Source organism: Protopterus annectens, chromosome 16.part0 (assembly GCF_019279795.1).
Source record: "Protopterus annectens isolate FY-2018-M chromosome 16.part0, PAN1.0, whole genome shotgun sequence".
Classification (NCBI taxonomy): domain Eukaryota; kingdom Metazoa; phylum Chordata; order Ceratodontiformes; family Protopteridae; genus Protopterus; species Protopterus annectens.
The window spans coordinates 820,153,657-820,297,835 of NC_056750.1; positions in this window are offsets into that span (position 1 = coordinate 820,153,657).

Consider the following 144,179-nt stretch of genomic DNA (forward strand, 5'->3'; position numbering starts at 1 on the left):
TAGCAATTTTATTATAACATGATTCGAGTTTGGCAAGGTCAAGTTTTCTAAGGTGGGTAAGAATTGGTGAAGCATATATTAGAGTGGACAAAAGGTGGTTTGGGCTAAAGTAACCCATGCTTGCTGAGAGAGGGATTTTTTTGTGTCTATATAGAATTCCCATTTTTTTATGCACCTTTTTTATAGTTTGTGAAATGTGAAATATGGACATCAAAGAGTAGATTTTTGTCAATTTCTATGCCTAGGTGTTTGGTATGATCAGAGGGAGAGATAATAGTGGCATTATTAGAAGAGATACCCTGGGATTCAGTAAACTTCTATGCAGAAATAGCTTATTCCTGCATGGGAATGACAGTTTTAGAGCAGCACAGCAGAGCGCCATGCATAGTTATGAAGGCGAGCTGCCTCTGCCCCAAAACGGACACAGAGCATGGATGAGTGCAGCGGGTGTATCTGAGAGCAGAGCTCTCACAATATATATGCCCCTGCACTTAAGAATTGATGTTCGGCAATCAAAATGAGCGAGAACACTCATAGTACAACTCAGACCTCTCAACTGTCCCTGATTTTCATGGATGTCCCTGATGTTGACTCAAGTTCAGCTTTGTCCCTCTGAATCCCTGTTAACACTGGTGCCTGTTGAATAAAATGTGGTGAATTATACTTAATAAATAAATATGACAATAATGAAGAGCTGAGTAGTTATTCCACATCAGGAAATGCACATTAATTCACATTTTGATTTATTTTCTAATTCTGGTAATTTCTCAAGTTAATAGAACTAATATTTGAAATGTTTCCTTGATCGTCCCCAATTTATTCTGGATCTGTCACTGATTCTGTTGTGATCTGTCCTTGATTGGTAGAGAGCTATGACAACAATCACAACAAATTCACTAGGATTTCTGTCAAATATGCAGATGCATGCAGAAATTCACAGCAATAAGTGAAACCTGTCCCTTCTTAGAGAAAATAACACTAGAAATATTTTGTTTATCAAACTGATTAAATTTAACCATAGTTGTGCAGGTTTGCCCGTTGTCTAGCTATGCATACTCTAGCTTAAATGGCACAAGAAGGTAAATAGCAAGATATATTCAGTAGAAGCGGGACAGCAATAGTGTAGTAGTTAGAGCGTTCACTTTGTGAGCTGTCATTCCCGATTCAGTCCTCACTGTAGTAAATTCCATTTTCCATGTGAAAGCAATTCATGAACTTTTTTTTGTTGTATAATCTACTAACATATATTTGTGAAATGGAGTACTGCATTCAGTGCAAATGTGTGGTGTCATTTTAATAATGTGGTAAAATCCACAGATAAACACAAGTTCCCCATACAGTGTATGTCCACATGAATCAGGGATACTAAACAATGTTATAATGTGTAATGAATGATAAATCAATGCCATACAGCAAATAGTGTAAAAAATGCATAAAGTGTCCAACTCTACCAATTTCCCAAGACCCATGTTTCTTTTCTTTCTAAATTAGTGTGGGGGTAAGTGGGAGTAAGCACTTCTAAGCAGCAGTAAGTGGGTTTAAACCTGTTTGCATGGGGGGTAAGCAGTGCCTACACAGGATAAGCAATTTAGAGGATTACTGGCTATAAGAATATTTAACAGGAAGTTAGCACTGCTTACCATCATGAAAACCCGCTTATAACTGCTTAAAAGTGCCTTAATCACTCTGTATCTAACAGTCCTTGTTCTTCCCAGTAACAAAATAATCAGCCTTTGCAAGTTTCACACCCAGGACCCTGCACACCATAGACAAAATGATTTACCACTACGCCATGTCAAACATAAATCAACCTGATGTTTTCTCAAACATATCATCCAACACAGTCATTCAACAGTAGAGGAAATGTATTTATGTATATGTATGTATATATTCTTCTTCTTCTTTCGGCTGCTCCCGTTAGGGGTCACCACAGCAGATCAACTGTTTCCATTTCTTCCTGTCCTCTGAATCTTGCTCTGTCACATCAACCACCTGCATGTCCTCTCTCACCACATCCATAAACCTTATCTTAGGACTCCCTCTTTTCCTGTTACCTGGCAGCTTCATCCTTAGCATCTTTTTCCCAAAATACTCTGCATCCCTCCTCAGCACATGTCCAAACCAACATAATTTTGCCTCTCTGGCTTTGTCTCCTAACCTTCCAACCTGGGCTGACCCTCTAATATACATATTCCTAATCCTGTTCATCCTCGTCACACCCAGTGCAAATCTTAACATCTTCTTCAACTCTGCCATGTCAAGCTCTGACTCCTGCCTTTTTGTCAATGCCACTGCCTCCAATCCATATAACATAGCTGGTCTCACTACCCTCTTCTAGACCTTCCCTTTCACTCTTACTGGTACTCATCTGTCACAAATCACCCCTGACAATCTTCTCCACCCACTCCATCCTGCCTGTACTATCTTCTTCACCTCTCTTCCATACTCACCATTACTCTGAACTGTTGATCCCAAGTACTTAAACTCATCCGCCTTTGCCACCTCTACTCCCTGCATCCTCACCATTCCTCTATCCTCCCTCTTATTCACACACATTTATTCTGTCTTAGCCCTGCTGACCTTCATTCCTCTTCTCTCTAGAGCATATCTCCACCTCTCCAGGGTCTCCTCCACCTGTTCCCTACTCTCACTACAGATCACAATGTCATCTGCAAACATCATAGTCCACGGGGACTCCTGTCTGATCTCGTCTGTCAACCTGTCAATCACAATTGCAAATAAGAAAGGGCTCAGAGCTGATCCTTGATGTAATCCCCACCTCCACCTTAAATGCATCTGTCACTCCCAGCTCAGACCTCACCGCTGTCACACTACCCTTGTACATATCCTGTACCACTCTTACATACTTCTCTGACACACCCAACTTCCTCATATAATACCACAACTCCTCTCTAGGCACTCTGTCATATGCTTTCTCTAAATCCACAAAGACAAAATGCAACTCCTTCTGACCTTCTCTGTACTTCTCCATCAACACTCTCAGAGCAAACATCACATCTGTAGTGCTCTTTCCTGGCATGAAACCATACTGCTGATCATTAATCATCACCTCCCTTCTTAACCTAGCTTCCACTACTCTTTCCCATAACTTCATGCTGTGACTGATCAGTTTAATACCTCTGTAGTTACTACTGCTCTGCACATCACCCTTATTCTTAAAAATTGGTACCAAAACCCTTTCTCTCCATTCCTCTGGCATCCTCTCACTTTCCAAGATTTCATTAAACAATCTAGTTAAAAACTCCACTGACATTTCACCTAAACACCTCCATGCTTCCACAGGTATGTCATCTGGACCAACAGCCTTTCCATGCTTCATCCTCTTCATAGCTGTCCTTACTTCCTCCTTGCTAATCCACTGCATTTCATGATTCACTATCCACACATCATCCAACCTTCTCTCCCTCTCATTCTCTTCATTCATCGACCGCTCAAAGTACTCTTTCCATCTGCTCAACACACTCTCCTCACTTGTGAGTAGGTTTCACTCATTATCCTTTATCACCCTTACCTGCTGCACATCTTTACTAGCTTGGTCCCTCTGTCTAGCCAATTGGTACAGGTCCTTTTCTCCCTCCTTAGAGTCCAACCTTTCATACAACTCTTCATATTGCCTTATCCTTATCCTTTGCCACCTCTCTCTTTGCCATGCACCTCATCTCCTTATACTCTTGTCTACTTTTTTCATCTCTTCGATAATCCCACTTCTTCTTCGCCAACCTTTCTCTGTATACTCTCCTGTACTTCCTCATTCCACCACCAGGTCTCCTTGTCCTCCTTCTTCTTTCCAGATGTCACACCAAGCACCTTTCTAGCCATCTCTCTTACTAGCTCTGCTGTAGTTACCCAGCTATTCGGTAACTCTTCACTGACACCCAGTGCCTGTCTTAACTCTTCCGTGAACATCACCTCACAATTACCCTTTTTCAATTTCCACCATTTGATCCTTGGTGCTGCCCTCACACTCATCCTCCTCTTCTTGATCACCAATGTCATCCTACAAACCACCATCCTATGCTGCCTAACTACACTTTCCCCTGCCACCACTTTACAGTCTCCAATCTCCTTCAGACTGGCCCTTCTACATAAGATATAATCCACCTGTGTACATCTTCCTCCACTCTTGTATGTCACCATATGCTCCTCCCTCTTGTTAAAATATGTATTCATCACAGCCATGTCCATCCTTTTTGCAAAATCCACTACCATCTGACCTTCTGCATTCCTTTGCTTAACACCATACCTACCCATCACTTCCTCATCCCCTCTGTTCCCTTCCCCAACATGCCCATTGAAATCTGCTCCAATCACCCGTCTCTCACCAGTGGGTACAGTCATCACCACTTCATCCAACTCGCTCCAAAATTTTTCTTTCTCATCCATCTCGCACCCAACTTGTGGAGCATATGCACTAACAACATTCATCATTACACCACCAATTTCCAGCTTCATAAACATCACTCTATCAACCACTCTTTTCACCTCCAAAACACTCTTAGCATACTGTTCCTTCAGGATAATCCCTACGCCATTTCTCCTCCCATCAATACCATGATAAAACAATTTGAAACCAACTCTGATACACCTAGCCTTGCTCGCCTTCCATCTGGGCTCTTGCACGCACAATATACCAACCTTCCTTTGGTCCATCATATTAGCTAGCTCTCTCTCTATACCAGTCATACTGCCAACATTCAAAGTTCCGACCCTCACTATCACAGTCCTAGCCTTTACCTGCCTTCGGGCATGCCTTCCCCCTCTTCTCCTCCTTCGGCCAACAGCAGCCCAATTTCTGCTAGCACCCTCTTGGCCAACAGTACTGGTGGCGGTCGTTGCTAACCCGGGCCTCGACCGATCTGGTATGTATTTCTGTACTGTTGTCTGCATGTATGATTTGGCAAAACTGTACGCCGGATGCCCTTCCTGACGCAACCCTCCCCATTTTTCCGGGCTTGGGACCGGCACAAAGAAATGCACTGACTTGTGCATCCCCAGTGGCTGGGTTTATATATATATATATATATATATATATATATATATATATATATATATATGTCTGAATATATATATATATATATATATATATATATATATATATATATATATATATATATATATATAGATAGATATATAAAAGAACACAACAAATACATATATGACCAAAGGCACCGTTAATGGGGGTGAGGGGGCCCAATTTAAGTACCTCCTGTAATTATTGATATCCCCTCCTCCACAGCCAAACGGATCTGCCTTGCAGCACAATACCAACACTTGCAAGTGTCATACCCAGGACCCTACACAACATAGCCACAAGAAGTTAACAGTAATCCATCTCACCTGTACAATGTCAGGATGGTATCAATAAGATATATCATGCAGAACAGTCTGTCTAACATAGGGAATGTACAATGTGGAAACAGTAAACATTCCGATGATACATATATATATATATATATATATATATATATATATAGATACATATATATATAGATGTATATATATATATATATATATATATATATATATATATATATATATATATATATATATATATATAGATGTATATACACATACACACACATATACATATATTACTACATATAGATATGCATAGGAAGATACATATTTAGAGGGTGCACAGCATATTGAACACCCAGTATTCCTACAGTTGCCACCTTTTAAAACGGACAGTGTTTGATTCTCTCATACAAAAGACAATTATTGCATGAAACATGTACCCACAGAGAAGTCAAAGGATATGACACCTCACACAGGTTTGCATAAATAAGAAATGTTTATTTGTGTACTATTTCAATTGTATATGCCATTTCATATAGCTGTTAGGTATTTGAAATACATACTAACTGAATAATGCAACTTTCAAGCAAAACATTTTATACAGTAATTTGAAAGCATAACATATGCTGCTGTCCAGGCCAAGGCCTTCAAGTCGTATAACAGTAAAGAAACACTGGCCCAGAAGATAAGAATCAATCAACAGTAAGTAATGCAGATGTAGTTCAGCAGCCTTCAATTACACTCTGTACTCAACCCCTAGGGGGTTAAGAATTAAGTTGTCACAATGAGGATGTATCTGTTACATAACAATGCTTAATTTAAAACTTCACTATCACAGTGACAAGCAGAACTGTCTGTAAGACAGTAAGCACTAGCCCACCAATGTTCCCAAGGTGAAATGTATGAAAATGTACAGCCATATACCTTAAGGTGTCTTACTACTGATATCCCTCACATGTTGTAACAGCCTAGGTTATATATGGTGCATACCCCTCCCTCATAGAATGACTTACAAGGGCATATAACAGTGTTACATACACTGACCTCTGGACTGTACAAGGACACACATGTTTTGTCCAGCTGTACTCCACATATATATGGACCCTACCCCATAATATATGTAGGGGTGCATAACATCACTGGAATGATGGCAGGAATGCCAGCATGAAATAATGATAGGCCACTACTTACTCTTACTCTTACTGCATGACATATGGACAAAGCCTGGTATATAGGTGGAGGACAGAGACTGGAACACAGGGCCATATTTGCAATATTGTTGTTATACACTGAGAAAGTTGCTGGTTTTACAGGATTGGTTGCAACATGCCCTTATTCAGGAATATGAAGTCAGAAACACAAATGGATGTAGCCATGTACTGATAGCACTCAACAGACAGAATGCCAGTGATATATCTGAGACAAGACCTGTGTGGTGAACAGACAAAACATAACAGCCAATCCTCTGGCCATCATGTACACAAGCCCACAGTTGAGAGTAATGCAGACAGACTGCATTCCATGCTAAACTAGTATGTACACACGAACCCTGTAAAACTAGTGGTATACAATGCATACAGCAACACTACTCACACTGTCTGTAGGTCTGGAACCTTATACAAATATGTAGTTGGACTGTGTCGGCAAGTCCTGTTGTAAGATGTATTGGTACCTGCTTTCTGTAACACTGCTGCGCACACACAGGAAGGATGTCCTCCATACAGGAAAGGTAACGGGACAACGCCCACATGATTTAGTAATTTATAGTAGTGGGTTGTTATGACAGTGGTAACTGGAAGTACTACACAGCTGGCTGCATGCAGGTAGCAAGTGGTGAACACTGACTGGTGCAGAGGCCATCACCTGATCATGTGCAACACCTACCAAATCCATGCTGCAATCTAGTCAATGCAGCTCAATCCCTGTAGTGTAGAGAGACAGAGAGAGAGAGAGAGAGAGAGAGAAAAAAAAAAACAAACAAACAACCAGTAAAAAAAAGCATCTACACCAACTGAACCTACAAACATCCCTACATAACTAAGGGGACACATTAAACTGTATTCAGAAGAGATGACACTCCTACAACATGTATGTGAAACATATATGCATGTAATTGAATGTAGTACTTGGTCTATAATAATTGGATAGATTAGGTGGAAAGATTTATATGTGCCATCAGGAGTTGTAATGATGTCCTGCTGTACAACTGCTATGGCCAATAGCGTCTGTCCCTGTGGGCAGTGAGCCATACCTGTCAACTGTACAGATCAGCACTGAATGGCAATATGTATGCAATCATAGTGTGTGTTCTGTACCACAAGACATGTATATTAGTGTGGCAAATAGCTGGTGGAGGAAGTAATGCCGTTATGACAGACACGAGTATCATAACCCACCCCTTGCAGGAGAGTCATGTTAACATGTAATGTAGCATGCACAAATGCCATAGGTGTGTAATAGGCCTACCTGCAATCTGTCTGTATATACCCCCTTAATGTTAGGCTGTGTCCACATGTGACACTTGCCTGTGTTGTAACAAGGCAGAACAGTGCAGCTCTGAAGGAAGGAGAGTTAGAGAGTGTGGACCTGATGTTTGAATGCACCATATATATATATATATATATATATATATATAGATATATATATATATATATATATATATATAGATATATATATATATATATATATATATATATATATATATATATATATATATATGTGTGTGTGTGTGTATATATGTGTGTGTGTGTGTGTGTGTATATATATATATATATATATATATATATATATATATATATATATATATACACATGTATGTCTACAGATATACAGACACACACACACACACACACACACACACATATATATATATATATATATATATATATATATATATATACAACTCAAAATATACACACACACACACACACACACACACACACACACACATATATATATATATATATATATACACACATGCATGTCTACATATATACCACACACATATTTATATATACATGTCCCCTACTGTTGAATGACAGTGCTGCATGATATGTGTGAGAGAACATCACACGTATCTATACATACATATCTATACAGTAGTAAGTGGGTGCAAAATGGACAGTTATGTCTGGTGTGAAATCCATGTTGGAAACACATTGCCCTTGTTTGTGAATGTGGGATTGGTATTTTGGGGAAGGATAGTAGGTATATTTGGGGAGGTAGGTTGGGTTGGAAGACAGACAAGACAGCATAAAGGGGTGGTATATGACACATGTGGTGGGTAAACACCTTGGATGGGGAGTGGTGTTTGGAATGTGGAAGCCCATGACCCCCCATGTGGAAACAATGGGACCAAGGTCCCCACCCATGGGCAGTCACAACTGCATCTTCACAGCCCTGGAGGTGCCTGGGCTGGGGGCTGAGCAGGAGGAGCATGCAGACCCTGTGATTGTGTACTGAGGGCCTCAAGGTGGTGTAGCACATCCCCCAAGTCTCTTTGGAACTCCCTATGCACTAGACCTTGGACCTGACTTTGGGTGACAGGATCCTGTCTGTGTGTGCTCCCGGGGGGGTGGGGCACTATCCCCTGAGTTGGTTCCACCTGAAGGTAGTGCAGGACCAGTAAATGATGAGGTCCCAAGGTGTGTCCTAGATGTGATGTGGCCTGGTAACATGGCCAGATGAGGTGGGATAGGTGTTTCTGCTAGCAACTGTCTTCTCAAACATGCTATTATGTCACAGATATGGAACATATGTGGGTAGTAATAGTCCACACATTCCAGGATTATGTCTAACAGCATGCATAGATATCCCCATTAACATAAAACACCAGATTTGCAGCAGTCATATAGAAAACAGAACACATGCATATATGGAACCATAGTGGCCCTTACAATGTCATGCAGGTGACATTGTTCATAACAGGCCACCAATGATAGTGTTTCAACATGGAACATGACTACAAACACATTGCACAAATTGTTGTACAATACGATATATGTCCCAACAGTAGATCTGCTGTAAACATACCTGTTGAGTTGTGTGATCAGATTGTTGTTGCAGATATGGTGGGGGAAGACAGAAATGTGTATTAACAACCATGATATCCTTGCAGTATGAGGTACTCAGACCTGTTTTTCTCTTTATGTCTTTCAGGCATCATGTCTCGGCAGAGGCTACAAATGTACACACCCCAGGAGAATGATGTCATCATTCAATACCTGGTGCAGTACTGCCACACCCTGTTTGAATGTATAGCTCATGATATTCAGGAGAGGACCACCCTGTGGAATGATCTTGTCCACAGGGTAAACGATGTTGGCTTACATAACTGCTCATCGGCATGCTGCTGCAGTTAGGAGAAACCAGCTTGCCATGGGGGGGGGGGTCATACCACCCAGCACCCCTGACACATGCTGAGGAGCTCCTACCCACCCACAAACACAAGATCCGGCAGAGAGCATTGTGTAGGTGGGTGCTACCCACCCAATGGATGAGGAGCATGCAGGTAAGGCCACAGGGCACATCAGTAGACCACTGTTGCGTATCCATCTGCATCTGTAGAGTTTAATCATGCATATGTGATATGAAATCTATATAAACTGTTGCTGCGTTGTAGTAATAAACAGATGTGCATAATCTGTAGTATTGTGGGTTTGTACTGTTGATGTACTGTAATGCTGCTCCCACCCTGTACCAGTGCCATAGGTGTGGCTACTGACATCACATCTCTCACACAACTATGTAGGTGCCTCTGGTATACCTCTGGGGCAGCAGCCCGTAGCTGGTGAGTATGGTGTTTTTTCAGGTTTGCAAATACACCGGCCATGTTATGGCGATGGTATATTCCATGCACACATTTAACACACCTACCCATAATGCATGCTGTATGTGTTCACTTATTGTTGCTGTTAACTGCACTGCATCACAGTGGTCACCATGGTGGTGTATCTGAAGGGTATGTATATATTTGCAACTGCATTAATCTGTTGAATGTGATAACTGACAAAACTTATCTTAATGTTCACATTATCACAAATTTAGGCATTTATCTGTGTATAGATGACCTAGTTTTTTTTTTTCCTTTTTGTCTTTCCACTCCTCTGTTAGCAGCTTTGTATCTTTTGCATTTTTTCTTAACAATTGCTGTATTTTGTGTTAATATTGATTATTTTTCTTCCCAGCTTCTCCTTTTAATCTACTTTCCCTGGATCCCCACCAAGCCAAGTTTGAGCTATTGGCCTGCAGTGCTCTTTAACAGAACTGGGCAATCATGGGATGAATGTTATTTTCAAAATATACAGAAAGTATGTTTTATCCTCTAGACAAAATTAATTGCTAGCCCTTGTTTAATTTCTGTTTTTAAGTAAAGCACTCCATCACAGATGTTAGCTTTCCCCCTCCACATACTGTACTTCCTAACAGCAGTCTACCTTTGCAATCTATTTCAACTATTTGAAAGCCCTGGTGTTTTTCTAGTATTACTAAACCCTTTCTCCTATAAATTGTGGTCTTTCTAAATCCCACATACTCCTGGTTGCAAGTGTTTTTTATATTTTAAAAGAAAGGTATGCAAAACAAGTAAGTCCATAGTACCTACTGATTTTCCTGATTGTTTCAAGACTTTAGCTGCTCCCCTATTCTGTACTTCTAACTGCAATCCGTCTTTATATGCTGTACTATTTGTATGCTCTGCTGTTTTTCTTCTTCTACTAAACCTTTTCTCTTATAAATTCTTGTCTTCCTAATTTCCACATAACTCCTTGTTAAAATTGGCTTATTTTATGTTCAGTAAAAAGATATGCAAAACAAGCAAGTCAGAGTACCTACTGCCTTTTCTTATTGTTTCTGTAGACTTGCATATCTGTGAAATCAGGGCCAGCCCTTTTCATCATACTATTGGCTATCCACCACTTTTCTGGTCTATTCTGATCCTCCCCCTCCCCACAAGAACAACTGCAGCCTAATCAGGGCCACCCCTTTTCATTATACTATTGGTTATCCACCACTTTTTCTGGTCTATTCTGTCCTCCCCCTCCCCCACATGCCCTATTATAGCTTTACCTAGCTTTCTTAAGCTAAGGGAGCCAGTGTCCTGGTACTGCTGTTACATTAAGTTTAGTACCTAGCTATGTCTTAGTCCCTCCCTTATTTGAAATCTTACCTCTGTTCCTTGCTGGGCTCCACATTTAACTAACTTTATATCTTGCAATTACCATAGTGTCTGTGCTTTTCCCCACATTTGCTAAGCACCCTACAGCATTTTTTTCTTTGTCCCTTAATTCCCTTACCCACCAAGCTATATTTTATATATTTTGCCACTAGGTGGCACCGCTCAACCACTTATAGTGTAAAGATCACTTATATCATCTTTATGTTCTCTCTCAAGCAATCCCCCACTCTCTTAGCATATTTATCTCTCTGGCCTGCTTTGACTTGTGCATTGTTTTATTACCTTTCTTCCCCCTACACTACCCAGCCTAGACTCACCTCTGCTGTTCCTGTACTTACCCTAAGCTCCCACATTTCAGCCACAGCTGGCTGATTGGTTTCTGCCAGCCACCTTCTCTCCAGCTCTTCTCGCTCTGTTCAACCTAGAGGCTCACTCCACTCCCCTACCCTACCTCCATTTCCCTCCCACCCCACTACTCCTACATTTATTTCAACTCCAAAGCCCTCCCACTCTCAACCAACAAATCATCTCCACACTGTAACCCCTCCCCTCTCTACCTCCACCTGCCAATCACAATAATTCCAACCCCACCCATCAAAGTCCCTATAAACATCTATTTCTACTCTCTCTCTCTCTCTCTCTCTCTATATATATATATATATATATATATACAATTTGTCCTACTCATTTTATACTGCTAATATACACATATACTCCTCTACCATGCCTTGTCTTCTAACTCAAAGCATTATCACACCATCTATTTGCATTCTATTCTTACTCCCTTTATACCACACTACCTCCTACTCCTATAACCAACTCCACCCTTCCTTCCTTTCCTACCTCCCCACTCCCAATCTCTTTCCTCATCCCACTAAAACACACTTCCACTACATATCTGCCTCTCAAGTTCAACCCAACCCGCTCGACTACTTCCAGATAAAACATTTTCCCCTTCAATTAAATACTACAAACCTAAACTAATATCTTACTGTCCACAACTATTAAAGACCAAATCAAAAATACTACTACCTTTCCTTGACTACCTCTGCTTAGCAGAGGACACACATCCAAATCCTGGACCAAATACTTCCTCTAGTCCTAATCTCCCTGTCACAAGCAATAAAATCAACCAGAAATACCTCAAATTCTTCACCATCAGTGCACAAAGTCTAAGAAATAAAGTATTCCACTTTCATGCTTGGCTAAACTGCAACCTATCCAACATTGTAGACATCTCAGAAACCTGGCTAAAACCTCATATTTGTGACTCTGAAATCCTCCCTTCTGGATTTAAATCCCCCAGACATGATCGCTTAAATAGAAAAGGGGGTGGGGTAGTCTTAATCTACTCTAACCTGCTATCCATCACTCCTTACCCCAATCATATCCCTCCATTCAACAATGCATAACTAGTAATAGGCCTACTAAAAATAAATAACCACAGAAGCATTTGTATCATTGCCCTTTACATCCCCCCTGGTAATAACACCACTACTCTTGAAGAAATTCTCCTCTGGACCTCTACCAGTATTAAGCTAGAGACCTTCATACTTGGAGATGTAAATATCGATTGGAATAAAATCAACAACTCTAATCCCACCATATCCATCAATCTATTTAACTATACCCAACTAACTAACTCCATTACCAGACCCAACAAAACAACCCCCCCAGGTACCACACTAGACTGAATCCTAATATCCCATCCTAATAAAGTATTAAACTCTGGCATTATACCTGACCCTATAGGAGACCACTTGCCAGCTTTCATACACAGAGCTACCCACTCTCCTCATCTACACCAATATATTCACACACGCAACCTCACAAACTTTAACCCCACTACTTTCTCTGACTCCCTAAAACAAACAAACTGGAACCCCCTAAAAACTCTTCCACTAGACAATGCCGTAGAATTTTTCAACTCAACCTTCTTAAACATCCTCAACTCTCTAGCCCCACCAAGAACAAAAAGAGTAAAAATCAAGACCGCCCCATGGCTAACCAAAGATACAAAAAAACTTATGATACAAAGAGACAAATCCTGGAAAACATACCATCAAAACAAGCAGCCAGAAACTTTTCTTAAATATAAACAACTCCGCAATCTCACTGGAAAACAAATCATCAGAGACAAAAAGTCCTACTATATCAAACTCCAGTCTAACAAATCAAAAAACCCCAAACATTTCTGGAATTCCATTAATTCTCTTCTTAACCCAGGTACCAAAAACAACCCCTGCCCTGACACCAGCAAATCTGATCCTGAAATAGCCTCTCTATTCAACTCCTTCTTCACCAACTCCATAGCAGAACTGACCAAGAACTTCCCTAACAATAACCCTTCCCCTCAGCCTATCCAATCATCCTCATCCCCTACACCACCCTCTTCCCCCAATCCTCCTCCAATATTTGAACTTAAACCCATCTCAACCTCCCACATGAAAAAATATTCTCTAAATTAAAACCATGCTCCAATGTCCCTGACAATATCCCATCCTCCCTCCTAAAAATAGCCGCAGATGGTATCGCTCTCCCCATTAGCATCTTGATCAACAGATCCATGCAGGAATCTTATGTGCTCAAATTATGGCAAGCTGCCCTTATTCTACCTCTCCATAAAGGAGGCAAAAACAATAACATTCAAAACACTCGGTAGTGCGGGTCAATAAAGGCTGTCTTCCTTATAATACTGTATTCACCACAACCAGAAACTCCAAAATTCTACCGTATCCTCTTTATTCTTACATCGACAAAGACAGATTTAGCGCTTTCATCTCCAAAAACCGGAGACCTCATCAGAATCAGTTGAACAACACACCCACCCTATCTTATATACATACTCAACCCTAGCAAATTAATTAATTAATTAATTAATTAATTAATTCTAACAATAACGTGGCTAGCCAATAAACAAAAATGACATCAACTGTAATGATAAAACATATAAAAAATTATATAAAAAATTAAACTGTAGATAATGTGTACAAAATGAAACTTGAAGGACATTTCATATTCATAAATACTTAATATAGATATAAATATAAATATATATGGATATATGCATACACGTCAATAAAATTATATATCTATAAATATATGTTCTATAAATACTATATATCTATGAGTGATATGTTAAATAAGTATTTAAAACCATGTAAATCCTAAAAAATATGTAATTTAATAAATTAAAATATTATGTTTTTAAAAATAAATAATCAATAAATGTTGTTCATGTTGTTCTTACATATGCTTCTTAGCGTCATTGGCTAATAATTTTAGGGCTGGTGATATGGATATATGGTCATTTAAGCCCTTACCTCTACAGGCATCAAGCCTAAGTTGCCATATCATCTCCCTATATGACAGTTTCGTCTCCCAGTCACCCCCCCTATCAAAGTGGTCAACAACCTCAACCACCCAAAATTTAAAATTGGCCTTCTCACAAGTTAAGGAATGTCTATATAATGCATTATTTTCATTTTTACGGTTTATATTTCTCAGATGTTCGTATATCCTTTTTCTTAAGTGTCATTCCGTTTTGCCAATGTAGAAACCCCAAGATGATTTACAATAAACTAAATATACCAAACCCTTAGTGTAACAGCTGTTATATTTTTTTGCCTTTAATGTAATATTTAAACTAGGTAATGTTACTTCTTTTTCTCCAGCTATAAATGGACATTGGGGACATCTACCGCATCTAAAAGTACCAACTTTCTTAGAGACTGATTCATCTTGGACTAAACAATTCTTTCTTTCTAAAATGTTTTGTTATTATATCCTCTCCTATAACTATAGGTTAATTTGTTTTGAAAAATTGTAGTCCTTGTGGCCACTGTTTTAATCAGGTTCCATGTCTCATTGATACATTTATGTAACCACCCTATGTTTTGGTAATATGTAAGAGTCAAATAGGGTAAACCATTATTATCCAGTCCTTTCTCAGTTCTTTCCAAAGTTCTATCATTCATCTGGTTTAATAATGGTATATATTTTTTACCCCATCCCTTAGTTACATATTCTTTTATAGGTTGTGTAATTTCCACAGGATAATCTCTTTCATGAAACATTTTTTGTATTTTATCAATTTCAACAAGGAACTCATCCCTATCTGAAGTCATACCGGCCACTCTAATCATCTGCCCCTTTATTATATTTCTCTTAAGATACTCAGGGTGATCACTATTAAAGTGCAAATAGGTGTTGGAAAAGTTTTCTTTTCTATATATAGTAGATCTGTAAGTGTTAGTATTGTGATCTTTACATAACAAAATGTCCAAATAGTGAATTTTTTGTGAATTAATATGGTAAGTAAATTTTAAAAAAGTGGTACTTTGATTAATATGAGAAATAAAATTGTTAACTACTTCATCTGGACCTTCCCATAAAATAAATATGTCATCCAGGAACCGGTAATAACTTTTTATATACCCAAAGAATTCAGTTTCAAAAACATGTTGTTTTTCCTAGTGTAACATTACTATATTTGCATAAATGGGGGCATAAGCTGCCCCCATAGCAACCCCTTCAGTTTGATGGTAATAGTCCCCCCGAAAGAAAAGAAAATAGTTCTTAAGTACCAGTTCCATACATTCCAGGACTAGTTTAAATTCACTTGATGTTAATATGTTCATTTCAATTAACATGTTTTCAAACCAATCCATCCCTATGTTGTGTGGTATAACTGAAAATAAATCTTTAACGTCTATAGTAATACATTTCATATCCACACTATAGGGGTCCTTACTGATCTTTTGCAAAAAGTCCCAAGAGTCCACCAAGATGTGAGGAAACTTTTTGTGGTACATTTTAAGTTTGGTGTCTATATAGATAGCCACTGGTTGGGTTTTGGAACCTTGTGATGAGACAATTGGTCTCATAGGAGGGTTTTGAATGTTTTTGTGGGTTTTAGGTATGCCAAAAATAGCAGGGATGACTGGTTTCTTGACCTTCAAAAAATTCCACAAATCCATGTCTATAAGCCCCTGAAGAAAATTGTCCTCTATAATATAATCTATTTTACAGTATGAAATATTAATTTCATTTTTGGAAACTATATTATAACACTTATCATTATTTAATATTTCAAGCATTCTCTTTTCATAATCCCAGTTGTCCATAAGGACAACTCCACCTCCCTTGTCCAGTTTCATTACCCGGATATCTCGGTTGTTTCCAAGCTCATTCAATAATTGATTTTCTTCGTCGGTGAGGTTACTACCATTGTTATTTGCATTCTGTTTGTATTCACTTCTAATCTTCCTATTAAGTATATTTTCAAAACTGTGAATATCTTGATGAAGGGGAGGGTTATATAAACTACGTCTACTTAATTCTTTTGTCTGATGTTGGTACTTGTCTTGACCAAACATCTGCTTAAAATTAAGTTTCCTAGTAAAAAGTTTTATATCCAATAGTATACTGCCAATACTAGGTTTTCTGGCAGGTACAAAGGTAAAACCTTTTGTAAACAATTTGAAGTAACCATCATTAATATTCAAATCAGTGTAATTGAAAATAAAAAAATCTCTGAATGAATACATAGACAAAGGTTTGTATGTGAAAATTGCATCTCCAACTTCCCCTACATTCACATGTTCTACCTGTATATGGTTCTTCTGTGGTAATTGTAGTTGTTGGTCCTTGCAGCCTGGGCATATGATGGCTGTTGTAACCGTTTTTTTTAATCTTTCGGACCTTCTTGGTCCCTCTCCCCCCTAAAGCGGCCCCTTCCCCACAATCAGAATCGTCATCACATACATTAAACTCTTGTTCATACAAATTTGCCTTGTGTTCCCTATTAAAATCCATGTTGCTGCCTCTCTGGGTTTCTAGCAGCTGAGAGCTAGATTTGAAATTTTGTTTCTCAAACTCCCTAAACTTACTTTTCGCAACTCTTTTTCCACAATTATATGCAGAACCAAATCTATATTAGTTTATATCCCTATCTAATTTAGATAGCTTCCTGTTGTAACTTCGTGAAATAACATGATCAACATCCTGTAAAGATCTAAAATACTTATTTTGGTATTGTTGTACAGAAAATAATAAATCCTCATTGATTTCTTTATACAATTTATCAATGTCCTTCTTATCTATTTCCATTCTTTTTTCATTATGTCTAATTAACACCCTAAGTATGGCCAGTCCACAGTCATTAAAAATCTCACAAATATCTTTAAAAAACTCAGTGTCAGTGACACCATTAATGTTATTGGGAAATTTGTTAATTCTCAAGCCTTTGGGTACAATTTTGTTCTCCAGGCATTTATTGAAATACCAGTTCTCCAAAGATAAAGTTTTGTACCTGGTTAAAAGGCTTTTCAATACTTTGCATCCCAAACTGTCATTTCTACTATCCGCCTGGCGTCTATTGTTAGAAAAAGATGTATTCAACCACATATTGAAATCCAAGTTTTGGTATAGGTGAAAATTATCCTTAGAACTATCCCGACCTGGTAGTTCTGTACCTCTGGGACTAGAAACCCCTGTAGCAGCCCCCCGACGACTCGGTTGAAACTCGGTCTCGTTCACCTCCATTCTCCTACTTGTAGGGCGTGCTTCGGTTTTGGCTCCCAAAGTTACTTCCATTTCCCTTCTAGACGACGGACTGCTCTGTGCGCAAGGTATACTGTCCCCAGAACCAGGCATTGGGGAAGTATCAGTTTGTGAATGATTTTGGATGAGTTTAATTAATTCTCCCAATAAATTACTACTGTCCATTGTAGTAATATAATCTAGTTGGTAAACTGCTGTCTGGTAGGTGATAAAAAATCCAAATAGAAATGGAGAATCCTCGAACCCAAACTACCGAAGAAGGCAACCAATAACTATTCACAAAATGACAACAAAAATTCAAAACACTCGATAGTGCGGGTCAGTAAAGGCTGTCTTCCTTATAATACTGTATTCACCACAACCAGAAACTCAACAACACACCCACCCTATCTTATATACATACTCAACCCAATCAAATTAATTAATTAATTAATTCTAACAATAACGTGGCTAGCCAATAAACAAAAATGACATCAACTGTAATGATAAAACATATAAAGAATTATATAAAAAATTAAACTGTAGATAATGTGTACAAAATGAAACTTGAAGGACATTTCATATTCATAAATACTTAATATAGATATAAATATAAATATATATAGATATATGCATACACATCAATAAAATTATATATCTATAAATATATGTTCTATAAATACTATATATCTATGAGTGATATGTTAAATAAGTATTTAAAACCATGTAAATCCTAAAAAATATGTAATTTAATAAATTAAAATATTATGTTTTTAAAAATAAATAATCAATAAATGTTGTTCATGTTGTTCTTACATATGCTTCTTAGGGTCGTTGGCTAATAATTTTAGGGCTGGTGATATGGATATATCGTCATTTAAGCCCTTACCACTACAGGTATCAAGCCTAAGTTGCCATATCATCTCCCTATATGACAGTTTTGTCTCCCAGTCACCCCCCCTATCAAAGTGGTCAACAACCTCAACCACCCAAAATTTAAAATTGGCCTTCTCACAAGTTAAGGAGTGTCTATATAATGCATTATTTTAATTTTTATGGTTTATATCTCTCAGATGTTCGTATATCCTTTTTCTTAAGTGTCGTTCCGTTTTTTATATAATTTTTTATATAATTTTTTATATGATTTATCATTACAGTTGATGTCATTTTTGTTTATTGGCTAGCCACGTTACTGTTAGAATTAATTAATTAATTAATTTAATTGGGTTGAGTATGTATATAAGATAGGGTGGGTGTGTTGTTCAACTGATTCTGATGAGGTCTCCGGTTTTTGGAGATGAAAGCACTAAATCTGTCTTTGTCAATGTAACAATAAAGAGGATACGGTAGAATTTTGGAGTTTCTGGTTGTGGTGAATACAGTATTATAAGGAAGACAGCCTTTATTGACCCGCACTACCGAGTGTTTTTAATTTTTGTTGTCATTTTGAAAAACAATAACATCTCTAACTACCGCCCCATAGCTATCCTCTCCCCAATCTCAAAACTTCTGGAAAAATGCATCCACCTTCAGCTTATGCCATTCCTAGTTAATCACCAATTAATCACTCCAACCCAACACGGCTTCCGACCTGGCCATAGTACTATCATTGCCCTTCTCTCCTTCTTAGACACAATAAATCTTGCCCATGACTCTGGAAACATAGTATCAACAGTTCTACTAGAACTGTCCAAGGCATTCAGTACCATCTCCCACACCCATCTCTTGAACCATCTTTCTAACCTTAATCTCTCCCAGAATACCTTATCCTGGTTCTCAAGCTACCTCTCTGACAGGTCTCAAGCTGTGAAATGGGGAAAGGCACCTCAACCTTCCTTCCTACCCCCACTGGGGTACCCCAGGGATCCATACTCAGTCCAATGCTATTCAACATTTTTATTAATGATTTCCACAAAGCCATGCCCAACGCCAAAATTGTACAATATGCAGACAATCCAACTTTAGTCTGCTGTGCCTCTAACCTCTCAGAGCTTCAAACAGTGACCCAAACTGCTTTCTCCGCCACTGAAAACGGGATGCTCCAAAACCACCTCTCGCTAAATGCCAATAAATCCAAAATACTATTATTCTCTCCCTCAAAAGCTTCCCCTCTTGATAGAAACCCATTCCAAATTATTAGCCAAAACATACTGTAGAGGTTGTTCCCTTTGCTAAACTACTTGGGGTTACTATTGATGAACACCTAAAATTCGACATTCACATCCACCAAAACATTAAGAAAACCCATATAAAACTTGGTATGCTATACAGAAACATCCACTTTCTCTCTCCTTCCACAAGACAAACGCTCACCACTACCTATCTACTCCCCTCATTAATGTATGGTGCTCCTCTACTAACAAACGTATCTGCCTCTCTCTCCTCCAAATTGGAAGTCTGTTATAATAAGATTTCTAAATTTGCAACCAAAGCCAAATTCTCCTCCCATCATTGTACTGCCCTTCATTTGTTAAATTGGCTTGAACTCTCCAACTATCTAGACTATCTCCAAACTACTACAGCCCACAGACTAATTTGTTAACCTACTAAGTGCCCAGCACTAACCAACATCCTCCAACCTTACACCACTCAGAGAACTCTAAGATCTACTCATCAAAACCTAATCACTGTTCTCAAACCCAAGCGTCCTGCTGGTCAGTTTCTTCTATCCTTTTCCTTAGCTAAAAAATGGAATTCTCTCCCTTCCTCTCCAAGGACTTGTGAAAACTATGAAAACTTTAAAACTCAGCTACGTTCCTACCTTTCCTCTAATAGGAAATGCAACTGCACTCTCCCCACCTAGCCTAATAATCAATCCACCCCTTATACTCCTAACCCTGAGTACAAGCTAACCTAGCATAAATGTATATATTGTTAATAACATAATTGTACATATTATAAATAACCCATCCCACCTTTTTTCTTTTTTTTTCTCTCTTTTCCTTCTAAGTCTTTATTCTCCCTCTCAATTAAGTTACCACTGCCATCCTAAATATTTAGGTACCATGTAACCATATAATTTATTCCTGTTCTCTAGCATAGAATGAAATTGTAATTGTGTCTTCTTTACTATGATTGTGTATGTAACTAAACTATATAATGCGGAGCTTTTCTCCCCGGGCCTCCACTGAAAATGGTCTCCCTGAGCCCAGTGGACCTTCCCGGTCATCAAACTGGAAATGAATAAATAAATAAATAAATGTAAGAGTCCTGCAATATAACTAGCAACCTGTCATTTCAAGATGAATATAATGATGGGACAAATGGTCTACAGTAGGGACATGTCTGAAACATCACCCTTATACAGTGCTACAGCAGTGTATATACCACTATTACAATGGCAACTGCTACAGATCTACACAACGGCATATCACAATACTGCATTCCACAACCCTTACAACCTGTAATGTGGTCCTAACATGAGCAATGAATGTGTAATATGGAATCCTATGTTAGAACAGCAAATATAGGGAATACATACCTTCACAAACACTGGAAGCATATGTGTGCATACACTCCAAATAACATATTGTGGAAGCAGCTTTTGAGGTACTGACAGCATGCACTCTTCATGAGTATGGACCTTCCAGCAAGTACAGGTCCTCAATGTCACACCAAGAAATGGATTGCTGTCCAAGACATTTGGCCATCAAATGTGCCCACTTACCTGCAACAGAGGCAGCCATGGCTTGCACACATCTTACAAGCCATGGAATGGATCCCATACCCAACAGGTAGTACCCAGGAGTTGGACATGTAGCCTTACCTCACCATTGCATATACCATGGGAAACAGTGCAGACACTCATGTATGTGGCGGGGACGTATGGGACAGGATTAATGTAGAAAATAAACAGATGGTCATCCAAGACTGATGAAGACACATGTTGCAAACTGGTAATGCAGGCTGCCTAGTAACATATCACAACACTGAGGGAGCTGCAGGAATGTCTGGCAAGTACTGGCTGTGCAGTACCTTTGTCGGCAATTGCCTGGACTCTGCATAAGTGTGGCCCATGGGTTAGGGTAATCTGATGAGACAGTTGTTCCACAGGAAACATCAGCCAGGACTCTCTACAGGTAGTGTATGCATAACATCAAAAGTCTCGCAAAGGCATGTGTTGCACTGTATACTGGTGTACCAAGACCAAGCTGGAAACCTACAGACAGTACCAGTTAAGATGCATGTGCTGCACAATCAGCAACTCACCCCACCTCAGGCCCATCATCCCCATCTGTACCCTCCTGGCTCCAGTGTACACCTGCATGTTTGCCATTCATTAGCAGGGACTAGGCCAGCACACATGGTTTTCAGAGTTTGGAACACTGCAAAATGACCCACATGTGTAGGCCATAGTTGTCAAGCATCTGCAAAACGTCTGAGGATGGGGAGGGAGTGTAATCCTGAAACACAGCAGTGCACTGAAGCAGCGATCCAAAGCTCACTAAGAATGGTTGTATCTGCACACAGTCAAGGTCATGAATTGTGGCAGACATAACCCTGACTCCACAGCAATAGTGATGGCACTGTGTGACCTCCAATGGCTGTACACATGAGCTGAACCTGCAATCATGCAGAGTTGGGGGACATTTGTAGGGCAGAGTGACCAAATACTGGCAAATGCAGATGGCCCATGCTAGTATGCCTCTTCCAGGAATAGTGACTGCTGTAGTACACATAACAGTTGGTGCAACAAACCATCATGATAAGGGTGTGCACACATATGCACCCACAAACTGTATGCATCTCAATCAGCATCTGCACAACTAACACATTTGTTTGATACTGCATTTGATTGCACAGGTCATATGTCACATATCAGGTTTGTGTAATGTTAACATATGCAGTAATGTGGCTCCATGGCATATCAGGAAAGAGGGTGCCATATCAATAAGGGTGTGTACACTCCCCATAGCCACAGTAAGGTTTGAAGGTTGTCAGTGTAATTGTATTTTATTGGCCATACATGCACTGCTGATGATGAGATATGTAAATCAGACATTAGGCATTCACAAATGACATCTGTCCACATATCATCCCAGGTATGTATCAAACAAACACATAGGGGCTGTGAGCAGCAGAGCAAACATAACTGACACACATATACACATTCAGAAATGGTGTGTATACCTGTGAGGTATGGTGCACAGTACATGCCAGGGTACCAAACAGGTGCACAGCAATACTGTGTACATGGGTACAGTGTGTTCCTGGGGAAGGGTTATCACCTACTAACACAACCCATGCATCACAGGGATGTATAATGTTGGTAACAGGAATTGACTATAGCTGCACTGCATGCTGCTGAGTGCCATATGTCATGCATGTTGGCAGATGGGTAATGAGAGGTCTGTGTGTAATATCTTTGTGCAGCCTCACCTGTCAGTGTGTGTGTGTGTGTGTGTGTGTGTGTGTGTGTGTGTGTGTGTGTGTGTGTGTGTGTGTGTGTGTGTGTGTGTGTGTGTGTGTGTGTGTGTGTGTGTGTGTGTGTGTGTGTGTGTGTGTGTGTGTGTGTGTGTGTGTGTGTGTTTGTGGGGGTGAATTTGTCTGTAAGTGCTTTCTGGAGGAGTGGAGGGGTTTGTATGTAGAATGTGTGTGTGTCCATGTATGCTCATGTGTGAGTGTGGGGTTGCTCATACCTCTCAACTTCCCTTAGAAATTGGGCAATAGATGGAAATGGACAGACGCATTAGACAACAGGAATATTTTTCTTAAATGTAATCACAGGAAAGCTGAAAGAATAATAAAGTCTGCAGCATGAAAGATGCATTGGGAGGGAAAACTAGTCACCATGGATACTTTTTTAATTGCAATCAGAAGAAAGGTGAAAGAATACCCAAGTATGCAGCACTAAAGATGCATTGGAGAATTACTAAACAACACCAGAAAATGTTTCCAAATATTACTGTAGTCCACATAAAAAGTTAATAGAGCAACAGATCTTGCATCTACTGAACAACAGTTAAGTATGGAACTCTAGTGTGTGAAATTATTGACTGCCTGTAGTAGCCCATAACATATGGGTCCATGCTCAAGACTTCTGGACAAAACCAGGGTGAACACTTGATGACATCAGGGAGTCTTTACAAAAATGACTCCAATCAAGTTTAAGAGTTAATGCAGTAACAGGTCATTTTTTGTGATCATTTTCTGAGCAATTAGAAGAATGATATGTTAATGATTGCTATTATTGACTGTAATTATTCAAGACTGATACAGGATGGGGAAAATAAGAGAAAAAACTAGGAATATTCTGTAAACTCAAGGACAGGTAAGTAGTATGGTGGAATGTCAGTGTGTGTGTGTGTGTGTGTGTGTGTGTGTGTGTGTGTGTGTGTGTGTACTGTTAAGCAATGACATACAGGTATTAAAGTGCATTTCTTGTTTTCCTCTGACAGGTGGCGATGTGGGTCAGGGTCCCTCCTGCAAGCAATCTGATGTTGGTGTCCATACAGACACTGATAATGATGATAGGTGTGTTGAGGCACAGGTGGGGTTGTCAGGGGCTGAAGCTGCACCATCGTTTGACATCCCACTGTTATCCACCTACTCCCCACACACAGTCACATTGCCTATACATACCTCATCACCAGTGGCCATAGCTGAGGGACAGTTGGCAGTTGGTGGCATGGGACAGGACAGTGTGGTATATATGGCATGTGTGTCTGGACACAGCAGACATAGCCGGATGTCCAGTGGGGTACGACATAGGCAGATGTACAGGGGTGCTCATAGGAGGGTTGCTGGTCATCATGCCCCTGGCAGAGGTGCCACATCTGGTACCACCAGACGCATATTTCAGGCCATCATGGAGGTGCAGGCATGTATGGAATGGTACACCAGACAGGGTCTGAGGCTGCAGAGGGTTACTCATTCAGCTGTTATTTTCAACTTCCGTGATCTTGCAGGGGCCCACCATTATTTTGCAGAGGTCATGGATAGACGGTTGGGTGAGATGGTGGGAATCCACAACCATGGAATTTCTGTGCTAGAGCATATGGTGGGAGTAGTGTAAGCAACACCAACAGCTGGAGGTCAACGTGGACATGCCAGAACTCAGAGTCACTCCTGTAGTGGCAGTACCAGCCCAGCACTGCAGGGGGGTGCTGTCTACACCACAGGGGAGAGTACCATATTGTGGCTTGTACCTGGTGGTGCCTATGGAACCCCTGGCAGGCACAGTTCTCATGTCCATGGCTGGAGACGGTGAACTGCACACCCTGCCAGGTATGGTCTGCAGCTGTTCAACAAACCCCTGTATAGGGCAGCCACATGGCAGAACTGTGTGAATGCATACACACACACATTACCAACACAGCTAGGGCATTCCCATACCTACACACACCATATCACAACAGCCCAATTAATAATTAAACCCCCTCACACTCACATATGATGTCAAACATATGGCTCAGCCTAGGTCTATGGCAAACCAATAATACACCCTGTAGATATGATGATACCTGTGCCACATCCCTGTCATCCATAACATTGACACAGGGACAGGCTAATATGGTTCTGATGCACAGGGTGACTGTACTATGGTCTACCAATGTAATGCTGTATAACATGTTGTCTGCAGTAAAGTTTAATGCATACATGTCAGGAGGTGTGGCTGTCCAGCCATGAGGCATTATAGCTGCTATTAATACTGAGTGATTGTGGTCTCCATAATGTATTCAGTTTGTGTTGAAGGTGTCTATGTGTCAGCAGGATGATGGTCTGCTGTTGTATCCTACAAGGGGTATGGCACTGTGGTGACACCTTGGCTGTGTCATATCCTGGGTACAGGTGAACACATGTCACAGGTCTGTATAACAGTTACTGCATGTACCACATGGCTGATAGGTCTGGAGGTGTATACAGGTGACTCAGTGTAATACAGGTGAGTGCATGGTGGCTGATGTCAGTAGCCCTGCTACAGTGGACAATGGTAAGTGTACTGGGTGGTACACATCACATGTTTGTGTATAACACACACAGCGGCTTTGGTGTTGATGCAATACACATAGAATACTGTACACATGGATATATGTACCTGTGCAAGGAACCCATTTTAGCCTATGCAATTCCACCAAGACAGAATAGGCACAACAACACATTGGGAAATAAGCAGTCTGCTAGTTTAATGTCATTGACGATGGTACTGGCAGGGTATATGTCCCCTTCCCCTATGTAGTGCAGTTCTCAACTCAGTAAACATAAGTGTGCTGGAGTGGGTGGCGCAGCCCTACCCTTTGGAGGGTGTGAAGTGCTGTAGAACCATAGATAATGTGATTGGAAACTATTTAACCTGTTAACATGAACTGTACAGTTTTACAGTCAGCTAAGTGGGGGGGGTACACTCAGTAGTAACTGCAATTATGGTGGCTTTGTCCACAAGACCCACACCCAGCTATTTATACCAACCCCAGTATTGCTGTATACTTATACAGTGTTGAAGAGGGCATTTACACATCTACCACTAGTTGTGATGGAATGTATCTCTACAGGATGATACCCGTGAAATGTTAGCATTTGCCAGACAGTTCTCGAGCAGATGACCTCCTAGGACATGTATATTCTGAAAACAGAAATAGATTCCTTCACATATACATGCACTCTTACTTGGCAACACTGGGACTAGAACCTCTACCAAGGTATGTAGTGCTACTGATGTGTGTGACCTTAATTGCACACACTACACAGCTTTTAGGATGAGGTGTGTTCCAGATTACATTTTATGTAAAGAACATCTCCAGGCTATGTACAGTATGGTAATGGGGGATGTACTGGTTGTTTATGGACAGACTATCAGACCAGAATGTGAGCACTGGTTACCAGGGCTGAGCCATGCTTAGCAGGTTTCAGCATTGCTGCAATATAAGTACTAAGCAGATTTGTGCACTGGTAAACGAAGTCTACATGGTGTAAGCGCCTTTTTATTTAACCATACGTTAGCAGCACTTACCATTATGCAAACCTGCTTAAAGCTGCTCAAAAGTGCCTTAACCACTCTGTATCCAGCAGCCCAGTACACATACTGAATAGTATTGAACAACTGCTATGACTTCTACAATTGCGTAGTACTTGCTAATTATATTACTGTTGAATCACGTATCTTGTTATATCTAAATATACATATATCAGACAAATACGGTGTGATACATCTACAAAGGTATATACAACAGTCATATTTACACATAGCAAGGATATGGATATATATATATATATATATATATATATATATATATATATATATATATATATATATACACATGTGTACATGTACATACACATATATTTATATATAAGTATTTATATACATCTGCATATTGCGTTATATATATGGTCATATATAGATCTATCTCTATACATACATATATATATATATATATATATATATATATATATATATGTATAGAGATATATGTGTGTGTGTGTGTGTGTGTGTGTGTGTGTGTGTGTGTATATATATATATCTATAAATATATATATATATATATATATATATATATATATATATATATATATATTGTATATATGTAAACATATATATATATGTATGTGTGTGTGTGTGTGTGTGTGTGTGTGTGTGTGTGTATATATATATATATATATATATATATATATATATGTGTGTGTGTGTGTGTGTGTGGGTGTGGGTGTGGGTGTGCATGTATATGCATATATACATATATCCGTATATGTATTTATATATATGTATATGTGTATATATCTATAAAGATATATATATATATATATATATATATATATATATATATATATATATATATATATATATGTATAACATATTTCCATAATATGTAGTGGAGTCATACCTCAGCACCAATAGTCACAACCTCTTAGTGCAAGGGGATGTCATGTAAGTACTGCAGGTATAAATGTAGACTGTTGCTACTGTAACAGGGGTTGTCTTAACAGAAATCTTGTGTGTGAAGTCACATCTGATATTGACATATACGCCATCAATTACTGACAGACATGATAAGATCATCATAGTGCAGTACCACAGACATCACAGTAATGATCCTGTGGAATACAGCAGAGATATGACCAATAAATGTGGACAGTCTGGCACACTCTGGTCAGTCCAGAGGTATACACAGAACCCCTTAGTGCAAGACGTGTGGACAAAGCTTGACAAAGTGGATGTTTACAGCCATGTAAATGAGGATATCATGAAAATACTGGAATACATAAGCTCACCAGTTTATTCGTTCACACACTCCTGTCTGTCTTGACACATAATAACCAGAGGAGCAGAGTTCACAAGCCCATCTACTACCCACTAGTTAGTGACATACATCTGTACAGCATCCCACTGCTTTGTCAGAAATACACAACAGTTATGGTGGCCCAACAACAGTACATCTGACAAATATCTGGACATAACATCACACTGGGTAAGTACACTGAGCTGTTAGGCATTTCACAAAGCACTGTGCAAACTACAGCAGACTGCCAAAACACTGGCCTACATTTCATATGGGGGAATACACATGTACCTACAAATATAGCAGGTTCTACAGGCATGTAACAGCATGGAGTAACAGACACCTGTGTGAAAGCGCATACCTACAACCAATCTGAACACAGTCACAGTCACATATGGTAAGCGTGCTTAATATTACAGTATATGGACTGTGTGATCAACACCATCCTCATATGTGCCACTCACACACTAACCCTACATATACTGGCCCAATACACAGTGTATTCCGGTGCCTGAATGTGGTAAGTGACATGTGTTGGTTTGGCCCTACAAATATGTATGCCGATAGGGTACCATACACTGGAGCAACATGCAACATCAGATAGAACAGGACCAAGAACAATGACATCTACCACAGTCTGTACACAGGCCATGGTACAGATTCACAATACACAGTCTGTCAACAATCACCATAAGTACACACACCTCACTACTGTACACACTACAACAGAATGTCCAGGTTTTATCCTCAAATATAAGGCCTACTATATATAACATGTCTAGCAGTCTGATATCTCACTGGCTTGTTATCAGGTATGATGTCAGTAAATAATGATGTACTGAACATATGCACCTCTTACTGCATGACATATGTACAAAGGTTGATAGAGTTGTGGCTGGAGGCACACACACAGGGCCAATATTGACATGTTGCTGTGATAAAATCATACATTTACTGGTGTAACAGGGTTTGTTGTGACATATGTCTTCTGAGGGATATGAAGTCAGTAACTCACATGGCTGTCACCATGTACTGACTGCATTCCTCGGAGTATGCTACTGCATTTCTAAAGATAGGACATGTTTGAGTAACATAACACATGTAAGAATCCAAACACTGTCCAGTTTGCAGATAGCCCTACAGGTGAGAGTTTCCTCAACCACATAACACTGTCATGACAGATATTAAATCATGTAGATGAGCCATATCCACACAAACCCTGTTACACCAACATTACTTCAAATGTAGAATAGCAAGACATACATTCTGTCCTTATGTCTGGAACATCCCCCTACTGTTTGTTCACCTGTCTCCACAGTGTATGTTGTAAGAGGTATATCCCATTACCCTCTGTGATGCTGTTTGCCAAACACTGACATGAAGTCCTGCTCACAGTGAATGAAAAGGGCCAACAACCACATGATGTTCCTAGTTATAGGAGTGTGTTTCCATGATCGACAAACCACGATGCTTTGCCAGAGATGGTCTGCACCTGTCACCCCTCGGATTCAGGTTACTGGCTAAAGCTCTTGCCACCCCTATAGTGCTTTCTTTAGGCAAGGTTCAAAGGATAAAACCACCACCATAACATATAGAAGCAGGCAAAATCTGAAGGTAATGCTACTCAATGCTAGAAGTCTAAACCTCAAAATGCACTCTATTGAGGCACTCCTAAAAATGGAGAACATTGATATCTGTGCAGTAACTGAGACTTGGTTCAAGGCTCCAAAGAGTACCCCTGCAATACCAGGTTACAATTCTTACGACACTTTTCGGCCACAAAACCAGGACCGAAACCCTAAAGGTGGGGGAGTGTCCATATTCACCAAGGATATTCACACCTTCAGGCTAGTTGCCCAACACAATGCATCTGAAATTCTCCAGGTGCAACTAACACTAGGTAAGACTGCAATCCAAACTGTAGCTTGCTACAGATCCCCAACCATGCCCCAAGATTCTCACTACACCTTTCTAAACATACTGGAAAATATTAAGATACAAGCAACCACCCTAATACTGGGTGATTTCAACTACCCTGCCATTAATTGGGAAAACTACTCAGGTACCAACTCCTTTTCCCAATGGTTCTTGGAATTCATAAATTCCAACACCCTGGATCAACTAATCCATTGTCCCACCAGGGGCTCCAATATCCTAGACCTGGTCATTACCAACATGGGAGATAGATGCTCCACACCAGTGGTCACCCCCTCATTGGTCAGGTCTGACCATAAGCAAATCACCCTTGACATCCACATCCCACCCCCACCCCCCAGTAAGGAAACCTCCTTAAAAAACTTCTCCAAAGCCAACTTCAAGCTACTGAAGTCAGAAGTGACAAACTTCACAACACCCATGCAGACGGGATCTGGAAGTTCAACTGCAGAATCCTACACTAAGGCACTGTACGAGCACATCCACTCGTGCATGAATCGTGCCATCCCAAATAGAACCAAGATGCTCTTCTCCAAAAAAGGAAGCCAATCTGGTGGTCCCCTGCTATAAACAAACTATACAACAGAAGGAAGAAACTGTTGCAAAAAAGAGGAAAATCTCAGGATGCAAAAAACTCCCTCACCAGCCTCAGTAAGAAGCTGAGATCTCTCATAAAATCCTCAAAAGCTAGTTATGAAAATAAAATTGCCAAAGATTCCAAAGACAACCACAAGGCATTCTATAGTTATGTCAAGAATCTAAATGGAAATGCTCAGATCTGCTCTGAGTTACAACAGAATGGCATTAAATATACTGATCCCAAGGATATTGCCAATATTCTGGCAGATCGATTTAGTGCCAACTTCACCCCACTCTCACCCCCTAAAGGGCCCATCTCAATACCAAAAGATTGCCAAATTCCGATAATCACGGCCACACAGGTAGAAACCGCACTCTCCAAAGCAAAGAATACAGTATCCATGGGACCAGATGACATCCCAGGCTGTGTACTACATGAACTACAAAATGAACTGGCACCTCACCTAAGTGTCATGTTTAATCATAGCCTCACCTCAGGCTTTATGCCCACTGAGTGGCGCAATGCTACAGTTATCCTGCTCCACAAGGGAGGATCCACCTTGGATCCCAGGAACTACCGTCCCATCAGTCTGACAAGCCTGATTTGCAAGGGCATGGAACGCATTATCATGGAACTTATAAACAAAGACATTGGCAACCTTCAAACACTGGACCCCACCCAGTTTGGGTTTGTGAAGGGCCGATCTTGTCTCCTGAATCTGATTGACTTCTAATCAGTCTCCAGAGCTGTGGACGAGGGTAAGGCAGTCCACACAGCCTATCTGGACCTCGCCAAGGCCTTTGACACCATCCCCCACTCTGGAATCATAGATAAACTTACTAAGCTGGGCATAAATCCCTACATCACTTGATGGGTTGCTAACTGGCTTACTGACAGAACCCAGACAGTAAAAGTAGCCGACTCCAAATCCAGCTCCAGACAAGTGACAAGTGGAGTACCTCAGGGTTCAGTCCTGGGACCACTCTTGTTTGGCATCTACTTCTCTAAAGTACAGGCCAACACTAAGGGACTCTGGCTAACAAAGTTTGCAGATGACTGCAAATTGGGAGCCATTATTGAATCCCCAAATGATGTGGATATTCTACAAAAGGGCCTTACAGAAACTGATGTCTGGTGCCAGAGCCATGGGCTCAAGCTTAATGCCAAGAAATGTATAGTTATCCCCTTTGGAAAAAAAACATGTACCCATGAATTACCACATAGGTGGCAGGACAATAAACATCGAAAGTGTGATGAGAGATTTAGGGACACAGGTGGACAGTGGTCTCACTTTCGATAACCACATTGCCACAACAGTCAGGAAATCCTTCTATGTAACACACCTCATCACTAAGGGCTTTTCATCCAGAAAAAAAGAGGTCATTGTCCCACTGTACTCATCCCTCATTAGACCCATTATAGAGTATAATGCCCCATTTGGTATGTACCTCACAAGACATCTGCAACAGCTCGAAAGGCCACAGAAATACCTCACTAAAAGAATCACATGCCTAAACCAGATGCCATATACTAACCGTCTAAAAGAACTCCAGCTATACTCTGTGGCATATTGTGTACTCAGAGGCGATCTCTGCTTAACATACAAGGCCATGTCAAACCCTGAGGTATTGGACACGCTCCACTTAAAGAAATCCCAATCCCTCAGAGCCACACGCTCCAGAGATCTAAACCTTGTCATCACAATGAACAAAACATGCTGGAGGGATAGGTTCCTGACCCAGAGACTCCCCATACTCTGGAACAGACTGCCCATACATATCAAGCAGAGCACCTCATTGGCCCTCTTCAAAAGGAACCTTGATGATCAGATGGGAGATAGGAAACTCACCCCGGGGATCATGTCAGTCACCCTGCTAGACAGGGGCCTGGAAAAGTAAATATTGTGGGAAGAAATATCCAGGGAATTGTTATGGCTAGGCTTGCATAGGCCCTAGGGCCAATAGCCTAGTACCAACCTATGAACCTATGATCCTATGCCAATGGCCATATATTTGGCCATTGGCATGCCTTACACATTATATACACCCTTTATTTGGGGCTGTCACGGCTCCGTTTTGTAGTTTGCAGAAATGTACTCGGTTACTAGCCAAATATATTTCTGCAGGTTACAGTACTCCTGCACGAATGGCTGTCTGCTTCCTGGATCACTGATTTACCTCATTTGCATGTTTTTCACCTGCAAATGGGGTAATTAGCATACAGGAGCTGTGTCTGCGCAGGAATAGTGCAGGAGCACACGTGCACATGCCGAGAGCTTGTTCCTGGATCTCTCGGCGGCCATATTGCCTCCAGCAGCTCTTGCACTATTCCTGCATGCCATGCAGAGCTTGCTGAAACCCAGGGATAGTGAAGGATAGAGTGGTAGACATAGTTTTGTTGGGGGTGAAAAGTAGCAATTTGGTTTTGTTAGGGTTTAGGATAAGTTGGATTTGTGTGATCCAGCTTTCCATGGAGCTAAAGGATTCCTGGGTGAGTTGTAAAGTTGCAAGAGTTGGAGCAGAACAGATAAGAGTAGAGTCATTAGCTTACTGTATGAGTGAAGCATGCTGTGTGGTGGTATGGAGATTACTGGTAAATATGCAGAAAAGAAGTAGGCTTAATATTGAGCCTTGTGGTATCCCTATGGTAGTTAAAAGTAAAGGGGATAGTGCACTTTACCATTGGACAAATTGCTGCCTATCTGACAGGCAACTTTTAAACCAGGTTTTTGAGGTGAGGTGAAAGATACGGAGGCTAGGGAGTCAAGTATTAAGGAATGTCAGACTATGTCAAATGCGTTGAAGAGGTCTAAATATATTGCAGATACAAAGTTGTTATCATTTCTGTGTTGATTGACTAAATCAGTAAAGGAGAACAGAGCAGTTGTTGTACTATGGTGTTGCTAGAAACCATGCTGAGTGGGTGAGAGGAGATTATGTGAGTTTAGAAATTTCATTACCTGAGAATTTATACATCTCTGACATATTTTAGATAAGGGTGATAGAATGGCAATGGGGCAATTGAGTATTCATAAGAGTTTCTGCCTTTATGAAGTGGGATAATACAGGATACTTTCCAGAGATGTGGGACATACGCTTCTTGTATGGAGCGGTTGATAAGGATGGAGATATGGTAGGATAAGGATTCAGCGGCTATTTTTAGGAAGTTAGCTAGTAAGTTGTCAGCAGCAAGGGTGGTAGGTTTTAGTTTTAGGAGGAGTTTTTTAACTGTGTAGGTAGGAACAGGTGAAGGTATAAAAGGTGGGATGTTGTCAGGGCATTTTGCAGGTTTATATGTAGGGTTGTTTTTGGATAGATGGGAGGATAGTGTTAAGATGGATTTTATGAAATGGTGATTAAATTGGGAGTCAATGTCCTTATTGTCCTTGGAGGAGTTAGGGGAGGGAGTGGTGATTTTGCCTGGTTTTAAGAGGGTGTTTATGGCATTCCAAAATGTTTGGGGATCTTTTGAGTGTCTGTTTTGATGTCAAGGAAGTAATTTTGTTTGTCGGGTTTGGTTTGACTTTTGGCCTGATTTCTGAGTTGTAGGCAATTTTGTTTGACTGAGAAAGCATTGTCCCTCTTCCAGGTCTTCCAAGCCTTATCTCTATTTTTAAGTAGGGCTCTAGTTTCTCTGGTTAACCATGGTGTATAGTTTGCCTTGGCTCTAATTTTTCTAATGGGTGTGATTCTGTCAAGGACATTGATGAGAATATTGTTAAAGTAGTTAATGGCCTGGTCTAAGTTTAGGGTTTGCAGTGGTTTCCAGTTGCTATATTTTAGAATATTGTTAAGTTCTTGTATATTTAGTTTACGGTCATCTCTGACTTGTGTATATACTATGGGTTTGGTTATGTTGGTAGGTTCCTGCAGGAGGAAAGTTGGGAGATGGTCACTAAGACCATCTGGAAGGGAGCCTGTTTGGTAGTTTTGTTTTGGGCAGTTAACTAGAGCCCAGTCTAGAACTGATTGTTTATGTTTTTTTTGTTGATTCTAGTGGGTTCTTGGATAAGTTGGGTAAAACTAAACAGATTAATATGGTTTGTGAGGTTATTAGAGGTACAAGCTAACCAGTCCATGTTTAAGTCACCTAGTAAGATGGTTTCTTGAGGGAGAGTGTGTGTGGCCCATTGTAACAATTCTTCAACAGTGGAAGAGTTGTTCCCTGGGGGAGTGTAAAAGCAGAGAATTATGATAGTTTTTGTGTCATTTATGCTTAGGGTTGAACCTAAGGTTTCGGTGTTTTGAAATTTAGGTATGGGGGTTTGTAGATGTTTAATGTTAAGTGTATTTTTAAAGAGGACTGCAACCCCACCTCCCTTTCTACTCACTCTGTCTAGTCTTAGGATGCAATATCCTGGTGGTAGAATTTCTTCATCTTGAGTACTAGGTTTTAACCAAGTTTCAGTAATGGTTAGTACGTCTGGGGAATAGTGTGCTGTAAATGCATGAAGGTCGGGAAGCTTGTTAGATATACTTCTAATTCTGATGTTAATGATTAAGAGGGCAGATATTTGCCTGGTTGAGAGCAGAGAGTTTTGAGGCCCAGGGTTTGGGTGTATGTCACCTGATGTAAGTAGATTTTTTGTGGTAGATAGTAGGTGATTAATTATGTGCCATATGTCTATGCTGGATCTCAGTTTTTTTAGTGTAATACTGAGTTGTGTGAGACTTATAAATATGTAATATTAAGCTGTCTTTAAATAATGTATAAGAGATTGGAAAGTTCATGTGTGAGTATGCATTTGTTTGAGTGAGTGTTGTATGATATAATGTATTTTCTAGTAATATGTTTGTGTGCATAGATGTGATGTTTGTTGGGTATGTGAGGGCTAGGAAGCGAAATCCTAGGATGATGAGTGGTATTTTTAGAGGGAGTGGTAGCTGGGTTTTGATGGTCTTGGGGTTTGCGTATGAAGGTATGTGTGAGGGCATGGTAGGTGGATACTATGTGTATTTGTATGGTAGAAGCTGGATGGAGGGTGTGTACAAGGGAAGTGATGAGGGAGGGGTGTTAGTAATTTGGATAGGAGGTGTGGACTGGGGAACTTCTAAGAAGTCTGTGATTGCTGGAAGGTATGGTCAGGTGACGCAGGGGTTGGAATAAATCTACATATAGTGGGAGCAGGGTAGGGGTGCGAACTGAGCCAAGCGTAGTGAAGCGAATGGAGTGGGGCTACACCAGTCCTTGAGAGTGCAGAACCTATCTATAGGACTGGTCTGTTCATGACCAAGAAAGAAAGATGATCTCAGTAAATAAAACAGCCAATTTCTTATAGTTGTTTTTATTTTTGTCCAGATTTATATTTATTTAGAATAATGTACAGTACTTAAGGGATATTTAGATGGAAAAAATGGTGCCAGTGCTGCAGACCCCCGAGTGGTAGACTATGCACTACATTCAAAACCCCACAGTTTTTAGTTAGCAGAGTAAAGAAAAATTAATTAACCTTGTTTCTTCACTGAAAGAGATAGGTAGGGTTTATTAGTTGCCAAAAGTTCAGTTTATTCTTTGAGCCAACTATCCCTAGTGTTACGAACCTTTCGTAGGGGGTGGGAGTGGGCTTGTTGAAGGTTTGGTAAGTCCTAGGAAGGAGAAAGGGGAGAAGAAAAGAGTACAGGAGCAAAGTTAGCAGGGTAAAATAGATATACCCAGATTACAGTCTCTATAACAAACCAGAAAGACCAACAATAACAACAAACAGTGATAATAATTCAGAGATATCAGCAGTAAAATGCTAATGAAAAAATAACCACCATTATTGCAATGAAACAATTCTAGTAAAGACAGATAATGTTTTCATTTCATCAATATCAGAACACAATGATTAGCTTCTTCCCTTGTAAAATCTTACATTAGTCCTCACTACTTCGTGCAGACATTAAGGTATATGTGAGTTACTAAGCATTTTAATAGTTATATAAACAGCAACTGCTTTAATTAATTATGCCATGATTCTCTGTGCACACAGCGATCTTTAGTTAAGCCATGCTTCTTTGTGCATACGGAGTTATGCTCCGCTACTTTGTGCACGTTTGTGAGTGTACGTTAGATATCTAGTTTATTAATGCCAAATACATGAGTTTCTAAGCTTTTGACTCATTAACAGACTACAGCTTTAACTAATTATGCCATGCTTCTTTGTGCACAGCAACTGTTAATTAGGCCAAGCTTCCATGTGCACACGTAGTTAGGTCACGTTTGTGAGTAAAAAATGAGTATCAGTTGCCCTAAGCTAAGTTAGACATAGTACATATCAAAAAGTTACATTACACACAGCTCAGATAATTTCTATTCCCTTTAGTGCACAACGATCTAATATGCAGTTTTGCAGTACTCTGTTCTGTTACATATGCATATATCGCAGGTAAAATATACAGTATTACAAAAACCCAGCACCCTCAAGTACAACAATTATTAATTAAACAGTTTGAAAAATTAAAGCAGTAACCCCTTTCACCGCTGTTGGATTCTGCAAGCACTAGCTTTAGAAAAATGAGAAACAGGTGTGAAAACATCAGAAGTTATAATACCTTGCTTTCATGACCAGGTAGCTAGAGGTAGGCAGTACCCTGACTGGTTCACTTTACAGTTGGTGCAGATTACGTCACCTTACACCAGTCTTCGACAGTGCAGAGCCTATCTATAGGACTGGTCTGTTCAAGACCGAGAAAGGAAGATGATCTCAGTAAGTAAAACAGCCAATTTCTTAGAGCTGTTTTTCTTTTTGTCCAGATTTATATTTATTTAGAATAAGGTACAGTACTTAAGGGATACCTAGAGGAAAAAAATGGTACTAGTGGTGCAGACCCCCAAGTTGTAGACTATACACTACATTCAAAAACCCACCGTTTTTGGTTAGCAGAGTGAATAAAAATTAATTAACATTGTTTCATCACTGAAAGAGATAGGTAGGGTTTATTAGTTGCCAAAAGTTCAGTTTATTCTTTGAGCCAGCTATCCCTAGCATTGCAAGTTTTTTGTAGGGGGTGGGAGTGGGCTTGTTGAAGGTTTGATAAGTCCTTGTTTCTTCACTGAAAGAGAAAGGTAGGGTTTATTAGTTGCCAAAAGTTCAGTTTATTCTTTGAGCCAGCTATCCCTAGCATTGTGAGTTTTTCGTAGGGGGTGGGAGTGGGCTTGTTGAAGGTTTGATAAGTCCTTGTTTCTTCGCTGAAAGAGAAAGGTAGGGTTTATTAGTTGCCAAAAGTTCAGTTTATTCTTTGAGCCAGCTATCCCTAGTGTTGTGAGCCTTTCGTAGGGGTGGGAGTGCACAAGACATTCAATGAGTCAAACAAATCATTTATCTAAAAGTTAGAATAATATTTAGATATGAAAACATGAGAGATATCAAAGTACAGTATTATATTGATACCCTGAGTTATGAATAAACCAGTAAAGTAATATTAGAACATTTTATTTGTCTTCTTTATAATAGTAGTGGAACCATAAAGAATCAATGTCTTGCTATGTTCATTTATGTGCTCATATTTGCATAGGCTGTTCAGACTTTCCATTTATTTACTATAGTATTTGCTTTAGAGTAAGTTTAGTCTCAGCCTTAAAAGTGGGATGTCGAAAGGTAGTTATTCTTTTACAATCATTCATTACATATTTAATGAATGTTATGCTCATCTCCATTTGTAGCATGTTATATTATCAGTATGCTACTGAAACTCCACTGTAATAGCGTAGTGTTTCTTTAAATTACAGTTCTCCTTAATTCTACCTTCTCCATCCCCCTATCTCGCTACCAATATATAAAACATGTATTTGATTTTGTTTTACTTACCACTTACGTTGCAGTGGTTCATTTTTGTAATGAGAAGGTAATAGGAAACATTATTTCCATTCATTTCTGAGGAAAAACTGAAAAACGAGTCCTATGCGTGCTTGTACACTTGTTGATGATGTCATCGCCGAGGCAACAGTGTGATGTGAGATGGAGAAGTTAAAGCAGCCTCTCATGGGTTATTCTGATTGTGGGAAATTTCTGAAAAGGCTCTACTTGTCTTGTGAACTTGGTGGGAACAATAATGGCAATAACACAAGAGATCTTAATGAAAAACGGGTAAGTCTTGAGGCAGGGAGGGGTGGGAAAAGTTTTGTATGCTTTTTTACACTAGAATACCAGGACTGAGGTAAAAACAAAAATGAAGATGTTCAACACCACCATATAGAAAAACAATCCTGTCCGCATCAGTACATCATCCTGAACAGTTCCACATTTTATAAAAGACACTTCTAAATCACCACAACAATGAATATCCCATATACACTCCCCCCCATTCATTTCCCTTTTTCCTTTTTAATTAATAATCACTGGTACCTTTTAGAAACATATCTAAATCGACAGGAGAAACATTCCTAGATGTTTGTTTAAGAGCCTCAATTCAGTTTAAAACTTGCATGGATTTGCATTACCAGATGTTACTTAAATGTATGGAAGCTATTATTTGTTAATAACTTTGTTATTACATTTCTAGATAACATGCTTTATATTTTAAGCCCTTATTGGTCTTATTGATGTTGATAGTAATATATATATATATATATATATATATATATATATATATATATATATATATATATATATATAAAGTTATGTTGAGGATAACTTTAGGTATAACATATTTATGTAGTTTGCTTTAGTTTATTTATAACTTTTAAATTTCATTTTTTCCCTTATAATGAGTAAAGGAAATTTTGTATTAAAATGGACTATTTACTAATATTTATGAAACATATAATACATAAGTTTGAACACAAAATAAAAAGTATGTACCTGTATTCAGTGAAGAGTATTAAGTAGAAGTTTGATGACAATATAAACATGAAATGTAATATATTTATTTGTCTTGCAGTTTTTTCTTCTTCTGTTCAACTACTTTCCATTCATTTTTTTCAGCATGTCTCTTAGGCGTACTGTTACCCCAGTCCACAACTTCTACTTGATCTAGTGTGTTGTTATTAAGCAGGCATTTTGTTGCAGCTTCTAGGGAGTCAAATATTTTGACACCTTCAGGAAAGAAGATTTTCAGTCTTGCTGGGTAAAGTACATGTGTTTTAATTTGTTTTTTCTTCAGTGCTTTTATGATGAGATAAAATTCTCTTCTTTTTGCAACTACAGTTGAGGAATAGTTGTTGTCAAATCTGATAACTGAACCTTGGTATTTTATTGGGGAATTTGTCCAGGCTGTTTTTAGTATCAGTTCTTTATCTTGAGAGGAAAACATCTTCATAATAATGAATCTTGGTCTAGGTTTTGTTAAAATTGTTGTTTCATTTGTTGTTAAAGACCTATGAGCTCATTCAATACCATAGGATAGTGATTCAGCCAGTTTAAGTATAGATGGTATCCAGGTGGTAAGAAAGTTAACAATATTGTCACCTTCTGCTTTCTCCGGTAGTCCATAAATATGAAGATTGCTTCTCCTGGACCAATTTTCCAGGTCATCCAGTTTTTCCAGTAAGTAGTTGTTTTGCTTTAATAAAAATTCAGAGTGATGTTCTTCTTCAGCTAATCTGTTTTCCATATCATTAAGGGATTGTTCCAGTGCTGTTATTTGAGACTTCTGCTGCTTAATAATCTCCTGTAATTGTGCAGGTTGTTGGGAACATTTATCTTTGAAAGTGTCCAGCTTATTATCACTTTTATCTATTTTCAGAGACAAGTCCTGTATATTTGTCAGCAAAGAATATAATTCCTTTTTCACTGAGGATTCTTGAGTTGAAGTCTTAGCATGACTCATTCTGAAGAGCTGAGTGAAGTTTTCTTTTCCAGTTGAATATAGAAGGAATTCTAAGTTATGATTATAAAAAAAAATCCTTAGTAGTAAACTGGCAATGGTTAAATCAGGCAAAAATCATTTTTGGAAGAAAATTCATGTCAAAAATGTATTTTAGGTCAGAGAGCTCTTGAAGTATGCTGCTACCAGTTCACCATCTTGGCCACACCCCCCGGTATTACTTAGTTTTGAGTGTATTTTGCTCATTGATGATGTCAGTATATTGTATGGTATAACTTAGTTTTGAGTGTATTTTGCTCGTTGATAATGTCGGTATATTGGATGGTATAACTTAGTTTTGAGTGTATTTTGCTCCTTGATGATGTCAGTATATTGTATGGTATAACTTAGTTTTGAGTGTATTTGGCTCATTGATAATGTCAGTATATTGGATGGTATAACTTAGTTTTGAGTGTATTTTGCTTGTTGATGATGTCAGTATATTATATGGTATAACTTAGTTTTGAGTGTATTTTGCTCATTGATAATGTTGGTATATTGGGTGGTATAACTTAGTTTTGAGTGTATTTTGCTCATTGATAATGTCGGTATATTGGATGGTATAACTTAGTTTTGAGTGTATTTTGCTCCATGATGATGTCAGTATATTGTATGGTATAACTTAGTTTTGAGTGTATTTTGCTTGTTGATAATGTTGGTATATTGGATGGTATAATTTACGTTTGAGTGTATTTTCCTTGTTGATGATGTCAGTATATTGTATGGTATAACTTAGTTTTGAGTGCATTTTGTGCTTTGATAATGTTGGTACATTGTATGGTATAATTTAGTTTTGAGTGTATTTTGCTCATTGATGTCGGTATATTGTGTGGTATAACTTAGTTTTGAGTGCATTTTGCTTGTTGATGATGTCGGTGTATTGGATGGTATAGCTTAGTTTTGAGTGTATTTTGCTCGTTGATAATGTCAGTATATTGGATGGTATAACTTAGTTTTGAGTGCATTTTGTGCTTTGATAATGTTGGTACATTGTATGGTATAACTTAGTTTTGAGTGTATTTTGCTCATTGATGTCGGTATATTGTGTGGTATAACTTAGTTTTGAGTGTATTTTGCTTGTTGATGATGTCGGTGTATTGGATGGTATAACTTAATTTTGAGTGTATTTTGCTCGTTGATAATGTCGGTATATTGGATGGTATAACTTAGTTTTGAGTGTATTTTGCTCATTGACGATGTCAGTATATTGTATGGTATAACTTAGTTTTGAGTGTATTTTGTGCTTTGATAATGTTGGTATATTGTATGGTATAACTTAGTTTTGTGTGTATTTTGTGCTTTGATATTGTCGGTATATTGTATGGTATAAATTAGTTTTGTGTGTATTTTGTGCTTTGATAATGTCGGTATATTGTATGGTATAACTTAGTTTTGTGTGTATTTTGTGCTTTGATAATGTCAGTATATTGTATGGTATAACTTAGTTTTGAGTGTATTTTGCTCCTTGATGATGTCGGTATATTATATGGTGTAATTTAGTTTTGAGTGTATTTTGCTCCTTGATGATGTTAGTATATTATATGGTATAACTTAGTTTTGAGTGTATTTTGCTCGATGATAATGTTGGTATATTGTATGGTATAACCTGGGTTTGAGTGTATTTTGCATGTTGATAATGTCGGTATATTGGATGGTATAACTTAGGTTTGAGCATATTTTGCTCATTGATGATGTTGGCATATTGTATGGCATAACTTAGTTTTGAGTGTATTTTGTGCTTTGATAATGTTGGTATATTGGATGGTATAACTTAGTTTTGAGTGTATTTTGCTCGTTGATAATGTTGGTATATTGGATGGCATAACTTAGGTTTGAGTGTATTTTGCTTGTTGATGATGTCAGTATATTGTATGGTATAACTTAGTTTTGAGTGTATTTTGCTCATTGATAATGTTGGTATATTGTATGGTATAGCTTAGTTTTGAGTGTATTTTGCTCATTGATAATGTCGGTATATTGGATGGTATAAGTTAGGTTTGAGTGTATTTTGCTCATTGATGATGGTATATTGCATGGTATAACTTAGTTTTGAGTGTATTTTGCATGTTGATAATGTCGGTATATTGGATGGTATAACTTAGGTTTGAGTGTATTTTGCTCATTGATGATGTTGGTATAGTGTACGGTATAACTTAGTTTTGAGGGTATTTTGTGCTTTGATAATGTTGGTATATTGTATGGTATAACTTAGTTTTGAGGGGTTTTTTGTGCTTTGATAATGTTGGTATATTGTATGGTATAACTTAGTTTTGAGTGTATTTTGCTTGTTGATAGTGTTGGTATATTGTATGGCATAGCTTAGTTTTGAGTGTATTTTACTTGTTGATAATGTTGATATATTATAAATGGTACCAAATGCCTTGGCAAGGTCTAGGCATGCTGTATGAACAGCATGATCACTATCCATAGTTTGCATTACCCTGTCCAAAAAAATTTACCAGATTCTTTAGACAGGATTTAACCTTAAAACCAAACCGTTGGTGGTTAAGCCTCATAATGTTTTTTCTATCATGGTTTATCAAGTCTGTTATGACTCGTTCATTGGCCTTATAGATGGGGATCATCAGGCTGATGGGTCTGTAATTCTAAGGGCCTGTGGACGGGGCTACACTTGTGAAGTAGCATCACAAATGCTGTCCATTAAGCCTCAGGGACAAAGGTTTTGGAGAAGCTCAGGCTGAATAGTGATAGAACTGGGTCTACCAGTGCATGTTTAGTGCTGTTCAGTAAACAGCCTTTCATGTTGTCAAGTCCCATAGAAGATGTATTTTTCTTTTGGAGAGTACTTTCAACAAGTGTTCCTTTGTGATGATAGGGGTTGACACTCTAAGGTATATCTAGGTGTTGTATAGATGTCTCTAGGGTGAAATTTACACTGAATTTGTTTGCTAATATATTTGCGATATCCACTGGAGCAGAGTGAGTAGTGCCATTATGAATACGTTCAGAGTAATGTTGGGTGTTTAGTAACTTCCTGACATAAATAAAGAAGGATTTGTGTAATTATCCTAGGACATGCTGGAGGGACAGATTTATCTTCCAGCAATTGCTGCATCTTTAGAACAGGCTACTAGTTCATGAGACTGTTCAAGAGGAACCTGGAAGAGTGGATGGGGCACCATAAATTCTTATGGGGGATAGAGCCCACATCCCTCCTAGGACATGGGTAGTCATCACTAAATGCAGTCTTGGGTATTTACTAGCATTTGTATGGTATTACATTGGGATGAAACAACTAGGCTTAAAATGAATGCTGGGTTGATAGCCTAGTAATCTCCTATGATCTTATGATCCTTATCTTTCAATACCAGGCTAAGTTAATGGGAATCCTTTGTTACCTGATGGTATTTTTCAGTACCTTGGAAAACCTTTGATGTTGAATTTTATCGGTGGGAGTTTAGGTTTGCTACATATTCTAATTTGCTTTTCTTTTTGTTGCATTGTTTATTTATGCATGTGTACCACCCACCCAGATGGTTTGATCTTACCCTTTCCATTTTGATTAGTTTTGGTAGGGACTGGCCTACTTATATTGTTTTATAGGTAACTGTAAAATGTATTTGCATAGCTACTAGCTGTGTCCACATTCTGGAAGTAGCAATCATACTAACACTTTCACATTTCAAAAAGAACAGTAGAAAGTTTGCACATCTCAGGTTTTTCAATATTGTGATATTTGTACCTGCTGGTTTAAGGATTTGATTGAAAAGTTTTCAATTTGTGGTCAGACTTGACTGGATATAGGCATACCAGTGAACAGATTATATAGTTCTTATAGGTTAAAATCATGTTGCACTCTAGTCAGCTTTTTGATTATTTCATCCAGATAATTCTTGTTTATTTTTAAAACTGAGGACTATTTTGGGCATAGCCTGTGGTATTGGTCTCTTTTTATGAGAATAATGCCTCCATTTTAAATATTTGTGGGTAAAGTCCTCCAGGATGACAAGAGTTTTTGTGAATTTGAGGTTCATCCAATGTACTTAAGAAATAGCCTTCATTTCTGGAGTTCATCAATGGGGTCCTTTAACATGCTATGATCAGATAGCTGGTTTATTTAGAGTGAGTTAAATCTTAACAAATTTGGTATGTGGGCGTCTGGGAATTTGCCTTTAGGTAATATGACCTTTAACAGGTATGGATACTCTACTGATCAGGCCTAAAGGCATGGAAATGAAAAACTCTGGTACAAAGAGGGTGTTTTCTGTACTTTTAAACCAGGTTTCAGTAATACACACATGGATGTGCTCCAGACACAGATGGTTTAAGGTCAGGTAATTTGTTATTCAGACTCCTAGCTTTAAGCAGCGCTATAGTGATATTGCCCAGGGCTTTATTTGTTATACCATTTAGTTTGGTAGATTATTAGCTGGAATCTGCCTAAACAAGGCAATATGGGGACAACAAATATTTCCTCAGCATGTGGAATTCTTGGAATGAAAGGTGCAAGCCATCTTTGGCAAAGCAAGCAGGGCTTTGCAGCAGTTCATCCCATGCTGACATAGTAGATCCTCATTTGAATGGCACCAGTTATTCAGGCAATTGTCATATCTTCCTTCTTATTTCGACATTTTAAAAGATATTACAGATAATACTTTCATTCTTGAATGTTAATACATTTTTGAAAAAGTCAAACTATAACTTTTTAGAAACTGTTTACAATATATACAACATGTCTGAAATAGATTGTTTAATAGTTATGTACAATGTAGTTTTGGTGGAAATGCACCGATTACATAAAAAAAAGTAACAAAATGCACATAATCTCATTAATCAAATCTTGGAGTATTTCATCTCCTGCAGGCAGTGCTATTTTGGTATTGATCCATAAGCAATAATACTTTTGCTCAAAGATTCTTGATAAGAGTTCTAGGATATATTCTAGTTTTGTTAATTTTGGTCTCTTTGATGGCTGTTTCTGTTAACAAAGACTAAAGGTCTTCAAATTGAGGTGATTTAGACTTTTTCCACTTCTTTGTTATGCTTGCTCTTGACACTGCTGTAATTGTTCTTAGTAGATGATGATTTTCATCACCCATTGTGCGTATTATGAGTATATTAAATAAACTAGTACTTTTGTAAGAGAAAAAAAAAATCAAAATATAAAGCTTTTGGGAAATGTTCTATTGTTCTCTAAAAACGCTGTATATATGAACACAACTGTAATATTTTCCTTATACCTTGGCATAATTCTTGGCAAAGGTTGGATTATGCTCAGTGCCAGAGTCTTTCTTGTGCATGTGACAAGCATAGACATCATGGGAATGTTTCTCTCACATTCCCTAGAGTTTGTGCACCAGGTGATTTACACCCGCATGGGCCATCACCACATTGTAATATTAACTGTTTGTATTGAGGATCCTGAAGCCCCTGAGACTTCAGAAACCTGAAAGGCAACTCACCATCACATTATTTTTGTCCAGCCTTATGACTGTACATTTTGTGCATTGTGTGGAGTCACCAATCCCCAATACATTTTAATCAGTAAAGTGTTTAAGCGTATTTGATTTTGGAGTTTTTTTCCCTAATGACTGTGTGTTATGGATGTGGCAGTGTATGTTGTTTTTTTTTTAATTTCCACTGTTGCCTAGTCTTGTTAGACACAGGAAGCTTAAGCAATAACTTTTTCACAGTCTCAGCATATGATCAAGTTCCACATATTTGTGTGGTGTGCTGCGGAGCTGTGTGGTGCTCACACACCATATATATATATTTTTTTTTTGTGACAGCAATGTCAACATTTCATTTAAGTGTTTGCATCTCTCATGAGTAGTCTGTGATGGGGTAAGTAGTAGCAGATTGCCCGTGAACATTAGATAGTTTCTTCCCTGCCTTACTATGCAAAGTGCTATGAGGAAGGTAACTGTGGTATGACAAGCTAGTAGCTCACCTGCTACTTTGGTCCAAGAGTTTAGAAAACTATGGCTATAAGAATTATTTTGTATGATACTTGGTTTGCTATTAAATGCTTTTTATCCTTGATAAATTCATATGGGAACAGAATATTGTCTATTACTGATTTGCAAAAATGTTTGCAGTACAACAGTTAAATATATGAGGTGCTCAACTAAGGTAGAAAGAGCTTACAGTTACTGAACTAAATAAAGAGCTAGTCATACCTCTAAACCATCCAGATTTCCACAGAATACCCAGATTTTTGACTTATATTTTTGTCTGTTTTTCTGGCAAATCATTGAGCACTGAAGTCAGAAAATAATGATAGCCATTTGCGTTTCAGACTTCATACCCTTCAGAAAATACATGACAATGCAAAACCTTTTATTCTACCAACTAAGTTTGTAAAAGCAGTGTTTAAAATGTGTCCCTATAATTGGGCCTTTGTCTAGATTTTTTACTCTAAGAGGTTGACAGATATGGAGGGAGTACTTTTAGCATGACCTGCTAATGGCTATGGCTCTGATTAGGCCTACTAGAGTTAAAAACACAATCAAAGTACAGGTTTGTGTAGTGCTGCCCAAATCACAGCAACATGCAATATATTTGAGCTAAGAATTTAAACAAACCAATGAAAAAATAGCTTTTAAAAAGCTTTTATCTCTAGCCAAAAATGCTAGCTTTCTGAAAAAAAATAACAGGATAAATGCAATATATCTGAGCTAACAATTTAAACAAACCAATGAAAAAATAGCTTTTAAACAGTTTTTATCTCTGTCCAAAATGCTAGCCTTCTGAAAAAAAAAACAATAACAGCAGCTTATCCTATCAATGAGTAATCACCACTATCTCTGGAGCTACTCACACACATGGCTAAAACTTTGCTGTAATAGAAGCTACGTGAAAAATAGTAAAATGGAGGGAAATAAAATAGAAGTTAATGATTTCAGTCAGGTGAACATGCAACACAACATTTCAATTACCAGTAAAGAAAAATGAAATAAAACAATCAAACCTTGTTTAAATAGTAGTAAAATCTGTAGAAATCAACAGGTAACAATAACTGAAGAAAATATAAAAGTGCTTTCCTGATTTTTAGCTTTAAATTGAGAAACAGCAGAATAGAGGAAATGTAAAAGAAAAACACACAGTTTATTTAGTGTTTTCATTCCCTGTAAAAAGAACTTCATCAGAATTTAAGTGACCAACATGCCTGCTTTCTTTAAAGAAACACATGATAAATTCATGACATGCAATATGCCATTTGTTCGGTATGTTATACCTTGCTTTTAAAATAAGTACACTAGATTAATACTCATTCAAATGAGGTGAGACTTCAACATTCAGTAAAATCTGACAGTGTAGTTCTCTTTAAAAGTAAAGTTTCCCAGCACATTCCTAATGCATATGTCTACCCTCTCAAGTGTAAATAATGAAAACTTTTTAGAATCTTTGTACATGAGGGAGTGCTTAACTGTATGTGTTGTCACCCTTTCTCATACTCTGTGCTCTAAGATACTCGTTTAAGCATTTATTCAGTCTGTGCTCTGTTTTAGCAACATAAAATGCTAGATAATGTGAGCAAAGGGAAATATAAACAGCACCAGTTGTATTACAATTGAAATTACCTGCACATGGTATTACTTTAAGATAATTATGCACAACAGCATTTACTCCAAATATAAAGGAGAGTAGGAACAAGCTCCACACGTATCCATCCTTCCATTGTTGGTATATTTAGGACTGTTACACTGAAAATGCCTTTAATGTTATAAGCAGATTATACTGAATGCTGAAGTCCCACCTGGTCTGAATGAACATTTGCTAATGCGTTTATTTTAAAAGCAAGACATAGATTGAAGAAGCATCCTTATCAATTGTTGTGAATTTTATCATTCATTTATTTAAAGAGGGTGGGGTGTTTACTTTTATTCTGATGAAGTTCTTTCTTCCTGTATGGAATGACAGTGATAAATAAACCGTTTCCTTTTTTTTTTTTTTTTTTTTTGCATTTCCTGCATACTAATGTCTATTTATTTATTTATGTTTGGGTTTTGTGGACTGTGGATATTTTGAACACCATGGTTCCTTCTGTGTTTTTCAATGTTATTTGTTTGCTTTATCTATAGGTGGTCTGCGATGTTTGATTTGTTTTCAGGGCAGTAACCTGGTTCTGGTTTAGGTACAACAAGCAGTCAGGATAGCATCTTCACCACTAGCAACATACCCACTGGTCTGGTTACATTTATGATGTAGTTGTCACATTTTTGTACTCCTGCTCCTAGCTCTATTTTTGTACAATAACAAGCACTGGGGCCAAATGAACATGATTCACCTCCAGCTACCCTTTGTCCAGAAAACAGAGTTTCAGCTGGAAATGGCAACAGTTCATTTTGGAATTTATTGACTAAATCATTAAAAGAATGACACAACTTGTTTTACTGGTTGCTTTCATCTAAACCTTTCATTGGTGTGACTTCAAAATATGGAAACAATGTAAATGAATACAATGGGAGTGTTCAGAAACAGACTGAGGACTTTGGTAAGAACTTTAATAAGATTAAACGTTTACAACTTGATAGTTATTTTCATACATGATTGCAGAATGGCTTAATGCTAAAGGGACTCGTGAGATTTCATAAGTTTCCTAATGGCACTATGCCTAATTCTAGTCGACACAAAGAATTGATTGATTTGTTTCAGTAGTCTAGTATGGAGACATTATAATTAAGCACAAGTTAAATAAAGAAGTTCCACAACCTGATGTCACCATTAAGAAAGATCTTTTATTTGAGTGCAGAAAGACTTTACACAATGGTGTGTTTTATAAAATTAAGAAGCATATAGAAGTGGTGAGCCTCAGGAAGGAGAAAAAAATCTTTAAAAAGACAGGAAGGAGTACAGTTCTGGTAATGTATATCACATTTCAAACAAGATGGCCAATACTTCTGCTGTGTCCGCTGAGGCTGTTAATTCTAATTAAACAGACAACAGTGTCTTTTTAGACTCTCACACTTTCAGGTTGTCCAACAGGATCACAAACTTACAGCCAGTAAATATTCAAACAGTAGGAAGGGCTGGAAGTACTTTCACTTCAAATGGAGGCCACCAGCAATGTGGTAATTTTTACTTCTACTCAGCCTTCTGAGTTTCATTCCCATATATGCAGTTTCAGTTATGTGGACATTTCTGAGGCTCACGTCACTTTGTACAAGAGGTAGTTCACCTTTATTCCTTCCAGGAGATTTAATTTGGTCAACACCGTTACTAAATTTCAAATGCACTTCTGAAAGCTGAACTTCCAGTTATTGTTTCCTGACAACTCTTATGGTAATGTTACTGATTTTTCATTGGTAAGGTGGTCTGAGTGGAACCCCCTATCACCAAAATTTAATCTTATTCAAAAAGAAATTCCATTAAGGAGTTTAGGAAGCTATCATGTGAAACTCTTAAATACTGGTACTACAACTTAAACAAGACATCATTTATTATTTGAAAGGACTTGTCCAACAACAAGGATGTCAGGTTTATGAAACCTGACAAAGGTGGGGTGTGGTGCTAATGAACACACAGGATTACATAGGAGTAACGCTGAATGTGATACTCAGTGATGCTTATTACCAGACTGTCTCTTTAAATGAGATACACCAGGCATACAGCGCCTTTGGTTTGGCATTACAAGACTGCTTATTTGTGGATGCTATTTCTAATTAAAACTTTAGCTATTTACAGATTTCTAAACCACGCATCCCCATGATTTTTGGCATCTTTAAGATTCATAAAAACGTTTATGAACCTCCTCTATAATCAATTATTTCTGCTCGGGAGTCTAAGATGGAACTGCTCACCATCATTATTGATAAGATATTAAAACCTTTATTTTCAGGTACTCTTAATTATTCTTGTAACCTTTTGGGAAAATAGACAGCTGGTTTGTGAGAATGTTACTAGCTTGTCACTGGGGATGTCTATAATCTTTTTTATGGTGATCCCCCAGAACACAGGCCTGTAATAGTTCTGAGAATACATCAGCATGAAGACATCTGTAACTAAAATAGAGATCAACAATGCCTGTCTGCTAAGGAAACTTGTATTTAAAAACAACTTTTTCACTTTTGAGGATGAATATGTAAACAGACTTCTGATTCATAGGTTCATAGGTGTTTACTAGGCTAACAACCACAAGGGCCTTTTTAAGCCTAGCCATGCACCCCAGATCTTTGACAAGTTCTGATATCCTTGATAAGTGTAAGCATGGGCCAGGAAGATGAACCATTTACAGCTTACCTGTTTGCATCAGAGACATAGATGGCAAACCAGGGATGAATTTCTGTTTTTCCATCCAATTGTCCAATTTACACTTGAATTTGGTTAGGGAGGAACTCTGCTTCACATGAATGGGGAGCCTGTTCCATAGACAGGGTAGTCTCTGGGATACATACCTATTTCTCCAGCAGGTCCTATTTATATCACAGGCAAGGTATAAGTCTTTAGAATGGGTAATTCTGGTGCTGAAGACTTAAACCTTGTCTGTTTAAGTCTGTTATTATTTGGTTGTGAATAAGCTGGGCAGCATAAAGTCTGTATGTTGTGATGGGGTTGCTTTGCGCCCCTTCATTGCTAATATTGTGTATGCTACTGGGAATAAGTCCACATTTTTACAAGCAAATACAAACAATTTCCAAAAATGTACACTACATTTTGGATGACATGTTTTTGTTTGACAGAGTACTAGGGAAACTCACATAGTTTATGGAAAACCAAGAGACTTCCATTAACTTCCTTGTTTTTATGTGTAAATGTGGACAAGGGGGTGCTATGAATCTGACCTGCACAGAAAAACTATGTTATCTGCATTTGATAGAGAACAAGCATACTCAGAAAAAGGTATTGTATACGCACACAGCATACCTAACAATGCTGTCATTATTTACACCCTTTGAATTATTCCTCTTCCTCTATATGTCTGCAACCTTCCTGCTTACCCTACCTTTAGACATTACCATCCACTACTCTCTCTATCAGCCCCTCCACGTTCAACTCATTATTTCCCTACCTATACATATCCTCTCTCCGCTCAACTCAGAACCCTTCCTATCCAATCTATCTTTTATACATATTTCACGCTACCAGCTATTTTATAATGTATATATCCCAAATACTCTGAAGTGTTTGATGTCTAAACTCTTTCTTTTTAAGGTATTATTTTTCAACATCATTATTAATAGAAAAAAGCATATGGATATCATATATAACTGCATGTAATCTAACGGTATGTCAGCTATCTAATGTAATTTTTTACTCTCTCAGATTCAGTAAACGTCTGTGCAGGAATAACTTATTCCTGCACGGAAGTGCTGGGGCTGTTCAGCATAGCAGCGCGCCATGCATATGTATGAAGGTGTGCTGCCGTGCTGTCAAACAGACATGGGGGTGTGTACGAGTGCAGGGGGTGTGTCTGAGAGCAGTGGTCTCATAAAACACACTCCCCCTGCATACTAGAATTGCTGTACAGCAATTTAAAATGAGCAAGAATGCTCTTAACACCCCCAACCCATCAGGCTAAGAAATCTTGACAAAGCCATAAGGGACAATCACCCCTACAAAGCCAGAAAGTTGCTAGAATAACAGGTTCAGCATTAGCATGGATATTCTGAAGGATACAAACTAAAAAACACAACAAATACATTTTTTTTTTGAGATATGCAATAAAGTTTAACTGTAGCTGCACGGGTGTGCCAGTTGCTTAGCTATGCGTAGCCCAGCTGAAATGGCAGTATAAGCTAAAAAGCAATAGACATCCAGCATTAGCATAAGTGCAATAGTGTAGCAGTTAGAGCATATGCCTTGATGTAGTCAATCACGGTTTGAACCTCACCAAAGCCATTTCCATTTTGTATGTGTAAACATTACAATTGTAATTTATTTGTATATTTATGTAGGAAGTAACTTATTTTTCTCAACCAGAGTAGTGTATTAGGCCCAGATGTGAGGTGTCAGTGTAATAAAGTAGTGAAACTCCCATATAAACACAAGTGCCCCATACTGTATAGTCACACAAGAATAAATTAATTACAGCACATTGGGGGATAGCAGGGAAGGTAAATAAATCTATATTATGTAATGAATGGTGAATCAATCCCATACAGGTGTTAGACCAATATAATAAAACATATGCAATGGTAAGCATTGCACACATATGCTGACCGGGTGTAAGTATTGTGTACATATGAATACTAAGCAATGATTAGCCCAGTTAAGTGGATTTGCCCATTGGTAATCAATGCTGAACCTCCCCCTTTAAGCATTACCAACCTTAGCTAAGCAGGTTTGCCCATAGCTTAGCTTAGCTCAGCATTTTCAAAACCATCCAGTCAGGGAAAAGGGTGGGAAATCGGCTGTATTTAAAATCCACAGGCAGGAATACAGCTCATAACTAGTTGTAGCTCTCCGCTGTAGGCAGTATGGCAGTTGTTGGAGTGGGCGTGCGCTTTCGGGTGCAGCGCTGGGGCATACAGGAGTCCAAGGTCATGGTAGGATTACTGGTAAAAAAACATGATGTAAGACTACTGCAGGACCAGTACCAGGGCTCCCAATATAAAGCGGAAGCCGGGAAAAGTCTCACCCATGATCTCACCAGTGCCACTGATATCCCTCGGACTGTTGAACAGGTCTGGCACCACTATGCCAACTTGAAACAGAGGAGGATGGAGCTCTTGGAACAGTGGGTCTAAGAAGTAAGACAGAGGGGAGATGTCCAAGCAGTGTGTAAGTATTCATAGCAATAACTGTTTACCAAAGTCCAACCTGTGTATGTGATGGATAGGTATGCCTAAATGTTTCTCTGTTTTAATTACAGCTGCAGCTGAGCAGGTTGTGAACCAGGAAGCCCATGCCAGCAGGTTGCAAAGGCTGCATCACGAGGCCGGTGACTAACAACCCTGCTTGTAGTAGTCATACCAAATAAATATAAAGGAATAAAATGTCACCTGGCGATATAAAAAAATGTGTATGGTTTGTACTGAATAAACCAGACAATATGACAGTAATAGTCCCATATAGGTCATATTTAAATAAAAGTGTAACTGCCTGGCAATAAAGTTCTAAATCCTGCACTGGTTGTGTTTACTCTGGTATTGTATGGCATGAAATGTTGCATTCACCAAGATCTGATATCTGAACAGTAATGTTGTGTTAACCACTGTTTCCAACACTGTGCTACATAAAAAAATATGTGTAGAATGTCTGTATAAGAATGTTTTAATTACAAGGTCAGATTGTACAACCAAGAGAGACTTAGACAAAAAACAGTGAAGGAAAAGACAGCAGTTTCTTTATAGCTGACTCGGATGATGTACAAAGTGTTGTATATTTAGCAGACACAGCCATGGTTTGAATCCCAGGAGTGGTAGTAAGCTGTATGCATAATTTCACTGTGTACACTGTGTACAGACACACCACTGCCCAAACCAAGGCCATAGGGTAGTGTAATAAAACCTGTAGAGTAATGATTAGAGCAATGATCATTAAAGTTGTGAGTACTGCAAGGATATACAAGTTGTTAATTGACATCCACCCACGATATCTGCAACAATAATCTAAACACACAAATCAATGAGTATGTTTTTCACCAAACCTACTGTGGGAACATATGTCCTATTGTTCAACAAATATTGATATGTGTTTCTATTAATGTTCTATGTTGAAATACTATCATTGGTGGCCTGTTGCAATCAATGTAACCTGCCTGCTGTTATAATGGAAACTGTGGTTCCATATATGCATGTGTTCTGTTTGCTATGCAACTGTTCCTAATCTGTTGTTTTGGGTTAATGGGAATATTTACGCATGCTGTTATAACTAATCCTGGATTGTGTCCACTATTACTAAACCACATATGTTCTAAAACTGCAACACCATAGCACGTTTGGGAAGGCCAGTCCCAGCGGTCCCACCTCATCTGGCCATGGCACCAGGCCCCAGCACGTCTGGGACCCACCCTGGGACCTCCTCATCCACTGGTCCTGCACCACCATCGGGTGGAACCACCTGAGGGGATGGGGCTTGTCCCTCCTGGCAATGAGCTCGGACAGGATACTCTCACTGAAGCCATTTCCGGGGATTGATGCATAGCGAGCTTCAAAAGGAGTTTAGAGATCTGCTACTCCAGCTTGAGGGCTGCGTGGTGCAATTAGAGGGTCAGCCTGCCCCTCCTGCTCAGCCCCCAACATAGCGACCTTCGGGGCTGTGAAGGTGCAGTGGTGACTGCCCATGGGTGGGGACCTCAGTTCCACTGTTTCCATTTGGGGGCTCATAGGCTTCCAATTTCCAAACACCCCTCCCCATCCAAGGTGCTTACCCCCCCACATGTGTCATATACCACTACTGTATGCTGTCTTGTCTGTCTACCTACCCATCCTACCTCCCCAAATATACCTACTATCCTTCCCCAACATCCCACTCTCACCTTAAAAAAATAAAAATGGGCAATCTGTTCCCAAAAAAAAATTTTGCCCCATACATAACTGTCCATTCCACATACGTGTCCACTAGACACATGTAATCTGGTCTAATTGGCTTCACAACACATTATTGTTTTCCTCACCCCTCTCTCACGGGTTTGAGTGTCCAAATATACCTCCAAATTCAGTATATATGTACAGCTGTTGCTGTAGAAGAAATAGACAGCTATAGACCTTCCCTACACCCATCCTGCACATTCCTAGCTACTTTCTCTAGTGTGTTTCTCTCTGCATGCCCCCTTTTTTACCACTTGCCTATCACCCTTTTTTCTTTTCTTTTAAAGAAATTAGTGCAGGGGTAAGTGGAAGTAAGCTCTTTTAAGCAGTAGTAAGCAGGATTAAGCCTGTTTGTGCAGTGCTAAGCAATGCCTATGCAGATTAAGCACTTTTAAGGCTAACTGTCTGTAAGCACATTTAACCGGAAGGTAGCATTGCCTACCGCAGCACAAACCCACCCAAACCCACTTACAACTACTTAAAAGTGCCTTAATCACTCTGTATCCAACAGCCCTTGGCCTGGTCAGCAATGAAATAATCAACCCTTACAAGTCTCGAACCCAGGACCCTGCACAACATACCCACAGCAAAATCCCACTAAGCCATCTGAGCTGTAGGCATGCCTGAAGTTTTCTCAAACATATCATGCAGCACAGTCATTCAACAGTAAGGAAATTGTATTTATATATGCATATGTATATGTGTATGTATATATATATATATATATATATATATATATATATATATATATATATATATATATATGGGTTCCATTAAGAATTTCGAAGCTCAAAACCATTTTGTGGGGGGTTCACAATTTCGTGATTCTAAGATTTTGAGATTCTGAATTTGATATCTGAAACTCGAGATTCTGGGATTTCAAAATGTCATAGTGAACCCATATCTCTCTCTCTCTCTCTCTCTCTCTATATATATATATATATATATATATATATATATATATATATATATACACACACACACATATGTAGTGCATTCAGACATTGGTTCCACACTCTGAACCTCTTACTGCAACAAATCTGACCAAAGGCTGTGTAAATGGGGGTGAAATGGCCCAAACTAGGGACCTCTTGTTATTATAACCCTTATCCCATGCTCCACAGTTGAACTGTATGTAGAAATATATATATATATATATATATATATATATATATATATATATATATATATATATATATATATATATATATATATATATATATATATATATATATATGGGTTCACTTCAATTCACTGAACTTTCAATTCACTGACTTTCATTTCACTGACACCATTTCACTGAAACTTCATTTCACTGAAAGTTCATTTCACTGACAACTATTATTAGTAATAAAATGGAATATTCCCCCTTCCCCACTGTAGTGCGACCCTGGAGTTAGAATATATAGTTAGGGGGGTGGGGGGGCCAGAGCCCCCCCACTTCATTTCATATGATATTCTTACGTTTTGATATAATATTGCTTAGTAAAAGAAAAGTAAGTGGGGCTGCCCCACACTCCAATGTGGGGGCTCTGCCCCACACCCCCTAACTATATATTCTAACTCCAGGGTCGCACTACAGTGGGGAAGGGGGAATATTCCATTTACTTTGTAATAATACTTGTCAGTGAAATGAACTTTCAGTGAAATGAAGTTTCAGTGAAATGAATTTCAGTGAAATGGTGTCAGTGAAATGAAAGTCAGTGAATTGAAAGTTCAGTGAATTGAACCCATATATATATATATATATATATATATATATATATATATATATATATATATACACATATATATTTGTATGTGTGTAAATATATATATATATATATATATATATATATATATATATATATGTATATATATATATATATATATATATATATATATATATATATATATATATGGGTTCCATTCAGAATTTCAAAGCGCAAAACTTGGGCTTGCCCCCCTGCATCCACATGTTTTAGTGTGTTGGGTGGTGTTTTGGGGGGGATTCACAATTTTGAGATTCCAAGATCTCGAGATTTTGAATTGAATATATATATATATATATATATATATATATATATATATATATAGTGCATTCGGACATTGGTTCCACACTCTGAACCTCTTACTACAACAAATCTGACTAAAGGCTGTGTAAATGGGGGTGAAATGGCCCAAACTAGGGACCTCTTGTTTTTATAGCCCTTATCCCATCTTCCACAGTTGAACTGTTTTGCCTTGCAACAACATAATAAGGCCTGCCAAGTCCTTGACCCTGGGCCTTGTAAATTATGATCAAAACAATGTACCATTACACCATCACCCTACAAAATAGTGATGACATCCCAAACATATCAGTTAGTACAGTCATCCAACAGCAGGAAATGGAGTCTGTAGATTCAGTCAGGTAGTCTATATATACATGTATATATGTATGGAGATGCATATATGTGGACAAATATATAAATGATACATATATACATAGAGAGATATATATCCACATTCATATCCACATATATGCATACATACATATATATAGAAAGGTTAATGAATACATACATGTATATATATATATATTTATATATATATACATACACATAAAGATACAGAAATATGTGACAGCTACAAAGGCATGGCAAGCAGGGGGTCATCCTGCTGCACACTGGAATTCCACACCTGGAACCTCACTCACTGGAAGTATTCCTTAAAATGGAGAACAATGACAGCTTTGCTGTAACAGAGACCTGGTTAAAGGCAGCAGGAAGCACCCCTGCAGTACCAGCCTATACGTAATTCCACAACATTTGGCTACAGGACATGCACCAAAGCTGCAAACGTGGTGGTATTTTCATATTCATAAAGGATGCACACCTCCAGAGTGGTAGACCAACATTACAGATCCTGCAGGCTTAGCTGACATTGGGTAAGACAGTGGTTCAGGTTGTAGCCTGTGATAGGTCCCCATACATTTCCCGAGACTCACATTCCATTCGCATAAACACCCTGGAGAATATTAGTGTCCAATCTAACACTGTCACACTGGTTAACTTCAACTACCCCACCATTATTGGGAAAGCTACTCATGTACCGATGCACAATGCCATCACATTGACCTGTTCCTTTCTAACATGGGTGACTGTTGCTCTACACCAATAGTTGACACCTCTCTTGTTAGATCTGAACAGAAAGTAATCACTTTTCAGAATCCACAGCCATCCTAGCCCCACTGCACAGGTAACCACTATGAAAAGCCTTTCCAAAGCTAACTATGGCCTAATAAAAGCAGAGTTGGCTAACCTCACATGAGCCATCCAAATAAAGAATAGTTGCATGACAGCTGAATCAACCAACAATGCACTATGAACACATACACCAATGCATAGATACTGCCTTACCCAATACAACTAGGACACTCGCTTCCAAAAAAAGGAAGCTGATCTGGTGGTCCCATGCCATAAAGAAACTGTACAACAGAAGGAGGGAACCAATGTGGAATAAGGTAAAGATCCAAGACAGGAAATAAACTCTTATCAGCCTGAATGAATAGTTGAGATCCCTCATCAAATACTACAAAGTTAACTGTGAGAACAGACTTGGAGCAGATAGTAAAGACAAGCACAAGGCCTCATAAAGTTATGTAAAGAATCTCCATGGGAATACCAAGAATTGTTCTGAGCAACTAGACAATGGTACCTCCCAGACTGAGCCAACAAATAATGCCAATATACTAGCTGGCATCTTGAGTGCGAACAGTACCCCTCACTCCCGCAAAGGTGTAATCCCAATACCAGTACACTGACAGGCACCCAGTATTACTGCAGCACAGGTTACAACACCACTGTCCAAGGCCAGGAATACAGCCTCTATGGGAACTGTGAATATCACTGGCTGTGTTCTACATGAACTACAGAGTAACCTGGCACCTTACCTGTGTGCCCTGTTAAAGCACACCTGACCTCAGGCTTTGTCCCTACTGAATTGTGCACTGCTACAGTCGCCCCTCCCCCAAATGAGGTGTAACTACAGACCCTGGGAAATACCGCCTCAACTGCCTGACAAGTCTGTTATGTGAAGCTATGGAATGCATCATCATGCACCTAATAAACATGGATATGGGAATCTGCAGACTCAGGATCCTGCACAGTTTATGTTTGTGAAGGGGAGGTCATACCTGCTCATTCAACCTGGTCAACCTCTTGCTGTTAGTCACCTGAGCTGTGGATGAAGGCAAGGTGACACTTACAGCCTACGCTGATCTTGCCAAAGCCTTTGATAACATTCTCCACTCACTAAGCCCGGCATCAAACCCTACATTTTATTTTTATTTTATTTATTTTTATTTTACATTTATTAACCGGGCTAGTCCAACTGGATATAGTTCCTTTATCAGCAGAGGCCCGGGGTGAAAAGATCCAAAAGTAACATAAAAAAATTCACATTACAATTATGAAAGAAAATTATGTTAAAAATAACAGAGTATTTGCTAGTTAAAAATAATTCATTCTTATTTGAGCAACACAACATAAAGGATTTTCTACATTAATATAAATGAAATTATGTTAAAATAATCAGAGAGCATTAGCTAAAGAGATAATACTATTTATGACACTAATAACTAAAAGGATAAGACACGCATTCATAAAGATATGTGAGGTAGCTTAAATACATACACAATTTCACTAGGTGGGAGCAGAGGCACAAACACAGGGGTAGATTGAACATACTGCTGTCATACATTAAGACAGTTGCAGATGTCACTGGGTTTGTTGGAACATCCTTTATGAGGAATATCACATCGGTAATACCAATAGATGTGAGTATTTACTGACTGCATTCTCCAGAGTCCACAACTGATATACCATGGACACTAACTGTCTGGTGAACACACAAAACATGCCAAGCAGACATGTGGCCAGTCTGTGGACAGTGTGCCAGTGGAGAGGTATGTCAGAGACATATAATTTTGAGTCGTGACGTCACACACTAAATACATGTCCACACAAACCCTGTCAAGCTATCAATCCACCATGTGTATAACAACACTGATGACATAGAATCTGTTCACAAATCTGGGGATATGTCCTCCATGTTGGTTGGTGGTCACCACATGTCCTGTTCTGTGATGTATTGTCACCAACTGTATGTGAACTGCAGGCCACCACCTCTGTAATGTCTCTCACACAGGCAAGGGAATGGGGCAAGGCCCACATTAAGGGATGACCCATATGTCAGAACTAGCAGCAGTGTCCAGGCCCACAGCACAATACAATGTGAGCACCTACATAGTGTTATGACCATAGCAATACGTGACATCTGCACATCTGTACAGACGTCAGACAGAAAGTAGATAGCCAACAGGTTATACTTTAGGATGAATGCATTGAAAGATACACAGCTGAAACTGAAAGGTATGCCATTACTACATGACAGCAGTCCCCAATGACATGTCCAAAGAACATAGTAGTCTACAGTTAATATTAACATATCAGATCAATATCCAATAAGAGATACATATAAACATACAGCTCAAACACTTAGAACAAGATAGTCAGTACTCAAAGTCCACCTTTTCATGCAGGGGTGTAAGGTTCTAGTACTACAATCTGCAATCAACTCTTACTTGAAAAAGCACTGTTAAAAGTACTAATGTAATGATACCATATGTGTTAAACTATTTCTGTCAACCAGTGCACTGTAGCTGGTGTAACATGCAAGTGTGACTGCATATAACTTGGGATACTACCCATGTATGAAACAAATCCAAAGAGAACAGATTGTGGTACTACCCATGTATATCCAGGTGCCCCATACAGTATACTCACACCTCTTGTGACTGTAATGACAACACATAGAAGCATTTTATGTACAGGGAATTAAATTTATTTAAAATTAAAATTAATTAAATTTTATCAGTCTGGAATGTGATCACTGGTTACCAAGGCTAGGCTATGCTTAGCAGGTGTAACCATTGCTTAAATGTAAATGCTAAGCAGATTTGCGCATTGGTAAGCAAAGTCTAAGTGCCTGTACATTTAACCATACGTTAGCACTGATCACCGCTGGTCAAACCCACACAAACCCGCTTAAAGCTGCTCTAAACTGCCTTAACCACTCTGTATCCAACAGTCCTTGTTCTGCCTAGCAACAAAATAAACAGCCCTTGCAGGTCTTGAACCCAGGACCTTGCACACCATCTTCTTTTTCTTTCACTTTCGGCCGTTCCCATTAGGGGTCACCACAGCAGATCATCTGTTTCCATTTCTTCCTGTCCTCTGCATCTTGCTCTGTCACACCAAACATCTGTATGTCCTCTCTAACCACATCCATAAACCTTATCTTAGGCCTTCCTCTTTTCCTCTTACCTGGCATCTTCATCCTTAGCATCCTTTTCCCAATATAGCCAGCATCCCTACTCAGCACATGTCCAAACCAATGCAATCTTGCCTATCTGGCTTTGTCTCCAAACCATCCAACCTGGGCTCACCCTCTAATATACTTATTCCTAATCCTGTCTACCCTCGTCACACCCAGTGCAAATCTTAAAATCTTTAGGGCCTTGCACACCATAGCCTATGCAATTTACCAGTAAGCCACTTCAGCTGTATTGTTTGAGGATGTTTTCTCAAACATATCCTTCTTTACACCCCGTTTACAATAGGGAAGAGACAAGTGTGCAATTAGGAAGGATTTGTGTACATATATATATATATATATATATATATATATATATATATATATATATATATGAACAGATACATACATAGAGAGAGAGTGAAATATGTAGGTAGATCCATATATGTGTACAACAATATATAGATATATTACCAATAAATACTGAGGTGCACACACACACACACACACACTTATATATATATATATATATATATATATATATATATATATATATATATATATATAGTTCCCCTTCAGAAGACTGAAATATCAGAAGCTCAAAATTCATAAGCCTGAGACCAAAAGCCTGAAAACTCAAAAGCCTGAAACCCAAAAGCCTGAAAACACACAAAATACATTTACTGACTTTAAACAACATAAACCATAGTACTTTACACTTATTATAAGCAGGGGGCAAGCCCTCCTGCACCCCTCATGTGGGGGGCTGCACCCCCACACCCCCTGCTACTTAAATACATCATCTCTGAGTTTGCACTTCATTACACTAATATATACATGTATATATATATACACACACACACACACACACACACACACACACACACACACACATATATATATATATATATATATTTTTTTTATATATATATATAGATATACACATACATACATACACATATATATATATATATATATATATATATATATATATATATATACACATACATGTCCCAAAATGCCCATACAAACATATGCTGCTGATAGACCACCCACAACCAGGGCAGCATGCTCAGTTGGATACAAAAGCAGCCATGTCACTCACATCTGCCCCCCCCAGTCCAAATAAATGAGTGAACAGTACACTGCTCCAAACTCATGATAGGCCATACACAATGGTCAGACATACAACAATCTCTAGCAAAACAAATAAAATGTATGAACATAGTAAAGAAAAAGACAACCAGACAGTAATTCACACATTTTTATTATACTCTGATGTCTTGGCCAAAGTCTTCCAGGAGTAAACATCACCAGAAATACATGCCTTAATCCCAAGAAGCAATTAACATCTAATTACATAATTGAATATACACCTTCCAATTACACTTGTCATTTAACCCCCTACAGGATAAAGTATCACAGTTAATATTAATACATTTAAGTCTGTGCACAATAATTGTCCTTTTATGAATGTTTCATCACACTGAGGAACAGACGTTTTCAGAAAAGTACCATGAGACCCACTACTGTCCCCTTGGTGTGATTTATTCAAATGTACAGCTATAGAACTGACATATTTTTTATCAGTAATATGTCTGGCATGTTCTAACAGCCTAGTTTTAAAACATGTTTTACTGTCTCCTGCATAAAATATGTTACAAAGCCATCGAAGAGCATTGCCTATACACCTAACTCTTGAATGTAAAGACTTCAACATGTTTCCTAGCCATTCCCCTCAGCAGGAATTACAGCAGTAAATAATGATAGACCTAGATACCTATCCACCTACTACTGTGTGACATCTGAACAAAGCCTGACATAATTGGTGGACAGAAGCCCAAATACACAGCCAAACATGAAATATTGCTGTTATACACTGAGAAAGTTGCTGGTGTTACAGGGTTTGTTGTAACATATCTTTTCTGAGGGATATAAAGTCAGAAAAAAGAAATGGATGTTACCATCTACATAATGCAATCCTCAGAGTATGCTACTGATTTGCCAAGGATGACACCTGTCTAGGGAATAGCCCATACATAACAGGCTAACCTGTGGCCATTATGTGGATGGCCCTACAGTTGAGAGCAATGCAGAGACGGAAATTTTTCAGACTGAAAGCCATGCAGAAGTAGCATGTCCAGGCAAACCCTGTTAAACTAGCAGTATTCCAAACATATAACAGCAATACTCACATTCTGCTCCTAAGTCCTGAACCTTCCCCACCATTTAGTTGACTTGTCTCCACAAGTGTTGTTGTAAGGGGTAGTAGCCAACACAACTCAAGGATGTCTTCCTCACAAGTAAGGGAAAGGGCCAATGCCCACATGAAGTACTGTGTTGCCATGACATTGGCTATTGGAAGAACTACACAGCTGCTCTGCATGCACTTAGCAAGTGGGGGACCCCAATAGGTGCACAGGCCATCAGCTGGTCATGAGCATCACCTACAAAAGGCATGCTGCCACCTATTCAAACCAGCTCTATCCCTGTAGTGCACAGAGAGAGAAATAACAAATGAGACATAAATCAGAAAAAAAGAAGAAAGAGGTAAGTGGGAAATGTAAGCAAATAATTGAATCTAGCACTTGGTCTGTAATAATGGGAAATATGGTTTGGATGAATATATGTCCCAACAAAACATGATGTACTAATCTCCTGTTAAACAGCTGCTATGGCCATAGATAGCATATGGCCCTCTCTGCAGTGGGAGATGTCACAGACATACCTGTCAACTGTACAGATCCTCACAGAATGTCCACATATTACCATCATGTATTTTTGTCTGTTCCTCCTGAGAGCTGTACTTTATTGGCAAATAGCTGACGATTGAAGTCATCAGGTAGTCATGAACTCTTGAGTTTGAGACTCCACATCTTTAAGAATATTCACTGTAATGCTAAATGTATCATTCTACAAACTTCCTATGTTTGTAGCAGGTATATTTAGAGTATGTCCCTATTTATCCCTCCATCATTTTAGGCATTGTCCAGATGTGATGCTCTGAGAGGTTGTGAGGTGGGAACACAGCTCATGAGCCTGACTCACCTGAGAAAGGCCTGACTCACCTGTGAAAGTACAGCTGCAGGGGTGTCTGTCAAACAGTTGTGACTGTGCCACTGCTAGTCCAGTTAATGGGATGCTTTCCATATCCATGTTACCTGTGATTATGAGTATGACACATGTTTGCCTTGTAAAGCTAAGACACCTATAGAGGGTGCTTGCGCATAGTAGAGTACTGTTGCAGATGTGTGTTGAACTGCCTGTGATATAGTGACTTAATAACACATTCAACTGTACAGTGTTCTGCTGGACATAAATCACATTTGTGACTGATATCTGTAGTCACATACACATATACCTGTGTTATGTCACCCAAACCATTGGCAGGTTTGTGAGCAATGGGACTTTAACATAATAGCCTACTTATGACTGTTGGACATCTTCCAGGTTATCACAGTGCAACCAACATACTAATGTATGGTGCAGCTATATTAATATAGTATCAATACTGATGTCCCCTTTGACACCCATTTATGTGTGCCATTGTCCAGACGTTCTGCTGTAACAGGTTGAGAAGTATGAAGCAAGACCAGGTATCCCCTGAGGACATGTATGTATGCATATGTTCAGCTGGAAGGCACAAAACTAATCACATGGGTTTCAAGCAGCCAGTTAAATAGGTTGTGCATGTTGCATGTGTGTCAGTGTATACAACAGACATATATGTGTACAGCTACTGGGGTTGCATTCCCCTGACACTGATGTGGGACCTGGTGTAGGCATGATTACAGGTATTAATCAGAGAAGTGTTCACCTGTGTTATGAGTCTCTGTCCATGCCTACCACTACCAGCTATATCAACACCTATATACAGTGGCTATCACAAGTGCACACACCCCTATTAGAATGCCAGGTTTGTGTGCTGTATGACAATCAGACCACAGACAATCATGTCATAATGTTTCTCATCTTGAATGTGACCCCTAACCTGTCCAATTCCATTGCAATACAATCAAAGGTGTTTCTAGGAAGGTGATCAACTATTGCCAAGTGAAGATGTGCCATGATGATAGAGTCCAAACCAAGATGGATGAATGCTGTAGCCATCTCAAGAGGTGCATACACAAGTTTAAGGGTGTGCACACTCATTCAACTGGCATATTGTACTGAGTATTATTTCCATATTTTCACAAGCCAGATTGTTATGTTTTCAATTGAACTGCACAGGCTATAGGTCACACTAGAAGTGGGAATTGTTATGAAATGAGTTATTGTGGTGTCATGTTCCAATTGCACAAATACCAGGCAGTATATCAGGGGTGTGTAGCCTTTATATCCACTGTAACTATATGGACACAGCAGTACCTGACCTGTATATCCAGCCTTCACCAAGGTAGAGTAATCCCCTTTGCTGGACAGCAGCAATATACAAACCACATAATAGGTTGCTACATTGGCTGTACAGAGACACATAGGTACAGGCAACAACTTTGAAGCAAGTCCACCTATATCGGAGCAAGCAGGTAAGTTCACAGGTGATGTCCTGTAAGGCTGACTATGACCATGAATTGGACATATCCACACCGCCAAGGACAATTGCAACCATGTTCCACATATAAAAGTAAAATCAGGTAGATTGCTGCTTCACAGGTTGACACCCCTGCTGAAAAAATTTTAAATAAAAAACAGCAACTGTGTACTGAGCAGAAGTGAAAGTGAGAATATGACAAAAAATAACAGTCCCAATTGTAAAATCCACGTAGATTATTGCAAATAAGATTAAACGGATAAGCGCTTTCACTATATCAGTTTCATCAGATCCATAATTAAATCCCCCTAACAAACAATATTATATATAGGAGAAACATAAAAACAATCAGCCTATCAAAAGAATCAATTCAACACAAGTCTCTATTTAAAGACATAGCATGCTGCAAAAGGCTACAAAATGCAGCATGATACAGAAATATATGTGTGTATGAGATAGCTTGGAACATCCTATAAAATATATAGAACATAAAAACGCATAGCAAGCTAGCACATAAGATTTATATATAGTAATCTAGTACATAAAAAATTTTGGTACATAAAAGCTTATTGCAAGCATTGTCATGTATATAAAACAACAGATATATGCAAAAGCCTGGGATCATTTCACATGTCCACGCTACCTCAACCTGGGTTTACTAGAAGCCCTTTCATTTAAGCCTAGTCCCCTATCAGCTCTTAGAAGTGTTATCCAGTCACTCTCTTTACCTTCAATAAATGTCCTAACATCACCGCCCCTTTGAAAACATAAAAACACATAATAAACTAGCACATAAGATTTATATATAGTATACTAGTACATAAAAAATTTTAATACATAAAGCTTATTGTAAGCAATGTTATGTATATAAAATAACAGATGAGTGCAAAAGCCTAGGATCATTTCACATGTCTACGCTGCCTCAACCTAGGTTTAATAGATGCCCTTTCATTTAAGCCTAGTCCCCTGTCAGCTCTTAGTAGTGTTATCCAGTCACTTTCTTTACCTTCAGTAAACGTCCTAACATCACCACCCCTCTGAGTTGGGGTGATGACTTCTAACACTCTAAACAGAAACTCATGGTCATGGCCATATGTGGCTACATGCTTAGCTAAGGCATTATGCAATGTGCCCTTCCTAATGTGATATTTGTGCTCTCTCATCCTATCTCTAAGGGGGCGGTTGGTCTTACCCACGTAAAAAGAAGAACACAGCTGACACACTGCTAAGTAAACCACATGAACAGTCATGCAATTAGCTTCCACATTAGTGTGAAAAACTCTTTGCAAATCTGGATGAAAAAAACTCTACATTACTGTCTATGAAAGGGCAAAAATTGCAATGGCCACAAGGTCTAGTACAACCGACCTTCGTAGGACGTTTATCCAATTTTTGATAACACAACATCCTTTTCAAGTTGTTCTTGTTCCTAAAGATGAAGCATGGAGCTTCCCCCACTATCTGCTTTAGGTCATCATCAACCTGCAAGACACATCAAAACTTACTTACAATCTCCTTAATTTCAGATTAATCTGATGAAAAAATTGTCGAGAACTTAACACAAGGTTTAGTCTTTTCGTCCCCAATGATACTAGGATTAATGGGTCCAAAATACAGCCTGGCTACTGTTGAACATAAATTGTGTACCTCATCCAAATACTGATTGACCTCGTTCACATTGTAACCCCTTTCTGCTAACCTCTTTCTCAGGCTATCTAATTCATTAGCAAACCCTATATCCATAGGATTTAACCTAGAGGCCCTGATCGCCTGTCCTTTCATAATATTCCTAAATATGAATGGTGGATGCATACTCGTTCTCATGAGTAATGAGTTACAGTGACAAGCCTTACGGTGTACCCCTGTATTAATAATATCGTCAGATAGCCTTTCCACAAATAAATCAAGGAACTCAATCTTATGCTCAGAGAAATGCATGGTGAACTTAAGGAAGGTAGTTAAATTGTTCATCATTGTATAAATAGACTGCAATTGTGCTGGTGTCCCTTTCCATAAAACAAAAAGGTCATCGACAAAACGTCGATAGAACACTACATGTTCCCTAAACAGTGTTTCACAAAACAGCACATGTTCCTCCCAATAGGCTAAGAATATGTTAGCATAGCTATTCGCACAAGGTGTGCCCATAGCCACACCATTACATTGCCTATAAATAACATCTCTGAACATGAATAAATTATTTTCAAGAACCAATTCTAGGAAATGTACTATCAAATCAATCTTAACAGCCACATAACCACTATGTTCCCTTAGATATTCTAAAACATAAGTGAGTCCTAATCCATTTGGGATGACTGTGAAAAGGGACTTAACATCAAATGTTACAAATAAACAATCCACTGTAGTTCCTTGTTGTTTAATACATTCATAGAGGTCAACTAGGAACTGTTTAGAGTCTCATAATACAAAGGTATTATCATTCAAAACTTGCCTTAGGTGCTTTTCTATAAAGACAGATAAATGTTCAGTGACCCACCCACGGCCAGAAACAACTGGTCTCATGGGTGGATCTTTGGGGTCTTTATGTATCTTAGGTAATCCATGTATAACAGGAATAACAGGTGCCTGGATGTAAAGATATTCCTACAACTCCTTCCCAATTAAGTTGCTATTAAAAATATCCAGTAGAGTGCAACCAACATACCTAATTATATCATTGACGGCATCTACTGTAATCACTTCATAAAATTTATCACGCACCATGATTTCCATGGTTGCATTATAATGCGACATATCCATAACAACAACCCTGCCACGCTTGTCAGCTGGTCTGATAATGATGGTAGAGTCATCTTGTAATTTCTTAAGGCTTAACCTCTCCTTATGGGTAAGGTTATCAAACCTCATAGGTCTTTTCACCTTCCTATTACTATAATAACTATGGAGCTCGTCCTCCGTTAATTTTAAAAATGCCTCTACCAGGGGATGATGTATAGGCACAAATTCACTGAGATTCTTAAATGTGAACTCTTTATTATCTACTAATTCATTAGTAGGACCCTTATATAAACCTCAGCTTTGGCCGGCTAAGAACTTGCTGTATTCAACTGGACGTATAAGAGAATTTAAGTACCTTTATCTGCACTTTTTTTTCAAAAAATACAGTATTTAAATTGATTTTAACTGTGTGTTGCAGGAATATTAACTGAACTGGAAGTTAGTCAGTGTTTGCTGAATTTTGTTATTTGCTAGTAATTACGGGTGTGGGAGTAGCCACATTCTTTGATTTCGTGTCCTTGCCTATTTAAGTGGTACAGTGTGAAATATTTTCTTCTTAAAAACCTCAGCTTTGGCCGGCTAAGAACTTGCTGTATTAAACTGGACGTATAAGAGAATTTAAGTACCTTTATCTGCACTTTCTTTCAAAAAAATACAGTATTTAAATTGATTTTAACTGTGTGTTGCAGGAATATTAACTGAACTGGAAGTTAGTCAGTGTTTGCTGAATTTTGTTATTTGCTAGTAATTACAGGTGTGGGAGTAGCCACATTCTTTGATTTCCTGTCCTTGCCTATTTAAGTGGTACAGTGTGAAATATTTTCTGCTTAAAAACCTCAGCTTTGGCCGGCTAAGAACTAGCTGTATTCAACTGGACGTATAAGAGAATTTAAGTACCTTTATCTGCACTTTTGTTTTCAAAAAATACAGTATTTAAATTGATTTTAACTGTGTTACAGGAATATTAACTGAACTGGAAGTTTTGACTCTGCTCTTCAGTTAGTCCCATCCACCCTCCCTGTTTTTGTTTTGGTGTTAATCTTAGTGGCCTTGAAACTGCCCGCCCCTCTTGTAAATTTGTGTTTGGATACTCCTTTTGGGCCCATCTCATTTGCTCACTCAACTGAGTGCAGTGAGATCATATTCTGATGTCAGGGACTCCTACCGTGTACAAAGACAGCATCTGGGAAACAGAAAAAAAAAATTAAGCTTGTTTCCTGCCTTTCCTGTTAAGTGGTATAGACTATTTGTAGGCTTCTGAGACCCCAAGCCCTTCTGTGTTGGAGGGAAGCCTTCTAGCTTAGTTTTTTTTTTCTTATAACTAGCCAGTTTTCTAGTTTCAGCACTCAAATCTGTTTCTTTGATCTCAGCACTTGTTCAGAAAAAAAAAAAATTTCATCTGCTTTTACTGTACTTGTGTTTCTACCTACTTTATTTTACTTTTGCATCATCTCAAAAGTACTGAATTGTATTTATTACTGCTTGGTGTAACTCATTCTAAGCCTTTTGGTTTAAACACTTGGGCTTCGGACCAGTTGTTTTGCATTGAGAGGGTTTGTGGTCTGCACTGTAGTGGCAGAACAGGTAGCTTACATCCTTCTAGGTTGGAAACTGCTGATTGAGGGCTCAGTGTCTGTTATTCTAAAAGCGTATTAATTCTGGTTTAAGCACTTGGGCTTTCAGGCCAGTTATTTTACATTAAGAGGGTTCGTGGTCTGCACTCTTGTGGGAGGAGAGGCTGGACTCTGTCCTTCTGAGCTGGGAATTTCTGGTTAAAGGCTTATAGTGCATGCATATCTGAACTGCTTCTTACTGAAGTTGGTGAGCCTTGTTTGCTGTGGCATAGACTGGATTCGGGCCTGCTGGATCTAGCTTTGTTTGTGTAACTTGAGCACTAATCTAGGCATTCTCTAAAGTATTCAATTGTATTTATTACTGCTTGGTAGTAACTTGATTAAAGTGTAGCTATCATTCTAAGTCTTTTGGATTAAGCACTTGGGCTTCAGACCAGTTGTTTTACATTAGGAAGGTTTGTGGCATGCACTGCGGGGGCAGGACAGGTAGCTTTCATCCTTCTAAGTTGGAAACTGCTGATTGAGAGCCCAGTGTCTGTTATTCTTAAAGTGTATTAGTTCTGCTTTAAGCACTTGGGCTTCAGGCCAGTTTTTTTACATTAAGAAGGTTCGTTGTCTGCACTCTTGTGGGAGAAGAGGCTGGACTCTGCCCTTCTGAGCTGGGAATTTCTGGTTAAAGGTTTATAGTGCCTGAATATTTGAACTGTATCTTACTGAAATTGGTACACCTTGTTTGCTGTAGCATAGACTAGATCCAGGTCTGCTGAATCTAGCTTTGTTTATATGCTTGTTGTTCTTTTGCTTGTTATTTCCCTGGAACGCTAATTCCACCTAATACACAGCTTCTCAGCGCTTCTGTGGATCACTAGTGATAGCTGCATTGCTTACTGTACTTATTTCCTTGTTTCACTTGAAAGAAAGTTACTGTTTGTCGTTTTTGCATTTAAGTTACCTGTAACACATTGCACTTAAGTTACCTGGCACTTGCTAGCTAAAGCAATTATATAAGTCAGCACTAAAAATTAAAAGCACTACACCCTCACTTCCCACTGGCCCTTGTTTTCAATTATTAAAGAATTCCCAATATTATTCTAGCATGTCCAAAGGTCAGTTGTCAATCTCCTCTCTGGTCCAGCTGGTGAATCTGGGAATCTTGAGGCAATGTTACAACTGTCTCATGTACACAGACAACCCTCTCCTCCTCCCAACAGATTCCAACACGTGAGAGATGCAACCATATAGCCAAACTGGAGGCTAAGCTCTCTCAACTCAGTACTGGCATAACCAGTCAGGAGGAGAAGGAAACCACACTCACTACAATTCCAGTCTCACATAGACCTACCACGACAGCAAACCAAACACATAATCACACAAAAACATACTCGGAGGCTCTAAATAAAGATCTGCCTAAGCAGCAGAGACCACCAAAGCCGACACCCAAGCAACCTCTACCCCAAAACAAAACATGTGCAACACATATCTCACAAAGCCAGTGTCCCGAACAGTCACAGCCCTTAAGACTAAACAACACACCTGATACACTTGTAATAGGTGACTCTATCGTCAGGCACACTGACATCCCGCTCACCAGGCTGAACAAGGAGAGGGTCACGGTGAGCAGCCTGTCGGGCGCTAGGATCCGCCACATAACACAAGCACTAAGGTCACTCCAAGGCAAGTACAAATATGACTCAGTCATTGTCCATGCTGGTGTGAATGACCTGAGGCGTACCTCCCTGGACTACATGAAAAGAGACATAAAGGAGCTCTCTGAACATGTAGCCCAGGCCGGTATGACCCTGACCTTGAGTAGCATCTTACCCTCACCAAGAATGATGCCACAATATGAAGACAAGATGATCAATTTCAACAATTGGCTTAAGTACTGGTGTCATTCAAAGGGGATCCAATGCCTGTCAGCTTGGGATGATATGCTCGACAAGCCACGATGCTTCGGTAGGGATGGCTTGCACCTGTCACCCCTGGGCTTTCGGATATTGGCAAAGGCTCTTGCTACCCCCATAATGCCTTTTTTAGGCAAGGCTCAAAAGACAAACCCACCTCCATAGGTATCACAAGGGACAAGAAACTAAGAGTAATGCTACTCAACGCCAGAAGTCTAAACCTCAAGATGCACGCACTCAAAACTCTCCTTAGCATGGAGAACATCGATATCTGTGCAGTAACAGAAACCTGGTTCAGGGCTCCCGAGAGCACCCCAGCACTACCAGGTTATACCTCATACCATGCTTTTCGGCCCCAAAACTTGGACCGAACCACAAAAGGAGGGGGAGTATCGATATTCATCAAAGATACCCACACCACCAGGTTGGTGGCAAAGCACGAAGCATCAGAGACTATCCATGTGCAACTAACAGTGGGTAAAACTGCCTTCCAGTTTATAGCCTGCTACAGACCACCCTCCCAAACCCAGGAAACCTCTCGGCCTTTCTGAGAACACTGGAAAATATGAAGGTCTCTCCAAACACCATTATATTGGGTGACTTCAACTACCCAAACATAGACTGGGAGCATTACTCTAGCTCCAACACCCTAGCCCAAAGGTTCTTAGAATTTATAAACTCAAATGCTATGGAACAACTTCTTACCACTCCCACAAGAGGGGAAAACATACTGGACCTGATCATCACCAACATGGGGACTCTATGCTCCAGACCAGAAGTGTATCCCTCACTGGTAAGATCAGACCATAAACTAATCTCACTGGATATTCACATCCCGACCCCACCCCCTGCACAGAAAACCACAGTGAAAAACTTCTCTAAAGCAAATTTCACACTCCTCAAAACTGAGGTGGAATCCTTCAAAGCCCCAGGCCTGTGGAAAATCTGGCCCAGGCCGCAGAATCCCTTATAGACGCATTCTATGAACACCTTCACCAATGCATGGATCATCTTATCCCAAATAAAGCCAAGGCCCAATCCTCCAAGGCCAGACGTCCTGTCTGGTGGACCCCAGCCATAAACAAACTATACAATAGAAGGAGGAAGCTACTAAATGATAGAGCAAAATCCCAAAAAGGGAAGGCATCACTGATCAGTATTAGCAAAAAGCTACGGGCACTCACAAAATTGTCTAAGGCCAGCTTCGAGAGAAAAATTGCACAGGACACTAAGGATAATCACAAGGCTTTCTTTAGTTATGTTAGGAACCTGGGTGGTAATTCCCAGATATGCTCAGAATTAGTCCAAAATGACAAAAAATACATTGAACCCACAGACATTGGCAACATCCTAGCTGACAGGTTCAGCGCAAACTTCTCCCCCCTCCCCACCAAAAGGGCAAATATCTATCCCAGCAGAGTGCTGCCCCCCTGACATCTCAGATGCTCAGGTAAGAGCCGCCCTCTTCAAAGCAAAAAACACAGCATCAATGGGACCAGACAGTGTCCCGGGCTGCGTCCTACATGAACTCCAAGAAGAGCTAAACCCAAACATAAAACTACTGTTCAATCTCAGCCTTACTACAGGATATGTACCCAAAGAGTGGCATACAGCAACAGTGGTCCCTCTCCATAAAGGTGGTGCCTCAATGGATCCTGGAAACTATCGCCCCATAAGCCTGACCAGCTTGGTCTGCAAAGCTATGGAAAGGATCGTCATGGACCTCATAAATAAAGATATTGGGGACCTACAGACACTGGATCCTACCCAGTTCAGCTTTGTTAAGGGCAGATCCTGCCTCTTAAACCTGGTTGATTTCTTTGAAACAGTCACCAAGGCCATTGACGAGGGGAAGGTGGTCCAGACAGCCTACCTGGACCTCGCAAAAGCCTTTGATACAATACCCCACTCGGGCATTATAGATAAGCTCACCAGCTTAAATATAAACCCCTATGTCACTACATGGATTGCAAACTGGCTCAAGGACAGAACCCACATGATTAGAATTGCTGGAGCCATGTCAGACTCCAAACCAGTTACAAGTGGCGTCCCACAAGGCTCAGTCCTGGGACCTCTCTTGTTCGGTATATATTTCTCGGAGGTACAAGCCAACACGGAAGGACTGTGGCTGACCAAGTTCGCAGATGACTGCAAACTGGGTGCCATAATCGACTCTCCATCCGACACAAGCATCCTCCAAAAGGGCCTCATAGAAACAGACAACTGGTGCCAGAGCCATGGCCTCAAGCTAAATGCCAAAAAGGAACGAAAACACAAAGCAGGCACCAAGGAGTAGATAGTCCAACCTTCAAATCCAATACGCTCTAAAAAGCAGTTTGTTAAAGTAAGTTGTATTCCGATGGTCAGCAAAAATTCACCAGGGCTAAACAGATCCAAGCAGCAAGTGTAAAACCAGAAGAAAGGAGCCAAAACGTTAAATCCCTTAACGCAAGGTTTATTAAATAACAAAAAACTAGCGTTTTCGCTGGAGCCACAGCTACAGCTTCTTCAGAGATTTAGTTTTTAAAAACATAACGAGACCCTTTTAAAACACGTCGTATGCGTGAGACTTTTTGTTTCAGAAACAGTTTAAAGGCATACACACCCTATAAATGGTGCTTCACACCGAGTACCCAGTTCACAGTAATGTCATTAAAAGTACATTACTATTATGTTATAATACACAATATATGCTAAATTATTTAAGAAACAATAACCAAAACATGTGTATAAAAAACTTTAAACATTTTCATTAAAGATCTATAGTCTAACCTTGGTCATAATAAACTATTACTTAAATGCATGCAAAGAACAAAAAACCAGCATCACTTATTTAGTTACCCTAAGGTAACTGTACTTACACAGAGAAAATATGTATATGTACTAAACATAAAAATACTAACTACATTATTTGTGTACTTATTAAAAAGCTTACTAAATTCTTATGAAATAAGTTGTGACGTAAATACAAGAGCAGTATAAGTAAAAGTAATAAACCGTCAAACTCTTATATACATAAAATAAACCTATTTCTAAAATTTATAATATATCAAGTAAGAACACCTGCTTGAACTTCCACTAATATGTTAAAAGCATACCAAAAAACTAGTGTTGCCTTTATAGTGGTCTGCTGCAAAATAAGTCAACATTAAGATCATTCTAACCATAACAGTAACCATTATTAGAAAATACGTAGTTTAGCTCACAACAAGATACCTGCCTAACTATGGAATTTAAACCAAAGTAATAGGCAGATGCTCGAAGAAAAATCCTAATCGCTTTACTTAGTAGAATTCACCAATACTGAAACTAATCCTACAAAGTGCCCTTATGAAAATCAACGTTTGTAACTTTTCATTTTTAGTACACAAGCGATGTTACAGTGTTCATTTAAACCAGGAAAGGAAAAAGAATCCAATACTAATTGCCATTCTAATTCTCTGTTTTCTAAAATTAAAGAAATTGGTCCTGCTCTTTCTGATTTAAGGACTTGATCAATAGCTAAAAACTGGAAACTGTGCCCCTCATGTTTATCTATATGTTTGGCTAATGCGTTGGCTTTGTTCTTTTCCCTTATAGCGTAAGAGTGTTCATACACCCTATCACACAGTCTTCTATCAGATTTTCCTATATAAAAAGCTGAGCAGCAATTGCAAGTAGCCAAATACACAATAGATCTGGATTCACAGTTCAGTTTATGGTTGATGTTAAATTTCCTTTCACGAATTGTGAAAGAATTAGCTACCCTTACTAAATGACAATAATTGCAGGTGCCACATTGAAAACAGCCTTTATTTTTTGTTGCCCAACTAGAAACCTTAGATATTTCCAAAATAGATTTCAAATTATTGCCCCTTCTGTAAATAACCTTAGGTTTAAATCCTAATTTTTCCAAAAGTTGTTCATCATTGGTAATAAAATACCAGTTTTTGTAAAGGGTAGACTTTATACTATTTGAGTCTATGCTAAAGTTGGTAATAAAACTACTACCCTTAGCAGAACTAACCAGGTCCATAGAAGTAGTGGTCACAGTATTTAAACCGTCCCTACTCATACTTGTACTTAAATCATCCACAATGTCAGTTGGTAAACTATGTCCTTGTGGTAGAAGGGGTGGATATTGACCATAAATTCTTTTGTTGTTAACTTCTTCAAAAATCTCATTAAATAATAAAAACGGGTAACCTCTATTAATAAACATATTTTTCAAAGTCTCACATTCATCCAAAAACAAACCCTCCCTACTACACATTCTAGATGCCCGTATGATTTGCCCTTTAATAATAGCCTTCTTTTGCTTAAAGGGATGGCAACTCTTGAAGTGTAGTAGGGAGTTACAATAAGTTGGCTTCCTATATATGTTAGAAAAAAATTCACCTTTAGAGAAATCTTTAGACAATCTGATGTCCAAGTAGTCAATTTCTGACTCTGAAAAATTGAATGTGAATTTTAAAAATGGTGTGGTCCCATTGATTGATGTTACAAAATTCTTGGCCAATATACTCCCTCCTTCAAACAATATGAAGATGTCATCCAAATATCTAGTGTAAAACTTAATTGGACTCATCCTTTCGTTGTCATTAAACAAAAAATGTTTCTCCCAATATGCCATGAAAAGGTTTGCAACGCTGGCCCCACAAGGGGACCCCATTGCTACTCCTTGATTTTGTTTATAATATTTCCCATTAAAGGTGAAATAATTTGATGTTAAAATAATGTCAAGCAATTGGGAAATGACATCAATTTCTTTTCTTGGAGCATTCAATTCAATTAACATAAGGGTAATCCATTCTATTGCTTCAACATGGGGTATTGATGTGTAAAGGTCAATAACGTCGATAGTAAGAAGGTTTAGTGACCTTCTAAATTCTGTTTTATGGATTTTCTCCAAAAAAGACCAAGAGTCTTTACAAATTTGAGGAACTTCCTTTAGATATTTACTCAGAATATTGTCAACTAGTTGGGCACAAGGGTATGTAAGAGAAATACGGCTGTCAATAAGAGCTCGAAAAGGTGGATTATATAGGTCCTTATGCATCTTGAGTATGCCAAAAATGCCAAAAAATAAAGGCTGTTTTCAATGTGGCACCTGCAATTATTGTCATTTAGTAAGGGTAGCTAATTCTTTCACAATTCGTGAAAGGAAATTTAACATCAACCATAAACTGAACTGTGAATACAGATCTATTGTGTATTTGGCTACTTGTAATTGCTGCTCAGCTTTTTATATAGGAAAATCTGATAGAAGACTGCGTGATAGGGTGTATGAACACTCTTACGCTATAAGGAAAAAGAACAAAGCCAACGCATTAGCCAAACATATAGATAAACATGAGGGGCACAGTTTCCAGTTTTTAGCTATTGATCAAGTCCTTAAATCAGAAAGAGCAGGACCAATTTCTTTAATTTTAGAAAACAGAGAATTAGAATGGCAATTATTATTGGATTCTTTTTCCTTTACTGGTTTAAATGAACACTGTAACATCGCTTGTGTACTAAAAATGAAAAGTTACAAACGTTGATTTTCATAAGGGCACTTTGTAGGATTAGTTTCAGTATTGGTGAATTCTACTAAGTAAAGCGATTAGGATTTTTCTTCGAGCATCTGACTATTACTTTGGTTTAAATTCCATAGTTAGGCAGGTATCTTGTTGTGAGCTAAACTACGTATTTTCTAATAATGGTTACTGTTATGGTTAGAACGATCTTAATGTTGACTTATTTTGCAGCAGACCGCTATAATGGCAACACTAGTTTTTTGGTATGCTTTTAACATATTAGTGGAAGTTCAAGCAGGTGTTCTTACTTGATATATTATAAATTTTAGAAATAGGTTTATTTTATGTATATAAGAGTTTGACGGTTTATTACTTTTACTTATACTGCTCTTGTATTTACGTCACAACTTATTTCATAAGAATTTAGTAAGCTTTTTAATAAGTACACAAATAATGTAGTTAGTATTTTTATGTTTAGTACATATACATATTTTCTCTGTGTAAGTACAGTTACCTTAGGGTAACTAAATAAGTGATGCTGGTTTTTTGTTCTTTGCATGCATTTAAGTAATAGTTTATTATGACCAAGGTTAGACTATAGATCTTTAATGAAAATTTTTAAATTTTTTTATACACATGTTTTGGTTATTGTTTCTTAAATAATTTAGCATATATTGTGTATTATAACATAATAGTAATGTACTTTTAATGACATTACTGTGAACTGGGTACTCGGTATGAAGCACCATTTATAGGGTGTGTATGCCTTTAAACTGTTTCTGAAACAAAAAGTCTCACGCATACGACATGTTTTAAAAGGGTCTCGTTATGTTTTTAAAAACTAAATCTCTGAAGAAGCTGTAGCTGTGGCTCCAGCGAAAACGCTAGTTTTTTGTTATTTAATAAACCTTGCGTTAAGGGATTTAACGTTTTGGCTCCTTTCTTCTGGTTTTACGCTTGCTGCTTGGATCTGTTTAGCCCTGGTGAATTTTTGCTGACCATCGGAATACAACTTACTTTAACAAACTGCTTTTTAGAGCGTATTGGATTTGAAGGTTGGACTATCTACTCCTTGGTGCCTGCTTTGTGTTTTCGTTCCTGGTTTTCTTGTCCGTGCTTTTTTGTAAATGCCAAAAAGTGTATAGTCATCCCCTTTGGCAAAAACAAATTGCCCACAAATTACCACATAGGTGGTAATCCATTAAGTACAGAAGAAGTAATTAGGGACCTGGGGACCCAAGTTCATAGCAATCTCTCATTTGACAACCACGTGGCCATAGTGGTTAGAAAAACATTTTATATAGCCCACCAAATCATGAAGGGATTCACATCTAGATCAGGGGAGGTCATCGTGCCTCTTTACTCATCCCTCATCAGGCCCATAATTGAGTACAATGCCCCTTTTGGGATGTACCCTACCAGACACCTGCAGCAACTGGAAAGACCACAAAAGTACCTCACCAAGAGGATCAAAGGGCTCAAACAGATGCCATATGCTGCCCGGTTAAAGAAACTCCAGCTCTACTCAGTGGCATACCACCTGTTCAGAGGCGATCTGTGCCTGACGTATAAAGCCATGTCCAACCCGGAATTAATGGACATGCTGCACCTCAGAAAATCCAAATCCCATCGAGCTACGCGCTCGAGAGACTTGAACCTCAGCACTGAAATAAATAGGACATGCCGGAGGGACAGATTCATAATCCAGAGGCTCCCTTCACTCTGGAATAAAATCCCAGTCCAGGTTAGGCAGAGTCCCTCATTGACTCTCTTCAAGAGGAATCTTGATGAGTGGATGGGAGATCGTAGGTTTACCCCAGGTATCACTTCTGTGTCACTCTTAGACAGAGGCACAGTATACTAACCTCGAAAAAGGGCATAGCAAAATAAATTTAAAATGGGTGGCGAAAGCCAAACACATTCTGGCTATGCTTATAAATGCCCTAGGGCAGATAGCCTAGTATGAACCTATGAACCTATTTCAACATCACGTTCCTACAGAACAATTTAAGATCAGTGATGGTATCCATCAGCTTACTCTGACTCTTTGGAATAAAATTTAACCCTTTACTCAATAACCTAATGTCATCACTACTTAGAATGACACTAGATAGATTGTGGACTAATGCTTGTTCGTCCACATCTTTTTCAAGGTTTGATGAGATAGAGGTTCCCCTGACGACTTCCTCTTTTGTCTGCCTCGACTCATGGAGCGTGACCTCCGTGGGCCCTTCTCCAGGCATGTAGGCAGAGGAAAAGACAAATCAGGGCTTGTATTGTTTCTTGGTTCTACTGGCTCTGTCCTTATCTTTGGTCTGACCACAGCTTCAGACTTCCCACATGATGATAATGGTTTATCTTTAGTAACACGCACCTCAAGATATAAATTGGTGTCAAGCTGCATACTAGGATGCATAATGTGTATGACGTCAATAGAATCATTGTGATTATCTATAAAAGTTTCATTAACAGATAATTGTCCTCTTTTCAAGGAGCCACACACACCTTTATCTGAAGTATTACTCATACAAGCTTCAGACCTATAAGATTCTGTAGAAGCAACATTGTCACACATAGTCGCAGTATAACATTAGACTCCAATGTCTTAGCATCTACATTGATATTCTCAATATTATTGTCCTTGATAACAGAATCCTGTCCAAGTTTATCAAAATCATGTCCTCTATTAGTACGAACAGTTAAAGGAGCAGTAGTATTGTTGCCATTCCTGTGCCACATGAACACCTGGCTCAGTTTAAAATCAGTGATGTCCCTAGTAGCCTTATGCCTTTTCTGTTGTAATAGTTTGCGTTCAAATGCTAGCACACTGTCAAGTACATTTTCAAAAAGTGGCTGTACCACTTTACAAGGAAATTCTCCAAAAAGCGCCTGTTGTATCATGTTAATACTGTCAGTTAATTTCGCTTCCTCTGGACGAAAAAAGTCTATGAGAAGCTGCAAGTATTTCCTGCTTGCCTCGATGTTCAAATATTGCCATTGCGCTAGCAAATCTGGATACTCACGCCCCTGGCTTGGCATCGTAAACACACAAAGCCCTCTAGGAATAATGTTCCTATCTAAACAAAACTGGAAATGTAGTCATTGCATTTGAAAACCCTTTAACTTCATGAAATCCTTCTCCATAACATCGAGCAGCCTGTATAGCTTCTCAGTATTCACCGTCGCTTCTATAGCATCATTAGGTGCTGCCACACTCTCGAAATACCAGGAAGCATTCACAGTTCCTTTGAGGTACTGTTGAAACCTCGACTGAAGTGCCTCGTTCCTACGGTCTTCACCTCTAGGAATATAATCCAACTCAATGTCCGCCATGATTTCTCTGGACGAAAAAAGTCTATGAGGAGCTGCAAGGCTCTGCCTACATGCCTGGAGAAGGGCCCACAGAGGTCACGCTCCATGAGTCGAGGCAGACAAAAGAGGAAGTCGTCAGGGGAACCTCTATCTCATCAAACCTTGAAAAAGATGTGGACGAACAAGCATTAGTCCACAATCTATCTAGTGTCATTCTAAGTAGTGATGACATTAGGTTATTGAGTAAAGGGTTAAATTTTATTCCAAAGAGTCAGTAGTGATGACATTAGGTTATTGAGTAAAGGGTTACATTTTATTCCAAAGAGTCAGAGTAAGCTGACGGATACCATCACTGATCTTAAATTGTTCTGTAGGAACGTGATGTTGAAATACTTATATAAGGGTCCTACTAATGAATTAGTAGATAATAAAGAGTTCACATTTAAGAATCTCAGTGAATTTGTGCCTATACATCATCCCCTGGTAGAGGCATTTTTAAAATTAATGGAGGACAAGCTCCATAGTTATTATCGTAATAGGAAGGTGAAAAGACCTATGAGGTTTGATAACCTTACCCATAAGGAGAGGTTAAGCCTTAAGAAATTACAAGATGACTCTACCATCATTATCAGACCAGCTGACAAGGGTGGCAGGGTTGTTGTTATGGATATGTCGCACTATAATGCAACCATGGAAATCATGCTGCGTGATAAATTTTATGAAGTGATTACAGTAGATGCCGTCAGTGATATAATTAGGTATGTTGGTTGCACTCTACTGGATATTTTTAAGAGCAACTTAATTGGGAAGGAATTGTACGAATATCTTTACATCCAGGCACCTGTTATTCCTGTTATACATGGATTACCTAAGATACATAAAGATCCCAAAGATCCACCCATGAGACCAGTTGTTTCTGGCCGTGGGTGGGTCACTGAACATTTATCTGTCTTTATAGAAAAGAACCTAAGGCAAGTTTTGAATAATAATACCTTTGTATTATGAGACTCTAAACAGTTCCTAGTTGACCTCTATGAATGTATTAAACAACAAGGAACTACAGTGGATTGTTTATTTGTAACATTTGACGTTCAGTCCCTTTTCACAGTCATCCCAAATGGATTAGGACTCACTTATGTTTTAGAATATCTAAGGGAACATAGTGGTTATGTGGATGTTAAGACTGATTTGATAGTACATTTCCTAGAATTGGTTCTTGAAAATAATTTATTCATGTTCAGAGATGTTATTTATAGGCAATGTGATGGTGTGGCTATGGGCACGCCTTGTGCGAATAGCTATGCTAACATATTCTTAGCCTATTGGGAGGAACATGTGCTGTTTTGTGAAACACTGTTTAGGGAAAATGTAGTGTTCTATCGACGTTTTGTCGATGACCTTTTTGTTTTATGGAAAGGGACACCAACACAATTGCAGTCTATGTATACAATGATGAACAATTGAACTACCTTCCTTAAGTTCACCATGCATTTCTCTGAGCATAAGATTGAGTTCCTTGATTTATTTGTGGAAAGGCTATCCGACGATATTATTAATACAGGGGTACACCGTAAGGCTTGTCACTGTAACTCATTACTCATGAGAACGAGTATGCATCCACCGTTCATATTTAGGAATATTATGAAAGGACAGGTGATCAGGGCCTCTAGGTTAAATCCTATGGATATAGGGTTTGCTAATGAATTAGATAGCCTGAGAAAGAGGTTAGCAGAAAGGGGTTACAATGTGAGCGAGGTCAATCAGTATTTGGATGAGGTACACAATTTATATTCAACAGTAGCCAGGCCATATTTTGGACCCATTAATCCTAGTATCATTGGGGACGAATAGACTGAACCTTGTGTTAAGTTCGCGACAATTTTTTCATCAGATCAATCTGAAATTAAGGAGATTGTAAGTAAGTTTTGGTGTGTCCTGCAGGTTGATGATGACCTAAAGCAGATAGTGGGGGAAGCTCCACGCTTCCTCTTTAGGAATAAGAACAACTTGAAAAGGATGTTGTGTTATCCAAGATTGGATAAACGTCCTAGGAAGGTCGGTTGTACTAGACCTTGTGGCCACTGCAATTTTTGCCCTTTCATAGACAGTAATGTAGAGTTTTTTCATCCAGATTTGCAAAGAGTTTTTCACACTAATGTGGAAGCTAATTGCATGACTGTTCATGTGGTTTACTTAGCAGTGTGTCAGCTGTGTTCTTCTTTTTATGTGGGTAAGACCAACCGGCCCCTTAGAGATAGGATGAGAGAGCACAAATATCACATTAGGAAGGGCACATTGCATAATGCCTTAGCTAAGCATGTAGCCACATACGGCCATGACCATGAGTTTCTATTTAGAGTGTTAGAAGTCATCACCCCAACTCAGAGGGGTGGTGATGTTAGGATGTTTACTGAAGGTAAAGAAAGTGACTGGATAACACTACTAAGAGCTGACAGCGGACTAGGCTTAAATGAAAGGGCATCTATTAAACCTAGGTTGAGGCAGCGTAGACATGTGAAATGATCCTAGGCTTTTGCACTCATCTATTATTTTATATACATAACATTGCTTACAATAAGCTTTATGTATTAAAATTTTTTATGTACTAGTATACTATATATAAATCTTATGTGCTAGTTTATTATGCGTTTTTATGTTTTCAGAGGGGCGGTGATGTTAGGACATTTATTGAAGGTAAAGAGAGTGACTGGAAAACACTTCTAAGAGCTGATAGGGGACTAAGCTTAAATGAAAGGGCTTCTAGTAAACCCAGGTTGAGGTAGCGTGGACATGTGAAATGATCCCAGGCTTTTGCATATATCTGTTGTTTTATATACATGACAATGCTTATAATAAGCTTTTATGTACCAAAATTTTTTATGTACTAGATTACTATATATAAATCTTATGTGCTAGCTTAAAATGCGTTTTTATGTTCGATATATTTTATAGGATGTTCCAAGCTATCTCATGCACATATATATTTCTGTATCATGCTGCATTTTGTAGCCTTTTGCAGCATGCTATGTCTTTAAATAGAGACTTGTGTTGAATTGATTCTTTTGATAGGCTGATTGTTTTTATGTTTCTCCTATATATAATATTGTTTGTTAGGGGGGGTTTAATTATGGATCTGCTGAAGCTGATATAGTGAAAGCGCTTATCCGTTTAATCTTATTTGCAATAAACTACGTGGATTTTACAACTGGGACTGCTATCTTTTGTCATATTCTCACTTTCACTTCTGCTCAGTACACAGTTCATGTTCCACATATGTTGTAAGTCTCAGACGAAACAACACAGTTCACCCTGTACTGGGGGTAAAGAACACCTCATACACACATGCCATGGATATAGGCAGCCTGCATCACACAGGTAAGGTGGAAACATTGCCACCCTGTCCATCCCAGTCATACATGGAGATATGCGCATCAACCACACACCTCCCCACAGCAATGTTGAGCATGTACATATTGCCTACTGATGGCAACAACAGCATATCTTCAAGGGCATACTAACATCAGTGTCTGTCACCTACATTAACTCAGATATGTGCTCAGAGCTCCATCACACACCACAGTGAAGCACAGACCTGCCACCATACACACAACATCCACATGGAAGATGACTACTGTCAACCCTCTACACAGAAATGAATGGAGGATAGAGGATTTTACAATCAAGTGTCCATCATTGGGGGGAATAAGATAGCTCAGGACAGGCATGTAATGCAAGCTGCTATAGCCATGATAGCTTGGAGGTTTTGGGGGTAGTCTGGATTATTTGCAAGTAATATCTACTGCTGATGTGCATTTTGACAACCGTATGAGGTCCTGTGACCCTTTCCTGTTCATGTCTTCCAGGTAACATGCAGAATGCTCGCCTACCAGCATTCTCTGTAGGGGACACAGACAGGACATTATGCCCTGTCACGTGGACAGAATGCACACCTAAGCCAAACCCCACCCACCTGTAGATCTACATCACCCCAAACATCCACTCCTCCTACAATGCTCTACATAACATCTCTCCCTATAATCCCATTTGCCTTACTAATCTTTCTCTCTTCTTTTACCTATCTCACACTTTTTCTCAACCATTGTCATAACTCTCACACACACTCCACTACGTCTTACCATCAACCTCACATCCCATCCTACTCATCCATTTCACATGAACTCTTTACCTCTAACCCAATCTATTTCTTCAAACCAAAACTGCTCCCAACCCACCCCCCCTGTAATCCCCTCCTAAATGTGGTACCAGAAAATCACTACTCTCACACAACCCAAGCTACCCTTGCCTAACACACTGCTTCACTCTTCTACTCTACCACATCTCTCTGTCACTAGCTGGCGACATCCACCCTAACCTCGGACCCATCTCTAACATCAATCTCACCAAACCCTCCACTCAACCCACAAACTCAAAGTCCATTCGCTTTACAACACTTAATGCACAAAGCCTAAAAAACAAAATCCCTAACCTCCATGCCTGGCTCTCCCATAACCAGCCCAACATTACCACCATTTCTGAAACCTGGCTGAAAGCCTATATAAAAGCCAGTGAAATCCTGCCACCAGGTTTTCAAATCATTTGCAATGACAGAACTCACAAAAAAGGAGGTGGAGTAACAATAATCTACCCCACCTCCCATACCATAACTCCCTACTCCAATAAAATACCAACCTTTTCCAACACTGAAATTATAATAGGTTTACTAAAAATAAACAATCACAGGTCCATATGTATCACTGCCCTCTATATTCCACCTGGTGATAATATCAAAACTCTAGAAAACATCCTGTCCTGGTTCTCCTCCAATATAAAAAATGAAACCTTTATATTTGGTGATACCAACATCAACTGGAATACTATTAACTCGGAAGCCCCATACCACACAATCAATCAGTACAACTTCTCCCAACTAATATAATCTCCAACCAGACCAAATAAAGATGGTGCTTCTGGTACCATCATTGACTGGATCCTAACAGCTTACCCAAACCTTTTCATCAAAGGTAGAACATTACCTGATCCTCTCAGCGATCACCTACCAGCCTTCAATGACCATCTCCCATTACCACTGCATAAACACCACCACTACAACCAAACCTGCAAGCTCTCCTCTTTCAACCCTCTAACTTTCTCTGAATGCTTAAAGGCTACTGACTGGTCCCCTCTAAAAAACATTCCTCTAGATGATGCCATTTCCTACTTTAACCACTCATTCCTAACCCTTCTCAATAAGCAAGCCCCCCCCCTTGAACCAAACACATCAAAACCAATCCCTGTCCATGGTTATCAAAATATACTAAACTAGGAACAAAAAAATGGAAACAATATCAAAAACATAAAAATCCTAACACCCTGCTAGAGTATAAGCAACTATGAAACTCTGCAAAAAAATAATAATTAAAGACCACAAAGCCCACTACTCCAAACTCAAGTCCTTGCACTCAACAAATCCCAAAAAAATTCATGGACTCCATCTCATCCAGGCTGCATCCTGGCAACAAAGAAAACCACTGCTCAGACCCCTACCACTCCAACCTTGAAACAGCCAGCCAGTTCAACTCCTTCTTCATAGACTGCATAGCTAAACTATCAGCATCCTTCCCACCCCCCTCCTCCACCACCATCCCCTCCTGCCCCAACCACCACCCCAATCATCAACCTTCCTCCACATCCTTCTGCCTCAAGCCCATCCTCACAAGCACTATAAAAAGGCTTCTCCTCAAACTCAAACCCTGTCGCAATGTACCCGACAACCGTCCACCCACCTTCTTCAATCTGCAGACAGTATTGCCTATCCCATCTCTATTCTTATAAAAGATCCATACAAGAATCATATGTCCCTTCTATCTGGTGCCATGCTTACATCATCCCCCGCCACAAAGGTAGCAAAATCACTGATACCACCAACTTCAGGTCTACTGCCATCCTTTCCTCTCTTTGTAAAATACTAGAGAAAACAATACAAGCACAACTCATGGCACACCTAACACTAAAAAATCTCCTCTCCTCTACCCAACATGGCTTCCGCCATGGCCATAGCACCATGACTGCCCTTCTTTCCTTTCTTGAAACCATAAACCTCAAATGCAACTCAGGCAAATTCATATCCACAATATTCCTAGATCTGTCAAAGGCTTTTGACACCATCTCATACACCCTACTTATATCCCTACTCTCCACCCTACACCACTCTCCTACCACCATCACTTGGTTTTCCAGCTACTTGTCCAATCACCAACAAGCTGTCCAATGGAAAACTTCAACCACCCCCTTCTTTCTCACACCCACAGGTGTCCCAAAAAGTTCTGTTCTTGGCCCTCTTTTCTTCAACCTATTCATTAACAACTTTCACCAATCCATCCCAGACTTATCTATCATCCATTATCCAGGTGGCTCAACAATCATCTGCTCAGCCTTCTCCCCCTCCGAGATCCTAGCAAAAAAACAACTAGCCTTCTCCAAAATAGAAACCTGGATGCAGTCCAACCATCTGACACTAAATGTAAATAAAACCAAACTAATGTTTTTCCCCTACCAAAAACTCCATTGACAAATCCACATTCACCATACAGAGCCAAAACAACATGCTCCTTGAAATTGTTCCCAACACCAAGCTCCTTGGCATCATTATTGATGAAGAACTAAAATCTGACACCCACCTCCACTCCACAGTCAAGAAAATCCACCAAAAGTTTAGGCTCCTCTACAGGCACAACCGTTTCCTAAGCCCCTCTACCCATCAAACCTTTGCATCAACCTTCCTACTCCCTTCCCTTATGTATAGTTCCCCTCTTTTCATCAATTTCCATCTTGGCCTTCAGTCCAAACTTGAATCCTGCTACCACAAGATCTCCAAATTTGCAACTAATTCAAGAAGCTCATCCCACCACTGCCACTCCCTCCTCACCCTCAACTGGCTTGAACTACCTAACTACCTCAGTTACTTACATTCCCACCATTGCCCACAAGCTCATCTTTAAACCTGCCAACTGCCCAGCTCTCACTACTTCCTTAAAACCTTACATTCCCAACCAGTCACACAGATCCAAAAACATAAATCTCCTAGCCTGCACAACCTACTGGCCATCTACTATTGTCCCACTCTTTAGCTAAACAGTGGAACTCTTTCCCCACACACCTACGCAACCTACCTAACCATACAAATTTCAGATCTCAGCTACTCTCTCATCTTTCTGCCAAATGGGAATGTTCTTGCCATGCTCCAACTAAAGCCCTCCCTCATTCCACCTTGCACTGTCTCATCCAACTACCTCTACTATTACTTCATCGCATCCAAAACAATCCCTCCCATACTAAAAACTAATTGTCTCTCTAATATATATTATACTATACTCTCCAGTCTCAAATATACTATTACCCTCTCCATGCATATTTTCCTAACCTACTAATGGCTAGTAGCTATATATTTTGAAATGTTAAACCTACCATTGAGTTCATAACAAAAATATTCACTTTATGTAAATGTTGAAATTTCTGTATTGAATTATGTCTTTTCATTTTTGTAACATTGTGACAAGCCAATTGCAAATATCATGGAGCTTATCTTTAAATGTTTAATTAGCTGTATGAACTATGTCCTTTTGTAACATGTGAAATGTAACTTGCAGTTATTGTGGAGCTTTTCTTCCCAGGCTTCCACTGAAAGCAGGCTCTTTTGGCCCAGTGGACTTCCCCAGTCTTCAAACTTAAATAAATAAAGAAATAAAATAAATGTGCAGGACAGGACTGCACTGTGAAACAGTGTAGTCCACAGGGTAAATGATGCTGGACTGCACAGCAGAACTTACGTGCATGTGCAGCATCGGGCCACTGACCTCAAATGCCATGCCCATCAATGGGCTGCTGCTGTAGCAAGGGACCGGCTAGACACAGGTGGGAGCCCAGCCATCCAGCCACCACTGACACCCACTAAGGAGCTCCTCACCACACTTGGGACACATGCCGAACGCACAAGCCATGACACTGAGGGAAGTATTGTGGAGGTGGGTTGCACACACACACACACACACACACACACACACACACACACACACACACACACACACACACACACACACATATGCACGCACACACACACACACACACACACACACACACACACACACACACACACACACACACACACTGGATGAGGAGCCTGCATTTAAGGGCCCAGTGGGGATTAGTACACTAATGTATCAGACATAAATGTATCTGTATTGTATCTACATGCATGTATCAGGTCTGATTGCAGTGGATGGGGTTTTCTAAAGCACAGAGGTGCACATCTATGGTGAGGGCAGGACATTGTGTATTATTGTGATTAGTACTGTAGATGTGCAGACATGCTGCACCTATCCCATACCAAGACCACATGTGCATCTGCTGACAGTAACCCCCTCTCACAACTACCTAGGACCCTCTGGTCTGCATATTGGACAGCAGCCTGTAGCTGGTGGTTAATACATTGTTCTGTTGTTGCCTGGCAATACCCCAGGCCTGTGAAGTGCATGCAATTTACCATACACACAACCATCAGTAATAGCTATATTGCTTTATGTAATATCTATATTGCTTGTTATACATGTTCACTTATGTTGGGCTTAATTGTATTGCATCACAGTGGTCACCACTGGGGCCTATCTGACATGAATTCAACATTCCTGTAGCATACCTCACAACTTGTCAATGCCAATACATCTGGACAAAGGCCAACAAATTGTGCTGGACAAATGTCCTAAGGTAAAGTCATGAGTGACACATTACTGGTATACAGTGGATAGAAATTGTGTACACACCCCTCTTAAGATGTGAGGTGTTCCTGTTACATACTAATTAGGACCACAGTATGGCAGTCTACACCTCTTCCAGCTTTTAATGTGACCCATAACAGGTACAGTTCATTTATAAAGCCAAGCATCTGTACTCATGTATTGCACCTACTAGGCAGGCCACTTGTAAGGGTGGTAGACGTCATATCAACATGATGGTTCAGTCAAGTATGATACATTATGCTGCCATATGTGTTTGTACACTCGCTGTGGCCTATTTGCCTATAATATCACATACATGAGCATTGTTAAGGTACACAGACCAGTTCTAACCATATATAGGTTTCAAACATATGGATATTCCAGACACATCTGTACAGAGGACTGTACAGTGGTTTAACCTGCTGCATGTGAGGCAGATGCTGTCACCACACCGCTTAATGTAAAGGCAGCAGAAGGTGGTCACCAGCCTTGTATGGTATACACATCAAAATGGTATAAGCCACACATGATATGATCCTCACACACACACAAACAGTTGCCAGCATTAGGATTAGAACTCCTGCCTATTTTGGTATTCTTACTATAGTGCTACTCAGTTTTGAGATGCACCACAGAGCTTATACATTTCCACTTCTTCCAGAGGTACTTCTAAGGTGGATGGCATCAACAGGTCTACTACATTAGAGTGAATGGAAGGTAAAGGATAGTACTGACATCAAAAATGGTATGAGCCAGATAGTACATGACTAACACACACATACACTTGCCAGTATTGGGATTAGAACTCCTGACTATATAAGTAGCCTTGAGTGCTATGCAGTTATGAGACACACCCCAGAGCTTTTACATTTCCAATTCAACCAAAGGTACTTCTGAGGTGGATGACATCAATGGGTCTACTAAGTTGTAGTGAAGGGAAGTGTAAAGGATAGTACACAGGTCAAAAATGGTATGACCCAGACAGTACATGATTCACACACATACACACACACTTGGCAGTAGTGGGATTAGAACTCCTGCCTATCTAGGTATTCTTACTATAGTGTTATGCAGGTACTGCACATACTACAAAATTTACTGAACTTCCATATGGCCAAAGCTGCTAACTTCACAGCTGTGGTAAAGTAGTACAGGTGGCAGACAGTCTGCCTTCTTTTCCACCCATACATCATGCTAGTTCTTTCTGTCTTGCATTTCATCTGGCATTGAGGCTTGACACTTCACCAGGTTATTGTATCATAAAGTATGGCACAACTGTGAGCTATCAGCAGTACTCATTCATCACATGTTTTCCCAGTACTTACTAGTTATGTCCACCCCTCCGGGCATGTTTGAAGGGTGATTATCTGTGCTTTCATCCATTGACCTGGTGCACATGTCCATTCTGGGGTACTGTTGCAACTGCCGCATGTACACAGACAACTCTCCCCTCTAAACTCCAAACACTCTGACCTGTGAGGGTTACCCATGTATCACCCAATGTGGACATATGCACTCTCCAGCAAATAATGGACTAGCAGGTCAAGAGGATAGATCAACACCTGCACCACACCATGTGGAACATGTAGCTCACCTTGACAGCCATTTTGACTGTCATGACATACAGTGAAAAGTCACACACCCACCTTCCCAGAGGCACTCAATGGACATCTACCCAAACAGCACAGACCAGCAAGGCAGACACCCACTCAGACACCATGACTTGGCACATGCCAAGGGACACATATTTAACCTACAGTGCACCCCCAACCTAAGCCCCTAAGGCTAACCACCTTGCATGATACAGTGATCATGGGTAACTCAATACTGAGGCACACACATCCCACTCACTTGGGTGAATATGGAGCAGATAGCTAAATATCAATCACATGCCAGCATCTAACACATGACACAGCCAGTCATGTCACTCCACAACTACGAGCATCACTCCATATCCATGTGAGTGTGAATGAATTCGGACACACCTCCCTGAACTACATGACAGGATACATGGTTGAACTCCCTGACTATGCGATTCAGGCATGTGTGACAGTAGCTCTGGGCAGTATACCACTGTCAACTAGAATAATGCTGCAGTACTTTCAACAGATGGTTGACTGCAACATTGACTTACATGTTATGTGTCATTCTCAGGGGATTCAGGGCCTCTCCGCCTGGGATGGCATGATTGCCAGAACCCAATGACTTGCCATGGTTGTCCTACATCTGTCACCGCTGGGGTGCCAGGTAATGGCTACATGTCTTGTCACCCCTATGGTGCCTTATTGGGCAGTGTTCCTAATGTTATTACCACCATAACAGCTGCACATGTATGCAATCTGAGGGTCATGCTGCTCAACAGTGGACATCTAACTGTCAGGATGCAGTCACTCATAGCAGTTGGAGTGGAGGACACGTCTGTTGTAATGGAGATGTGGTTCACAGCAGCAGACAGCAGACCTGAAGTATCAGGTTATGACACACTCCACAGCTGTCAGCCCCCAAATATGGACCACACCACACATCCACAGGTGGTGTTGTCTCCATATTCATTATGGATAGGAACACCTCCAGACTAGCATCCTATCATAATGCATTGGAGATACTTCCGGTACAACCGCCTTGGGGTAATGATGCTATCCAGACCATAGCATGCTATGGATCCACATCTATGTCCCTAGACTGTCAATGCACATACCTCAACACCCTGCCATCTCTGATGGTCCAATGCAATACTGGCATAGTACGAGTCTTCAACTACGCCTCCATTACCTGGGGAATGTAGCCAATCACCAGTACAGTGGCCTAACACTTCTGGGATTCATTATTTCCATTGCCCTACACCAGCTCATACTGACCCATGGCAGACGATGCAACAGCCATGACCTGTGTTGGCCACTTAAATATGGGACCATTGCTCATCCCCAGATGTCAATCCCTGCATGGTGAGATTCACACAGGCTGTAATCAATATGGAACTGAACATGTCAGAGAAACCCCCCACAAAGATAACCACCTGGTTAAAACTCTCCAAAGCTGACTTTGCAGCCATGAAAACAGGGGAGGATGTCTTCACTGCACCCATGGGAATGGGATGTAGCTGCATGACTGTGGAATCATACACACAGGCACTGTACAAACAGGTACCTGAATGTATGGTACCAGCCAGAGCCAACAGAACCCAGACACTGTCCTCCAAGCACTGTGAGACAATGTGATGGTTCCCTGCCAATACTGAAGTGTACTTCAGGAGGAGGACACTGCTGCATGGAAAGGTGGTGTACCATGACTGTTGTACTCCCTTATTAGCCTCAAGCATCTACTGAACTCTCCAACTTTCGGCCTATTGCCTTACTCTCTCCAATAGCTAAAATAATGGAAAAATGCATTCACAGACAACTACTTGACCACCTTATACAAAATAACCTACTTGCCAACTGCCAACATGGCTTCAGGCCATTCCATAGCACAACTGCCCTGCTGTCCTTTTCTGACTCCATAAACAAAAATCATAACAATAACACTTTTTCCTCTGCACTGTTTATTGACCTTTCAAAAGCCTTTGATATGGTAAACCACAACATACTTATAGACATATTAAAAGCCCAATCACTTGACCCACAAGCATTACAATGGTTTAAGTCCTACCTGGAAAACAGACAGCAAGCAGTACTTTTGGATAATAATCTTTCTACATCCCCCCCAGTGAATATTGGAGTACCCCAAGGCTCCATCTTAGGACCCCTACTCTTTTCCTTATTTATTAACGATCTTCATACCCAAATTCCTCAAGCCACCTGCATACAATATGCAGATGACTCTACTTTAATTTGTTCAGCCAAGACCATAGCATCTCTCCAATCCCTCACTCAAGCTGTATTCAACAGTGTTGAAAATTGGTTCATGCAACACTGCCTCCTCCTGAACCCCAAAAAAAAACAAATGATTGCTCTTTGCTCCAACTCTAAAAATCACCTCAACTGTACTTCACAATAACCTCAAACAATGGAACTAACATATCCCCAGAAACTACAACCCATCTACTAGGAGTAACAATTGATAACAACCTTAGCTATGATGACCACATTAATTCTACAATAAAGTCTGTTAACAAAAAAACGAGGCACTCTTTACAGAATCAAACCATTACTCACCCCATCAGCCAGAATAACTATTGCCCAGACCCACCTTATCTCTACCCTGTTCTATGCTTCTGCGATATATACCAATCTATCCAATAACAACCTTACCAAACTTTCCACCAGTTATAATAATATAGCCAGATTTGCCACTGGTACCCCATTTAGAACTCATCACTGTCTCAACCTCAAACAACTGGGATGGCTAGAACTACAAAACCAACTACTTTCTCAACAACTAGTTATCACACAAAAGATCCTTTATCACCATAACAATACCCCTATCCTCATTAATCTGATTACATCATACAAAAATCTTGAAACACTACGCTCAGCTAATAAGCTCCTTGTTGCCACTACTAAGTCAAAAAACAAAGCTGGGGACTTACATTTCTCCAACACAGTAGGTAAAAACTGGAACCAGCTTCCTACTGAACTTTCCACCCTTGCTTCAACTTTCCTATTTAAAAAACATCTTAAAGAACATCTTAAATCTCACTGGCTTTGTCCATGCTCTAACCCTGACGGACATCTTATTTCCCCTTCTTGCTCTCTCTACACTTCTCTTCCATACTATTCTTTGATGCTTACTTTGTAATATATAAAAAAAAAAAAAAATTTTTGTAATTTTGTTTCTCTCTGTTATTAGATATTAAGTTCAACCTACTAAATGACTTATAACTATTTTGTTCTTACCAACATAGCCAATGTACTGTAACTTACTTGACTAATACTATATAATGTTTTCTTTGTCACTGCTAGTGCTTGGAGCTTTTCTCCCCGGGCCTCTACTGAAAATAGACATATATCCAGTTAGACTAGCCCGGTCAACAAATGTAAAATAAAAATAAATAATAAACACAACTTGGATCCCTCATGGAGTCCCCAACAGGCATCTATGGCAGCAGAGATGCAGCAGACACTGACGACAGTCACAACAGCCAAGATAGTTACATCAACAACCTCCACAGCATTAATCACAAGTGCTGCAAGTTACTTAAGCTAATACTTATCCTGAGCTATACCTATCCTGAGACAACAGATGTTGGCCACAGTCTTGGCAACACATTCGGTGCCAGATTTACCCCTCTCTCTACCGACAAGTGAAGTGCTGAGTGAATCTGTTTCATTCATATCCCATGTCCGTTCTGGGCATCTGTGTGTCACCAAGATGTGGCCCTGCAACAAGGCCACAGGGTATGGCAGTGTGGTGACACATCCACCATGTCATAGGCAGGGTACAGTATGTGTACGGTAATTCCCAGTCTGTACCACAGTGATTGTATATGTCTCACATTATAGGGCTGAGGGTTGTACATAGGTACATGTTGATTTACAACATCTGTTGTAGAATGGAGAATAGTACATGTTGTGGTTTGGACACACCTCTGATTGCTAATAACCACAGCCTCAGGGGATATTCATCAACCAAACACACTGGGATTACTATTCACATGCACACACACACACACACACACACACACACACACACACACACACACACACACACACACATTTGCCAATACTGAGATCCATAGGTTCATTGCTTCATAGGTGTGTAGTAGGTGAAAGGGCCTGAAGGATCTACAAGGCTATCCCAAGGGAATACCTTGGCATCAGGCCACATGACTATAGTCCCCAGTATGGTTCAGGGGTATAGTCACTGGAGTGGTCCCCAGGGGTGGGTATTGTATTCCCCATCCACTCATCCAGGTTTCTATTGTGGTTGGCCAATGATGTGCACTGCTTCCCATGTATGTTATCTATATTCCATAATATGGACAGTGTCTGGGTTGTGCTCATGTCCCACATGCATGTTCTTTGATTTGTGGAAGTGTACTTGAGGTGTCTGGGGCATGTTGTGTGGACAGATTGGTATCTTCTGATGTAGCATTCTTGACCTCATTTGGTGATACCTAGCTATGTAACTGAGGTCGTGATTGCACCTACATTAACAGTATGATATGGGTATTCAATGGAGTTAGTGGAGTGTGTCCATACAGGGCATGTGTATAAGCCATGGTATTCCCTTTGTGAGGTACGTTTGCAAACTCTACAGTTGTTGCAATTGTCCAGTGGGGAACATGGCAAAAGGGCCACTGTACACATTTATTGGGCAACTGAGGGGATGGAACAGGGTGCCATGTCCTTTTACTTGCTGGATAACACAAACTCAGTCAGGAGATGTAACACATCAAAGTACTTTCTGATGTCTGTGGCACTGTTGTGATTAACAGGCATGTAGTCCACTGCTATCACACTGTGGGTACTATCTGTGAGGCAATATGCAGGGGATCTACCAATATAGTGATTGTTGCCTAGCCAAGTGTGTTTGTGTATGATACATAGGTGGAGAGTGGTCTCTGAGTAATAGAAGGGTTACTTATATTGTTCACTAATCCATACTGTCACATTTAGGGCTGTGGACTGTCTACACCAACCTCTCCAGTGTTTGACATCTGTTGGCCTTGTAATGTGGACATTGTGACATATACTAGGTCCACAAAAAGAAAAAGCCAGCACTCAGAGGCAAACAATGTTTATTCCTTCCCTTCTTTCAGACTGGTTTTGGTATCAAACCTTCTTCAGTGATAAAACATTCATAATTCAGGAGCAGTTCTTAATCTTAAGAACTAATATATGGCACTTGAAATTATTCAAGGCATATAAGAGTAAAGGTATCACTCCATGTGGCTTAAGGGTTAAAATTCAGCCCTTGGTGGGAAAGCCTGATGACCTATTGATGGAGGATTGGCATAAGGCACAACAAAAAGCCACTATGGCTTTTATAGATATATTAATGTCCTTTTATCAAAGGACTATTGAACAAACTATCAAGGATGTGACAGAGACATGTGAGAATATGAAATAAATTGAGGATATGCCCCCTTTAGTTCAGGGCCTGGAAAAATTATCCAGAGATCTTCTCAATTTTGAGAATGGGTTGAAAGAAAAGAAGTTACATAGATTTCATAGAGATGTGGAAGTCTATGAGAGAGGCAAGCCCTTTGAATCCCAGAGGGGAGTCAGATTTATTGATAACAACAAGGGTAGATCCAATATCAGAAAGAAAAGACCAGGATCTATACTAAAAAAATCCACACAGGGCCTCAGTACCTCAAGGGAAGAATCATCTATGACTGATACGGAGGGAATTTATATTAGTGACTCAACTGACTCGAAAAAAGTATGAGTTCAGGAGGGCCCTTTAGGAGACAAACCCATAGGGGGTGGACGTAAACACAAAGGTGGCAGCCTTGGAAAGTCTATTACAGTCAATGGTGAAGTAGGGACTCAATTTTATAATGTACATAACATTTCTACTTATGTTTTATCAGAGGATGAAAAAAGCATACATAATAAAGGTCTAGGATTTGTTCCTAGTTTTTTGGTAGATGAACATATTTTTGTTTCAGATCTTTTGCCTTTTGTAGAGTTTTGAACGTAAAATAGTTTTTTGGTACATCTAATAATTCTAAAAGATTATCTGAATTTCGTTTTCACAAATCTACATTTATGCCACCAATGAATAAATATGTGGGTATTTTTCAGGAAGCCATTTTAAGGGATTTACATTTTCATTTCAGTTCCGCTATGGGCTTTAGACATAATCTTTTGAAAGGGGAACAGGCTTTAAAAAACCTATATTCTAATTCTGACATAATTATTCTTCCGGCAGACAAAGGTGGGGCCATGGTCATAATGGATGCCAGTTACTACTGGAATGAGGGAAATGAACAATTGTCCAACCCTCAGAATTATATTAGAATGTCCACAGACCCCACACCTAAATTCAAGGCTGCGATTGATTCATTTTTGAATCAAGCAGTGGAAGAGGGAATTATTGATGTGAAGACGAAAGAACAACTCATGGTTCAGGATCCAACCTGACAGTACCTTTATCTCTTGCCCAAAATTCACAAAAATTTGAGTTGACCCCCAGGAAGACCAATTGTTTCAGGACAGGGGTCTTTAACTGATCCTATTTCTGCTTTTTTGACACACTATTTAAAACCATTATTGGCAGGTGTCAGGGCAAGGATCAAGGATACTACAGAGTTTTTACAAATCATTACGGACTCTCAATTGGAACCCAACTGGCTCATGTGTACACTTGATGTTAAATCCCTATATACCAGTATCCCCCATTGGGCGGGATTACTTGCCTTAGAGTATTGGCTTAATAAAGCCAATTTATATGCACCAGGATTCAACACTCTAATCACGTGTTTGGCAGAACATGTATTGACAAAAAATGTTTTCTATTTCGGGGAGAATGTTACTGGCAACAGCAAGGAACAGCCATGGGGGCCTCGTTTGCCCCAATTTATGCTGACCTCTTTATGGGGTATGTGGAAGATCGGATTATATATGTCATGCATAACATTTACCTTTCAGAGATGGATATATGGAGAAGTTTTTTAGATGATTGTTGGTTGGTTTGGTGTGGGGGTGTGGACTATTTGTTAGAATTTCTGGAATACTTTAATAGCAATTGGTGGGGGATTGAATTTGCTGTTAATTATCACAGTAATGAGATCAATTTCCTGGATGTTAATATTTTGAGACAGCGGGATGGTACACTTAAAATGTCAGTATATAGGAAATACCCACAATACAATAATTTATTATATGCAACTAGTTTACACCCCACACACATCATCAACATTCCTAAATTGCAGTTCATGAGAATTAGGAGAATATGTTCTGCAGACATGGAATTTCAGAATGCTAGGCATGACCTGGAGGGTAGATTTATTAACAGGGGATATAAGAGATCAGTAGTACAAAGGGCCAGTGATTGGGTGGCCAATTGTGAGAGATCCAGCTTATTGGAGTATAAAGCTAAAACTCAAAAGGATGGATCCAGGACCATGAGGTTAGTTACAACATTTGGTAGTAATACACACTTATTACAGGATGTAGTCAATAAACATTGGAATATTCTTCGGGCTAATATAGATCTGGATCAATGTCTGCCTAATAGATGTCAATTCTCTTTTAGAAGGGGAAGAACTCTTACATCTTACTTTGCTCATTATAAGAAAACCTTTTTAGATTATGTGAACCAACATCAGCTTACCCTATTGGGAGATAGGCTTGTTGGCTCACATCCTTGTGGACATTGCAGTTTGTGTAAACATATGTTCAAAACTTCATCCTTTAGTAGTAAAAATACTGGCCAATTTTTGACATGTTATGTTTTTGGGAATTGCAGCTCTGACTGGGTAGTCTATTTGGCTACTTGCCAATGTTCTGCCTTTTATGTAGGGCAGACCTCCAGGCAATTAAGGAGTCGCATTTCAGAAAATCTGAGTTACTTATGTTAGAGTGTGCTCAACAATATACTAAGGTTGAAAGTAATTTTCCTGCAATTATGCAACATAAATAATGTATAAGATAAAGCTTGCTTAAATGTAGAAATAGAGTTTAGTAATATGTAATCAGCATCCATACTAAATTACCATGGCTTGGAAAAGGAATCTGCTGAATGGACATTTTTCCCTTACAGACTCAAAACAGGATGTATGCAAGAACAAAAATGCAAAATCTGCTTTTAAAGAACAATGACGTTATTCTGCATGGAAAAACAGGATGGCACAAGAACAGATGTTTTTTATACAAAGATCCAAATAAAATACAGGATGTTCACACTGTCAGAAAAGCTGATCTCTGACAATGTGTTTCCTCAAAAATATGTTTTTCTACATGGACATCAGGACACTGTTACAGGATATTCACACTGTCAGAAAAGCTGGTCTCTTACAAGACATTGTTAAACAAGGAAGCTTAGTATTGTTTCTACAGGACTAAAACTGTATATAAAGAGCTGTATAAATCCAGCTATGTTAGAGGTATGGTAGGGACACAAGTCCTAAGGTAAATGTTATATCTCTCACATCATCTGTACTATATGAGAAGTAAAGTTGGAACAGTACTTTTAAGCTGTAACGTGTTTCCGTTTGGTTTATTATAAAAAGTTATTGGTTACTGCTCTCTAAAGTTGATGCTGCAAAGTATATTCTCTCATCAGTGTATATTCTGCAAGTTTCTGTATGCAACAGACTGTGAAAGCAAATATAACTAGACTTTGAATTTTAGCAGAATCCAGCCAGCAAGACTGAGTGTCTTAAGAACACTTCAAATCCATCACACCAAGCAGTAAGCAGCTCCATGTAATTTTTTCAATGGCAAGCTAGCCTGCATTTGAACCTACAATCTGCATTCAACCACAGGAGGAGTGATGGTAAGCCCTGCAGAGGGTCACTTCAGTTAAATTGCAGTAACTAACATTTGTACGTATGTGTCAATTCTGAACAGAAGTATTCCAGTTTATGCAGCTTGCAGTAGTACAGTTTTTTAGACATCTACATCCGGAGTGAGACTGAAGTTCCAGTCGCAGTGCCATAATTTCGCTAAGAAAAGGGGAATATCCACTAGCACAGCAGTCCGCTGCCTGTTGTGCTTTCCCAGCTTCTCAAGTGACTTTGAAAAATTTCCAGCCATCTGCAACAACAGCCTGATCACCTGTTTTCTTGCTCACTGGTAAGACTTTTTTCTGCATCACATTTTTTTTAGTATGGATGCTATCAGGCAGAATTCTAGCAAATGTAAGCCAAGTTTTACTCTTACTGTAGCAGAACAACCAGATAAAATATGGAGTAAATTGCAATGTTGGTATACACAACACATTAGTAAGTGTAAAACCTTGTTAGGGCAAGTTGACATACCAGCATTATGTAAGTGGATTGTAACATTTGATTTGTATTTGCAACAAAAAAATGAAGTATATCATAGTAAATGTTTATTGTGTGATTCAAAGGAAACTGCATTTTGTGTAATATGCCATAAACAAGTATTGCATGATATTGCTAAAAAACTAGACTGTGCAGACAGATCTGTTCATGATAAAGAATTAATTAATAATACACAGTTTTCATTATATCCAGATGTAAAGCAGTTATGTCCTGTCAGTACATTAATTTCTGAATTACAACAGCAATCAAATCTGTTATTGACAGAGTCCCCTGTAGATCTTGTAACTCCCTTTAAAAATTATGTACAAGCATGGAATGATGCCACGGCTACACATACAGATGAGGACAGAAACAAAGTTTATGATACATTGACAGAAGACTTTAATAAGTTTTTAAAAGAGAAACAAAATGAATTTAAAATGTTCAAAACTGACATTCAAGATCTCTGTCAAAAGTGCATCGGAGCTCTGCAGTCAACAGAGGAATCCAATAACAGGTATCATATATCCCTTAAACACTTACAGGTAGAAATGACAGACCTTAAACAGCATCTGAAGGAAAAGGAAGAAGAATTAGATGAATTAACAGAGACTAACCTCCAAAATACTATTTTGATATCCCAGCTTAAAGAAGAGTTAAAAACACAAAACCAGTCCAAATTATAGAACAGGGACAGGGAACCACTACAGATTTATATACGCAGTCTAGATTATTACAGAGTTTACCACAGTGGAATGATAAAAAAGGCATATTTTATAACATGCTTACATTTGAAGAATGGGTGGCATATACAGCAGGATCTGATATATGGACAGATGCATTACTTAGATGTTTCTGGATTTTCATTCCCAAATGTTTTAAAACTTTCATACAATTAAAGCAAGATGATTATCAGTTGAACACTAAAGTAGGACGTATGACAGCCGTTTTAATGGCATTTACACAAGGGCAGCCTCTCACAGCCAAATTATTAGATAATTTTAAAATTACTATCACAGATAAATTAATGGAACAAAGTGATCATTTTAGACTTGCATTTCAAATCATATATAAAAAACAGACAGAGACATGGGAAAAAGAGACATACAAAAACAGCTAATACATTGCTTCTTAGAACAAGTCAAAGGGGTTCCAGGGGATATTAAATGTATCTGAAGAAAATTCTGATACCCTCACTGATTTGGTACAAAAACTAATGAGGGGACGGACTATGGCCGATGATGGGACTTTATACTCACACCATATCTTTGCATGTGAAGATAATAGTGAGCCATTTGAAGTAATTGGTGAAGTCAAAAACAGGGGAAGGCAAAGATGGTGTGACCAACCACCAGCAGAAAGAGATGTGTCAGCACCACCAGCTCCTGCCTCTATGCTTGTAGTACCAGGATCAAGCACAGGTAATGAGCAAAAGGCACCAACATGCTTCTTTTGTAAAAAAATAGGACACGTTAAGCAAAATTGTGATCATTACAAAGCCTGGCGCAAAGAGAAGGAAGAACAGGGAGTGTTTCCAAAAAAAGAGCAAACAAATTTACAAGAAAAGTCAGAAAAGCAGGATCATGTACAAAAACCTTACAATATTAGTAAAAACAGTTATAAGAGCCATCAATATACAGGAAAAGGGAAAGTATGCCCGGTAGATTTTCAAACAGTTTCACCTGTAAATCCGAAACATTTGATAGAACAGGCAGAAGGAATAGCTAGGCAACAGTTAAAAAAAGAGATTGAAAAACCTAAATATGTAGATCATTCAGACACAGAAGAAGATGACAAACAAAAACATGAGGTGTGTCATATTGCATTTGATAATAAAGGAGAGGATGAGTGGATTTCCTTACAATAGGGATGTGCCCCCCCTACTCTGGTATCTTTCCTGACTACCTTTAAAAAGGGTCGAGATGGACGACCACTGATTGATATTTGGGTAGAGGGGTCACTGTGGAAAAATGTCTTAATAGACACAGGAGCAGCAGTATCTGTCACAAACAGACAATTATCAGTAAATCCTATAAAAAAGGTTTGCATTTCAGCATTTAATGGCACAGGATGCTATGCAGTGAGTAGCCAAAATGTGGACATAAAGTTTAGTCAAGAGGGACAAATATGGATGGGTGCATTTTTAATGCATCCATCTTGCACAAATACCATTATTGGTATGGACATTCTAGGACCTTTAGGCATAGTAATTGATTTACCTAATGAAATTCTGTGGATGGGAGACAAACAACAAAGAGAGGAAGAGCAAAATACAGGTTGCTATGCAATCTCTCTACCTTACAAACCTGAAAAACCTACAGGCTATATAAATACAGACAGTGAGGATGTATGGAAGCATTTACAACAGCAATTCCCAAATCTATGGTCCAAGGGTCCCAGTGATTGTGGGAAACTAGAAAGCCCAGTAGGAATAGGAAGTGATCAGGACTATATACCACCTTTTCAAAAACAATATCCTATTCCTAGGAAGCAGAAGAACATATGGAAAAATGTATTGCAGAATGGGAAAGAGAAGGGATTATACAAAAGGCAACAGTCCTACAAATTCACCAATCTGGCCAGTTAAGAAAAAAGATGGTAGTTATCGTCTTGTTATTGATTTCTGAAAGGTTAATCAATATACCACTCCTAGAGCACACTTGATTCCAGGAGTCCCAGAGTTGGCTGCACATATTAAGCCACAAAGTAAGTGGTTTACAGTAATAGATTTAGCAAATGTTTTTTGCAGTGCCACTCAGGAAAAAGATTGGCCAAGATTTGCCTTTACATTTAAAACCAGCAATATGTTATGACAAGGTTACCACAAGGGTTTCAAAACAGTCCAGTTATTTTCATCAGACAGTAGGATCCATTCTACAACATTTGGAAAAGGATGATTCAGTAATACATTACATTGATGATATTTTAATTCAGTCAGAAACAGTAGAGGAGCATGTACGGCTTCTTAAGAGAGTTTTTCATACTCTACAGCAAGCAGGGTTTAAGGTTAAAAGTGAAAAAATTCAGTTTATGACACAAAAAGTTAAGTTTCTAGGTACTATTATAAAACCAACAGGAAGATCTCCTTGTCCTGTACGTGTACAAGGCATTTTACAAATGGAAAAGCCACTGACTATAGCAGACTTACATAATTTCATGGGAATCATGAATTACAATAGGGAATTTATAGAGGATTATGCAGCCGTGACTGCTCTCCTATACAAAATGTTACATGAACAAAAGAACTCCACCTTTTTAGAGTGGGGATCTCATGAAGAGGAGGCATTTTCACAGATAAAAATAAAACTAGCACAAGCTACAGAACTAATAGCGCCCACTCCAAGGTTACCATTTGTGTTACAAGCAGCAGCAGGAAAAAAAACACTGTCTGTGGTACTACTACAGGGATGGCCACATGGTAGTGACAACAGAATGGAAAAAACATTACGCCCAGTCACTTTCTTTAGCAGAAAGATGACTCCAGTGGAATTGGGTTACCATCCATGTATACAGCAGTTATTAGCCATTTACTGGGGTATTAAACAAACTGAATATTTGACCGTATTTTCCAGCATTATAGTACAAACACCACATCAAGCTGTAAAAGCTTTGATAGACAGTTTTGAAATGAATAAAATTACAGATGGTATTAGTCAGGCAGTCTTTGCAAAATGGATGGCACTTTTTGGAATGAAAACTGTTACTATACAGACAGGGGATAAATACCATTTGTCAAACCATATGGGATATGAAGGAAAACAGCATAACTGTTTAGAAAAGATAATGTCACCTGAGGTGCAATTTTTAGCATCTGATTTTGATCACTTTAAGCCATCCATCTTTGTGGATGGAGCATGATATTGGAACCAAGGCAGATACTGGACAGGATTTGCCATAGTTCCAGAGAATCCACAATTGGGTTCTCCTGAACTAATCAAATTACCAGGGCATATGTCAGCTCAAAGAGCTGAACTGGAGGCAGTATTGTATGTGCTAAAGTATTACAATCCTATTAACATTTTTTCAGATAGTGCTTATGTAGTAAATTCTTTAAGACTACATATGGAAATCTGGGTAAGACGAGGATTTGTGGATAGTGTAGGTAAACCATTACGGCATGCTGAAGTATTAAAAGACATATATAAAGTTATGACAATGTCAAAACAACAAGGGCAGTATAGCATCTTAAAAGTAAAAGCACATCAAAAGCCAACCAGTGAAACTTACAGATTAAATGTGTTAGCTGATACCTTGGCCAAACAAGCAGCACAAAATGGAAAAGAACTTCCAGAATATGAGTATGCCAATGTAGAAGTTAGTGTCTTAAAAGAGCTAGATAAAGAGTCAATAGAGAAAGACCTTGTAAATATACAAAAACAACAGGGCTTAAAAGAAGAAACCGATCAGTGCAGATTGGCAGGCATACCACCAAAGGAGTACTATGCATACACGACCTCCAAAGGGTTACAGTTGCCATATGTACCATTTCAGTTGGCATGCCAGTTGGTCAAGTTAAATCACCAAATACTGGGCCATATAGGAACTGATAAGTTATGGGCAGTTGTAAAAGAAAAGTATTGGAACCCAAATTTAAAAAAGGTCTGCAAACTGATTATAGAAGAATGTTTAATCTGTCTTCAGGTAAATGCTAAAAGCAAAAGGCCTCAGTTACATCGAGTACAGCCAGCGGATGGGCCATGGTATGCAGTTCAAATAGATTATGCAGGTCCATTACCAACAACAAAGGGAGGTTACAGATATCTACTAGTAGTAGTGGACGTCTTTTCAAAATGGGTAGAAGCAATTCCTACCAAAACCATGACAGCAAAGGCAACAGCAGAAGCCTTATGGAAAAATATTTTCTGTCATTGGGGATGGCCACGGGTTATAGAGTCAGACAATGGCCCACAGTTTGTTAGTGATCTCATTAAACAAATGTGTAATTTGTTAGGCATACAGCAAAGGTTTCATGTACCATACCATCCACAATCTAATGGCATTGTAGAACGTATGAATCGGACGTTAAAAGAACGTCTAAAAAAGGCATGCTTGGAAAAGGACAATACATGGGTACATCATCTGCCTGGTATTTTAATGGGTATTCGAGCAACACCAAACAGCAAAACAGGTATTTCCCCATATGAAATAATGACAGGCCACAAAATGCCCATACAATTACCATTTGATCCAGATTTACCTAATGGTAGGCCCATGCTAGAAATTAGCAAACATCAGGAATGGCTAAAACAACTTACTAGTATATGTGACTATAATGCAAGGGAGCAAGGGTTCCATCTATGGAAAAAGGTGCCAATAATACCAGCTGAAGAAAACCTTCCCTGTGGAACCAAAGTATTGGTAAAAACATTCCAAATGGAAGGACCATGGGCTAGCAATTGGCAAGGCCCTTTTGAAGTAGTGAAACAAATTGGACCATTAGTGTACAAAATCAAAGGAAAAAAGAAAAACAGAACAATGTTGGTACATAAAGATCAACTAAGAATGATAAAAATAGTGAACAATGTAAATCTGATTAAATGTATTCTTTTGTAGGTTTCCAACAGAGAAAACCCTAATGAAATTGACATGGTTTAAAGTGCATCCTTTTGGAAATCCAGTTTCGGATGACCAAAGGCAAAATGATTCAACAATGGAATTTCTATTTAAAGGATGTTTTTTTAAATTGATAATAGCTATTATACTAACTATTATTGTATTGCTTAGTATTAAATTATACTTACAACCTGTTAATCAAACTGTAAAGTTACATAAGAGAGAGTAAAGAAATGTGGAAAAATGAACAAGACTGGTCACCATCTTTTAACACTTTCTTAGCAAGACAATGTTGGTATGCAAAAAGCATGAATGTTTCTAATTGTTGGGTATGTAGTTTAATACCAAAAATAACAGGGGTAATGCCTCTAATACCTATTCCACTAAATTCTCTTAGTAGTTGGAGAGTATTAATAAATGAAACAGGCGATCAAGTTATAAATGTACAATTACGTAAAGCAAGAGTACAGTTATCTGCTATAGTACAGGGGATCACATGTTTTCAACAAAATGGAACTGTTCCAGTGGGTAATAGCAATTGTATTCAAACAATTGAAATGATAAATTTTCACAACCACATACCAGTACGTGGAGTATTTTCTCATGGTTTCCCTATTTTAATACCAATTAAGGGTCAGTTAATATTAAGTGACACAGCAGTATTTCACTTTTCACAAAATGACAAAAATGACTGTAAAACTAATATTACATGTTGGAGAAGTAAAACAGATAAAAACTTTACAGTTGTACATGATAAAACTCCTACTATGGGGCAAGTAAATGGCAGTCTGGTAAATAGCAGTGTTGCTCTATCAGATGGGTTATATTACATCTGTGGTAAATATGCTTATAAATGGTTACCAAAGGGATGGGATGGCACCTGTTATATAGGATTAGTGGTACCAGCAATGCATCATGTAAAAGAGTTACCAAAAGGAAACATTAGGAATACAAAAAAGAAAAGGGATATATTACCTGTAATTGAAAGAACAGAAAATCCAGTAGACACCTTAGATACATCATGTATATATCATCAAAATCTTGATTATATTAAATTAAAAGATATGGATTTAGGAGATGATGTAATCTCTGGAGCAGGTATTTTCCCTTGGTACGGGGCTGCAAAAGCCATCTGGGAACTGAGAAAACTATCTAAACTAGTTGAGGTATTGGCAAATGCCACTTTCAATGCAGTCCTTGACATTACTGTCGAAATGACAGCAATACGAACTATGGTTTTGCAAATTCGAATGGCATTAGATTACATATTAGCATCACAAGGGGGTACATGTGCTTTAATAGGAGATCAGTGTTGTACATTTATTCCAGACAAAACAGAATCTGTAAAAGCACATTTAGAAGTGATTGCACAAGTGTCTCAACATACTAGAAAAAACTGGAATGATGACTGGAGTGAATGGTTTAGTAATCTATTTACAGGATGGACAGGAAAAATCACTGTATTTTTAATTTCTTTTATTGTTATTGTAATGCTTGGTTGCATATTATTTACATGTATTAAAGTCTGCTTAGCAAAAGCTAGTCAAGTTACTGTTGTTAATTGTCATAATGAAAAAGTATTACCAAATAATGCTGAATTTATTTCTCTAGTTTAAAATAAAAAAGAAGGAATTGTTAGAGTGTGCTCAACAATATACTAAGGTTGAAAGTAATTTTGCTGCAATTATGCAACATAAATAATGTATAAGATAAAGCTTGCTTAAATGTAGAAATAGAGTTTAGTAATATGTAATCAGCATCCATACTAAATTACCATGGCTTGGAAAAGGAATCTGCTGAATGGACATTTTTCCCTTACAGACTCAAAACAGGATGTATGCAAGAACAAAAATGCAAAATCTGCTTTTAAAGAACAATGACATGTTATTCTGCATGGAAAAACAGGATGGCACAAGAACAGATGTTTTTATACAAAGATCCAAATAAAATACAGGATGTTCACACTGTCAGAAAAGCTGATCTCTGACAATGTGTTTCCTCAAAAATATGTTTTTCTACATGGACATCAGGACACTGTTACAGGATATTCACACTGTCAGAAAAGCTGGTCTCTTACAAGACATTGTTAAACAAGGAAGCTTAGTATTGTTTCTACAGGACTAAAACTGTATATAAAGAGCTGTATAAATCCAGCTATGTTAGAGGTATGGTAGGGACAAAAGTCCTAAGGTAAATGTTATATCTCTCACATCATCTGTACTATATGAGAAGTAAAGTTGGAACAGTACTTTTAAGCTGTAACGTGTTTCCGTTTGGTTTATTATAAAAAGTTATTGGTTACTGCTCTCTAAAGTTGATGCTGCAAAGTATATTCTCTCATCAGTGTATATTCTGCAAGTTTCTGTATGCAACAGACTGTGAATGCAAATATAACTAGACTTTGAATTTTAGCAGAATCCAGCCAGCAAGACTGAGTGTCTTAAGAACACTTCAAATCCATCACACCAAGCAGTAAGCAGCTCCATGTAATTTTTTCAACTTACGTCTTAAAAAAATGATTAATGCATTGTATAGACATTGCCAGTTACACAAAACTGCCACTTTTGGATTTGTCATTATTGATCAGGTAAAGGGAAATAGATCAACAAAACAAGGTTGGCACACTATACTAACTCAAAAGGAAAGAAAATGGATTATTAAGTTGGGCGCCCTATTTCATCCAGGACTTAATGATAAGTTATGAGGTTCTTTTTGTTAAGGACTCTTATTGGTAACCTTATATGTAATAATAGGATATTAATGGAAGTTTGGCTAAAACATCTGATATTACAGTATAATGTTTATTTTGTTTAATGCTTTATATGTATTTGTAGGCTTAAATAGATAAATGGGGGAAGTGATGTCATAATTGGGGATATACAATATGTATAAAACTGCTCCTGAATTATGAATGTTTTATCACTGAAGAAGGTTTGATACCGAAACCGGTCTGAAAGAAGGGAAGGAATAAACATTGTTTGCCTCTGAGTGCTGGCTTTTTCTTTTTGTTTACTAGTTTGGGCATGCCATGCACCAGTCATACATGCTTGCTCTTTTGGAGATATACTAGGTCCTCAACATAATAATTTAGCAATACCCACCCGCAATGGATCCTGTTACTACACAATCACACCAACCCCCACACAGGATATTGATGACAGACACACACACTCACACACTTGCCAGTACTGAGATTCAAACCCCTACCTAGCTATGTATTACTACTAAAGTGCACTGCATTTATCACACATGCCATGGAGCTTATAGGATGGATGTTGTCCCAAGGTACTTCTAAGGTGAGGAACATCACCATCCCTTGTAAATACCGGCATTGGGTGATGTAGTGGGTGAGAGATTCCAAAAAATATTTTACCCTACACGCACATTTACATTTTCCAGGGGTGAGGTTCACACCTCCATCTAACAATTTTTTCGGACTATTATGGTTATGCATTTACCATATGCACCACTGACCTTACATGGTTTAGGGTTGGTAACAGGTACTTCTAAGGTAGATGATATCTGCAGGACTGCTAAAATCAGGCACTGAGATGTGTACTAAGTGTAAATGGGGCCAAAATCTTTGAGGTACAGACATACATATGTACACACACAAACACTCAAATCCATACCTATGTAATTATTGCTACTACATTGTTCCACATTTTTTTGCATGTGCTATGGAGCTTACATGTTGGAGAGCTGTGCCAAGGAACCTTTGAAAGTGAGTAACATTAGCAGCAGTGGTAAAGGATGGGTAAAGGAAGTGTTGTAAGTGTGAATGACCACAAAATCAGGTCTCTACAAGAGTAGACACACTCTCTCACACAGACACTCACATTTTCAGAGTTGCCAAGATCAGGAGTGGATCTCATACCTAGTTTGTTACACTATAGTATTACGCAATCGCATGTGCCATGGAACTTATATGTTGGAAAGCTGTGCAAAGGTATCTTTGAACGTGAGTCAAATCAGCAGCAATGCTAAAGGAGGGGTAAGGGGAGAGTAGTAAGTGTTAATGTCCACAAAATCAGGTGTCATCAAAGACACACACACACACACACACACACACACACTCTCTTTCTCTCACACAAACACATACAATTTAACAACTGCCATGTCTGGGATTAGAACTCTTACCTAACTAGTATGCTACACTATAATATTAAGCAGTTATCACATGTGCCACTGAGGTTTTACAGTGGAGTGTTCTCCAGTGGTATCTTTGAAGGTGAGTGACATCAACAGCAGTGCTAAAGGAGGGGTAAGGGAAGAGTAGTAAGTGTGAATGTCCACAAAATCAGGTATCAACAAAGACACACACTCTCTCTCACACAATCTTTCACAGTTGTCATGTCTGGGATTAGAACATTGACATAACTAGGCATGCTACACTACAGTATTACAAAGTTATTGCAAGCACCATTGAGCTTACAGGGCTGAGACTTTCCAAAGGGTTATTTCAAGTGACTGACATCAGCAGGAGTGTTAACATGGGCAATGGGAAGTAAAGTGTGTGTGATTGAACCATAAATCATTCCTCTGGAAACACACACACACACAAAAACACACACACAAAAACACACACACACACACACGCACACACATACACACACACACACACACACACACACACACACACACACACACACAGACACACACACACTCAGTCACACACAACTTTACATTTGACAGGACTGAGTTTACAAATGCTACATGAATACTTATTTGTACTACCATGTTACACAGTTATCAGAAGCACAACATGCACTATAGGGCTGAGGGCTACCAAAAGGAATGTCTTCAGTGATTGACATAAGCGCATCATGTGACATAGGCCAATTGGATGTGCAGTGAGTTGACAGGCCTCATAATGGAATTCTCTCTGTCACTGTCTGTCTCCCACTCTTCCCCAAATCTATGTGTGTGCATGTTTGACATATTATAGTCTGTTTGCCTTAGATATCTGTGAGTATTCCTATCCAATGTGTGTGTGAAGCATAAATGGTGTACAATTTGGTGTGTGTGCACAGACATCTGGAAATGACAGATATGTATAGTCCACTGTGTTGTCAGACATGGCCTTCATTTCTCTAAGTGTAGGAGCATGCCCAGTATGACCTTCTGTATTGAGTGTGTGAATCCATTCCAGATAGGATTGTACTCCAGTCCAGAGTTTGGTGTTCTACACCTACAGCTAGCAACCTGTTTCTGCAGGATATCTGTAGATAAGTTGACAATATGGAGTCACAATGGACGACACTTAGGGGGATACTGTAACTATTGCTGTCTGTGCTGCTTGTGTTACATGGTTGGTGTCAGCAGAGATATTTAGACATATGTACTGTTTTACAATGTGATGTATTATGTCATCAGCTACTGACAGAGATAATTATTTGCTCACAATTAATTACCGGGAAATACAAGATGAATGAAGCTGAGTCCAATATTGTGGGCCGCAGCCTATACATTCTTGCACACTTCTGCCATTCTGGAGGGGTGGCTACAGACACTTGCTGATGGGTCTGTATAAATGGCCCAGCACCTTGGTAGTATGGTGGCTAAGGATCCCCTTCTTGTACATATATCAACGTAACAGAATGGCCATATCCTGCTGTGGCCATACCTCTCTGCTGTACAGATTCACTCAGGTTACCCTGAGGCAGGGCTCATATATCTGGTCAGTTCCCCTTCACATTGTGGTTTATGAGCAAGTTTGTAGCCACCCATTACTGGGTTTGCAGGCAGGGTAGTATGGACACACATCAGAGTTTCAGACTTCACACACTCCATGATGTCCATGCTTCTACACCCCCACTCTGTTATTCTATCCTCTTCCTAAAATTATGCGAGTGATATCTAAGAAGTGTCTCTATAGTTGGCCCTTCATCCCAGTGGTATTTATGGATTGATACTCAGTTCATGCAGTAGGACATGGGGGGCATGCTACTGGGATTAGTCAACATGGCCTTGCATTTGTGTTCTGTTGACTGTGTTAGGTTGTTAGTTGGAACCCCATGAGATACCATACATTGGCACTACAGGTGAGGCACAGGCCTTTGACAGAGGACTGTAGGCCATTTGGTAGTGATGCAGGCCATCTGTAGCAGGCCAGTGGATTATGTCACTCCCACATTCCCAGGTTGCAAGCCAGTGGATTCTCCTGGGGTGACAGGGTACATGTGTGAGGTGTTAACGGCAATAGTGCCTGTCCATATTGATCCATTGGCCTAGATGCAGGCAGGGTGCTGCTTACAGCTAGGGACACACCTGCATAGGACACCTCTTCAGCATTCTGCATTCTGTGGGTATTCCCATACAGAAGTGGGGTCATATTGTACTCATTCCCAACAGCAAGGATATGACCTGTGATAAACCTGTGGCTGACGGTGGGGTGAGCTGAGTGCATGTGTGATATGGAAGCTACTTGCAGCTGACTTACATATATACCTGGAAAATTCCCCTTATGCTGCCTTGTGCGGGGACATAGGCAGTCTCTTATTACTTCACAACTGTGGCTTTTGTGGTCTGCAAGTGATTGGCCAGACTACATCAGTATTCCATACTACACTAACAACTAATGTGCTGCTAATCTGTATGTACAATTCTAAAGTCGTGTGCAGTTGACAGTTACATTTTATGCACTCTGTCTATGGTACTTCCACCTGTGTACTGTGTGTATGTATGGGCCCACAGTCATGGCATGTCCATCTTTCCACGGTGACAGATATTGACATCTGGACAGTGAGTATGGAGAACTACTGACATGAGTATTGCTGAGAAGCAGTGTGTTTGACACTGCAGTTGTCAGAACATAGCCTGTCAACCACAATACTGCCCATATGCCATCAAGACGCAATCCTTCATGGCTACATGCTCACCACTTCCAGACAATATTGAACACACAACAACCTAACACACAGACCCCTGCATATTGTACACATGCAACAATCTATCCTGTAGATTGGGCCAGGTCGGATAATCTGTGCTCCACTTATATTACTCCTCACACTTACATGTTACTGCATTTCTACATAGGATTGTGGTGGGGGGCACACCTGATGACTGTACACATTTGCTATGACTGTACTGGTATTTCAGGTACTCTGTTGGTGTCCATTTTATAGTGTATTCTGACCTATCATGCAGACTGGAGGCATATCAGTAAAGTACAGATCTTAGGTTTTATTGATCTACATTTCAGTTTCAGACTTCTTTCCCTTCAGAACTAACATACAACTGCCAGACCTGTTGTAGTCTGTCTGTGTAGGTCTGGAGGGGGGCAGTTCACCATTGCCATCAATTGGAGGCCTTAGCCCAGCCTTTCTTTATGGTCATCTACACCTGTCCTGCTGACTGAGTCTGGTGGTGGGTATGTGAGCCTCACTGACATGCATGTGCGAGTCCTATGGACACACATTTGGGCCACCACATGTACTGCAGTGGGATTTGTCACCTTGTCTAGTACTGCCTAGTATGTTGACACCAGTATTTGTTATGGATTTCATGCTGCCCATATAGGTGTCCACTATCTGCTGTCATCCCATTCAGTCACCCGATTCCCTTGCATGCTTGCATCCATACCAGAGATACAAGTATCAGAACATACTACTCCATTCAGGAATTGATAGGAAGAGTGACTTACCTTCTGGCTGGGTCAGTATTGAGGATGGTGCTGGAGGGCTGACTATGTCGGATGCACATAGTACACTCCATATACATGGTAAAGCATAGGTAGTGTCATGTTTGGCATCCCTTTTACTATATGTTCGAGTCAGAGAGAGGTGTAATTCCCTGGGTCCCTACCATGTCAGTGTATGTGCTATGCATTGCCTCTTTGCCAAAGGCCTGGGCATACTTCTTCTGCCTACATGGGCAGGCTCAGATAGTTCCTCCTCCGAGTCACTCTGTGCCTGTGATGATCTTGGCAACGGTGGGGGGCTGTGTGGCCTTGCCCTGTACTGTTCCTGCTGAAGCTGTTTCCGCACAATCATATTGTGTAGCATGGCATATACTATGAACATTTGTGTACATGTAGCTGGAGAGTACTGCAAGGCTCCACTGGATATGTCCAGGCAGTGGAACTGTGACTTGAGCATCCCAAGCACATGCTCTATTATGTTTCTGGTTTGTACACACGCCTCATTATGGAGTTCTTGTTCAGGTATGTGTGTATTTCTGAGGGGTGTCATCAGCCACGGGTCTAGTACATAGCCAGCATCCTACGCTAGGTGGGCATATGGGATGTCCCCACTGGCAAATGACTGGTGCAGCTGTGTCATATGCCAGATGTGGGAGCCATGAAAGCTTCCAGGGCTGCCAGCACACACATTCAAGATAATGCCCTGAGCATCGCACATGACCTGGCATTTGTTGGAGTGGAAGCCCTTATGGTTTATGTAGACCCTACCCCACTCGCCAGGTGGTGCTTTGATGTGTATGTGCATGCAGTCTATAGCAGCCACTACCTCAGGGTATTCTGCTATTTGGTGGAAGAGATGCATATTGCTGGTCAACGCCTCAGAGGTGTTGAGGAAATGAATGTGCTCACTGGCATGTGCTGACATGGCATCCAGCAACTGGATGCTGATGCCTGTGAGATCCCTATGATATCCCCAGTTGCCCTTTGGAAGGTACCTGTGGCTAGTATTCTTAAGCCTACACATACCTTGGTATCCACTGGGATGGGTTCCCCTCTGTTGGTTCTGTGTGTGAGATGGGGCCGGCACAGCTCAACAATTTGCTGTAGAATGTCCCTGCCCACCCTATAGTGCTCCAATATCTCCAGCTCATGTAGCCCCTGGTAGGTTACCCTGGGTATGTACACTCTTCTCCTCCTCCTCACTGTGGGATGGTCATCAGCATTCACATCCTCATTACCCTCAGCCTCTTGCACATATTGATGTATGAGAGCGACAGCAACCCCTAACATTTTGTTAGTTTTGTCAGATAAAATTTCTGTGTGCACCGGTGGTGTAGAGTCTGTGGGAAAACCAGACTGAAAGGTGTTTGCATAGTTTATAGTAGTGTGCTAGGCTGTTCCATTTGTAATTGGCTGATTCTGATACATTTCACCTGCCAGCTATGCTAGTTCTCCTTGATTTCCTTCCTACTTCTGTTTTCCCTTCCCATTGCCTTCCCGTTTAAGCCCAGAGGTGCACTGCACATACCCAGTGCTCAGATGTGAACAGAGCTGCTATTTCCTGTTTTTTAACCTGGTGCATGGTGCGCACACCCATTTAAGCAGGGAAAACAGTGATCAACAATATGAGACACACCCTCTTCCTTTGCTTTGCTTAGCTAAGGGCAAATGCAGACTACACAGCTCCAATACGCTTACAGCATGCATGATAATCCCCCTTATGAGGTAATCCACCTCTTATATAATGGCGTTGCTGCACCTACATGGTTGAGTGCAAGCTAACACTGAGAGGAAATCTGTGATTTAGTATCAGTCCCCTCATTTACATAAACCAGAATGTTAAGCTCATAGTTATCACACTCACACTGAGCCTTCCCCCTTAGCAACCACTATTCCCTGGTATTGTTGTCTTATGCATGTCATTGACTATTATGGTAAAATGCTGATTTGGGTATAAAAGCTTATTTCCCCCTTTTTTTCTTATTTTCGTGGCGATCCCTTTTGCGCACCACTGCCCTATGCTTAAACAGCCGAGATTGGCCAAAAAAAAATTTAATTTTTTTTTATAATATTGCAACTATTTTTCATGCCAATGGCCATATGTTTGGTCATTGGAATGCCTACTACATTGAATACATGCTTTTGTTTGAGCTGTCATGCCTCTGTTTTGTAATTTGCAGAAATGTATTTAATATTCTTTATCCTTTCTTTCTCTTTACCATCCTAGGTTTTTGATTTTACTCAAAAGTTAATACAACCTGTTTCAAAGTTATTGCATATGTTTTTTTTTCTCTCTATTTTTGTATATTGATGTATATCTTGACATTATTTAGTAGTATGTAGTGGAGCTTTTCTCCCCGGGCCTCCACTGAAAATGGACATATATCCAGTTGGACTAGCCCGGTAAACAAATGTAAAATAAAAATAAAAATAAAAATTTGGTTAGTAACCAAATACATTTCTGCAGGTTACACTATTTCTGTACAGACGACCTGCCTGCTTCCTGGATCGCTAATTCACCTCATTTGCATGTTTTTTCACCAGAAAATGAGGTAATTAGCATATAGCAGTGGTGTTCATGAGGAAATAGTGTAGGAGCACTCGTGCATGTCCCGGGAGCTCGATCCTGGATCGCTCGGTGGCCATATTGCGTGCAGCACCTCTTGCACTATTCCTGCACTCCGTGCAGAGCTTGCTGAATCCAGGGGACTGTGTACATGGAGTTTTTCTTCCCAGGCCTCTGCTGAAAAAGGACATGTGTCCATTTGGATTTTCCCGGTTAACAAATGTAAAATAAAATAAATAAATAATAAAAAGTCAGCATATACATCTTTCTCAACACACTGCATTTTGCATCCACTTGCCTGAAAAAAACAAACAAAATAAACTAAAATAAACTGTAACGATTGATGAAATATTAATATTAAATGTACATACTTCATCATGTCCAGCTTATTCACAGCCAGATAATAAAACACACTATCAATAATCAACAAGACAAGTAAGCCAAGTACTGTAACCAAAAAACATAACTCATATGATGATGTTCATGTTTACTACAATTGATTCCTTTCTTTACACTATAACTACTCTAAGATGCTGAAACCAAGTATTTACACACACACACACACACACACACACACACACACACACAAACACACACACACAATCACACACACATATATACACCTTTAAGCCCGCTCCATGTGGACTTGCTCAACAGATTGCTGTGTAATGGCAGCGACACCACTGTAGTGCATACTTTGCTTGGTAATGGCCTGGTAAGCACTCAGTAACAGCACCAACACTGTCGGAATTCCTGCCTTGCTCAGTAATGGCGTGGCATGGAGCAGCTCAATGGTGTGTTCAGTAAAGGCAGCAACACTGTGGCATGGCAACTAATCACAATAGCGATTGCTAGCTGAGTCAGAGCTGCTAACTGCAGCAGTAGAAGTAATTCCTAAGGCAGCAGCTAATCATGATCATGGCAGCAGTTTAGTCGTTGTGCTGAAACTGTTCAAAGCAGCAGCTACTCACAGAATCAGAGCCTGGACTTTCACTGCTAGCTAATCACAGACCCAAAAGCTTTGTTATTAAAAGTTCCATGCTGAAAGCTCAAAGTTTCTCATTGGCTCACTTAAGTGAACCGATGAGTAAAGGCCTTCCTAGCAAGTGAGACTTCCTGGAAGCAGAGGAAAGACAGTAGAAATTGGATAGAGAGGTGAGAGGGACAACTACCCTAGGTGCAAAATGCTGGAGGAGGTGCCATCAGCCAATCCTGATCTCTCTTTAATGCAATATTGCCAGCATTAAGCAGCTTGCTATGGTTTAAAAGAAGATTTTTTTTTAATTTAAAATATGAGTGTCATAGTGCTCTATACAGGCAGGGTATAAACTATAGCAACTGTTTACTATATTTGTAGCACACATTTTGCTGCAGTTCAAAAGAAGAAATATTTTTTTTTAATAAAATGTGTTGAAAGAGGGTTGGGGCAGGACACAGAAATGGGACCTGAATGGCTGGGACAGGAGGTAAACGGGCAACATGTTTCTGGCAACATGGTTGGTGTGCCAGAATAAGAAACATTTTTTTTTTCTTTTTAGTGGAAGAGCTGAAGTGCTGGCATGGATCTAACAAAGTGCAGTAAATTCCTTTTTGTTTTTCTGCTCAATGGAGGAGCTGGGATGGGGCACTGTTTACGGTACTAGCTCGGGGTGCTGAATGAGCCAGCTATGCTTCTGGATGTGGGTGAGACAGATTTTTTTTTTGTAAACATTATGGGTTCCCAAACCAGCACTGGGTCCTAGGCAGCTACCTAAGTCACCTAGTGCTGGATCCGACCCTAAATGAATATAGTTAGGGTGCCATACTGGCAGTAGATTGATTACCAGTTGAAGAAAGAGCATTTGTTTGCTAAATACTCTACCAGCTATAAAATGAATGCTACTGCCCACCTTTGAAAGCACTCTTCTAGTCAGAAGTCTCCAGTGTAACCTAAGGCAGCAAGATACCCTACTGCACAATGACCTATATATGCTATGTTAACAACAGAAATTGCCTTCTACAAAATTGGCCCTGTAGTATAGAATATGAAATACTCACCAAACAAAATACAAAGTGCTAGAGAACTGCTGTTCTTTAAAAAGCACCTCACTATGCTATCCTACTAAAATCAAACTGTGCTCGACATACTCTAACCCACATGGTATAAATGAAAGATAATGCTCAACTTACAAAAAGCTCAGCTAATAAATAGTCCCTATTATAACACTATTGACAGAAAGACCCCTTATATACCATGGCAGCAGCAGAAACAACGCTGTACAAAATGGCTCAGTAGCACTGAATACTCTATTAGACAAATTATAAAACGCTAGTAAACTGCTGAAACTCTTACATTTTCTAATGAGGTGTGCTTGTAATTGTCAAAGGGAAACAAGTAATAATGTCCTGTTTGGTATCTACTTCTCTAAAGTGCAGGCCAACACAGAAGGTCTTTGGCTAACAAAGTTTGCAGATGACTGCAAACTAGGAGCCATAATCAAAACTCCTAATGATGTGGACAAACTACAAAAGGGCCTCACTGAGACAAATACCTGATGTCAAAGCCATGGCCTGAAGCTCAATGCCAAAAAGTGTATTGTCATCCCCTTTGGTAAAAACTCTGTACGCATGAACTACCACATAGCTGGTAGTCTACTTAATGCCGTAAATGTGATAAGAGACCTTGGGACACAGGTGGACAGTAGTCTCTCTTTTGATAATCACATCACCACAGTGGTCAGGAAATCCTTCTACGTGGCTCATCTCATCACAAAAGGATTCTCATCCAGAAAAAAAGAGGTCATTGTTCCCCTCTACTCATCACTCATTAGACCCATTATAGAGTACAATGCCCCTTTTGGTATGTACCTCACAAGACATCTACAACAACTGGAAAGACCACAGAAATACCTCACAAAGAGGATTACTGGCCTCAAACAGATGCCCTATGCAGACCGTCTCAAAAATCTACAGCTTTACTCCATCGCATATCGCCTACTCGGGGTGATCTCTGCCTAACATACAAAGCTATGTCAAACCCAGAGCTGTTGGACATGCTCCACTTAAAGAAATCCCAATCCCTCCGAGCTACACGCTCTAGGGACCTAAACCTTGTCACCACAATAAACAGAACATGCTGGAGGGATAGATTCTTGTCCCAGAGACTTCCCATAATCTGGAACAGACTACCTATCTATGTCAAACAGAGCTCCTCATTAGCACTCTTCAAGAAAAATCTTGATGATTGGATGGGAAATGGGAAATTCACCCCGGGGATCAGTTCTGTGGCTCTGCTCGACAGGGGCATAGGAAAATAATTTTCTTGGGTGGCGAAAGCCAGGGTACATTTTTTGGCTAGGCTTGTATGGGCCCTAGGGCCGATAGCCTAGTAACTACCTATGAACCTATGAACCTATGAACCTAATAGCAAGGCACTGGAGTCTAAGCTAGTCTACTAAACATCACAGTATACTCAGCAATATACAGCTATAATGATCCATATAGACAACTATGCAATCAGTTTTAAAAATGACTAAATAATGCTTCTGTCCGTATGTATAATGCAGTGATTTTTGTAAATTACATTCATGTAAAAACACAACTGCATTAGTGCTAATACCCCTGGGCAGAATCCAGTGATTTGAATGAATAACATTTGTGTAAAATTACAAACATGCTCATTGCACTGTTAATGGTGTTATATGTAGCTTGACTGTAAATACTGGTTTGACATGTAACTCAGAAGGTAGTGCTTTTCTAAGTGCTGTTTTGTAAAGTTGTTACTGACTCTTGTCCTGAATCATGGCTCAAAAAATGGTCTTTGGACCAGTTCACTTATACAGTTAACAAAATTAAATAAATAATCCACCAATGTCCATCTGGCCTCAGCTGTCCTCAGGTGGGTGACATTTAAGGCTGTGCCACACTGGTAGCTCAAGTCGATATAGATCTGAAAATGCCATGAACAAGCAAGACAGACAAACAAATTGGAAAAAAATTATTTTGGCTGCAGCATCATCCCTCTTCACAAGGTTAAACTATCAAACTTGGCCTACAATACAATCTGACGTAGATCCAAACTGGATGGAAAAAAAAGAAAAAAAAAACAGCAAGCTGTTAGCATGGCTGATAAGAAACCAACTTAAGATCAAAAACATGTCATTCAAATCTACACTGAGAAACAGACCTGCTTTGTCCATGACTGAACTGTAATAAAGTACCTAATCATGCAGTATTGGAGGAGTCTGACATCCAGCTCAGTCTTAATTTCCTGTTCTTTAGTTAGAGTTTATTCATTTGCAAGTGTTGTCAAGTTGCTTATGTTCATAACAGTTTGTGGACATGTTGGTAACTTTTTACCTATGGGCCTCAGTTAATCCACTGTAAATCAGTTTAAGTAAAAGGCTGGACAGACTGAATCAGTGTGTGGGGGACCTCACCTGGCTCATAAATTTCTAGTTTCCATCTTTCCCTGTTGACCCCGAGCTTGTGCTTTTACTGTGTAATGCCACTGATTAAATACACTGTGAGGGTTTCTTACTATTATATATTATTATCTCACATGGTACATATTTAGTTAGGTAAATGTTAAAAATGTTGATTTATGGGAAATTTATGTTGCAGTTTGCACTGTTAATTACTTTCAGATGTTCTGTGTATTACTTTTCTCATGTTATATTAACCTTTTAGCCTGTTTTACAGTGATGTTATGTATATTTGTTAAAATCTTAAAGAAAGCCAAAAAGGATTTTGCTTTCTTTGAGATGTGCCATTTTTCTTCCAGACTCTTTGATGCAATGACACAAAAGGTATGGATGCATTGTTTCTGGGTAAGGTCTTCAATGTGACCCTTTTCACATAAACATATCTAATTTGAAAAAAGACATTTCTTCAAAAGTGTACATGGAAGATAAAAAAAGAACAATAGTTTGTTTTAAATTTAAAATGGTTGCACACATGGTGAACTTAAAGTACCACTTGCAAAACACTTCAGATCTATGACCTCTGACTGACATCCTTTTAATAAAATGTTGTTTTTGAACAAAAAAATCAGAAGAGATTGAAGAGGAATTTGAAGCACATTTTTCTGTGGCATTTAAAGCTCCATTCCACACCTGCATGGATCTTTCCACCCTGTGCCTCATCGCATAATATAATCAATTCTGCAGGAACTTCTGTTCAATCACCGTGAACTTTTTATGAAATTCATTTTTTTTTCTGCTGGGTAATTATCTCTTCACTCCTACAGAGAGGACTTTACCTGTTACAAACCCTTACATAATACAATCTGCCAGTTTAGCTTTTTGCCTTAAACCTGTGCTATAAGTTGTTAGCAAACTGTTTCATTCTGTGGTCATGGGTTTCATTCCTTCAGTCTTCATTTGCATCCTATCTAGCTAAGAGCAAGTCACTTAACTAGTCAGTGTTCCTGGATCAGAAGTGTAACCAGGGTAGGGCAATCACCCAGGCAAACATTGTTAGGAGGGTATGATCAGCCATCCATCAACTCTACTGTTTTTTTTTCTCTTTGCTCTTCAGCTTGGGTGAGCTTGGATATAAATGTAATAATTCAATGGCTACAAAAGTGATGACTGTATAACCACATTTTATTTATTTATTTTATTTTGTTAACCAGATATGTGAACTAGTCCATGGATGTTTTAGGACTCAGGCTCAACAGCTGCATGCAATTGCACATGCTAATGGATGTAACAGGTGAGTATAACAACAATCCATATACACTTAACATTAACAGCTTGTAGTAGAGAATAGGTGTAGATTTGCTAAAATGCAAGAGTACATAGAATTAAGCTAAATATATACACAAATAAACCGATGAACAAAGCCTAAGTAGAGAACCGCATCCATTTTAAGCATGTCATATAATGCCCCTTACTTATATTTCATGCTAAATAATTTCAGCTGTATTGTACTGCCCTTTGCATTCAAAAACATTACATTTGAGGTGAATATAGTACAAAGAAAATATTACTAGAATTCCCAGACTGTCCCCCGGATTTACTAAACTTCCGTGCAGGACTAGCTTAGTCTTGCATGGAAGCAACTGTTTAGGAGCAGGACAGCAGTGCACCATGCATATTAATGAGGCACGCTGTCTGAGCTCCTAGGCTTACATGGAACGTGTAAGAGTGCAGGGGGCGTGTCTGAGAGCAGAGCTCTCAGAATAAACACACCCCCACAATGTAGAACAGCAGAAAGGGGTATGCAATGAGCGAGACCACTCACAGATGACTGCATATCCCTACCAACAGTCCCCCTTGTGTACAATAGCAACAGCATATATAAATAAAATGAAGAAACCCTTGCATTTTTTTTTAATCCAATTAAAGCTAACCATAAGTGCGTGGGTGTGCCCATCGCTTAGCTACGGTTAATGCAGCTTAAACGGCTGAAGAGGATAACAAGGAAGATATATGCAAATGAAGCAGCATAGCAATAGTGTAGTAGGCAATGTATTTGCCTTACGAGCAGGCAGTCCTGGTTCAAGTCCCACTGCAGCAGATTTCATTTTCCATGGCAAAGCACATTATGAGTAATATTTATGTTGCATAACTCACTAAATAACATATTTTTATGAACTGGAGTTCTGCAGTAAATGCACATGCGAGGTGTCAGTATCATAATGAATAAGGCACAAGTAAGCTGATATAAGCACAAATAAGCAGTAGTAAGCATATTTAAGCACTGGTAAGCGGACTTAAGCCTGTTTGCGTGGCAGTAAGCAATGCCCACACTGGCTAAGCAATTCTAAAGCTAACACTGTGTAAGCAGATGCAACTGCAGGTAGTGGTGCTTACCGTCACACAAACCCGCTTACAACTGCTCAAAAGTGCCTTAATCACTCAGTATCCAACGGGCCTTGTTCTGCCCATCAACAAAATAAACAGCCATGCAGGTCTTGAACCCAGGACCTTATACACCATAGTCCCATTAGTTATCCACCAAGCCATCACAGAAGTACAGATGAATGAGTTAGTACCAAACAAGTCCTCACCATAGTATAACCAAACTGAACCTGTGAAAGGAATAAGTATACAGTCATATGTACCATAACCCACTACATAACATAAATATGTGAACTGGAGTACAGCAGTAAGCCCAGAAGTGAGGTGTAATTGTAATAGAGTGTTGAAGTCCCCAATAAAACACAAGGACCCCACAGAGTGTACGTACAGATTAATCATGGATACCAGGCATACATGTAAGGTGTAATGAATAATAACACAATGCCAAAAAGGCATTATAATTAAAGTCTAATGTAAGCAATGCTAAGCATTGCACAGGCCAACTTAGGAGGTGTGAGCAATGTGTAGAACAGCTAACTCATTGTGCCCAGTGGTATACCCCTTTAAACAATGCCAACCTTAGGTAAGCAGGTTTGCCGATAGCTTAGCCTCTTCAAAACTGGCCAATCACAGAAAAGTGTAGAAAATCATCCCTACTTAAACCGAAAAGGCAGGAATACATCTCATAACTGATTGTACCTTCCCCTTGCAGGTACTATGGGAGTAAGGGGAGAAGGAGTGCACTTCTGGGTGCAGCGCTGGTGCATCCAGGAGTCCAAGGTCATGGCAGGACTCCTAGTTAAAGAACATGCTCAGAGACTGCTGCAGGGCCAGTACTAGGGTTCCCATTATACATCAGAGGCCTGGGACCATCTCACCTGTGACCTCACCAGAGCCACTGGCATACCCCGAACTGATGAGCAGGTCAGGCACCACTATGCCGACCTGAAGCGGCGGAAGGTGGACCTCTTGGAGGAGTGGCTCCAAGAGGCTAGAGCATCAGGGGATGTTCCAGACGTGTGTAAGTATCACCCCAGTATGTGTGTAATAATTGCCAGCTCAGGTATATCATGGATAGGTATGGCTAAGTATTCTTCTTATGTCCCCCACAGCTGCAATGGAGCGGGCCGTGAACCAGGAGGCCCACATCAGCCACCTGGTGAGGTTGCAACGCGAGGCAGGTTAGTAATACTCATGCATTTACTGTCATAGGAAATAAAAATAAAAATAGTAGTAAAATAATTGCTAATATAAAACCTGTATTGTTCAAGGCAAGTACTGCATACCATAGAGAATATGGCTGTAAGAGTCTCATATTGTCTGTAAGTCAATAAAAGTGTAATAGCCTGACAAAACAGGTCTAACTGCTGGACTGCATGTGTATATCCTGGTATCATAAGGTAATGTAGATATGCAATCATGTAATAGTACTGTAGTATTAAGCACTGTTACCCACACTGTGCACCATAAATTGAATGTGTAGGAATGCCTATATATGACAGGTGTAATCCTCAGAGGCCATTTAGTACAAGTGAGAGACTCATAGACAGTAAACAGAAAATGCAGACAACAAACACCAAATAGCATATCCAACTGAGATGTCAACTGCGTTTTTTTAGCACACACAGCCATGGTTTGAATCCTGCCAGTGGTAGTAATCTGCATACAGAATCATACCCCACAACTCTACAGATATGTCCAGAATGTCTAGTAAAGTGGCCCATATCTGTTGCCTCTCAACCTGTCTCCCTGGGAAATCAGCGGGATGATCTCAGACGTATAGGCAGCAAACAGGAAATACAACTAATTGACACACAGCTATGAGAACAAAGCTGGCACGCTAGCAACTCCCAAATACCTTATGTGACCAAAAAGTCACGTATGTCCCATTTACACCCCCAACTTGTCAAGCTGTGGTCAGAGTGTGTACAGTAAAAGAGTGAGACGTATGTGCATAATAGTAATGTGGACTCTGGTACTGTGTGTGGGAGCATTCAGGTAGTGCTAATAAACATTCCTCCCACAGGTCCGTCAGATACCAACACTGTGCCCAGAAATACAAGAACAATATGCAGTTGCTCTGAATAAACTGTTGGAAGCTTCTATATGTGTGTCTCTGCATTGTATTTCCCTTGACATTCTTCTCTCTCTGTATTTTCTCTACGCTAGACACTATCCGGCCAGTGTAAACCTCCCAGTGATTGTCTCCATTTGGTTACCCAAGAGCTAGAGAAATTACCAGACTTTAAAAACAGTGTCTACCCACTCATCACAGTGCAGGAAAGAGCCTATATTTCCCCTGTGCTGTTCTGACCTAAGAAAGCAAGAATAGGACAGTAAAGTATGTGTAACCTGCATCTCACCTTCTATAATCTGTAACTATTTCCTGAAAATTTGGTTCTAGTGTGCGCTTCCTGCCAGGACAACCAGCAGCCATAGTCTCCCACTCTGTATCCCCTATATCTATCATTAGCATAGCCTCCAGATTCTCCCCCCATTTTTTATTCTCTCCTCTCCCCTACAGCTCTCATGTTTCTCCCTTTGTTATATTATAGGGATTGACCACTAGAGGGCAGCATAAGACCTCCACTACCTAGCAGCTCTACTTTCTTAGAAACTAGGATTTAACCAGGTACTTACCTGTATCTTATTCCACCCTTACCCATCCATACTCTCTCTATTACTCTTTATTCATCTCACCCTCTTCATCACTAGTAAGTCCTTTACCTCCTTTCATACCCCACTTTGAACCTACCTTCCACTTTCACTGATTGTTTTCCTCACTACCTGCCTACTTCCTTTCCTTCTTGCTCTACCCACTCCATTTGCCCTGTGAGCTCACTCCACTCCCCTACCCCCAATTTCCACCCACCCCCAGTGCATCTAGCCTTATACATCCCTAGGCACTCCCACTTCCCCATTATCCAATCCCATCCCACATCTCATTAAAGGTATTCCCATTATACTACATCACTCCTCCCACTTCATTACATACCTCACCTATTCACTCTCTACCTTCAACTGCTTCAGCACAATGCCTATTTCACCCATATCAACTTACCTCAAACCCCTACTCCTGTTCTCAATTCTTCCTTTCCATTTCCTTCTCTATATCCTAACTGCCTATGAAAATCTTAGCTATTCTAATTTCCACCAGCCCACTAAACACACATCCCTACCAGCTTTATCAGCCACCCTTAAACACATCAGCATAACATCTACAACCAATTATCTCCTCCCAAAGTATCATAGCATTATCCATATTACCTACAAACACTACCAAGTCAAGAGAACAGATAACATATTGAATCTTTCTCTAATTCACACATATATACTACACCCACACCTCCTACTGGATGGTGGCATTCATCCCAATCCTTGCCCTACCAATAATAGTCCTGCTAACCCAGTTAAACCCTCTCCCTCTTCCTTTCATAGCCCTACAAGGCCTCCTAACTCCCTCTTCATAGCTCCTCTAAATATACGAAGTGTAAATAATAAAGTGACTCACCTTCATGCTCTACTGGATGTACATGACTTTGATATCCTATGTCTAACAACCGAAACATGGTTAAAACCAGCAATCCAAGACTATGAAATCACCCCTCCGGTATATAGTATTTTAAGAGTGGATCGCCTTAACAAGAGGGTGGGGAACGTAGCCTTAATATACAAAGCAGGGCTCCAAATTACGCTACTTGATACTCACCCACCATCTGATACCAATACTGAAATTCTAATCACTAAGCTATAACTAAATACTTGTAAGTCCATCTACATTATATGCTCATATCTTCCTCCAGGTAATAACATCACCTCCCTAGAAAATATCCTTAGCTGGCTTTCCACTAACTATCCACAAGAAACCATACTGCTAGGTGACTTTAATATAGACTGGAATACCTGTAATTCTGATAACTCAACTAACCACATTAACCTACATGGCTTCTCCCAAACTATCACCTCACCCATTTGAATCCATAAACCTACCAACAAAGAAAGCACCCTAGATTGGATTCTAATAAATACTCAGTCCCCAACATATATGACAGGCATCCTGCCAGATGACATCCGTGATCACTCACTAACTTATATAATTCGACAAAAGAGTAATATTCCCAGCCCTTCAACTTTTAGAACTACTCACTACAATAAATATTTTAACCCTGAACACTTCCAAAATGAACTGAGTGTATGCAACTGGTCACCCTTAAAAGACCTCCAACTAGACGAAGCAGTGGCATACTTCAATTCTAAGTTCCTAAAATCTTGGACTGCCATGCCCCTTCTTGTACTCTTAGGAATAGTACAAAAATTGCTCCATAGCTTACACAGGAAACTAAGCAAAAATATTCTACTAAGAAACAAATTTTGGGCCAAATGGCGTACTTCTAAAAACCCATCTGATCATTTCAAATTTAAACAGTTTAGAAATTCTACTAAAGCATCAATACTACTGGCCAAAAAAACTTCTACTTTCAACTTCAACAGACCAATCAACAAAGACCACATAAATTCTGGTCAGGTGTCAATAGACTCCTTCATCCAGGCAACTCTAAGATACCAACCCCATCTGGAATTACCCAAGAGACTCCCAAACAAATTGCTGATTCCTTTAATATCATCTTTACTGAAGCCATCCAGTAACTTGCTAACTCTTTACCTCCTGTATCCTCTAATCTGCCCTCGTCCTCAACTAACTCACCACCTACTTTCCAACTACAACCTGTGCCTACATCCCTCATCTGTACCCTCCTTCAAAATCTCAAACCCTCTACCCCCCTCTGCTGACCTCTTACCTGCTAAATATCTGCAAATAGCAGCTAAAGTTATTGCTTACCCTATCTCGATCTTAATAAACAGAACCATAACAAAAGGTACCATCCCTTCCATCTGGAAAGTCTCCCATATAATCTCCCTAGACAAAGGTGGCAACTCAACTGAACTTTCTAACTTTCGTCCAATTGCCCTACTCTCTCCCATAGCTAAAATCATGGAAAAATGCATCCACCATCAACTGTTAGACCACTTTCTCCAAAATAGCCTATTAGCTAGTTCTCAGCCTGGCTTTAGACCTTTCCATAGCACCACTACTGCCCTCCTATCATTTTCTGACCACATTAACAAAAAATGTAACAATAACAAACTGTCCTCTGCAATCTTTATTGATCTTTCAAAAGCATTCGACATGGTTAACCATCAGCTATTGTGGAATTTTCTTAAGTCCCTCTCACTTGATATTCAAGCACTGCAGTGGTTCAAGTCCTACTTAGAAAACAGGCAACAGGCAGTGCTTTGGGATAACACTCTATCCTCACACCTTCCTGTCATCCTTGGTGTGCCCCAAGATTCTATTTTGGGCCCTCTTCTATTGTCCATCTTTATAAATGATCTATCTATTAGTATCTCCCAAGCCACATCCATACAATACACAGATGACTCCACATTAATATCCTCAGCAAGAGGGCCATCTGAACTGCAGTCCCTCACCCAAAATGTCTTTGAGCTAATAGAAGAATGTTTTTTAGTGTTGTCTCCCCTTAACCCTAAAAAGACTAAACTATTGTTGTTTACTCCTACACAAAAGTCCGCCCCATTTGACTTCATTATCAAATCTAAAAATGACATAGTTATATCTCCTGACACTACCACCAAACTCTTAGGAGTAACTATTGACCACAACCTTAACTATGATACTCATATCAACACCACAATAAAATCAGTTAACTGAAAACTAAGCTCCCTCTATAAAATTAAACCCGTCCTTACTCCCATAGCTAGAACTACTATTGCCCACACCCACCTTATCTCAACTCTCTCTTATGCCTCTCCTATATATACAAATCTATCTAAAAGCAACCTCAACAAGCTGGCAATCTCTTACAATGACATTGCCAGATTTGCTACTGGCTCCCCTTTCAGAACCCACCACTGCCAAAATCTGAAACAACTAGGTTGGCTGTAACTGCATAATCAAATTCTATTTCACTAACTGATTATTACCCATAAAACCCTTTATCATCCAGGTAACACACCAATTCTCATGGGTCTAATTAGCCCATATAAACATTTTACAAACCTACACTCAGCAAATAAACTACTGGTATCTAGACAAAAACCCAACAATAAAGCAGGAGATTCCCTTTTCTCTAACACTGTGGGGAAAAGCTGGAATCTACTTCCTGGTGAACTCACATCTCTTTCTTCAACTACACTATTCAAAAAGAAACTCAAACTATACCTTACAACCCATTGGCTATGTCCCTGTACTAACCCTGACTAAGACTTTCTCTTCCTGTTATCCTACATTATAGCACCAATTTACTGCTCACTTTATAGCCACTTAAGACCACTTTCTTCTAAGTTGTACTTATTGTACCTAGGAAAGACTGTATAGACATGTCACTGCCTTTTTAATGAGTTACTGCCCTTAACTAATTCTCCCAGTCTTGTTTGTGCCTTACTTATAACTTTGATTTGGGAATCTCCCACATCCTTCTAAATACTTTTTTTCTACTAGTGTTTGGTTAAAAAAAAGGGGGGGATTTTCTAATTTGTTCTACTTTTATCTATCATGAATGCTAAGTTACCATGTAACAACTGCTTTGTCTGACAAATAGTCTGTAACAGAAGTTTAATGTTCTGTTTGTTCATGTCTTTTATGTGGAGCTTTTCTCCCCGGGCCTTTACCGAAAATGAACATATATCCATTTAGACTAGCCCGGTCAACAAATATAAAATAAATAAAAATAAATAAAATAAATTACACATCACTGTTGCCCACACTGTCCAACAACATAAAACTGTCTAGGAAACTGTATATGAGTGTTGTAATACAAGGTCAGAATGAAAAAGCACAGGGGATTAATAAGACAGAAAGCAGATAAGAGATATACAGCAATAGCTATATAGCAGACACAACTGTGATGGACAGTGTTTACGTTGTAGCAGACACAACCATGGTCTGAATCCTGGGAGTTGAATTAGGCTGTATATAGATGCATAGCCCACAACTGTACAGATGAGGCCAGAATGTGCAGTATATGTGCCCATATCTGCTGCCTGTCCCCTGTCCCCCTGGTATATCTGTGGGATGATCCCAGATGTGCAGCCAACAAACAGGGAATACAAGTGATTGTCAAACATCATGAGAACACACCTGTCACTGTAGCAACCCCCGAAACTGTTGTTAGAGTAATATTGCAAGTATGTCCTATCTATACTCCCATGCCGTTAATCTGTGACCGGAGTGTGTACAGTAACAGAGTGAGATGTATGTGCCTAATACTAATGTGTAATCTGGAACTTTGTGTGGCAACAGTCAGGTAGTGCTAACAAACATTGCTCCCACAGGTATGTTGGATACGAACACTGTGCTGAGAAATACAGGCCATTATAACCAGTACTGGTACTGTTCACTTTGGTATTGTAGGGAACTGTGAGTGTTGCAGTTTCTCTGAATAATAAAGTATCACTGGTCACTGTCACCCACATTGTGCTACATAAAATAACTGTGTAGGAAAGCATGTATATGTGTTTGTCAGGTCACTAAAGGTGGAATAGGGCAATATTCTAGATATGTCCAGGCACACCAGCAAGTAGTCAACACATGTCCAGAGTCTGTGCAGAAAGAGTTGGATAGCTATGTGCAAAACAGCAACCCAGAAAGTGGGAGTATGTGTAGAAACAGTTAGTTAGTGTTAACAAACATTCTCTCCACAGGTATAGCAGGTAAGAGGTGCATACTGCAGGTAAAACCGGGTCATATGTAACGATGATGACAGCCATATCACTGTCCAAAGTAAGGCTATAGGGTAGTGTAGTAAGACTTGTAATGTACAGATAACAGCACCGACTAGGAAAGTAATGTAGACTACAGGAATTTACTAGCTGTTAATTGACATCTTTCTCTCCCCCCACCATATCTCCAACAATAATCAACATACCCACCCCAACTGGTAAGTATTGACTGTGATAATGTCCAATTGTTTGATAAATATATTAATGGTTCCCATGCCTGTGCTATGTTGAATTATTCCAACATTAGTGACATGGTGTCATCAACGTGCCTGCATGATGTTCTTATTACCACTGTGGTCCCATATATGCATGCGTTCTGTTTGCTATGCAACTGTTCCATATCTGATGTCTGGGTTAATGGGAATATCTATGCATGCTGTTATACCTAATTCTGGAATGTGTTGACTATTACTAACCCATATTTGATGATGAAATCTAAACACTATAGCATGTTTGGGAAGGCCGGTCCCAGCGGATCCACCTGTCCCACCTCAGCTGGCTGTGGCACAGGGCATCAGCATGCCTGAGGCCCAACCCCAGACCTCCCTGTCCATTGGTCCTGCATCACCTTTGGGTGGAACCACCTAAAGGGATGGGGCTTGCCCCCCCGGGAGTGAGCACGGACAGGCACGTGTCACCCATCGCCAGGTCATGGTAGTGATGCGTATAGTGATCAATGAGCAGTTTGGTGATCTTCTACTCCAGTTCAAGGGCTGCATGTCGCAATTAGAGAGTCAGCAACTCAGCCCCCAGCACAACCACCTTTGGGGCTGTGAAGGAGCAGTGACTGCCCATGGGTGGGGATCTCAGTCCCACTGTTACCACTAGGGGGCTTGTGGGCTTTCGATATCCCAACACCCCTCCCCATCAAGATGTATACCACCCACATGTGTCATATACCGCCCCTGTATGCATCTTGTTTGTCTTGTCTGTAAACTTACCCAACCTACCTCCCCAAATATACTTACTACCCCTTCCCAACATCCCACTCTCACCTGAAAAAAAGAAAAAAAGAAAAAAGGGCAATCTGTTCCCACAAAAAAAATCTCTCCCCATACATAGCTGTCCATTTTGCACATGTGCCCACTGGACGCATGTAATCCAGTATAATTGGCATCACAACTTATTATTGTTGTCCTCACACCTCTCCCAGGGGTCTGAGTGTCCAAATCTACCACTAAATTCAATGTATATGCACAGCTGTTGCTGTAGAAGAAATGGGCAGCTATGGACATTCCCTACACCCTTCCTGCAAATCTCTATTTTCCCTACTGTTTTTCCCTCTTTGTGCCCCTTTTTCACCACTTTCCTATCAACCCTTTTTTCTTTTCTTTTAAAGAAATTAGCACAGGGATAAATGGGAGCAAGCACTTTTAAGCAGCAATAAGCGGGTCTAAGCCTGTTTGTGTGAGGGTAAGCAATGCCTACACTGATTAAGCAATTTAGAAGTTAACTGAGTATAAGAAACTGTAACCAGAAATTAGCAGTGCTTACCTCTGCACAAACATGCTTACAACTGCTGTAAAGTGCCTTAATCACTCTGTATCCAACGGCCCGTGTTCTGCTCAGCAACAAAATAAACAGCCTCTGCAAGGCTCAAACCCAGGAACCTGCACACCATAGACAAAGTGATTTACCACTAAGCCATGCCAAATATACATAACTCTGATGTTTTCAAAAACATATCATCCAGCCCAGTCATTAAACAGTACAGAGAATGTATTCCAACATTTAGATGTGTGTGTGTGTGTGTGTGTGTGTGTGTGTGTGTGTGTGTGTGTGTGTGTGTGTGTGTGTGTGTGTGTGTGTGTGTGTGTGTGTGTGTGTAAATATATTAATATCTAAACAGATACAACATATCTATATATGTATATATATATATATATATATATATATATATATATATATATATATAAATATATACATATATATAAATATATATGAACATATATACATGCAAATGCCTACATCAACACATATATATGTCTACACCTATATGTCTACATATACACAGCAATTACATATATGTAAGCAGATATATATCTATGTATGTATATACAGACATAGTTATATATATGTAAGCAGATATATATAGCCATATAGGTATATATGGACATACATGTGTAGGTATCAATGGGAGATTAACTAAATCATATATGTCCACATGTACCGTTAATGGGGTTGAGAGGTCCCAAACAATATACGTCTTGTATGAATAGGTATACCAACCCCCCACAGCCAAACACATCTGCCCTGCAATACACTACCAAGTGTTGCAGATCCCATAACCAAGTCCTGACATGACATGGGCACAAGATGTTAACAGTACTACATTCCACCTGTATGATGTCAGGCTGGTATTGGTAACATATCATGCAGTACAGTCTGGCTCCCATAGGCAATGTAAAATGTGGAAGCTATCAACATCCCCAGAATACATATACACAGACTCATATATGCAGCTACAGATATACATATATATATATATATATATATATATATATATATATATATATATATATATATACAGGGAGATACATATGTAGTAGGTGCACACAATATGGAACAGCCACTATGCCTACAGTTAACACCCTAACAACTGAACACTGGATGAGCCACCCATACAAATGACATTCGTTGCCTGCAACATATACCCACAGAAAGGTCATAGGATAAAACACCACACACAGGTTTGCAGAAATAGAAGACCTTTGTTTGTATACTATTACAGATACATATGTCATGTCATATAGCTGTTCAGCCACTGATATCCATATAAACAGAGTAATGCAATTGTGAAACAGTTATACTAATACGGTAGTCTGGAAAGGTCGACAACTGTTGCTGTCCAAGCCAAGCCCTTCAAATCGTACAATAGTAAAGACAGACTGGGCCACAGGATACCACACAATCAACAGTAAGTAATGCAGGTGTATAGGTCAGCAGCCTCTGTCTACACTCTGTACACAGTCACCAGGTGGTAAAGACTTCAGTTGACAAAATGGGATGTAACTGTTACATAACAAGGCATAACTGACACCATCACAGGCACACTGACAAACAGAACAGTAGGCCTGCAGTAACCCACTTTATGTAAGTAATGTCAATATAGGTGAACTGTATGGTACTGTACATCCAGATACCTTAAGGGAGCTCACCCGTGATACCCCCACATTTTTAACAGCCTAGGTTATGTATGGTGCAATCCCCCTAGACTCAATAATACAGTGCCATATACCACTGTTACATACACTGGCCTTTGGAGTGCATATCGGCACACATGTATTGTGTAGGTGAAGCCCGCATTTATATGGTATCAGCCCCACCATATGTGTGGGGGATACAACAGCAGTGGACTGCTGGCAGGAATGGCAGCGTGGTATACGTATATGTGTATATGTATCACTATCTGTATATGTGTAGACATATAATGCTCTATATATGTATATATCTGGGTGTGTATATGCATATCTATATACATATTCACATCCATCTATATATGTCGATATGTACATGTGTAATTATCTATATAGATATCTAGATAATCATATTTACATATATTTTCATAATATGTCCTGAACATGGAGTATAGCCCTACCTTAGCCCCTATAGTCCCAACTTCGTACTGCAAGGGGATGTCAGGTATGTAAAGCAGGTATATTAGTAGACTATTTCTACTGTAATAGGGATTGTCATCTCAGACATGGTGTGTGTGGGAGGTCCCATCTGCTTTTCACGTGTGTGCCATTGGCTACTGACAGACATCCTAAGGACATCATAGTACAGTACCGCTGCAAGCACGTAATGCTCCTGTGGACTACAGCAGACATATTGGCTAATATATGTGGACATTCTGACACACCTTGGACAGTCCAGAGGTATACACAGAACCCCTTAGTGCAGAACATGTGGACCAAGCCTGACAATATGGATGTTAACAGCCATGTAGATGGGTATAACACATAACGACTGGTATACATTCTCCCCCATAGGTTATGCATTCACACACCCCTGTCTGTCCTGACACATAATAACTGCTGGTACAGAGGTGCCATGGCCACATACTACCCATTAGATATTGACATACATCTGTACACCATCCCACTGCTCTGTCTGACATACATGACTGTTAAGGGAGGCCCCGGCAGCAGTATATCTGGCAAGTATCTGAACATGACATCTCACTGGGTAAGTACACTAAGCTGCTAGGCATGTAACAAGGCACTGTGCAGGCTACAGGCAGACTGGCTTAACACTGGCCTACATCTCCTATGGGGGACTGCACATGTACCTGCATATATAGCAGGCTCTACAGGCATGTCACAGCACAGGGTAATATACACCTGTGTGAAAGTGAATAACCACAACCAATGTGAACACAGCCACAGCCACATATGGTAAGCTAGCATAATATTGCAGTATATGGACTATCTGTTCAACGCCATCCTTATATGTACCACTCACACACTAACCCTACATATACTGGGCCACTACACAGTGTGGTCTGATGCCTGTCTGTGGTATGGGACATGTGTGTGTATGGCCCTACAAACATGTAAGCCAATACGGTAACATACAATGCAGTAGCATGTAACATCAGATAGGATGGGATCTAGAATATTGACATTTACCACAGTCTGTACACAGGCAAAAGTACATATTAACAATACACACACTGTCGACATTCACCATAAGTACACAGACCTCAATACTGTACAAACAAGCATAAAATGTCCTGGTTATGTCATCAAATATAACCCCTACTGTACATAACATGTGTGGCAGTCTGATATCTCACTGGCTTGTTATCAAATATGATGACACTAATTATGGTGTACAGCACATATACAACTCTTAATGCATGACACATGTACAAAGGTTGACAGAGTTGTGGCTGGAAGCACATATACAGGGCTAGTATTGACATGTTGCTGTGATAACCTCATACATTTACTGTTGTAACAGGGTTTGTCGCAACATATGTCCTATGAAGGATATGCAGTCAGTAACTGTCACGGCTTTTACCATCTACAGACTGCAATCCTCACACTACCTTCTGCAGTTCACAGATATATGATCTGTGGTTAACACATGACAGCAAAGGCACCACACACTGCTCAGTCTGCAGATGACCCTACAAATAGGGAATCCTCATAAACATAGAACTGACATGGCAGGTATTAAAACATGTAGGACAACCATATCTGCACACATCCTGTTAAACCAACATTACTCTGAATGCAGTATAGCAGCACTTACAGTCTGTAGTCAGTCAGGCACATCCCCCTCCTGTGTGTTGGCCTGTTTCCACAGTGTATGTTGTCAGAGGTAAATCCCCAATCCATCTGTGATGCTGTTTGCCAAACAAAAGCTCGAGTTCCTGCTCATAGTGACTGAAAAGGCCCAACAGCAACATGATGTTCCTAGATATTGGAGTGTGTTTCCATGCAATTGGCTATGGGAATGTTACCACAGCTGTTCCACATGCAATCAGCTAGGGGAGGGCTACAATTCATGCAGAGGCCATCAGCTGATCATGAGCATCACTTAAAATACACATGCTGCTGCCTAAACAAAGCAGGTGTAGGTCTCCACATCCACCAGCGAAGGAGTGGGAAAGGCAGACAGAGGGAAAGGCAAGTCAGGGAGGGGTGGGAGAGTGAAACTTAAGCATGTTTGTGTCACACACCTACCATCACAGGGTATCAAACCTCTGATGACTATGTAGTGCTATTACAGTTCTATGCAGTTATTGGATGTGCCACATAGGTTATCTGTTGTGGAACCCTCAGAACATATATGTGATGGTGAGTGACATCTGCAACAGGGATATGGTAGCTATACGGTAGGTGTAGTACATGTGCCTGTCCACATGAACAGGTGCCAGTGTGAACACAGCCACACTCTCACAGGGACGCACACATTGACACATGTGGCAGGGCCAGGACTACAACCCATCACTAGTGAGATTACCACAACACATTAGTGTGCAGGTATCACATGCACCACATGGGTCATACGGAGGATATATGGGCAAAGGGTATGGGGAGGTGTCTGATATCAGATAGTATGCTTCAGTATGCCAATGGGGGATGTAGTGAGTGTGGGTGTGATCATCCGCATCATACAACACACACACAATCACAGGGTGCCAGTACTGACATGCATGGGTGCATTTCTGCACGGGTGTGTGATGGTCAACTGTGCCAGATGGCTATAAAAGGCTAGGTGATGGGTATACCTTGGCATCAGTCCACATGACAATGGTTTGCATTGTGGCTCAGGGCTGTAGTTTCTGCATTTGTCTACACAGGTGGGTATTGTATCCACCATCCAGTCACCTGGGTGACTATTGCGTGTGGCCAATGCTGTGCATCGCTTGCCATGTATGTGTTCCTTAGTCCATGACATGGATGGTGTCTGGGATGTGCACACCTCCCACATGCATGTACAGTGACATGTGGAGCTGTACCTGGGGTGTCTGGCCCATGTTGTGTGCACAGATTATCAGCAGATGTGCCAGTCGTGGCTACCTGTGGTGGGAACTGATAATGGACAGCAGGTTTACCCTGCACCTACATTGATAGCATGCGACCAGCATTCCTGGTGTCAGTGGCATCTGTCCATACAGGGCATGTTTTCAGGCATGGTATGCCCTTTGTGGGTCACATTTGATGGCACCACAGGTATGTGCCTATTGGACAGATGGACAGGGTGCCATGCCCTCTGTAGCCCACTGCAATCACTCCATAGTTACTATCAGTGGCCAATAAGCAGTGTACTACCCACATATTGACTGTTGCCTAGGCAAGTGAGTGTGTGTGTGTGTATGAGACATGGGTTGAGAGTGTGCTCTGGGTAATACTGGGGTTGCTAACTGATTGCCTGGCCTTGATGTCACATGTATGAGTATAGATTTGCACCCCATCCTCTCGGCTGTTTCACATCTGTTATTCCTGTATGGTGGACATTGTGATATATACTAGGGCCACCATATAAGAAATTTGTAAAACCCACTCCACATTGGGCCCAGGTGTCACACACTCACACCCACCTCCACATAGGATACACCTGTCATGTCTGGAATTAAAACCCCTACCTAACTAGTTTATTACACTACAGCACTACGCATTTATAGTACGCACCACAGAGATTACTGGAGTACTCCTTCCCCAAAGGTGTATATCACATTGGATGACATCAGCAGGATTGCCAAAGTAGGATATTCGAATTGTAGTGAGTGTGGCTAGGCTAAAATGCATTGTTTCCTACACAGACAATGAAGTGCACACAAAACACCCACAACCAACATGTGTGGGTATAGAGCCCCTAACAGAGGTCTATATCACACTATAACATGGAGCTGTTATAGGATGTCCCACGGGAATTACTGAAGAACTTCTCCCCCAAAGGTTTATGTCACATTGGATGACATCATCAGGATTGCCAATGTAGGGCATTCAAATTGTATGGAGTGTGACTACCCTAAAAAGCATTGATGTCTACACAGAGTCAGACAGACACACATACAAACACACACACACACTTGCCAAGTCTGGGATTAGACCTCCTACCTAACTAATTTGTCATAGCACAGTAGTACACAGTTATAGGATGTGCTATGGAGATTACTTTTCTACAACCTTCCCAGAGGTGTGTTTCTATTTGGATGACATCAGCTGCCATACCAAAGTAGAGCATTTCAATTGTAGGGAGTGTGACTACCCTAAAAAGCATTGCTCTATACACAGACAGGGACAGACACACACACATGCACAGTTGCCGAGGCTGGGATTAGAACTCCTACCTAATTATTGTATCACACTACAGCAGTACCCAGTTATGGCACGCACTATGGTGATTACTGGGCTACAACCTTCCCAGAGATGTATTTCTAGGTGGATGACATCAGCAGCCTTACCAAAGCAGAGCATTTCAATTGTAAGGAGTGTGACTACCCTAAAAAGCATTGCTCTCTACACAGACAGACACACACATACACAAACGCACACACACTTGCCATGTCTGGGATTTGAACTCCTACCTAACTAGTTTATCGCACGACAGCAGTACACAATTATGAGATGCACCATGGAGATTACTGGGCTGCAACTCTCCAAAAGGTGTATTTTACAGTGGATGACCTCAGGAGGCTTGTCATAGTAGAGCTATGGGGAGGGCAGTGTGAGTGTATGGGCCATAACCCATTCATCTAGAGGTTGATATGCCTCATGCGGGCACACATATGATCATATTTTGTGTATACAGATGCTAGATGACTACTTCCTTGTACAGTCATGTTGCACAGCTAGCACGTGCACCTCATAGTCTGTAATGCTGACAGATACTGGTGGCTAGTATCTGCAGTGAGTGACATCTGAACCTCATGTGGTTGGGGCCTTTTGGCTGTGTGCTGGGTGGGACAGGGACAGGTGGCTCCTTGTCACAGTCACTCTCTTCCACACATCTATGTACATCTACCTTTGGCTTATTATAGTGTGTTGCCCTTACATATATGTCTGTATTCCTATCCATTGTGTGTGCAAGGCATGAGTGGTGCATACTAATGAGGGTTTGCACTAACAACTGCGACTGCCAGATATGTCTGGTCCACTGGTGGTGGCAGGCATGGCCTTCATGTGTGTGAGCATGCACAGTATGACCTTTCAATATGTTGTTGACTGACATTGCCTTCATTTCCCTAAGTGTGTAAGCATGGCCAATATGCCCATCTGTATTTAATGTGCAGATCGAGTCCAGATAGTTTGCACTGCAGTGCTGACCTTTGTGTTGTACACCGACAGGTAGCATACTGTTTCTGCAGGGTATCCATTGAACATTTGGCATTGACTGTTACTACATTTCTGCATAGGATAGGGGGGCTCACCTGACTGTTTCTAAATTTCTATACAGGATTGGGGGGCACATCTGACTGTTACTACATTTCTACGTTGGATGGGGGGGGCACACCTGACAATTTCTACATTTCTACACAGGATTGGGGGGGCACACCTGACTGTTATTACAGTACTACGTAGGATGGGGGGCACACCTGTCTATTTCTACATTTCTACACAGGATTGGGGGGCACACCTGACTGTTCTTACATTACTACGTAGGATGGGGGGGCACACCTGACACTTGTACACATTTGCTAGGACTGTACTGGTATGTCGGGTACTCCATTTCATTCTGTAGTTGTACCTATCATGCTGACTAGAGGCATACCAGTGTACTATAGATCTTAGCTTTTATTTACCTACATATTAATTTCTGACTTCCTACCCTTCAGAACTGATATCCCACCACCTGACCTGCTGTATTCTGTCTGTGTAGGCCTGAGGGGAGGATGCCCATAAGCCTCATTCAAAGGCCATAGCACAGCCTTTATTTGTGTTTGCCTACACCTGTTCTGCTGGCTGTGACTGTTGTTGGGTATGTGAACCCCCCTGACTGGCAAGTGTGAGTCACTTACCTTGTGGGTGTCTCAGTACTGAGGGTGGTGCTGCAGGGCTGCCTATGTCAGATGCACATAGTACACTCCTACACATGGTTAAGCACAGGTAGTGTAATGTTTGGCATCCCTTTTACTATATGTGAGAGTCAGAGAGAGGTGTTATTCCCTGGGTCCCTCCTGTGTCAGTGTATGTGCTATGCATTGCCTCTTTGCCAAGGCCAGGGCATGCTGGGCATGCCTCCTTCTGCCTACTGGGGCAGGCTCAGGTTGTTCCTCCTCTGAGTCACTCTGTGCCTGTTCAGGCCTTGGCAATGGTGGGGGGCTGCAGCTGTTTCCACAGGATCATATTGTGTAGCATGGCACATACAAGGACAATTTGGGTACATGTAGCTGGTGAGTACTGCAAGATTCCACTGGATGTGTCCAGGCACTGGAACCATGACTTGAGCATCCCAAACACACGCTCTACTATAATTCTGGTCTTTGCGTGTTCCTCATTATGGAGTTCTTGTTCGGGTGTGTGTGCATTTCTGATTGGTGTCATCAGCCATGGCTCCAGTGCATATCCAGCATCCCCCACTAGGTGACCGTCAGGGATGTCCCCATTGGCAAATCTCTGGTACAGCTGCGTCAGATGCCAGATGTGGGAATCGTGATAGCTTCCAGGGCAGCCAGCACACACATTCATTATTATGCCCTGGGCATCCCACACAACCTGGCTGTTGATGGAGGGTAAGCCCTTGTGGTTGATGTAGACCCTACCCCACTCTCCGGGTGGTGCTCTGATGCATATGTGCATGCAGTCTATAGCACCCACTACCTTAGGGTATTCTGCTATTTGGTGGATCAGTTGCATATTGCTGGCCAATGCCTCACGGGTGTTGGGGAAATATATGTGCTCACTGACATGTGCTGACATGGCATCCAGGAACTGTTGGAGTACCCTGGATGCTGATGCCTGTGAAATCCCCATCATATCCCCAGTTGGCCTTTGGAAGGTACCTGTAGCTAGTATTCATAGGCCTACACATACCTTGGTATCCACTGGATGGGTTCCCCTCTGCTAGTTCTGTGTGTCAGGCGTGGCCGGCACAGCTCAACAATTTGCTGTAAAAAGTCCCGGTCCACCCTATAGCGCTCCACTATCTCCAGCTCATGTAGCCCCTGGTAGGTTGCCCTGGGTCTGTACACTCTTCTCCGTCTTCTCACTATGGGCTGGTTGACAGCATTCACATCCTTATCACCCTCAGCCTCTTTCACAAGTTGCTGTATGATAGCTATTGCAGCCCTATCATTTTGCTGTTGTGAGTGTTAAAAGTTCCCCGCTTGTTTACACCGGTGGTGTAGAGTGTGGGAAAAACCAGAGGGGAAGGTGTTTGCATAGTTTATAGTAGTGTTCTGGGCTGGGCTGGTCTGCTGCCTGTGTAATTGGCTGATTCTGATGCATTTCACCTTCCAGCTTTGCTAGTTCTCCTTGATTACCTTCCTACTGCTGTTTTCCCTTCCCTCTGCCTTCCTGTTTAAGCCCGGGGGCACGCCGCACAAACAGAGTGCTCAAATGTGCACAGTGCTGCTATTTCCTGGTTTAACATTTTTTCTCTGCCTTTAAAACCTGGTGCACGTTGTGCACACACGCTAAGACAATGTAAAGAGTGCTAGGTAGGTTTAGACACACCCCCTAGCTTAGCTGTGCTAAGCTAGGACTAAACCCGAGCCACAGGGCTCCAGTCCGCTTACAGTATGCCTGACATACACTACCATGATGATACCTAACTCCTAAGCTTGCATCAAGCTGTTCCTACTCTTACACTGTTGGGACCTGACTCACATGCTGGGGAAAACGGATTCACTATCACTCCCCTCATTTGCATAGGATTGCCTGCTAATGCATAGTTACATGTCTCACATTGAGCCTCCCCCCTTAGCAACCACTACTCACTGGCCATGTTGTCTTCTGCCTGCCATTGACTTGCATGGCAGAATATTGATTTTAGTTAGAATGCTTAATTTAAGTTTATTTTGTTATTTTCCCCCGATCCCTTTTGCGTGCCGCTGCCCTACGCTTAAACAGCTGAGATCGACTAAAAAAATAAAAGTTGATTTTTTTGTATTTTTTTTTTCCCTGTTTGCAATGCCAATGGCCTTATACTTGCCCATTGGCATGCTTACTACATGATATGAAGCCTTTATTTGGAGCTATCACAGCTCCATTTTGGATTTTGCAGAAATTTACTCGGTTACTAACCGAGTACATTTCTGCAGATTGCACTAGTCCTGCACGGCCGGTTGCAAGCTTCCTGGATTGCAAAATTACCTAATTTGCATAGATTTCTCCTGCAAATGGGGTGATTTGCATACAAGGGCTTAGTCCGTGCAGGATTAGCGTAGGTGCGGTCGTGCACGCCCCTGCAGGCTAGTCCTGGATCGCACGGCAGACATATTGCCTGCTAGAGCTCCTGCACTGATCTTGCACACCGTGCAAGGTCTACAGAATCCCAGGGTATGTCTACAAGAAGCTAGGTAACAGACATTTAAATAAATCTTTATTATTTATTATTATTTATTTATCTTTGTTGACCCGGAAAAGTCCGACTGGGTAAAACCCATTTCAGCGGAGGCCTGGGGAGAAAAACTCCACATTAAATTACACATGATGTACATTTATAATTGCATCGTAAAAACATCTATGCATGAGCATATTTTTAAATATGTTTAAATATTTCTTACATGAACACAGCATTTTAATACAAAAAAAGAGAAATTAACATAATTTGGCTAATTATTGAATAGACAAATAACATACAATGACGATTAATGTATTTATAGCATGATGGCTGCGTGGAAAAGATCAAACTGAGGTATTTTTGAGTGTAGAAATAATTTACAGACAGACAAGTAGAATGTAGCTTTAAAACTGATGATAAGAGAGATATGAAAGTAGAAGTTTTGGAAATGAGCAGGAAGATAAATGGACAGGAGGATTTGTAGTTAGTGGTGGGGTGTGACAGAAGCAGGAGAAGTAAGTGTTTAGGAAATAAGTGCCAGATGAGGAGAGGCGATAAAGTACAAAAACTAGGATAGAAGTGGTTGGAGAAAAGTAATCTGAGTAAAGATAGCCAGGGGAGCAGGAACACCAGAGCCATCTTTGGCATAGGTGCTGTTTAATAAAGTTTTGAAATTATTCAAACTTTCGATCTGTTTTAACTTTGTGAGAATTTCATTCCAGATTTTTGACACATAATGAGAGTACAAAGAATCCCCAGCAGTGTTCAGTGCCTTACTGATACATAGTAAATGTATTGCTAGAGAGAAGGTTTCTCGTGGGTGAATAATACAGCAGAGTGTTTTGTAATGCTGGGAATTAAGCATAGTGGAGTGCTTTGTAATGCTGGAAATTAAGCAAACAGACTCACAAATCCATGTAACACACTTGAATATAATATTCCACTAAACAGTTATCTGGCATTGAGTTTGCAGGTTACAAACACTGAAAATATACAAAACTTTTTTTATGAAAGCAGAAGGGTGTTCACTGTCCTGGTGAAAAAAAAGAACTCATCAATACTCTCTAAGATTCCATCTCAGAAAATAGTAGGTCTTACCTGCTTATTTATTTTTCTCTTGATATTCTCACAGGATTCCCAGTGTGAGTGGATGTGCACCAGGGTTCAGCTCTGAGCCCACTGTTGTTCATACAGGTGATGGACTACATTAGCAAACAGGTCAGAGGTGACAGATCCACAAATTTGCTGTATGCAGACGATGTGGCATTACAAGCAGACTCTGAGCAAGAACTTCAGCAAAGGATAGGGGACTGGAATGCTAAACTGAAGGCACATGGGATGA